A 144,179-nucleotide genomic window follows, 5' to 3' on the forward strand; every position below is an offset into this window, starting at 1 on the left:
GCCCGCGAATCTGTGCACATTCGCCATTCTCCACCTTTCTTGGGTGCAAGGACTGTAGGTACCGCACAGGGGCTTAAACTCTCTCTGATCAGTCCCTTATCTAACAATTCCTGCACTTGTTTGCGTACTTCCTCATTGTCCTTGGGACTCATTCTGTACGCTGCCTTGTTCGGTAAACTTGATCCTGGTATAAAGTCAATATGGTGGCTGATGCTCCTCTTGGGAGGCAACTTATCAGGTAATTCCTCAGCCGCAATATCTTGAAATTCTTCTAACAGCTCTTGGATCTCCTTGGGCAATTCTGATCTCTCCAAGCTCAGTAACACTGGCTTCATCCTCCTCACCACTGCAAAATTAATCTCATTTTCTTCAATCTGCTTTATGTACTGTTTTCCTCCAAGTAATAGCGCTTTTGTCCCGCTTGATTCTGCTGTATCTTCCTCCTTGATGGGTACAAGTGTATGTTTGACCCCATCCTTCGTAAATTTATAACAATTTGTTTTTCCATCGTGCGTCACCTTCCTGTCATACTGCCATGGTCTTCCGAGCAGTATGTGGCACACGTCCATTGGCATGATATCACAGACCACTGTATCGTGGTACTTGCCAATGCGGAACTCCACCTCACATTGTTCATCGACCAACAACTGGTGGCCTTTCTGCAGCCACGACACCTTGTAAGGTGTGGGGTGCTTCAGCCGCTTCAACCCCAGCTTTTCCACCATCTCTGTGGCAACCAAGTTATCTGTACTCCCGCTGTCTATGATGACCTTACAGCACTTTCCATGCGATTTACAGACTGTCCGGAACAGTGCTTTCCGCTGTGTTGTTTCAGCCACTTCCTTGGTTGGCTTTAACAATACTTTGTTCAAAATCAAAGCTTCCCCGTCTCCGCCATGTCTTCCACTTCCCGGGGTTGTGCTTCAGCTTCTTCAGGCTGTGCCATCAGCGTTCCCCTCTGACCGGCCTGTTCAACTTCTGGACACTCAAAGGCTCTGTGCCCCCATTTGTGGCACCTGTAGCACTGGACATTAGCCCCTCTTCCGCGGCCATTCCCTCGTCCTCTTTGGTATGACCGACCTCCTCTGGTGCTATCTCCTTTTTCGGCTGTCCCTGAAGTTTTTGAACTGCTGCCTTCTTCGTTGTTCGCAGCACTCTTGCCTCTTCCATAGGACTGTCCCCGTCCTCTGCTACTTCCTCTCCCTCTTCTGCTGTTCTGTTTTCTGTTAATCTTTTCCTCAGCCTTTACAGCGCTCTGAAAGGCTTCTTCAATATTCCGGGGAGAAAGAATACTGATTTCATCTAATATCTCCATCCTCAATCCATTTACGTACCTTGCTGTCTTTTCTGGGTTATCATCAGTATAACCAGCACGTAAATTTACTCTGTAAAATTCTTCTGTATACTCCCTAACTGTCATTCCTTTTTGCCTTAAACTCTGCACTCGCCGATATAATTCCACCTGGTAATCTTTTGGCAGAAATCTGCCTTTCAACTTCGCTATCATTCTGGACCATAGTCGTATCGGCGACTTGTTCATTTTCTTTCTGTCTGCTTGGACACTGTCCCACCATAGTAGTGCGTGTCCCTTCAGCTTAGTGGCAGCGAACTTAACCCTTTTATCCTCACCGATTTCTTCATTTTCAAAATATTTGTCCAGTTCGCTTATCCAGTCCAATAGGACTTCCGCAGACAGACTGCCATCATAATTAGAGATTTCTGTTTTTGGTTTGCTGCTGGCCATTAAAACCTTCGCAACAACCTCAATTCTGGAGCTTCCTCATCAGACCCTCCTGCAGCAGTCATCACCTCCTCTTCACTGGTGTCTCCCAGTTCTGGGTCTCTTCGTCTACCCGCTTCTACTGCTTCCAAGCGAGCTGTGAGAACTCTAATTTGTTCCCGCAATCCTTCATCTGCTCCTCTACGTGCACCTCTTCCACGTCCTCGTCTTGGCACTTGTCCTTCTGCCATCTTCTTCTAAATAAAGAAAACTGCTCTGATACCAATTGATGGGGACCCAGCCCACGTGTCCCACACTTCCAAGTCCTATGTGGACCTGCACTATTATTTGGTTAATGAATATGGTTTGATTGCGATTTTATGAAGTAGGTGATTATTAATCAACCCACGGTACTACTCTGCCTCTCCACGCTACACCTGTCCGTCTCGGGATCTGTCAAACCCTAACTCTATTCTTTGCCCTTTTCCTCGGCCAGTTCGCGCTCATTTGGTCATTTTCACTGTGTTGTTTTGCTCTCTGTGGCTCTCTCTAGTGTTCGGCACTGTATCTGGGGTTTTTTCAGGTGTTCGGCTCCGCCTCGGTGGTGTACTCAGGGGTTCAACTCCGTCTCTGGTTCCAGTCCAACATTCGGCTCCGTTTGTCCAGGTGAGGGTTTTGTTCTGTGCTATATGTTCTTGCTCTCGGCTCGAATTACTGCTAACCCCTCACAGCTCCTCTGTGGTCAGGTTGTCCCTGTGCTTCTGCGACTTATGGGTCTGGTTACAACAGGTATGGCTTCACCCCGTCGGCCATACGCGGGTCTCTACTCTCTGTTTCTCCTATACGATTTCACTGAACTGCTTCTGTTGCGTGATCTTGGATATGACCATGACCCTAACGGTATTCTGTTGTGGTGGTTGCAGGTGACCGGTCCCGTGGCCTTGCAGGAACTTCGACTGTCTATCCTCCGGGTAGCTCTGTTCTTAACCTACCCTCTTCCGTGGCTCTTAGCCTTCACTGTATTTGTTTGCTATGGTGGTCTGTAATTGATAACGAGTCAGGCCTGCGTAATGTATCAACCCGCATCTGCAATTTAGAGGGTTTCTGTGGTTGCTTTCGTTTAATGACTCGGTCCTTTGTACATTCGTTGTTCGGTCAATCTGTAGTAGTGGGTAGGAAGGTTTCTGGGTATTCGTTTACTTGGCCGTTGGTAATTTTATACCCTGCAATATGTTTACACAGTATATGTAATAACTTTGGAACTCGGTGCTGTTGCTTACCAGTTGTTTGTGGACCGTTGTTTCTTGCTTAGTTTGCTTGACTCTATTCGTTTTCCACTTGATCTCGACCTCGGCTGGTCGTGAAATATTTGGAGTTGGATTGCTCTGTTACTGTGTCGACCTGCAATGTATTTAAATGAACAGAAGTATATGTATATGTATGTTTGCCTCTCGGAGTAACGAGACTTGGTTGCTATAGCTACTTGCAATGTGTGGACTAAACAGAAATGTATATGGATGTGTATGCGTGGGTTCGTGAAACTCTGTCACGGTTCTTGTTTGTATTTAATGGAATGAACAGGATTTACTATGCATGCATATTCTATCTTAGAGAACATAAATTTCACAATCTGGAAATTTAATTGTGCACTGAACAATATATGAAGGACAAAATGAAATGTAATTTTGCTATTACTCTTTTCAATGTTACCCTCCAGAACCCCTCTGGTTTATCTTCGCTGTCTTTTTATACAATAGCTCAGCAGTTAGACAACTGCTTGTTAGTTCCATATTACAGTTTCTTGACAGTTGCTTCCAGTTACGTGACTTGGCTATTTGTTAGTTTGCCTGTTTCTTCTGTCCCATAAGGGTTTAATGCTTACATTGATTTATGGACATTTTACCTAATTTCTTAACAACTCTAGTTTAAGACCTATAACTACAGGCCCTTAACAACTCTAGTTAGGACCTGTTATTACAATTAAAACAGAACAAGTTAAAAAAAGAAATTTAAGCTAATAAACCAAATGTTGTAGTTGACCTTTGAAGAAAAAAATAAATAAAAACTCTGACAGTCTTGCTGTCCATTTGTCGAAATATTCACTTCTCCTAATCTTCTTCAGAAACTTTGTCTGCCCCTTCTCGGTCTGCGCCCTGTCGACCAGATGCTCCTGCATCAACAATACTCAATTTCCTTGAGATCCTATAAATTATAGAACCTTAACAGGTCCCAATTTGGAAATATGGGGTTTGAAACCATTCCAGAGCCATTTTGAGGCATTAAAGGATTTTTTAGGGTAAAAAAGCTCTCACTTATGCAAGACCCTCTAGTGCTCGAAGTTCGTATAAAAAATTTATGCCTCATGCAAGTTGGCCTACTGTGTTGACCACCATGGTAAAAGTAGATATCATGTCAACCCCCACTGCTCATGCATATGCGGTTAGTCACGTGTGTGCTTTCAAAAAGACTCTAGAAGGTCCAAAATTGTAACTCTAGTTGAGGGTTGAGGGAGCCAAACCTTACCCCTAGATGGTTATCGGGTTATGTTAAATATTGGGCCACTAGGAGGAGTAGGGGTTCCATTCAATGTTATTGTATTTTATTCCATATTTGAGAAAAGAAACTTAGAGTGGAAAGTTAGAGAGAAAAACAAAGGGGGTTAATATTTTGTAGTAGCTTTACAAGCCACATGTATTAGGTAACTCCGTAGAGAGTGCCTCTTTCTTTGTATTTGCATTTTTTTTCCATACTAGAGAATAGAGAGCAAAGCAACCACACCTTCTAGCTAGGTTTTCTCACGTAAGGGCTTCCCAGGTAAAAAATTGTGCCTATTTTGGTTGTAGTGCGTATTTATTTTCATTCTATATTCCTTGCATTTTAGCTAACTTATTTTTAAGCATACAAAAAGTAAATAAAGAATCTGAGATCTGAAAGGAATTAACATTGATAATAAAAATTTCAATATTTTATCAGATCTATTGTGATGAACAGTTCCAATGGAATATCCAACACAATTTATTGATCATCTCCACATCTTGCCTAAATGGCTATTGTCTTCTTTACTTCCACATATTATGTCAGTCAGTTTAGCATATTATGTGATTGTATGTTCTTCATGTCTGATGATCTTTTTTTAATTTCCGCAATTAGACTTTTATCACCATTCTTCCCATCTCCAAGATGCAACGTCCTCAAAGCAAGGCAATACAATAACCATTAATTAGGAGTGAGGCTCAACAATCATCTTGATCCATTTTATATTTGAACCCATCATTCATATTAATTCAAATTGCATTTTCAAATTATGCCATTATCGTCAAGTTGTTACTTTCATTAACTGTATTAAAAGATTATATTACGAGGATAAATTTAAAATTATATTATCAAGACATGTATAAAAGACAAATATACATAAAATAATGACGTAGATGAAATAACATTTTTCACTTGAATCCAGAGATAATTTCAAGCAAGATTGTGATTTTTTATTGTTTAAAATACTTTTTTGGATGCATAAATGGATTCAACACCTTGAAAACCCCCGAGGCACTAGAATTCTACAAATTAAACAACTTAAACGTTTTTAAAATCTTTGCTAGAATTTGGTTAAAATTAATCAGGAAAAATGCCATGAAAAAGGTTATTTCGTCTATAAGTTAGAGTATGCCTAAAATAATTAGTAACATGTCTTTTTCAACACATTGTACCTATTTATTGGTCATATCTATATTTCCTTGCCCTGATAGGTTCCAAATTCCTTTATCTTCTCTTCCTTAATCATATAAATCTCATCATATCTAAAATGTAATAATAAACCTTTGTATTCACATAAAATTACTCAAATTAATAAAGTCATATAATTTCATAATTATAAAAAAAATTGTTTAATTTTTTGAAAAACTATATAAATTTATCAATAACCAAACTATACTCACTATAATTTAATGTACAATATTAAAATTACAATTTATACAAAATTATAAATCACCATAAAAATATTCCTAAAAATTTCATAGGAAAACATTAACTTGTTACACATCTTAATTTTTTAAAACTTATTATAAAATATTCTAATTCATTTTAATCCCTATTCCAAATTGCGAAGCATGTAATTCTTCTACTTTAAAAATAGTCAAAATTATTATACTAAATTATATTTAACTAAAACTCATACAAAAATATTAACAATTAATAAAAATTTCCACCACCACACTCAAATATATCTTAACAGATTACATAAAAATAACATCCATTCGGAAGATTATGCTTACCATTTCAGATGACTCAGAGACGGAGTTTGACATACGGGATTACCTTGTGGATGAAGAACCCCGGCGTGGACAAGAAGGTATCGATAAGCGGGGAAAAGGACAGAGGAATGAGGACGACGACCGGGAGGAAGAACAGGAGTCTGAGGAAGAGGGGGAGAGACAAGTGGGTGGCCGACGAGGGCGGAGACGGGGAGGGCGCGGGCAGAAGAAGGAAGGCGCCAGCCAGCGGGGCAGAGGGAGTTTCAGCGGGAGAGGAGGCAGAGGGGGCAGGACAGCAAGAGCTGAGTTTGAGGAAGAAATGGGAAGTGAGGCTAGAGGTAGGAAACGCGGTAAGAGAGATATGAAAAAGAAACTGCAGGAGGCAGAAGAGGCTTATCATCAGCATACTCATCCAAACATTCGAAGAATTATTGAACATTTGGAAGAGGAAGCATTGCAGGAACATTCAGGGTCAGAACTGGAGGATTGGGAGGCATATCTGCCTGATCCAGGACATACCAGAGGCAGGATGACATTATATAAACAATCTTTGCATGTCTATTGGGGCATGAAAAGATTATTAGCTAAAGCACTTGAACAGGTAGCCCTGGAAATGGTAGAAATGGCTCAGGGTATACCTGTCATGAAGAAAGAGCTGAAAAATCTTCAAGTCACCTTAATGATGCAAGATAGGAAGATGGATGAGATCCTGAAGTTTCTTCAAGCTAGTGGTATGGGTGTTAAGACGGAGAATGAGGCCAATCTGGAGACTCGGACCTAGCAGCAGATGGAGCAGCTGAAAAGAGGTTTTTTGCTTTTAGTTTTCTTTAGATATACTAGTTTTGCATGACTCAAATCATACTCTGTTTCACTGTAGGAAAGGTAGATGGATATGTAATATGGGAAAAAAGACTGATGGGTTTCTATTTTTGGATAACTGGATATATAGCATGGGTAGAAAGACTGATGGTATTTTATTTTTGGATGGCTGTTAAGAATCTCAGGTGGTCAAGAAACCCGGTTTCCCTTCGGGGCGGGTTGAGACCGGCCCATATGTTTATGTTTATGTTTCCTATTTTACAGTAATAGAAATGAAGAATCTCGCCTTTGCTTACAAAAAAAAAAAAACATTGTCAATTAAATAAAAATAAAAGTACAAATATGGTAAAAAAACATGGTTAATTAAATAAAAATAAATTTAAAATTTAAAAACATTATCCATGGTACTTAGTAAATATGACATGAATATTTATAGATGATATTGGGAAATGTCATAACAACATTACTGAGTAAAATGAATAAAAAGGTACTCTAATTTTATTTTTAATATATATATATATAATTTTACTTATTTTTTGATATTGTTATTATAATATTTTATAAATTTTAGTAGTTAAATTATTATTTTGAGATAGATCTTTTGTTCCACAAACAGGGGATTTTCATATAAAATCTGATTTACTCATAACTTAAAATTGGATTATTATTATTATTTTAAAAAAATATGATTAATTTATTATTTTTTAAATATTATATATTTTAATTTATCTCTAATTTTTTAATTTAATAATAATAATTATTAATCTAGAATAATTTTAATTAACTTTTAAATTCTAAACTTTCAAAAAATAAAAAAATTATAATTTAAACTTTTTTTACACAAAAATGAGTATATTTTTTTAAAGTCTATGCCCCGTCGCAACAAGTACATGGGGTTACATCATCATTTTCAATACTAACCAGAGAAAAAAAGTATTACAAACCCTTTACATATTAAGACCCAGAAGACTAATTGTAGACCTAATTACGTTCGATTACAAAAAGGAACACCAAGAGACTAACTGTAGACCTTAATACATTTGATTACAAAAAAGAGCAAAAGACTCCTATAGCAACAACCATGCAGCTTAGTCATTCTTTGTCCCTGGTCAATTTAGATCAATGTCCCTTTTGCCAGATTCCTCCTAATTTTGGCCAGTGCTTGTAGGAGTTTCAATGCTCAATTTAAGTTCCATAATTATATTCTAGAGTGCATCTACTTCATCAGTGAGGCAAGATATATAATTCTCTAGAACTAATACTTTCTCAGTTTATTCCACCTGAGTGTGATACATTTGGAAAAATTTCACCTGCAAATCATAATCTACCATGTGGAGGGCTTCATGTGCATACAGAAAGTGCATGTAGGGGCTGGCTACTGAGGAGTCTTTTAAGTTATAATTTGAGTTCATGATGGAACACTGACTAGAGTTTTGAAATAAACAAAGAGCAAAGGGAAACCACCCAATAATCCCCACTGTGACTTTAAAGCCTATCTGAGAGAATTGTGAGCTTAAATGTTCCAATTCAACTTTTCCAGGATGTAAATTTTCAGACGTCTCTGATGAGGAAATTAGGGTCAACTGCATGACAGGGAACACAAATTTACATATCCTTCCTTGAACCAAAGACAAACACAGAGCTCTAAAGGACCACTGAGTTGTTGGGTTCTCATCTAACGAAGCCTTAAGAATTCTTAATTGTAACGAGTTACTACTCAGAACCCCGAGATGCCAACCTAGGCTTTTGGAATTACCATCCAAATTGAGAAGATTTCCGAAAATCAAAATGCAAACAAGAAACAATGAAATTAGGGTCAACTGCATGATAGGGAACACAAATTTACATATCCTTCCTTGAACCAAAGATAATCACAGAGCTCTAAAGGACCACTGAGTTGTTGGGTTCTCATCTAACGAAGCCTTAAGAATTCTTAATTGTAACGAGTTACTACTCAGAACCCTGAGATGCCAACCTAGGCTTTTGGAATTACCATCCAAATTAAGAAGATTTCTGAAAATCAAAATGCAAACAAGAAACAATGATGTACCTTCCTGAATTAGACGTCAAGCCAAATTGATGTCGATTAGGAAAGGAATCCTAGGTGATATCGAGGCGGCTTCCGAGCCACAGAGCCCCAACTTCCAGAATTCCCATGATTTGGAGCGATGAACCCACAAACACTACCCACAGAGATGGGGAAACAATAATCTGAAGCGGAGCTCTTTGCAAAGCTGCTATAAAATTAACCTCCTTACCACCACACTTGAAACCCAACACTGCACCAAAACCAAATTTACGGACTTCTGAGAAAATTGGGTAGACGAAGAAGCGCACACAGGCATGAATGCATCTAGATCAGGGCTCAAACGAGATTTAACATTAATTTTCCTGCCAAGTTGCACGATTCACACCATATTACTTCTATTAAAGAGATCCATCATTATGCTGAGAGGAGGGCGATTCAAAGTCCGGGGCAGAGGGATATTGTTAACCCAAGCATGCGAGAGGAAGATCATTGCTACTACATTGCAATATTTGCCACATCAAGGGTGATGTGAATGATAACATAAGGCCAAACCTTATTGTATTTTATATAATTCGGAAGGAACTAAGGAGCAATGCAGTAGAGGGAAGAGGGATTTCAGGGAAAGGGATAGGGATTAGAATTAATTCTAAGGTGAACCATATTCATATAGTGAAAGGACCAAGGTGGCAACCAAACAAATGTGACCATAAATAACTTAGGGGATTGGACAAAGTCTTTTAAAGTCATTGTGATCCATAAAATGTCGTGGATATTTCATTGGACAGTTTGTCACAATAGATCTGATAATATTATATTAAAATTTTGAAATTCTACACTATTACAATTTTATTAAATTTCTAGATCTGTAGATTTTACTAGAATTAGTGCATGCATATTAATGGAAATTATGCAGAAAATAGAGAACAACAAAATAAAATCACACACGCACACACATAAGACACAAGATATGCTCTGTGAAACCCTTTTGGGAGAAAACATGAGCGAATTATCTTATACCAAGATAGCTTGTGTGAATCAGGTGGGCCTTCTAAATGCAAACTTCTAAGAATTCTATTATATTAAAGTTAATTTGATTGTTCTGTTCATTGAATTAATTCCTTCAGATTATTTTTTTATGTGGGGCATTATTTTTTTATTTTCATTCCAATAAAGGTAAGGAAATAAATGTTTAAATTTCATCATAGGTGAAATTTTTTATCATGATATTTGACAATATCAATTATTTTTATTTATTTATATTAAATTATAGGTAAATTGTTATTATGTAAATTCCAAATTTAGCAATTTTATATATCATCAAAGGATTAGTTAAAAATAAAGACATTTAAGAACAAACTTACTTTAAGTGCCTGTAAATTCAATTTAATTATCATTTCCCAAGATACTATAAAGACTTGATTATCTTCGGCTGTGGAAATATCACAATAATGACATGGTGTGAATACCATAATATCATCTTTTTCCATGGAATAAGATAACTTAGTTTGATGTATTGGGTTTTAAAGAAAATTTTGAACTAGGAGTCCTGAAGCTTCGCAATTTCTTTGACACCACTGTGGTTGCAATAACATTAAGTTATATATATATAATATATTATCATATTAACAAGCTCATATAATATATTATCATATTATAAGTCGAATGTTAAATGAGAAAATTATAATTGAAAATGAGTGTTGGAATTGATGAGTTTGTGTATACATGGTTTGTATTTCTATTTATTGTTAAATTAAGTTATAATATTTTATCTAAAAAAATTGTGAATAATATTTATCTCCCTAGAAACATTTTGATTAGAATGTTAACAAAAATTAGTAAATGGAGAAAATATCATAATGTTTAGAAGATATTTTATTTTAGATAAGAATTAGTACATCATCATTGCAATATTATATTAAAATATCTAACTTTACGAATAAAGCTAATCTTAATACCTATTTAATGAAATATATTGTAAATAGATGACATTTATTAATAATTAAATTTTATAAAGTATTGATAAAAAATTGCACATTTCTATATCATAAGTATAATCTACCTAAGATCTGTAGGCATTATAGACTACTTAGTCATTATAAAAAAAAAGTCATTATGGGTTTCGATGTCGTATTATAAATCAAACTAAGTTAGGAGGATAACCACCCACACTATTAAAAATAATATTACATCAAAATTTAAGGAGAAATTGTAAGGTGACAGGAAGTTAGAGAGAAAAACAAATAAAAATAATACCTAATTAATGAAATATATTGTAAATAGATAATATTTATAAATAATTAAAAATTTTCAAGTATTGACATATATATATGTGTGTGTGTGGGCGCGCGCGTCTATGTGAGCTTTGATATCATACTACAAATTGAACTATGTTGGGAGGTCAACCACATTTCTACTAACCACCCAAATTATTAAAAATAGTACTACATCCAAATCTAAGGAGAAATTGTAGGGTGATAAGGAGTTAGAGGGAAAAGGATTCAATAATAATTCAATAATAACTCATGAAAATCCTTCTACGCCCATGAGTTAAATAAATATCTAATGAGGGGTTGCCACATCATCTTTTTGTTGGGGAATATGACCACAAGATGGGGGCTTTACCTCTGATCTATCATAACTCTCTATCCAAGATGAACTATGATGCATGTCATATACCATTGGAATTAGCATGATAAGGAGCATCTAGTGATAATGGTCTTAGGAGCAAACCCATTGATCTTCATACTCAATGTCATCAATAAGTGTGGGGATTCTAGGTCTATCAGGTCTTCTTCACCATTGGAGCTTCAAACAACGCAATCCAGACAAATATTAAGAGCGTTCAAGCATCAATGAAAACACCATTCAACACTACATTGAGTCAACCAACGATTGGTTTCTATTTCGATGGGCTAGCCTGAGAGAGGAGCCACGGGCCATTGGACTTCTTGATAACCTTTTCTACATTTACTTAGGCTTATGACTCAAATTTTCCACATCATTAGGAAATCCCCCATCATTAGTACCATGGCTCTTCTGATATAGGCTTGGATTTGGGTTCCTTTCTTTTTGAGTTTTTGTCTTTTTTGTAACATAGATCCAATGTATGTTTGGATTCATTTTCTTATATTAAATCTAGGTTTAAGCTCTTATATTGACCATATCAACTAACTAGAGATCAATCCAACTATTGTACACATATAATTTTCACATAAATGGATTTTATAATATATCCTCCATATACATCATAATTGCATTTAATTTCTAAGAAATTTATCATAAGGGTGCCATACAAGTTTAATATTTTCTTTAACTAACAAAACCACAACCTTAGCTAGCAAACTTTCATATTTACAGGTTCAATTAAAATCCATATAAGAAAAAAACATGGTTGTATAACCTTTATGCAATGTAGGAAATTTTAATTTAACCATATAATATACGATTTTAATTTTCCTAATTGATTCATGGTCATAAAAGGTAATATTTGGATTTTTGATTCATCACAATACAATGTATGATTTGTTTTTTTCTAGTTGATTCATGATTTTATAGTGTATTAATTTAACTTCCTTGGCCAAATTAAAGCTATACAACATCTAATCTATCCAACTTGCAATCAATAACATCCAATTCATCCAAATAAGTGGTCATGATTGTATAATCAAATTCAATCCCAACTTGTGGCCATATAGTTCAATTCAACCTTTGTATAGCCTTTGATAACCTTACAGTTTATGTATGAATTGCTAACTTTGCAACTTGGCAATTTAATCATTCAATTTCTCAATATCTATGCCCAATTACCAACAATTAGCTAGAATTCAACATTGGTGCCCAAATGATAGTATGTGTCTTGAATTTCTTAAAATTCGTGCTAAATTGATGCAATTCAGCTTAAATTTGTGTCATATTTAAGATACAATAGATGACCAATTTCAAAGATTCTCATGAAAATTGATGGCAAAACAAATTTGTTATTTGTCACTTCCCATAACACTTTTGTTGATATTTTGTAGCCCTATGTGGCAATACTATGTAATAATAATTTCTAAGTCAAACTTCCAAGGTTTTTTCTAGTAGGTAGTAAAATATAGCTATATGGTTTGCCTCCTCTAATTGTTCCTTGATGAAATACTATTGTGATATAGGTCTTTATTGGTAGGCGAATAAAGAATGCAATATTGACTTGGATACATCCCATATCTAAACTATCCTCCTAGTGAACACTATGGTTTGGTACTTAGGTGTCTCAGTAGATGGAAATATGTCCATAGGATGACCAATTATTTAGTCTTTATAGCCAAATTGATGTTAGGTCCTGAACAGATTCCTAGACATTCTATGTGGTACTAGTGTTTGGCCTAGAGGTTAGTTGGTCAGTGACTAGTATATTGTTTCATATTAGAATCTTACAATTGAAGGAAGGAATATTATCACTTAATTTTGAGAATCCATAATCCATTCATATTGGAAGATGCCCACATTTAGCGTGATCAACCAACATTTTGGAATTATTTATAACACAACCTTGAGTGTGATTTTTCCTTTTCATTATGCATTCTCGCAAGCATGTTATAATACCTTCGGTGTTTCCGTGTCCTCTTTTTATAAGTACTCAATAAAGAATGCAATATTGACTTTGATACATCCCATATCTAAACTATACTCCTAGTGAACACTATGGTTTGGTACTTAGGTGTCTCAGTAGATGGAAATATGTCCATAGGATGACCAATTATTTAGTCTTTATAGCCAAATTGATGTTAGGTCCTGAACAGATTCCTAGACATTCTATGTAGTACTAGTGTTTGGCCTAGAGGTTAGTTGGTCAGTGACTAGTATATTGTTTCATATTAGAATCTTACAATTGAAGGAAGGAACATTATCACTTAATTTTAAGAATCCGTAATCCATTCATATTGGAAGATGCCCACATTTAGCGTGATCAACCAACATTTTGGGATTATTTGTAACACAACCTTGAGTGTGATTTTTCCTTTTCATTATGCATTCTCGCAAGCATGTTATAATACCTTCGGTGTTTCTCGCAAGCATGAAGCGAACAAAGTTCCTTCTTAAGATTAATTACTCCAAAAGACTTGGAATATCAAATTATCCATTAAGGATATAAATATTATATTAAATATGTGAATAAGAGTAAGAATGATGATTTACAAATGAGAACGAGAGGCTTGCTTATATACCAAGCAAGTGTCTCTTCATGAAGAGTCATGTCCTATTAGACATGCCTCTTCAACCTAATTACTAGCTTAACTAACTATTATTTATGATTATTATCTTTTACATTATATTTATATTATTTATATATTTTATTCGTTACATTGCCTCCTTCCTCAAAAAGCTTTGTCCTCAAAGCTTGTCGATGAAAAAAAGCTTGATCTCTTTTTCGGCTTTGAAAGTCTTTCTCTCTTGGAACAGTCATCTTCGTCGATACAAGCTGATATGATCTTCTTAGTGACAAACAAAATTGTCGCATTGAGAAGGGATCAAACCATCCTAGATTAATCTTCTGTATCGCATTCTGATCACTGGAATTTTGTAACGACTTGTTAGCATAAGACTGGACTGATTTTACGTCATTATTCTCTGAAACATCAATTTGTTGTTTCTGGTCTGAATGGTACCGATACGTAGCATGGTTGATTGGTCTACTCTCGTGATTCGGATGTCGATATGGAGTTTTTAGATTTTCTTTTGGCGAAGATGTTGTTGAATTGGTTATGGAACATTCACCTGGGATGTCCATTGTCTGAACTGCAACATCTACGTGTGTCGTTTCTTCAACTAGCTTGTCTTCTTGAGTTGTCATATTCACTGGATCGGTATTCGTTCCCTTACTTTCAACTTGGACTGCTACGACTGGAGATTCCGATGCTTCTTCTTGAGCGAATTGTTCCAACTTATCTTTTAATGCTTTCTTATCATCCTTAAGCTTCTTAATTTGAGTGAGTAGACTTTGATTATGGTTTTTCAGTCGTAAAAGTTCTTTGATTTCTGATTTATCAACCTTATTTTCAGTGTTTTGAATTTTAAAATTTTCATCTTTTAGATCTTTGATTTGTTCTAATAAATTTTTACTAAGGTTCTTTAAACACAAAGTTTCCTCTTCTTGTTCTGATAAGTGCTCCTTGAGTTCCTTCTTTGAGACTTTAGTCTTCTTGACTTGTTCGAGTAGCTTTTCCTGGTGACCTCTTAGGCTCGAAATTTCTGTGTCTCTGCTGCAGATGACTTCTTCAAGCTCTTTTTACTTCTTTGATATAGTTTTTTCGTTACCTTGAAACATCAAATCTGAGATATCCTTAAGGTCTTCTAATGAAGATTTTATTGATTTTGATTTACTTGTTATGTCTCAAAACATGACCATCTTCCCTTTATAAGGAAACGTCAAAACTTATTTCTTTATGTTTAACATGAATGTACCCAGATCCTTAAACCAGGGTTGACCGAGTATGATGTCAGTGTTTATATCTGTCCTTACAACATGAAATTGAGATATGTAGTCATAATGACCTATTGTCACTTGTAGATCACTAATTTTATACTTGTTTTGGTCAAAAATATTTTTCTTTACACTAATGCTTAGCTCTGGAATTAATAGTTGATTTGCCAAGTTGATGTTGATATAATTTTTATCATTGCTTGGGTTGATGGCGACATTAACTTCTCTTCCTTGGATATTTCCTTTTAGTGTAATTACTCTATGATCTGTAATTGAAAGACCATTATAGGAAAACCTTTCTTCCTTCATCATTTTAACTTTGTATGGAAATATTTTTTATTTTATTTTTTTATTTTTTATTTTTTTATTTTTTAAACTTATTTTATCTCCCTTTATATATATATATATATTTCCAATATTCTCTACTTCTTCTTCTTCTTTTGTTCACTCTTTTAATAAAATTTTTATATAATAATAATTTTTTTTTAATATATATAATTATAAATTATATATATTATATACTTTTAATTTATATATATTATAAAATTATAATTATATAAAATTTATATATACTTTTTTGGCACCCACTTTTCCTTTCATATGTAACTATATAAGGCTTATATAGTATTTTTTTTTATAATTATAATAATATTTTTTTTTTTTTCGAAAATTTGGATGAGTCGTGACTAATTTGGATGAGACGTGACTCTTAGTACGGTCACAATCTTTAGATTTGAACGATTAAAATTATTTAGATCACACCTTTTTTCTCCAATGCTTATCAAAATATCTTTCACTTTTAAAATACCATGGGCAATTACCATGGGTTGTTTCTAAAACCTCGGTTAATGTTCTCCACGTAAAATGTAAAATGTAAAACTTACTACTGGTTTCTAAAACCACGGGCAATTACCATTGGTTTCTAAAATACCATGGGCAATTGTTTCTAAAACCTCGGTTAATGTTCTCCACGTAAAATGTAAAACTTACCACTGGTTTCTAAAACCACAGGCAATTACCATTGGTTTCTAAAACCACGGGCTTCTCCACGTAATTTTTTTTAAATATACTTGAAAAGATTCCCGCTTATCTTTATTATGCACTTTTATCAATAATGTAAAACCCTTTATATATATATATATATATATATATTTTTTTTTTTTTTTTTCAATTTTTTTGTTTGTTTGTTCAGAATATATTATTTCCTTTCCTCTTTTCTTTTTATATACCCTTCTTATTTATTCTTTATTATTTTTTTTAAATAATGGCCAAAGACCAAAAAAATGGAGAATCTCCCAATATGTAGCGAAACGCTTCAATTATGACAGCAACGAAGTTGATGATAGGTTGATAGCCAAAGGCCTGGTGATCAGCCAACGTGGCTCTGATACCACATGAAGCGAACAAAGTTCCTTCTTAAGATTAATTACTCCAAAAGACTTGGAATATCAAATTATCCATTAAGGATATAAATATTATATTAAATATGTGAATAAGAGTAAGAATGATGATTTACAAATGAGAACGAGAGGCTTGCTTATATACCAAGCAAGTGTCTCTTCATGAAGAGTCATGTCCTATTAGACATGCCTCTTCAACCTAATTACTAGCTTAACTAACTATTATTTATGATTATTATATTTTACATTATATTTATATTATTTATATATTTTATTCGTTACAGGTTAGTTGGTCAGTGACTAGTATATTGTTTCATATTAGAATCTTACAATTGAAGGAAGGAACATTATCACTTAATTTTAAGAATCCGTAATCCATTCATATTGGAAGATGCCCACATTTAGCGTGATCAACCAACATTTTGGGATTATTTGTAACACAACCTTGAGTGTGATTTTTCCTTTTCATTATGCATTCTCGCAAGCATGTTATAATACCTTCGGTGTTTCCATGTCCTCTTTTTATAAGTACTTAGGGACTCAATTCCTCCATGCTAGATTTTTGTTGGAGTATTTTCTACTTGAAATCTTTTTCCATTTGGATCACATCACTTTGTGTGGTATTTTAGCAGTTTGTTTCATTTTATTTTGAGAATTCATCTAATCATATATGGATTTAGGTTCCATGTCTTTGAATCACCAATTTCATCGAACATATATCACTTTATTCCTTATCATCATTAGAAGCATTATCTATAACAACAAATTTTCTATCTCTCTTAATAGTATTTGAGACCAATGCTCCTATGGTTAGGAGAAATGATAGGGATTCTAATCCCTATGATTTACATATGTATTGTCATCTCCAATTATTATAATTAGGATATTATCATTGTGGATTCATTTGTTGAATCTCTTTTTTTATTGGGAATGGTTGAGATATTTTCTCAACCAATTCCTTGTTTTGTTTACAAACCTTAATTTGTTAGATCAATAGATTCTTTCTCTCCCTAATTTTTGGAGGTAGCTTTGCTCTTGTAAAGCTATTTAAGGTTCTCATTTGCTTAATAACAATTTAGTTTAATATTTAATCTATATAAACTCATATCATGAGTGAGATTTCCCATATCATTGGGAAATGCCACACAAAATGATGTAGAAAATTTTATATTCCTCATAAGTCTCAATCTATACTTATTTATTTCAATGAGTTTCCTTTCATATTCCTAATAATTGTAGATAATTTACCAAATATTTAATCTCCAAATGCCTCTCCCCTAATTTTGTAATATCATTAAAAGTTGATATTTTTCTTCCACGTCTTGTAACATAGTTTCCAACATTTATGTGTTTCTTCTTGCATTGAGTATTATATTTATATAAGTATCTCTCTTTTTCCCAACTCTATATCCTAAAGATTCCATGGTACAATTTTGTTCTCAACAATAGGCTTAGTGTATGTTAAGGTGGGCTTTCAATATCTTGAAATACTAATCCAAAAACCTTGGTGTTTTAGTTAGAGTCCATTTTTTCTTAAAAATATTATTGGCTAGAATACTCAATGATTCTACTAACCCTTATTTAAGTTGATTACAATTTTGTTAAATTTTGAACCAATCATGTCATTTGTTAGTTCACAATTGCACATAGAAAAAATGTGAATTTTAACAAGAAATTCAAACTATAATAATTTCCTTTAAAGAAAAATAAATTAAATAAAAATCACTTAAAATAAATTTGAAATCCTAAATTTTTCTTAACACTCTATAAGTATTTTTTCAATCAAAATTTCCCTGATCTTAAAAAAGCCATATCCCATTCTCTGTATGTCAAAAATAGGAGTCACTGACCCTTGGAAAATATACTTTTAATATAATTTATATTTTCAAATATCTAATAATAGCTTTCATTTTCAAACTTATCTTAAAATTAGATTAACTAAACATTTAAAATAGAAGTAAAATAAAATTAAGAAATTATAAATCAACACAATAAAATGAAAAATAAAAACTAATTAAAGAAATATGCATATATATAAATAAATATAAATAAAACAAGCAATCAGTAGCCCCAAGGGTTAGCTCAATCGGTCAAATTAGTGCCTCACCATTTGGGAGGTCACAGGGTCGACTCTACCCAGAAGCCCTTGGGGTCAGGTCAGTACATAGGTTGAGGGGATGTGATCCCCCTTCGGGGTCGATCTGCCCAGAATTACTGTGGACATAGGCCGAGGGGATGTGATCCCCCTTCGGGGTCGATCGAATCACTGTGGACATAGGCCGAGGGGATGTGATCCCTCTTCGGGATTGATCGAATTACTGTGGACATAGGCCGAGGGGATGTGATCCCCCTTCGGGGTCGATCTACCCAGAATTACTGTGGACATAGCGGCTACCCAATGACCAAGGGTAATGTGAACCACTAGGAAAAAAGAAAGAAAGAAAGAGAGAAAAAGAAGCAATCAATTCAATATATTTGAAAATAAAAATAAATGAAATAATAGTTATAAAAAAATAAATCAAAGTATTATATTAAAAAAGAATAAAATTAAAGCAATTACTAAATAAAATTAAACAAATAAGTGAAATAAATGAATAGTAAACCCAAAAAAGTGTTGTAGATAGTTTGTTAGAGAAATAAAATGCCTAAGGAATAAATCATTCTAAACTCTCCTTAATAAATCATTCCAAACTCCATAAAAACCTTCTTAAATAATTGAATTGTAAAAGAAAAAATAACCAATAAAACCTAATTCTCCTTAATAAATCATCCAAACTCCATAAAAACCTTCTTAAAATTAAATAATTGAATTGTAAAAGAGAAAGATAACCAATAAAACCTAACTCTCCTTAATAAATCATTCCAAACTCCATAAAACCCTTCTTAAAATTAAATAATTGAATTGTAAAAGAAAAAGATAACCAATAAAACCTTCTTAAAAGCTTTTTCTAAAATTGAAAAGAATTTCAAAATTTTTTGTAGAGGTAGTGTCTTAAAAGCTTTTTCTAAAATTGAAAAGAATTTCAAATTTTTTGGTAGAGGTAGTGTAATGATGGAAATAAATTCACCACCATAAAAAACTTTTAAGACACCTAAAATTTTGAAATTTAACAACTATAACTTGGATTTACAAAAATCTTTGCTAAATTTTCTCAAAATATAACCCGATAACTTTTCAAGCCATTCCTCACACTATTTAAAAATACATAAACAATTGCATTGACAAAGAGACGTTATCTTAGACTCCGTCTATATAAACGGTAACAGAGACGATGAGAGAAGTGGCCCCCGCAAAGCCACGTACCCAACTAAAGGGAATTTGCAATCGGGATAAGGGTTGCCTTTGTTATCAATGCAATAGTGTGAGATAATCATGTTTTCACAGTACAACACTCGTACTCCAATGCAATCGTGTGAGATAATCATGTTTTCACAGTACAACACTCGTACTCCTAATTTTACAGAAGTAAATGCGGAAAACTTATCAACACAGTCGAATTTAAAAGTAAATCTTGAAAGATGGCGAGCTTGGTTAAACTTTATCAACACGGTGAGTGAATTATGAAAATGGAAACGACTTTTTCACTGAAAACACCATCAAGACATATGATGCCATCCCTTCTTATTTATATAATTTTATACGAGTTTGTGTTTTATATGTAGGATTTATGTGAGATTCAATTCGGAAGCAAACCTTGACGCAGCAGTGGAAGGAAACGAGATATATCCCTGTAAGTGAAATCTCTCTCATGCCAAATCCAAGCAGGGTGAGAATTACAGATTCATGCCCAACTCTTTCTCTTTTGGGAAAAATTAACAGCTTTTGGATGCTCAAAAGATGTAAAATGAACATATTGAGAGACAAATAGAAAATGAGAACAGATCCGTTTTCTTACATCTTCTATCATCAGAGTAATCGTTTTCGTCACTGAAAATCACAGGAAAATGCGAAAGAAAAATGGAGATAATTGAGGGGTTAAATATTCTAATTTGGTTATCAATTGAAAACATTATTTTGTGTCGATAGTCAAAGAGAACATATGTATATAGGGATGGAAGATTTGAAAATCAAACTATAAGTTAAATCTGAGTAGGGTTTGTAAAATTTTTGATTAGGGTTTGCAAAGAATGATATGAGTAGGGGATATAAAATGTCACAGTTGGCTTTGCAAAATTTTAACAAGGCTTCGGAAATAATATCAGCGGGGTTTATCAAAAGTTACTAGCTGGGTTGGCTCCAATTTTTCTATAGCTTTCTATTGAACCTGTATAATGATATTCGTGATCCGTAGGCTTGAAGATGTACATCTGATAGAAGTTTGTCTCACTGCTTGAAAAACCCATATATATAGTGGTTGGTAACTCCAAATTACTCATTGTATTTGAACTTCTGAGTTATCGACTTTCTGTCCATGTCTTGGGTGCATTTCTCAAATCATAACCATTTAGCGAGTTTGCAGTGATTGGTAATCACTCTATTGGTTGTTCTGTAACTGAAATAGGGGTTTGGGCTTAGGTGGAGCAGAAGGAAAATGGCAAGTGGAGGGAGACAAAGTAGTGGAGATAAGGATTATGGCAGATTGGTGCAGATGTGCATAGATGCAGCTTGTAAAAGTAAGGAGACTGTGGAAGTATGGCGGAGACAGAAGCGGACATTGGAAAGAATGCCAAATCATCTTGCAGGCCTGATTTTCAATTGCCTGCTCAAACGCCGCTTACTTGCACCGCCGCTACTCGAGTATGCATTCCAATTTCCATGTGCCTTCACATGTTTTAGTTCTTGAGCTCCGACGTTATAGCTTTGATTCAGTAGTTAGTGTGGCGATTTCCAATTACTGGTGTGAATTTTATATGATCTATACAGGCATGAAGTCTGACCTGATGCCAAAAGTGGGTGTACCCAAAACTGGGGGCAATATTGATCTTATGATCATTCTTCAAAGCTGATTTTAGGGCTGCATTCTTCTTTATTTTTCTGCACAGGGTCTTTCAGCAGAGTGTGGAAGAGGTGAATTTGAAGGGAGAAATCTTTGTTGACACAGAATGGTTGGCATATTTGGGAGCTTATCGCCATTTGCGCCTTGCAAATCTAGCAGACTGCAAGGCGGTGAACAATTCTGCACTCTGGAATCTCGCTGGTAAGTTTCCAAATTGATCTGATTCCTTCCATTGTTTTTATTTTGGAAAAGATGCAGCCTTTTTGATGATTAAAATTAATCAGTAAGCCATGAATACTGGGTCTCCCTTACCCAAGTACAGTCTGCTGATATTTTACCGATAAATTCCTAGAATACAGCTGTTTTGATTGATAGTTTCACATTTGTTTTCAGAAAGAAACCTGGACTTTCCATCTGTTGAAAATGAAACTGACTTGTTCGTAGTGACGACTGAAAATTTTGTTGGTGATATGCACGAAGCACAATAGAAAGAGTATTTTTCATATTTCATCGTTTTTGCTAGGCAGCTAATGGCATCTTCTAATCATCATTACTTTTTCCATTGATTTCAGGAATTACAACCTTGGAAGAATTGGATTTGTCAAGGTGTTCTAGGGTTACTAATGCAGGTTTAGAGCATCTTCTCTCTCTTCCGAACTTGAAAATCTTGAGTATTTCAGAGACCGGAATAAAGGCAGATGGAGTGGCTCGGCTCTCTGTTCTCACATCTCTTATGTCCTTAGACCTGGGTGGCTTACCAGTCACAGACTTGGTGGTTTCTTCATTGCAAGTACGTTGCTAAATGTAGCAGAAGACCATGTTTGTTTCTACTATTTTTAGTTCTTATTACAAAGCAGTATTGTTCAGATGCAGCTTGTCAAGTCTCACATTTAAAGATTTTTTGTAGCTTCTTTAGAATAAAATTATAAATATAAGTTCAAATTCCTCTCCCTCGGATAGTGTGGTACTAAATTCTAATTTTATCTGCTAATTCTAACCGCAGAACTAAAAACTTTAAGATCTGACAATTAATGTAACTTCTTTCCACGTATTATGTATACTGAACCTAACATTATATTGTCATCAGATACACATTGTCCACATGGTCATCAAGTTCTACCAAAACATGAATCTTCTTTTACTATTACTTCTGCTGCCAAGCAAAGCCTTGATTCTATGCATATTTACTATCTAATGCCTTCATTGCTTGCATCCAAAGAGTGGTGTAAGACTCCTTGGCTTCTTAGCTGTTGTTGTGCATAACCTTTGTTTGTGAAGGTTGTTGAAAAACTAAAAGTTATCATTAAAGCACATTTTATGAAGCGAGGATTATAGAAAATTAGATATAACACCATTAAATCAAAGCATTATATTCCAGGTAATGAATGGCCCTACATTGATGGTTGCCATAGTGGCTGTAAAAATGGTTATCTAACCAGAGATAGATGGAAGAATTATTGGCCTAAAGTAAAAGTAGATATACCCTCTACTTCCTTGCTTTCAGCAGGCAAGTTCTATACAAAAGTAAACAAAAGTAAACAAAAGCTGTATGTACAGTAGCTAAGTGAACAGAGATAAAATACTTTGATGTAAGGAGCATCCTTCATAAAATAAATAGACTCTAGATTGAAATTGTTTCAACAGAACTACCACCAGTGCTTTATGAAAACATACAACATATTATTCTAACTAGAGAAAATTAATGTAATAATTCTTGATGTTGAAACCATAAGAGAAACTGACATTAGAATTGCAGTCAATGCCTTCCGCTGAAACAAGCGATTTGTTCCTTGAGCTTTACTGTATCTTTGATGAACTGTTACTGCTTACTCTTAACTATACTTGAACCCTCGTAGAAAAAGTACAGAATGTTTGAATTCCTGCAAACCCAGCACCCTGCATTTAATTCGTAGTAGATTAACGATCTATTGATTAGATGCACAGCTAGGTTCATTAACGCGAAAATTTCAGTGGAAGCAAAATTTATCAATCTCAATCACAAAAAATGACACAACAAACTCTATCCAATCAGAGTTCTTAATTAAACTCTTCAAATCTTACTTTGGCTCCTTTCCTAGGAAAATGGCCCAATTGAGGAAATAATTACAACAATTGGATCTTACCAACCATTCAAGCCCTCCTTGTTTGATTTGGATTTCCTTGATGCCCCCCTTCCTTGGACCCAACACACTCATTGAGATGCCTTTCTCAATCTTGTGTTGCTGTATGGTGGGTCTTTCCCATCTCCTTAGCCTTGCTTTTATAACTTTACATTAAGCTATATCCCTAACATTAATCTCCAAAGTGATTGACGACCAATATTAGATCTCTCACCTCATTTGAGATCTAGGGCTAAGATTAAAACTTATTGACTGAAGTAATTTACTCTGTGTCCTAAGTTTACTTTAACTCAATCAACGAACATAATAATTATGTGCTTTCCTAAGTCCATCTTAGGCTAAGTTACAAAAACAATTTGCTCACACCAGAGCAAGTGTTTAAGGAGACTGTGGGCGACATTTGCATGCCTAAATGCTTAGCCCTGTGCAGAAGTACCTGCTTGAGCTACAAACATCAACACTCTCTCTTAAGAGAGGGATGTACTTCTGCCACCTAGAACTGACTTCGATTTCGAAACCGCATTCGCTACCTTGGCTGCTCCCTCTGAACTAGAAGCCCTCATTGCCACCTGGTCTTTAAACATCTTTGAAATCTTGTTGCTCTTGGCCTAGTTCCTAGAAGCCTCCTATTCATGAACATCCTGTAAGGTCATCTTGTACCAAGAGACCTTTTTGAAAGATTTGGAGGAATATTTCGATTGCTCCTCCCCTCTTGAATCTGAACGCTGACACCCTTTGAGCTGCTCAACCTTCCGAGCTACTTGCTCCTTTTTCTCTGTCACCGATTTGCTTCCTCCTTGTGGCCCTTGTGCGAAAGTCCCTCTAGCACCGATAAAAAGATTTTTGGTTTATGGATCTGCAAAGATCTTCCTTGTGGGTCTATCTCGGTCCTGTTACTCACCAAAAGTGGGTGACCCCATAGGAGAATTCTTTTCTCCCATTCTGCACATCTAGTCGACCAACCATGTAGCCCCTGATAACCACCAATAGCTTATGACGTGCCATTTGATCTCTACCACTTGCATTAGTCATATACTTTCTCACCCATCCAGCAAGAGCACATGGATGAAGATGGGCTTCCGATCAAAAGGTACTTTATTCATTTTGCGATCAGGTGCTTATGCTAGTTTGTATTTGGGGCTTTTTGATATTGATTATGGGGTGACTTGGAAGAAGAAGGGATTTGACCGTGATCTTGTTCCCTCACCTTAAATGGGTGGTTAATCTTTGTACCTAGTCTAGTGGGACCTCCCCTAATGATCCAATGTGTACAGGAGGGGCACTACTCAGGAAGCCTTGATTGAGATAGCGTGTTCCATCTATCCCTATTCCATACTTTCCACTTTCCATCTTACATTACAAGCCCGTTTTCCATCTCCATTTTTCGGGTTCAACTGACCATTAGTCCTTTGGGATTTGGTGCCATACATCCACATACCTAGGTGGGGCCCAAAACTTTGCCATGGGAGGTTGATGCAGCTAAAAGAAAAGGAAAGAGCATATAATGGCCACAAACAAAACAAAACAAAAGAATATCAAAATGCAAAAGATGGCTGGGACATACACATTAGCATGTGGGCAAAAGCCTAGCATTGGTAGTAGTGTTCGCATTGATGTTGAATGGTTATGAAGGTCAACACATGGACTTATGAAGGCTTGATGTCAAATGGCTATGAAACATTGATGTCAAATGGTTATGAAGGTCAACACATGGACTTATGAAGGCTTCAATATGGACTTAGATTTAAGAAGTGACTTGCTCCAATGAAGAAGTGACAATGACTTGACAATAGTTTAAACTCAAACCAACAATACTTCATAAACAATATATGTTTCATGTGCAATGTTTGTGATGTTGTTTGTCTCATAAGCAAAGTAAACACATGGTACATGAGGTCGGGAGAACTTGTTATTTCCATTGAACATGAAGATTATCATCAGTTTACAAAATGCTATACGCTGAGTTTACATTTCCAAGAAGTGCACTCTCCTGGTTTATATCCAAGCCACGAACTCTCTGATTAGTACCATCTTGCAATCTTATTCACATGATCATGTTGTTGGCGTTGAAGGTCTCGCAAAAGTGCTTGAAGTTGTTGTAAATTCGGGAGAAGAAATTTCCATTTTTCCTAATTCATAGAACAAACAAATTAAAGCCTAGCTATCTGCATTTGCAACCTAGATTGACAATGTATAATCAACGTACGTAGCCTAGATTGCTAGTGGGTAACCATGGTTCGTGTCCTATAGCATGGATAAAGAAAAGTTTGAACTTTGGGCCTTGGCTTATGCAATCATTGTTGTTGGCTTATGTTGCTTCAATTTTTCTTTAATAGTACGAGGTCCATTTGTTTTGGCTTGATCTTTAAGGTTGGAGATTAATAGGTAGGCCACAAAGATGCAGTCATAGAATACAAAGAGACAACCTTTCATTTCAGATTCTTGCATGGAATACAAACAATCAACGAGCTTTGTATATAAAAATACATTTTTGAATGATAGAGTGGCTAGATAATTGAATTATGTGAGAATAAGTTCATGATTTGCCTGGCAAAGAGAGAAAGTGGAAGAGGAGCAGAAATAAATCATAATTGAGGAAGAGGAGTAGAGGAGATAATCGACTGTAAAGGGAGCAGAGATAGAATGCATAACAGAGCCAAAAAAGAACTCAAAATTCAAGGACTAGGTAAACCAATAAATTTGTAATTATGTCAGGCGATTGGTTTCTCCTTTCAAGTAGTAGCTCGAGAAAGAACAAGTTTTAGCTTGTAAATGGAAGTGGGTGCTTCGAGCAAGTTGTAGCTTGTAGAAGAAAAGCGAGGTTGAAGCCTCCTATATTAAGAAATCTAGGGGCAACTAGATTAGGTGATTTCTCTAAATTTGATAACTGCTTATGATGTCTTTTTACTTAACTTGATTAGCTTCTTCTTCAACTTGATTATTATTTTGTTTTCTACCATCAAACAACTACCAAACAATAAAGATCAATGAGACAAGAGAACACAAAATTAGGTTGCAATCCAAGGCCAAAACCTCTCCTCTTGAGAGGAAAACCCACAAGAATTCTTCTCTTCTTATAGAACTGCAAATGATGATTTCCAAGGCCTAATACCCTTGTTAAAGACCCTTCCAAGACCAAGTCAATCCTTCCTGCTTGACGAGATTTCCTTCCAACAACTTCTCTAGCAACTTCGACCCCAGCATATTCTGTAGCAACTTCGACCCCAACAACTTCTCTAGCAACTTCGACCTCAACAGTTTCTTTTGCAACTCCGACTACTACAAAAACCCTAACTCTTGCACGTGTGGTTATTTCTTCTTTCTCCTTCACTTGGGGATCGTCTTCTTCCTCAGTAATTCGGCTTACGAAATGCTCTTTTAGATACATAGTTTCGACCTTTCAATGTGACTAGGCTTAATTTCGACCTTTCAATGTGACCAGAAATTTCGATCTAGGTGCAACAAGATGATGCCCTAGATCTCGCACGTGTGAAGAGATATAGCCCAAAACATATCCAATTTTTTTTTTTTTTTTTCCTCGTCTTCTAGCTTCTTTTGCTTTATTTCGCTCTTCTTTTTGGTCTTTTTCTTTGCCTTGATCGAACTTCTTGAGAGCTGAATGGATATCCTTCAAGTGAGGTCGATGTCTCTTATATGTAGACTTCTTAAGACGTCGAATTGCTGTCCATGAGGCCTACTTGATCCTCCTTGTAGGCCAACTTGTTTGACAAGGTCTTGGAGGTTCTTTATGACACTTTTGACTTTACAAAAAAATCTTTACAAGATACAACATGCCCAAAGGGGTCTTGCATGTATGACAATGACTCTTTTGACTTCATAATTCTGTGACAAACCTAGAAGCACTCAATGGGTGCTTGACCTACAAATAAATCTACCTTGAGCATGAAACCCATGCATCAAGAATGAAAATAATAAAATTCTTTTTCTCTTTTCGTCAATTACATAAAATCATGCTTGCAATAAACATTATGAAGACTGAACCTAGTTACACATTTCAACACGAATTCTCATAAGAAGAGTTGGATTGGTAAGCCATCTTATAAGCTATTATTTTAGCTTATCTCATTTCATCTCATCATAACAAACAACATTGTCACATAGCAAGGCCTTGACTAACAACTCTATCTCTCCACAAGATCAGAGCACAATGCTAGCGAGACAATCACTGATAAACACCATTGCCGTTATCTATTAAGGCATATACCTCACCTGGATGTTCACAAGGCATGTCCTTTTAGGACAATTCTTGTCTTCGAATAACACATCCTCAAGAATTTCCTCTTTGACTACTCTTACCTATTGGATGCCCTACCACATCCTCAAAGAGTATCAGAAACCAAATGCTTACCCAATCCTCCATTCTTTCTTCATAACATGAAGACAAGAATGATGTGTCTATCTCTCCCTCTCAACTAGGGAGGATCTACACATTCCCAAGCTCCCTTTTAACAAGGGACTTGCCCAAGCTCCCTCTCAACTAGGGACTTGTTTCCAACAACAACACTTTGCTCTTTGGTGGAGATCATGGTACTATCAGCTGCTTGTAGGGCTCCTCTTTCTGCATCATGTCATGAACTTCATCTTCTTCATTATCGAGCCTACTTCATAGGGCGTCGACCATCTTCTACATCACTTTCTTTTCAACAAGACAAAGTGTTGAACCAATAGTTATGTCATACTTCTCTTCATCGGAAAGTGATCTTCTAATCCACATCTTGCTATCCTTCATATAACCACCTTTTCAAAGTCATATTTCTTTTAGGATCTTCCATCCAATCTCATGAGTACTAGTTGTAGGTGACATCTACAACTCTCTTTCAGTAGCCCTGTTTCAACCCAACCAGATGTTTTCAAAAATCAAAATGAACATTAAATCAAAGTTACCTTTTTATGATGGCCTTTTGTCATGACATCAACTTCTTGCAACATCAACATCTTGCACATGTATGAATCCATCTCCAAGACATTCGTTACCGAGATTCTTCTTTTGCAGTATACATATCAAGGTCTTCATAACTTCTTCTTCCATGGAGATGTCATAGCTATTTCTTCTAGTTATCGGGTTGTTGATCATCTATCTTATCTTACGTGACTATAGATACATCTTTCACGAACTCTTCTTTCACCTTCTCTTCACATATTGCTTCCACATGATCGTCTATACATAGTTCCTTCATCATAAGAACCATGAATGCCAATCACCTCATATTCTCCATGAGGTCATATCACATCAATATGTAGGAGAGTTCAAGGCATATTGTCTACATGCTTTTATGTATCTTTCTAAAGGAAGAGTTTCTTCTTCTTTTATCATGCTCATGAGATAGAGCACTCTACCCATTCTATCTGCAACCATATGATGACATGACTTTATCTATCAAATGTATACATACCTCTTCCTTCATGTGGCCATCCAGGCTTCCTTTGGGCAACTTCCTTTTCTTGCTTGACGATGAAAGTACTTCAACCAACTTGTCATGCTGCACATCTTTGTCATCATACCATCATCCTTTTAACCTGTAGATCCCACATAAGGTGGAATGTAGACCATATGCGAGACGCTTCTTCTTAAATAGAGGTGAACCTTCTTAATGAAGATTCCAATGGAGGATCTTGATGATCCTCATTTTGCAAATGCTCCTTCCTAATGATGATGATGTATGATGATCTCTTTATCTTCTATCTTGCTAGATGACTTTCCTCCAACCATATATACTGCTACTTCAGTTGTCCTTATATACTTCCAATGGAGATGCCATGAGCTACTTCCTTTCTATCAAGATGATTGCTACAACCATGTAGACTTTCTACTTTAGCTGTCCTTCCATGTTTCTATGATGATGTTATCTCTATCTTGTTATAATGCATCGTATCATACTTGTGATGCTTTCTATAACTGAAAAGAACTTTGTGAAGGATATTATCGCTATCATAGTAGAGATCTTTCACTTCCTCCTTCTTTGATTTCTTCTTTTCTGATTCTTCCACTTCTTCGGTAACATGGGCTTCATTTCTTTCCTTTCTCTTCTTGTTGTCCTTCTTGAGTTTGGGACAATTCCTTTTAAAGTGCCCATATTCATTACACTCATAGCATTGTATCTTTGACATATCAATCTTCTTCTTTTTCCAAGGATCAAACTTTCCAAACTTTCCTTTTCTCCTGGCCATGCAACATATGCTTGAACTTGTTCATTTGATCCAACATCGCTCTTTGCCTTCAACCTAGTTTCTTCAATCTTACATAATGACCAAAGTTCACTGAATGGAGTGGCTTCCTTCTTTCCATAAATACTTGATACAAAGTTGCCCCATTCATTAGGTAGTGCATTGAGCACAACGATGGTCATCTCTTTATCAAACATTATTTCTCCTAATTCTTGTAGTTGATCTCTTATTTGAGATACCCTCATAAGGTAAGAGGCTACCCCTTCATTTTGTATAATTCGGTTCTCAATGATATAACTTCTCCTACAGTGCTTACGGAAAACAATTCTACCAACTTTTCATAGATATCTTTTGATTTCTCTAACTTTGCTACATAAGGGATGAGAGAATCCTTGATTGATTCTATGAGGATTCTTTGAGCCCTTATTTCCCCTTTCATATTCTTCGATAGTGCTTGAGCTTGCTCTTGAGATGGTTTGGAGATTGAATACTTAACATATTCAATAACTTCATTTTGTATGAGGATCAAATCTATCTTCTTTTTCTGTGCAAGGAAACTTGATGACCCAACCAATTTGTTTCTCTCCTTGCAGAATGAAGTCACGTTGATAGTAAATTCAAACATAAATATAAAGATACTTACTTGTCAAGTGAAGATGCTCCTAGATGATGATATCTTCAATCTGATGCCTTGTTGATGATGCTGTTTTTTACTACTTTGACAATTGAAGATGCCTCCTTGATGATGATGACTTGATGATTTTCTTCAAGGATGATTGAGATGTGATCCTTTTTTCAATGTGAGGGAGATCACTTTGATGATGAAGTGCTATTTCTTGCTTCCTAAGAATGCTTATGGTCTTCTTAGTCTTCAAAGTGGTGTTCCTTATAGACGATGTGATCCTTCTGATGAGATGAATGATCCTCCTTGATGCTTCTTATTTTTCCTTGATGATCTCCTTGTTGCTCGACCCTTATGTATCCTTCTTCAATTGATGATCTTCAAGCTGCCTCTTCTTGTCTTGTCACCTTAGCTCTGATACAATGTTGAGAAATCTAGGGGCATCTAGATTAGGTGATTTCTCTTAATTTGATAACTGTTTGTGATGTCTTTTTACTTAAAATTGATTATCTTCTTCTTCAACTTGATTATTATTGTGTTTCTATCATCAAACAACTACCAAACAATAAAGATCAATGAGACAAGAGAACACAGGATGTACGCTGCAAGCTAGGGCCAAAACCTTCCTCTTGAGAGGAAAACCGACGAGAATTCTTCTCTTCTTATAGAATTTCAAATGACAAATTCTAAGGCCTAAGACCCTTGTTAAAGACCCCCCCTGAGACCAATTCAATCCTTTCTCCTTGATGAACTTTACTTCCAACAACTTCTTCAGCAACTTCGACTCCAACAACTTCTCCAACAACTTTGACCCCAACAACTTCTCTAGCAACTGTTAAACACATACATGGCAGCAACATGAGATGAATGATAAACATGAGAGTGTATCTATTATTGACAATGATAAACATTTATAGTATATTCACATGACCTTTGGTTTTGTATTCCAAGGTCTCTTGGACTTCCTTAGACTATTTAGCTTCCACACCAACCCTTAGAGGATTAGGTGTCCAACATCCCCCCCTTAATCCGAAGGGTTATGTATGTGAGTCCAAGAAGAGAGATGTAATACAAAGCGTGCAAAAATGCATGGCAACACTAGGCTAAATGTGCTCTCTGAAATGTTGGTATAAGGGAGGTGGTTTAAGGATGACCACCAACACTGGAATGCTTAGTGCAGTTCCCAGGACTCTTCCAAGTCTGGCATGAAGCTCAGGTCTTCTGCTAGAGGAAGTGCTCCTGATGTTTTGAAGAGGGAAACCTTCAACCATGAAAGGGAGGTCTCACCTCGCATAAAAGGGAGAACCTTAACCTGAAAAGGGAGGTCTCAACCTGTGATGGTTTAAGGATGACCAACAACTTTGGAATGCTTAATGTAATTCTTGGAACTCTTCCAAAACTAGCAAGAAGATGAAGTCTTCTGCTAGAGGAAGTGCCCCCAATTCTTTGAAGAGGTATTATCGACTGAAGGCATGCTCAGGGGCATATTTGTCTCTGGCTACAACTCTGAATCTGGTATAGCAGGTTGTGGCTCAGGCTTGTTTGATGTGGCTTTGGAGCTTGTAGATGACCATCACTTCCCCCCCATCAGATACAAGGTGAGAAGATGAAGAGATCTCAACTTCAAGACTTTTCAATATTCAAGAACAAATCTTGTTGTATGAGCGAAATATCTTCTTGGCTGTTGAAGCCCATTGCCAAGAAGCGATCCATCCAAGATGAATCTTTGTTCTTGTAGGAGGTTTGTTTCTGAAGCATCTGTTTGAAGAATGACTGGTTTTATGACAGTGCTTACATGGATGAAGATCAAAACAGTGATCTTTTAGATGGCCAACTCGTCACAGTGTTGGCATTTCACAATCTGTTGTGGTTGTTGTGGAAGAGGGGCAAAATCTGGAACAGCTGAAGGCAAACTGTCATGAAGGAATCCAACACTCTGAAACTGGATGGGCTTTTAGTAATCTGGAATATAAAGGACACGTCCTTGTCATATCCAAGACCAATTCTGTGCTTGTTGTGGACAAGCTCTTCCCAAGGTCTAATGATGGGCTTGGGAAATGCCGAACTTTTGCATATGCATGTGACTTTGCTGCTTCTTTGGGCACTGGATCTGAATCAACTTGCTGCTTATGGGAGTCTGTTTCAATGTTCTGAACATAAACAGGTTCAGAATGATGACTATACTTTTGTAACTCCTCTTGCTGTAGCTGTGATTCAAGCTGCAAAAATTCAATGGTTTCTTGTGCATGTTGTAAAGATGTTTGAATATCTCTTAGAGTGTCTTTGCTGACTTTAACTGTGCTTCCACCAGTAGATAAGATTAGAGTGCTTAATAACTCTAATAATCCATGAATTTTCTCCATTATTCAAACAATTAAATCAACAAATGACCAAAAATGCACTTGTAGAAATAATAATGGTTTTAGAAAATTAATTTGCCAACTTTTCAACAGGAATCAAGGCAAATTTTTTTTTCAAGGAGTATTTGATTTCTTACAAGGAGATTTTTACAGCAGTTGAGATCTTATGCTAGAGAAAAGTCAACTTATTTCTTCCCTTGAGGACAGAAGCTCTGAAATCCTATTTTAGTCTGAGTTCTGAAGTGACAAATCTGACCCACGTTCAGATATCAATGCAATTTGGCTCCATTTGATATCCAGTCATTTACAAGAGTCTTCAACGAACTCAACACACTTCAAAATAAGCATACCAAAATGACCAATGCACACGCAACATCATATCACAGTGCACGATGGTTGCATTGTTCAAACCACCTTCACAACCAACGTATGAAGCAGAGGTATCACAAGCAACATTCAACGTTGTATTTAGGAATACAATGTACTGCAAATTCCTTCTCCACAGTTCTTTTGGACAACACATATTCAACGATGTAACCATGCCCAATTGCTTACTTTATTTAATTAATTCCCAAATAAAGAATTGTTCCCAAAACGTTTCACCTTCTTCAAACAGAAGTTTTGTAACTCTCTTCATATAAGGTGGGCGAATTTACTTACTGAGGAGTGCCTTGTAATTAATCGTTTCAGTCATGATTGAATGAAGTGTTTTCCTCCATTGCACAAACCATCAAGAATTTCACGTGCTCAACCTCTAGCATAACCATCCATCTAAAGATGAGAAGACGCCTTTGAACGCAACTGCGACTGCCAAATAGTTGAGAGTGTTCCTGAGGGTCTCCTTCTCTTCAACTAGTTTGTGGTGTATTCTAGCTACAAAGCTTGCACGTCTTACTGGGGAACAAATTTCACAAAATCAAATAAGGAAGCGACGTATCCAACAAGCACCCTTTGTAGAGATTCATGTCCTTGAGTATCCAACCAAGGATGAGAAGGGAAAGTCCGTGGAAAATCATGATCGATCTGCCGTGTTGCAGCAAGTGACATTTTGCAAAGGCTTCCTCTAGAAATTTTCGTCATTAACACTCACATTTGCTCATTATTCTTGCAACTGCTATGTCTCCCCAAAATTTAGTTATGAGATTCTTGTTAAGTGAACCCCACAATTGATAGAAACGTGCAAGTAGCCCATGACTACTCCAACCTTCAAGAACACACAATAAATGTCCAAGAGAAGCGATATAATCCCACACTGCAAAGCCGAAAAGTTTCTATTACCTATGCAATTCTTACAATAGTCGGAGCTCAAGTGCCATTCACAACTTTCATGCCTGTTTGCCTCTTGCAAGACTTATTCTCCTTGGTTGAATCCCGTAGCCAGAGAAGAATGAACAACACAGTGAGTTCTCCACGCTTGGATCCCAGCAGCCACACTAGCTTACACACAAGTGCACCAAAAGGAATCAACACACAAATATTTTCATGGCATTCAATCACTACGGAGAAGGCTTAAACACAATTTATTCAACGCTCCATTCCAATGCACATAACTGGTCTTGAATTCTTTCGAGGAAATTAAGTCAGAATGAGCTCGTTTAGGAGAGCGATGAATGAGTTCGAGCGTAGACTGCCATTGCCCCAGTTTCAAATATCACATCCCTCAGATTTGAGTATAATAGAATGCCAATGGCTGTTTTCTTTAGGTATGGTGATGGTGGTATGCAATGGGAGGAGGTGTGAACTAAACAATGCGGTATAGCCAAATGACGCAACATATAGAGTTAAATAAACAATGCGATATAGCCAAATGACGCAACATATAGAGTTAAATAAACAACGCGGTATAGCCAAACGACACAACATATAGAGTTAAATAAGCTCAGATTCTCTGGTTTACCCGAGATGATCTACTGCCCACAGAAAATTCCGGAATCGGTGTAAGCACAAGTAACTCTTCTAAAATGCAAACATTCTTATCCAGAAACCCATCAAATCAGAGGAAACAAAACTGGAAATCTCAACTTTACATTTCAGTGAAAAGATGATTCAAAATTTGAAGGACCATTCAGGAGCTTCAAGCTCATTTGTAGCAGTTGTTGCACAGTTTTGGAGAGGCGTAATGGAAGCCCGAGAAGTCCCAATAGTTGTTTGGCCGTTGTCCTGGTAGTACCAATGCATATGCAGCTGCCAAAATACGTTGGAGTATCCTAGGTATGGAGGTATAGACCAACAACGTTCAAGAAAAGTTCAGGCTTGGAATAAAAAACACATATGACAGTGTATGGAAGGTGTGTTCAGGCCTCAGGAGCATGGCAGATGTGTCAGTTTTGCAAAATAGGCAGATGCTAGAACATAGGCATAAGGGAGTTACAAGGGCAGACTGGAATGCCAAAAAAGAGCAACGAAAAATTCAACCTTGTCCCTGTTGGCGAAAGAAAACGAGTCACCGATCTCCATTTTCGAAGAACTGACACCGACGTTCGTTAATTCTTCCATCCTTGATTCGCCCATGGAAATCTCCATAGCCACTATGTTCCATAATCAAACTTATGGTGAAGGAAAACATTGAGGCGTTATTGAAGGGAACACAGTCCTTCAACTCCACAAAACACAGAAAAAGGAGTGATACCTTGAGAAGGCGTAACTTCTTAGGATTGTACACTCACAACCTATTCCAAATGAACAGTCCAGCTACAAGCAAAGCGTTAATTCTGAAACGGACATGTGCGTAGTGAAACAGATACTGGATTTTGGGAATCTATCATAGAAATGATAAGGACGCTCCATTATTCATCGAGGATAGAGCAAGAAATATTCCTCTCTACAGTCATAAGAATAGGTCTGCGCAGTACATAGGAATGGTAGAACTGAGGGACGTTACCTCTGTCAGAACCCACAAGGAGGAGAGCAGTTACTGGGATTTCATGACTGACAAGGGAGTGTTTACTACGATTTACTGTGATTTCACTGAGAGAGGAGTGTTCGTTGGTTTGATGGGTGACATGATGGTACCACATTAGCATTAATAATTCTTCTAATTCATCGGTAAAGCTGAGTGGGCAGGTCTATTGGATGGCAACTAATAGGCAGAGAAAGGCCTCAAATATGAGTAGGGCAGGAGATCGCCTACTCTGATACCATGTTAAACACATACATGGCAACAACAAAAGATGAATGATAAACATGAGAGTGTATCTATTATTGACAATGATAAACATTTATAGTACATTTTCATGACCTTTGGTTTCGTATTCCAAGGTCTCTTGGACTTCCTTAGAGTATTCAGCATCCACACCAACCCTTAGAGGATTAGGTGTCCAACAACAACTTCGACTCCAATAATTTCTTCCGCAATTTCGACCCCAACAGTTTCTTCTTCAACTTCGACTACTGCAGAAACCCTAGCTCTTGCACGTGTGGTGGTTTTTTCTTTCTCCTTCGCTTGGGAATCTTCTTATTCCTTAGTAATTCAACTAGCAAAATGCTCTTTTAGATACTTAATTTTGTCCTTTCAATGTGACTAGAAATTTCGGTCTAGGTGCAGCAAGATGATGCCTTAGATCTCGCATGTGTGAAGAGATATAGCCCAAAATAGATCCAAAATTTTCTTTTTCTTCTTCTAGCTTCCTTTCCTTTAAGGATATCCATTCATCTCTCAAGTTGGAGAGGTTTTGGCCTTGGCTGATCGCCTACATTTTGTGTCCCTTGTCTCATGCTTATTTATGATTTGGTCGTTGTTTGCTGATAGAAAACATTAACATAATCAAGAGAAAGAAAGAAGCTAATAAAAGACTAAGTAAAGTTATCATTTCTAGAGAAATCAACTCATCCCTTTGCCCTAGATTTTTCAACATGCAATACAGATTTGACCATAGGCTGAGTTGACCACAAGACTGAGCTTGATTGCAGGCCGAATTTTCACTGTTTGACCAACAATGACTTAGTGGAAATTGACCAGGTTTGACTGGTATTTGGACTAGGATATTGGCATAGATTTCTAGACAATTTGGATTTGTAAACCTTGTTGAAGAATAATTTCTCCTAGAAAAAAAGTTGTTGGGTTTTCTCCCAAGGTTGGTTTTCCTAGGGAAAAATTTGTTTACCTATTGTGCATGGTTGTCTCTTTATGATCTTATTGTTTTGACTGCATTTACTGTTGAGATTTTATGTGTATAATTGATCAATGATATTAATGGCATGAGATAAATTGTTAAATATCATTAGGTAGTAATAAGAAGAATTCTTCATATATAGGTAGTAATTGCTCAATTGCTCATGTGTATAATTGCTCATTGATATTAATGGCATGAGATAAATTGTTAAAGATCATTAGGTAGTAATAAGAAGAATTCTTCTTATACAAGAAGTAATAATAAGAAGAATTCTTAGGTAGTAATTCTTCATATACCACATGTTGGCCTTACCAAAAAACGAATATAGCCATCCACGACCTCCTTTTGATTATATACATACCCACTGTACATATCAATTGACCCAATGGTCTGAAATTTCAGAATTCACGCATGTTGCTTTTGGTTGACCAATCAGTACAGTCGTTTATGTTTCACTTATATAATTACTGAATTTTGAGGTCTGAATCCTCCTTCTTGGGAGGAAATTGATATTGCATTCACAAAGACAGTTTGACTTCCAAATGTGTCATGCTTCGATATGGATAAAGTTTAGACACCTTTTTAATGATTTGAAATATGAATTTCAAATGTAACATTCTTGCGATCAAGAGGTCACGCAAGAGTAAACAAATCCCAAACGTGAATGTTGCAAGCAAAAATTGACTTCCAAAAGTGTCATGCTTCGATATGGATGAAGTTTAAACACCCTTCTAATTATATGAATTTCATATGTGACATTCTTTTTTCTCCCATAATGAAAAATCGTAATTTTATTAATGATAACAAAATTACATTTTGTAGATGCTGAGGCGCATATGCATAAAGCGGATCAAAAGACTGCTGTCAAAAAAAAAACCAAAAAAAATATAATGTACAAGTGGGGAGGAAATCATGCTTTTCTCCCTTTTTTCTTCTCAACCTTTCTCCATTCCCCTTGAGTCGGTGATGATGAATAAAGTATAAGAGAAGTCCCCTCCACAGGGCGTGGATTTTCCTTGTCAGAATCGGAGTGTTCTGGAGAATGCTGTCTTTTGGCTCCACTGGTGTCAGACGTATCTGGTATCTTCTCCGGCAAAGAGTCCATCATTTCCTGTGTTACAAATTCCTCTGTTTCTGGCTCCTTGTGTGTCTGATTGTTTGCTTTGGGGATGGTAGGGACATCATCAGGATCTGGTGGAGGGATAGTTGCCTCCTCATCCTCGGCTGCTTCATATGGGTTCACTGTGTGCTGCCAGCCTCTTGGTTTTTGTGTTTGTTTCTTGTTTCTTCTGGTTTCTTTTTTGGCTTATGGGCAGTTACTAAGAAGGTGACTTGTTTTTTGACAGCCACGGCACTCGAAGGCCGTGTTCTCATAATCTAGTGGTTGATTCCACTATGTGTTGTTATGGATCAGAATTATTCTATCAGGTAAGCCTTGGCTAAGATCTAGTTCTACACAAATTCTGGCAAAAGTATGTATACCTCTTGTAATTCTTTCCATATCTTGCTTTAGGTATTTTCCTATCGTGTTCCCCATTGCTTCAAAGACTTTGGAAAGCCAGAAGTGTAGCGGGAGGTTGTGTAAACTGACCCATATCGGCATTTTGGAAACCACCGTAGTATTGGCGTCAAAACCTGGGAACCAAGGGGTCATGAAGAGTCCTGCATTGCCCCAGAACCATGGACCCTCATGGAGGGCATATTCCCTTTCCTTGACCGTGTTGAATCTGACAATAAAAAAACCTTTGGAGCATAAATGGATATCACAGTTTGTTGTCCATGTGGAGTAGATCCATTGTTGTAATGCATCTGTTTTGGGCCAAAAGCCATTGAATCTGCATATGACAGCCTTTGTAGAAAAATCAGTATAAAATTTGTTTACCTCAGGCAGAGTGATTGTTAGTACTGGAGTCTGCATTTTTTGCTCCACAATATAGGGTCCAGGTAGATCTTGTGGTGGTGCTGGCTTGTTGCTGGCTTCCCCCTTCCCTTTGACGGCATCCTTGAACAAAGCTGTACCCTTTGAGCTAGATCCAGAGCTTCCACCTCTCAGTCTTGTGCTTAGTATGATGGTTGAATCTCGCACAATTCCATAGTCCTGCATTGTGTATTGGTCCTGTAAAATTTGTCCTGCATATATCAAGCTTTGCATGTTTGTTGATATGCCTGTCTGTGCTTGTATTTCATACTTTATATCTTCTATCAGCGTCCCCTTCCAGGTTTGCTTGCATATCGTTCTCCCTGATAGGGTTCCGATAAAAATTTGTATTAGTTCCCGTCCGGAGTCCTTGGTTGACGAGGATCCTTTTGCTATTTGGGTCACCGAAACAGTGAGATGTTCATGCTCTCCGAGGTTGTTTTTCAGATGCCCATTTATGATGCCCAGAGTTTCTGTTTGTATCAAGGAAGCCCTGACCTCCCGAGGTATGGCAATTTTGATAAGGAGAGTCCCGGTCATGAGTTTCTTCTACCCCTTGATGTCATCAGCCCGCTTCTGTTTGGTGGAGAACAGGGTGCTGCAAGCTGCTTGACCCTTGACCCTTTACTCGCGCCCCTTTCTTGCTTGTCGGCCTCTCCCTTGTTGTTTTGCCTGAGAACGGCGTATCGGTCGACACGGGACAGTCCGAAGGAGGACAGGGGTTCAATCAACCGCACAGTCTTCAACCCATCGCGTGTAGCACTACCTTGCTTGACTGTTTCTCCTTGATCGGTTTGAACGACGGCTCGAACGAGGGTAGGGTCTGGTCGGTGCTGAGGTAAATCTATCCTTCCTTGTCCCAGTGGTATGGTTCCCTGCTCCGTCTAGTGTAAACCGCCCTGAGTCAAGAAGAGAGAACCCTCCCCTGGCCGATGTATGAGTCGATCCATCCCATGGGTATCATTTCCTGATTCAGATCCAGGCCAAATCATTGACAGGTAAAACATGCTTGACGATCCCAGTTGCTGAACTCCTTGCTTTTCCATTGCAGCTCTGATCTCTGGGTTGTTGTGCGTCGGCGACGCAATTCGTTCCTTCTCTCATCTAATTCACTACTCTCACTAGGTTATCCTCAAATGTGACATTCTTGTCATCAAGAGATCACGCAATAGCAAATAAATCCCAAAAGTGAATGCTGAAAGCGACGAAAATGCTAAATTATTTACCTACAGGTAAAAAATCATCTTCCAGGGGACTTGGTTCTCTATGTTAATCTAGGTTGTCATTGATGTCAATATGGTAGTGTTTGTGATGGCAAATTCTTCGATACTTGATTGCCCATTGATGCCCATTGATCATAATGCTCATAGTGATGAAAGTTTGATATATGATGATATAATGCGATGGAGGAGCCAAGTGGATTGAATATATATATATATATATATATATATATATATATATATAGAATAGAAGCAGTAGACCCAAGAAGGAAAGCTATTGAAAGTCAAGAACTAGAGCAGTCAAAGAAGAGCTATCGGAAGAGTTATCGGAGGTCACAGGAAGGTAAGCCACAGGAGCATCAACTATATGAAGAGCGGAAGAGTGAAGAGAAGTCACACGAGCAATAACCCAAGAATAAAACCATGTAATAACACCGCATCAGAGAATTTATATCGGAGGAACGTTATTGGAGGTTCCATTATATTAAGTTATGTAACACTGCCCAAAACCTTTGATGTGCGATATAAGGTGCAAACTTGACGTGATTTTATAACAATTAGTATAACATCGCATCCGCCACATCGCAAGTCCTTTTAAAAGCTGTTGTCATGTTGGATTCCGATTGCGATATAATATATGGATCCGATAGGACTATCGGAACAGGTTTATTGTATTATCGCGTTTGCAACGTCGGAAGTTATGCACCGCAAGTCTTAAAGGATGTCACATTAAAACACTGATTGCAATATTACTGCGGACCTGATTGCACCACTATAATATGACTCAATGTAATATCGCATCCACGTATCGGAACTTTCATATCACAAGTCTTAACGGGATGTCACGGTAAAACGCCGATTGCGATAGTATTACGGACTGTCGGTTGTGATAGAGTGGTGGACCTCGAACCACCGATTGCGATTGAGGTTGTGGACCTGACAAATTTATTAACAACTGCTTGATACTATATCGCATCTGCTTCATCAGTAGTAGGGATATCAGGTATTGTGAAGCCATAAGGTTGTGATTGCGGGAGTTCGGAAAAATTGCGATTGCAATTAATGTGGCATGTGGGACCTCCATGTGGGCCTTAAATGAATATTAAAAAGGGCCTCTTCGATATATTGTGTAATAAGAGACCTCCGAAAGTTGCGATTGCGATTAGCCATGACGTGGCATGTGGGGACTGCCAGACTTGTATTATAATATGGTTATAGCCTCTCCTTCATGGTTTATCCGTAAATAAACAAGTCGGCCTCCCTCCAATAATCGTGTCTCTCAGTGATTGGTGAAACTCGTACAAATACGAGTTAAAACATTTCACTAAAGGCATCGATCTTGGGCATTGAATACAGAAAGGAAGTAACAGTTCACAACTCGTGAACTCAAAGAAGCCGAAGGATGAGCGAAAAAGAAGAAACAAAGGAAAGGAAGTCGAAGGTCGATTAGAAGAGAAATACACAGGAGCATTAAGAGTTGAAGAACGAAGAAAGCTGAGACTGACTGCGCATAGGGTCATTCATACAATTCGGACCTGTGATGAATTAATCTATGGAAGAAGTACAGACCACAACCTGAAGAACAATTTTGTGAAGATCTGTATGACCTCGAACCAGCGAAGTAAGATTTCATTAGTCATCATTTGAAGGGAGCAGTAGACAACACTAGTGTTGAAGTATTTATGAGTTTGTTCCTTGGAAGTAAGATAATGTGATAGTCACTCCTGAAGCAGTTACTCTTGATGCAGTTACCGCGACAATAAGAACAGAGGGTTGAAAAACAAAGAATTGTTTTTGTGCAGACATTGAGGCTTAGCACAACTTATCAAAGATATCTTGTTGAAAAGCATCAACAAATCTTGGAGACATTGTTGGAGATCACGATGGCTATTTGAAATAATCACAAGGTAACTCTGCAGACTCTGTTTGGGCAATATGAAGAATTGTGAAGACTCCTTCATATGAAGACAGGTTGTCATTGATGTAGCAGTGAAGCTGTAGATTGATAGAATATAGTGAACAAGATTTTGAGATCATTGTAATACAATCAAAACATTTCTTGACAAAGCAAAACTATAGGGTCAGAGCCCTTAGGGTTGGTGCCTCAGAATTGGAAGGATTGGTGTCCTTGGAGTTGATGCTCCTAAATCCAAGGTTGGTGCCTTGACAAGATAGGGTCAGATCCCTTGGTGTTGGTGCCTCGGAATTGGAAGGATTGGTGTCCTTGGAGTTGGTTCTCCTAAATCCAAGGTTCGTGCCTTAACAAGACAGGGTTGGTGCCCTAGAGGTTGGAGCCTCACAAAAGATCAAGTTGGTGCTTGGCAACAGTTTGGAGCCCTATATATACTATACCTGATTTATTGTAAAGATTATATTAATAAAAACATTTATTCCTATTGTTCATTTTGTGTTCTAAATATAATTGATTTAACTGGTAAAAGTAACAATTGAAAAGAAACACTGATTCACCCCCCCTCTCAATATTTCCAACGCTCTATTCTTAATATATGGAGCAATAGTTCTCTAATGAAACCCAAAGATTCTTGGGTTGTCCACTAGGGTTCCGATATCCAACCCCGGTCACAAACATTAGGCATGAGTTTTAAACGAAAGGAATGGAGCTGAGTGCAAGACCTAGGCAGATTTGACTTGCTCACTTCAATGTTGACCACACCCTTGAAGGAAAGGAATGAGGGTGCGCGCAAGACCTAGTCAAATTTGGCTTGCTCACTTCACTTTATAGCCTCAAGGCATGTTCTTCAAAACAATGCAAATAAGAAAAGCAAACACCTTATTTAACAGAGGCAAAATGGAAATATTCATTGCCCACCTTATTAGTAACAGAGGCGAACTCTTCATAGTGCAAGTGGTAAAACATGTGCTTCCTCTTAGAAGGTCGCAATTTCAAAAGAATGAATATGGGCAGAGATTATGAATTATGAATTCAAAAGAATATTTGCAACTGCTCATGAAGATTTGCAATTGCTGATGAAGTTTTAATCAAATCACTAAACACAAATCTACCTTACTACTCTGCAGACATTATTTCAAAATTTAGAACAAAAATCTCCAACATGCAAAAACCAATAACACACATGCAACAAGTATTTTTTTTTGGGGAAAGAAATCTACTAAAAACCCCAATGCCTCTTGTGACAATTCCGAAACCCGGAATCCTACTACGACAACTGATAATATTTCTTCTATTTGTTAAATTAATTAAACAAACTATTTGCAGTTTCCTACGACAAATATTGAAACATATACATTGCAACCTTCACAAAACAAATACTGCGGAAGAAAAATAAATCTTGGAAAATTAGAGAAATTTTAGCACACACATAAAGATATTGATGCAGTTATTTTTGGACAATTCGTCGGAAAAACCCAATGCGGGAAAACGAGTGCAGCAAATGAGGGTTTCTTAATTGATTTTTCAGCAAGTACAAGAATCTGGACAACAAAAAGGAGGAAAATCACTGAGAGAAATTTAGTAACAAATTTCTCACTCTCCACAACAACTCCTTGACCCCGAGATGGACCCTCATCCTCTGTGCAATGCTCTAATGGACCACGTCTCTCCTCACACCGTCTCTTCTTAAATTTGCCCTACACTTCTTGGACCACTGCTGATACCCTCTCTCTCTCTCTTTCTCCTGCAACTCACCCTCGACTCTATCTCTTCTATTGAATTTCAGCTACTAAGAAAATCGATCTGCGTGGGCAATTGAGTAACTGCACTAGTGTATTCTCCATCTACCCATCGAATTCTTCTTATAATCTTTTGTTGGAGCACCAACGACCAAGATTAAAACATAATCGATGGCCTATATTATTTCCCTGTCGATCCGTGTGAGTTTTTAGAACATTGACACCATGTCTTAATTAATTCTGATTAATTAATCCTATTTCCTAAGTTTAGACTTAGGAAATATTAAAAATTGATTAATAAATCTAATTAAGTTGTCTCTAGGTGGAATTTCCAGAAACAATTTATGGTATTGGAGAATACATATATTCTAGCCTCTCCACCAAATCTCGTGGCTAGAACACAAGATGTTACAAAAACGAACACTCCCTCTTAGCGAGGAAAGCATTCTAGTGCTGCAACTGCTACCACAACACACTGTCTCTGCACCATCTCCTGTCACATTGCTGATGTCGGGCTACGGTTGCCCACCAACTACTGCACAACTCTGATATGCGCTGCATATGTGCTGCCGCTGACCTTGCTGTACTGAACTACTGCCAACTACTGCGTCTCCATTGCAACTCCCTCTCATCTGCTGCTGCTGCAACTGAGAATCCATTTGTTTCTGCTACTGAAACGGGTTCTCAACCATACCCATCTATTCCCTGAACTGGATGAAGTTAGCTCTCCCTAGAGCTTTTGTGAGTATGTCTGCAACCTGATTTGGTGTGGGAACATACTGCAACTGGATTGCCCCATGCTGAATGCAGTGTCTGATGAAATGACATTTGATATCAATGTGCGTCGACCTATCATGAAATACTGGATTCTCAGAGAGTTTTATGCACTCTAATTATCACAGTGAACATTGGTCACTCCCATCTTCCTGAACAAACTCACGAGCAACTTCCTAAGCCATATAGATTCGCACATAGTTGTGCTGGCTGCCATATATTCATCGTCTGCTGAGCTCAGTGCTATTGACTTCTGCTTATTGCTGCACCAAGAGACCATCCCTGATCCAACATTGAAGCAGTGCCCAGATGTACTTTCCCTGTCCATTGAACTACTTGCCCAATCCGCATCTGTGAATCCGCATAATCTGACATCATCTCCTTGAGTATATTTCAACCCATATCCGACTGTTCCATGCAGATATCTAAGAATGTGCCTACCTATTGCCCAATGTACCCTTTTCGGTTCTCCCATGAATTGACTAAGGGTATTGACAACAAAACAAATGTCTGGACTAGTGTTAACCAGATACATGAGCGACCCAATGAGCTGTCTGTACAAGGTGGGGTCGACATCCTTGCCCCCTGATGCATCTTTCTTCTTCCAATTGGTGATCATGGGCATTGTCATGGGTCGACAATCTTGCGTTTTGAATCTCTTCAGAATATCTGTAGCATATCTCCCTTGCCCATGGAAGATCTCCCCATTCTTCTGCCATACTTCCAATCCTGGAAGATAGTGCTTCAACCCCATATCCTTCATGTCGAATTCTGCTTCAAGGTTCCTTTTGCAGTCCTTTATGAGCCTTGATGATCCTGTCAAAAACATGTCATCTACATACAAAACTAGAATGAGAGGCTCATTCTCCACCATCAAATAGTAGAGATTGGGATCTGCATCACTCTTGATGAATTCCAATTGCTGCAAATAACTGTCAATCCGACCATACCATGCCTTGGGTGCCTGTTTGAGCTCGTATAGGGCTTTCTTCAACCTGCATACATGAGTGTGCTTCTCATGAGTTTCGAAGCCTTTAGGCTGCTCTATATACACCTCTTCTTCTATCACCACGTTCAAGAATACTGTCTTGACATCCATTTGGTGAATCATCCATCCCATCTGTGATGCTAGGGATATAACATATCTTATAGAGGTATATCTGACAATTGAGGCGAAGGTCTCCTCATAGTCTATCCCTTCCTTCTGTGCATACACCTTTGCCACGAGTCTAGCCTTGTACTTCTCTACACTGCCATCTGCAGCGTACTTGATCTTGTAGATCCATCTGGAACCTACAACTGATCTGTCTTTTGGTTTAGGCACGACCTCCCAAACATCATTTGTCATGATAGTACTGTATTCTTCTACCATGGCATCCACCCACACTTGATGTTGTGCGGCTTCCTGAAAGCTGGAGGGTTCTTGTTAAGTTTAGGTTTGTTCTATGCTTAGAGCAAATTTACTTCAATTTTCCATATTAGCTCAATATCAATTCTAGATTAGCAGTCACATTTAGCAAGATAGTAAAATGCAGATAGAACATAAACATAAATTGCAGAAAACAAGCCAAGACAAAAGGACACAAGATGTGGCGCCAGCCAGGGAAAAAACCCCAATGTGGGGAAACCCTTGATCAATTCTTATGTTCTTCAATAGTTCAGCACAGAGAGAGAGATAGTACATATACATCAGAAGTCAACATTTTGACTTGACAAAATAAGAGCAGAGATCTTCTCTAAGAAGATGACACATGAGGTAGTAGATCTGAACTTAGGTGATTCCATCACCATGATGCACCTATCACTGTGTTGCAACATGTTGCTCCCATCATCATTGTGCATCATCAATGTGCTGCACCATGCTACACCCATCATCACTGTGTATCATCAATGTGTTTCACCATGCTGCACCCATCATCGCTGTACATCATCAATGTGTTGCACCATGCTGCACCCATCATCACTCTTCATCATCAATGTGCTACACCATGCTGCACCCATCATCACTGTGCATCATCAATGTGCTGCACCATGCTGCACCCATCATCACTGTGCATCATCAATGTGCTGCTCCGTGCTGCACCCATCATCACTGTGCATCATCAATGTGCTGCACCGTGCTGCACCCATCATCACTGTGCATCATCAATGTGCTGCACCATGCTGCACCCATCATCACTGTGCATCATCAATGTGCTGCACCATGCTGCACCCATCATCACTGTCCATCATCAATGTGCTGCACCATGCTGCACCCATCATCACTGTGCATCATCAATGTGCTGCACCATGCTACACCCATCATCATTGTGCATCATCAATGCGCTGCTCCATGTTGCACGCATCATGCACCCATCATCAATGTGCTGCACCATGCTGCACCCATCATCACTGTGCATCATCAATGTGCTGCTCCATGCTGCACGCATCATCACTATGCATCATCAATGTGCTGCACCATGCTGCACCCATCATCACTATGCATCATCAATGTGCTGCTCCATGCTGCACCCATCATCATTGTGCATCATCAATGTGTTGCACCAAGCTGCACTCATCATCATTGTTCATCATCAATGTGCTGCACCATGTTGCACCCATCATCACTGTTCATCATCAATTTGAACAACACCATACAACCCTCTAGTAGTCTGAGATCTCAGCAGTATTATACACAACAACTCCATACATAATGCTAATGATATGGGTCCTTAAATATCTCACATAGTGACCCAATTAGACTTTACGCAACAACCCTATTGGATACTTCTGCCCAGCATAACATACCCAAACAAAAATGTTGCTGTTTGGAGCCTCCATTAGCTGCATATAAAACACTTATTGATAGCGCCCTAGTGCACCCTAAGTGCTGCGGTTAGGAGCCTCATCTAGCTGCCGTGTGTTTCCTAATATAGCGTGAAAGGATCTCCCTTTACTGCGGATTTGATCTCCCTTTGAGGACTGTGGTTAGGGCTTTTATGGATCTTCCTTTAGCTGCTTATAGAGGCTCTCTTTGACAGTGAACGAAAGCCTCCATCATGACTACGTTAAGTGCCTCTTCTTGCTGCATACACACCCCTAATAGGACATCGTATTATGGTATCATTTAGCAGTGGTTAGGGCTTCTCAATACTAGCGTTAAGGCTGGCTTCATGGACTGTAATTTAGGGCAGCGTAGGTCTCTTTATGACAAAGTTCAGCTTCTTCATGTTTAGGGAGCATAGAGCTACTCCATGATAGTGTTAGGCTTCTCCAAATTGGGGCAACGTAGAAATTCTTTAGGACAATGTTAAGCTTCTTCATGTTTAGGCAGCATAGAGTCTTCTTTCTCATGATAGCATCTAGATCTAGAGCTTCTTAGAACATCATATTTCTCTTAGGATCTTCTTCCTTCCACCAAAACCCAAACGAGTGGAGAGGAAGAGATCACATGAGATGAGTGACTAAATGACTTGCAAGCCACCTCTTTTTGTAGTAAAACGTTGAGCACAAGTGGGGGCAATTTGGTTGTTGGCCGACCTTGACGAATTGTCCCATAGCACCAATAAATTCATATCGCCATGAGTACATGTCGGAATGAGATGATCTTTAGATCAATCCTACACTTCTCGACGAGAGGAATCCAACAAAAATATTAGTTGCCATAAATAAGATGACCCACATGGAGTTGGCCCTAGGTGCCAATTTTAACACTCCCTCTCAACTAGGGAGAACTCCATCTACTAATCCATCTGCCAGACTGTACTATCTCTGCCATCAGTGCCCTGCACTGCTCTGCTTAACTATGAAGAAGAAGAAGAAGAAGTGATCGAGAATGTATCATACCATCCTCTATTGACCCGAAGTCAGTCCCATATAACTGAGAGTGTCTCATACCACTCATATTGACCTGAAGTCAGTCCCAATGAAGAGAGTGTGTTATGCCACTCTTACTGATCCGAAATTAGTTCCAAATAAAGAGAGTGTATCATACCACTCTTACTGATCCGAAATCAGTTCCAAAAGAGTCAGTTATCACTCTTATTGACCGAAAGTCAATTCCAATTGATCCCAAATCAATATCATCCTAGCATAGGGAGTACGGTAGTAACACAATACGTCCATTGGTAACTATGGTCCCTATCCTCGTTTCCCTGCTCATTGACTAGATGAGAGGTACTTCCCATGAGTCCTAGACTGCATGGGTACGATCTCTCAGCAAGAGAAGGATGAACCACTCATCTTGCCTACATGTCGCAAGGGGTATCCCAGGGGAAGGCTGAACCACTCACCCTATACACAAAAAATCACTAGGGGAAGGCTGAACCACTCACCCTATGACTGTGTCTTAGCAGGAGAAGGATGAACCACTCATCCTGCCTACATAGCAAACCACTAGGGGAAGGCTGAACCACTCACCCTATGGTTGCTCATCGCTCCAAGATGTATGCCCAAGCCCCTGGAGCTCCCAGAGTTCAATGTCCATATCATATAGGACCCTTAAGAGAGAGTCTCTCCACGACTCCTAGTTGTTCTCGGAAAGTCACAAATTTGACCTTTCCCAGGGGCTTCAACAAAATGTCGGCGACCTGTACATCAGTCCCAATGCGATGGAGCCTTCTTGCTCCTTAATGTACCATATCCCAGATAAAGTGGTACTTGATGTCTATATGCTTGGAGTGGTCATAGAATATGGGATCCTCAACAATCGAATCCCCCTCTGGTATCCAACATGTGTCCAAACAACTCACTGAAGAGCTTCCTCAACCAGGCAGCTTCACACGAGGACATACTCGTAGCTATGTAGTCGGTCTCAACGGTGCTCAAAGCAACCGACTTCTGCTTCCTGCTCATCCAAGATATCGTAGCAGAACTCAAAGAGAACTAACACCCAGAAGTGCTCTTGCGATCTTCCACATTGCCTACCCAGTGAACATTCGAATAATCATGCACCTTCACATTTTCGGCAGTGCATCTCAATCCATGAGAGATTGTGCCCCAAATATATCTTAGAAGATTCTTGGCACCAATCTAGTGAGGCTCAACCATATATGAGATCAACATGCTAACTGCAAAACATATATCTAGACGGGAGTTCACCAAGAACATAAATTCTAGGATGAGTTTGTGAAACTCAGAGGCATTTCCCAAATTAGGTCTGGCATCACTACCACATAACTTCTGAAAGTTAAGCTCCATCGAGGTAGTCATGGGCTTGTAGTTTACCATTCCAAATCCGGAATCCAACTCCCTCTTACTTTTGCAAATGAGAGGGTCTGCACTTGTCGGAAAGAGGTCTTCCTCATAAGGTGCCAGTATGAGAGGTCTATCATCCACAACCTTCAAGCAATGGTTTGGATCGGCTTAACTCCTAGACTCTAGTGAATCTCAGCTTCATTAGATAGCTGTCAATCCTCTCATATCAAGTTCAGAGTGCTTGCTTCAAGCCATAGAGGGCTTTCTTCCCCCTGCATACAAGAGATTCTTGATCATGAATCTCAAATCCCTCGGGTTGTTCCAAATCTGTGGACTTGCTGCACGAGGGGAATGGTCCCCTTTAAGATTTTCTTTTGGTACATCTTAGACATGTACCTTCATGCTCTTCTTGAATTCAGGCATCCCTGTCATCATTTGACTCACATCGGTAGGGCCCTATAATAAGCAGACCTTCGGTGCTAGATGTGTGTCAACTGACATGGCCCCCAATGGACTTCTTGCAACTTGATATAAATTGCCAAGCCTGAACCCAAGAATAAAAGCATCTTTGAAAATTCCTTTTTCAAATACGTACCTTTCCATCGATGAATGCCACTTTGATACCTTTGACTACCGTCGCTGAAATGGACACCAGGTTCTTCTTGAGATCAGGTATATAAAGAACTTCTTGTAAATGAATTGTGTTACCCTCATTCAATTGAGGGGTAACATTCCCTACACCCTTTCCGGGATAGGTGGCATTGACTCCAAGTATAATCGCCACGATTGTTTCCATCTCTACCAAATTAGAGAGAGCTTCCTTCTATCCGATGAAGTGCTTTGAAGCACGACAATCAATAAGCTAGATTCCCAAAGAGTCTGGAGGAGAATTAGTGGAGAGGGCCAATATAAGATACTACTCCTTTAACTTATCAGAAACAACATTTGATTCTTCGTACCTAGAGTTCCTTGCTTTCTTTGAAGAGTCAGCCATTTCCTTGATGTCCTTCATTACCTGTCATTCCTCCGATCATTGAAGATGTCTTTGGAATGATTGTTATCATCATCAAGTGATGTGTCCCTTCTATTCGGACACTCCCTCGCATAATGGCCAATCTTATTGCAAGCAAGGCATCTGCCTTTCCTTCCACCCTTAGATTTGGACTTCCCATTGAAGTGATCGTTAGGTAGGCCATCAGATGTTTCCGCTGCGCCACTCTGTTAATCTTCTTTGATTCGACTTCACCCTTGGTGAATTTGATAATCTTCTTTGATTTGACTTCACCCTTGGTGAATTTGAAGAGGGATGAGGAACTTGGTGAATTTGAAGAGGGATGAGGAACCCATTGAGCATTTTTTTCCTTTCCAATTGTCTTTTGTGATTGCTCTTTCACTCTTGCTTGGGTTTTGTCTTCACCTCAACTCTGATACCATGTTAAGTTTAGGTATGTTCTATGCTTAGAGAAAATTTACTTCAATTTTCCATATTAGCTCAATATCAATTCCAAATCAGCAATCACATTTAGCAAGATAGTAAAATGCAGACATAACATAAACATAAATCACAGAAAACAAGCAAAGACAAGAGGACACAAGGTGTGGCACCAGCCAGGGACAAAACCAAATGTGGAGAAACCCTTGATCAATTCTTCTTATGTTCTTCAATAGTTCAACAGAGAGAGAGAGATAGTACATATACATCAAAAGTCAACATTTTGACTTGACAAAATAAGAGCAAAGATCTTCTCTAAGAAGATGACACATGAGGTAGCAGATCTGAACTCAGGTGATTCTATCACTGTGCTGCACCTATCACTGTGCTGCACCATGCTGCTCCCATCATCATTGTGCATCATCAATTTGCTGCACCCATCATCACTGTGCATCATCAATGTGTTTCACCATGCTGCACCCATCATCACTGTGCATCATCAATGTGATGCACCATGCTGCACCCATCACCACTGTTCATCATCAATGTGCTACACCATGCTGCACCCATTATCACTATTCATCATCAATTGGAACAACACCATACAACCCTCTAATATTCTGAGATCTCAGCAGTATTACACACAACAACTCCAAACATAATGCTAATGATATGGGTCCTTAAATATCTCACACAGTGACCCAATCAGACTTTACGAAACAGCCCTAATGATTACTTCTGCCTAGCATAACATACCCAAAAAAAAATGCTGCTGTTTGGAGCCTCCGTTAGCTGCATATAAAACACTTATTGATAGTGTCCTAGTGCACCCTAAGTGTTGTGGTTAGGAGCCTCCTCTACCTGCTGTGTGTTTCCTACTATAGCGTGAAAGGATGTCCCTTTATTGCGGATTAGATCTCCCTTTGAGGACTACGGTTAGGGCTTTTATGGATCTTCCTTTAGTTGCATATAGAGGCTCCTTTTGACAGTGAATGAAAGCCTCCATCATGACTACGTTAAGTGCCTCTTCTTGCTGCATACACACCCCTAATAGGACAGTGTATTATGGCATCATTTAGCAGTGGTTAGGGCTTCTCCATACCAGCGTTAAGGCTGGCTTCATGGACTGTAATTTAGGGCAGCGTAGGTCTCTTTAGGACAGTGTTAAGCTTCTTCATGTTTAGGCAGCGTAGAGCTACTCCATGATAGTGTTAGGCTTCTCCACATTAGGGCAGCGTAGAAATTCTTTAGGACAGCGTTAAGCTTCTTCATGTTTAGGCAGCATAGAGCCTTCTTTCTCATGACAACATCTAGATCTAGAGCTTCTTAGAGCAACGTATTCTCTTAGGATCTTCTGCCTTCCACCAAAACCCAAACGAGCGGAGAGGAAGAGATCACATGAGATGAGTGACTCAATGACTTGCAAGCCACCTCTTTTTATAGTAAAATGTTGAGCACAAGTGGGGGCAATTTGGTTGTTAGTCGACCTTTGAATTGTCCCATAACACAAATAAATTCATATGTCCATGAATACATGTCGGAATCGGATGATCTTTAGATCAATCCTACACCTCTTGATGAGAGGAATCCAACAAAAATATCAGCTGCCATAAATAAGATGACCCACATGGTATTTGGCCCTAGTTGCCAATTTTAACAGTTCTGTAACCTGAGCTACCAAAGCTTGATATTTGTCAAGCTGCTTGCGCTATCTCGTCTATTTGTAGGAGCTTCGACAAAGTCCTCTGCGTCTGTCAAGGTTTGACGCACTTCCTTACTGGCTCTACCACTGGTGGTGAGAGGTTCAATTAGTTCCTCCTCTTGTTCGTACTGCTCCACAAGCTTTGTATGACTTGGAATAACCTACAAAATTCTTATGAAAGCACAATATCTAACAATAGCCAAGAAGAAAGAGAATAGAAAAACCAATGATAAGACAAGTTGTTTGCGTTGAATGTTTTTTTTATTATGGCATAATGATCTCACATTTTCAGAACATCCAAATGGGAAGGATGGATTAGCCTTATATAATTTTCTTTCTAATGGCTAGTTTGAAACCCTCACCCAAGAATAATGATTTGACTTGTCATCCACAACATGGAGACTAAGTCATTACAATAATTAGCTTTACATTTGCTTGAAACCCTCATAAAAGAGGTGATAAAATACTCCAAAGGGATGTCACCCTCATGAACAACTCCAATAAAACCTTAAATGTTGCTTATCAACCTTCAAAATATGTTTCAAATGAAAGTCCATGCCCATATTACAAGGCCAAGGCACTTCCATGAAGCATGGGAATGACTTTCCAAATCAAAAAATGGGTCATAAAATCTCCCAACAGCTAGGTTATGTCAAACATAAGAGGATGATTTGGCTTGAGGCGTGCAACATTCCCTTGAAAGATGGCTTGAATTGATGTAGAGAAAAATTGGGAGGCCTTAGGAGGCCCAACGACTTGCTTTCCTTGTTGTGCAACATTCCCTTGAAAGATGGCTTGAATTGACGTGGAGAAAAATTGGGAGGCCTTAGGAGGCCCAACGACTTGCTTTCCTTGTTGCTCAACGATTGCTTGGTATGGACTTTAGTACCTTCACATGGTCCAAACTTTGCCTGATTTTGTGATTTAAGGCTTGACTTTCTTTCCTTTACCTTTTTCCTTGGTAACTTGACGTATTTTGAGTAATTAACTTTTTTCTTTAATGACTTGGCCCAATGGTCATATTTGACCCCTCAAATGGCCTCATTTAATCCACATTTGTGGGCTGACCTCACTAATTAATGTGCCACAAGAATAGATGTCCAACGCCTTGCTTGATTTTCCAATTTGGGCATATGGGTTTGCTTGGAAAGAAATTGTAGATAACTTTTTATATATCACATGCCTCATTTGACCTAGGATTGACCCCAATATGTCCAACAAGAGTCAACACGTGCCACAAAAGGAGGACGACCCCCCTTTGATTGAGGATATCTTCCTATTGCCCTAACATTTTGACAAAAAATCCACGTGGCATGGATAGTACAAAGTTTGTTGAGCAATCCAAGCCTTCGTTGATTTTTGATCCTTGGGATCCTGTGCCTTGTGATACAGGAAATGCCTTGGGAAATGTGAAATGTTGGAGAATGTGAGATTACCATGTTGAGAACTGTAACACGATAATTATATATTGAGGCCAAGTTGCATGAAATGTGGAAATGTATGGAAGTTTCCAAAATGGGTATGGTTAGAAATGTGACCCCTCAAAAATGGAAATGTCAAGCAAAACATCCCATATATATATAATTTTTTAATTAAAAAAATGATGTCAAATAAATTATACTCCATAATGAATTAGAATAAGTCTCTTAATCATATTCATAAAAGAGTGGCTTGCTAAAATTGAATTCAACTTTCCATCCCTTGTATCATGTAATGCGAATTGAAAGAGCGTTGAGTGTGAGTTGGTTGAAGAAAAAATTAAAGACTAATGTTTTATATTCATGCCATTGTTGGAAATTACTCTTTTAGTCCTTGCTCCATAATTGACTCAATGAATAGACTATTTTTTGACTTTGTTTTTAGTGTTGTTGAGTGTGTGATATTCTTTCCATGACCAGTTCCACATGTTGTTATGTTGCGTTGGGCACAATAGGGGGGTTGCAGGGGGGTAGCCCCCCCTGCTGGGGGATTTGGAGGGGTGTAGCAACCCCCCCTGCACGTGTTCTAGGGCAGTGCCTCGGGAAATTTTGTTTTGTTTTGTTTTTTTTTTATGTGGACACAATAATAGTTGGGTGGACGCAAGGATGGTGGGGGGACCTACCCATGGTTTTTTGCATGGTTTTCGCTTGTGGTTTTAGGCATGATGGTTTTTTCCAAGGGAACTACGATTATGTTCTAATCCAGGGTTTTAATGGATTGAGGTTTATGAATGCTTCGTCATGTATATATATGTATTGTAACACTGAAAGAAATATAATGAAAAATCAATCTGGTTTTCCCGGTTTAGGTTCTAGGTGAAAGTCTCATGTATATTTTATGTTCTTGCCATTGTATATTTTTCTATTATAAGAATTTGTTTGTAGGTGATTTCTGTACAGGGTTAAAACCTACATTTGGTATTAGAGTTGTTTCGGCTTCAAAGGGATGTCTTTGTCGCTGAGGGGTTTTGCTTAGGTCTGTGGTAGACCCTATTACAGTGGGAGATATGTGGGATTGATTCTTGTGGTGAAAGGAGATGGCAAATAATGAAAAGATAGAGATTGAAAAATTCAATGGACAAAGTTTTGAGGTGTGGAAGCTCAAGATAAAGGGTCTGTTGGTGGACAAAGATTAGTGGATCGCTGTAGATCCATGTACGACACCAACATGAATGTCTGCAGAAGACTGGGAAAGTTAGATCGGAAGGCGAAGAGCACAATACGATTGTGTCTTTTAGATTCAATATTGTTGAATGTATCAGGGGAGGCTACAACAAAGGCTTTGTGGGACAAGTTAGGGACTTTGTATCAATCTAAGTCTTTGGAGAACAAATTGTTCCTGAAGAAAAAAATGTATAACTTGAGGATGAAGGATGGAGACTCGGTGACAAAGCATTTAAACGCCTTCAATATTGTGGTAAGTCGGTTGTTATTTGTTGATATTAAAATTTCAAACGAAGATAAGTGCATTACTCTGTTGTGTTCTCTACCAGGCTTGTGGGATAGACTGGTTGTTGCTATAGGTAGCAATACAACTACCTTGAAGTTTGATGAAATAGTCTCAGCCTTGTTGTCGGAGGAGATGAGATGGAAAAATATGGAGAACCAGAATGGAGATGCCTTGTCTGTAAGAGGATGGTCCTAGAACAAAAATAGAAGTAAGTTGTTAAGTGGGAGATTTAAATCTTTAGGAAAATTTGTAAAGGTATGCTAGAAATGCGGAAAAGAAGGGGACTACAAAAATGATTGTAAATCTAAAACTCCTGAGAAAGGAAAGGGATATGATGATGCTCCTTCTGCAGAAGCGAAAACCACCTCAAATGAAGTTGGGGATGTTTACTTGGCTTCTTTTTTAAGTACACATGTATATCATGAGGCATGGTTGATTGACTTAGGTGCATTCTTTCACTTCATTCCCCATAGGGAGTGGTTCTGCGAGTACGAGAAATATGGTGGTAGTGATGTCATGCTAGTGTTGAAATATGTAACTAGGTTCGGTCTTCATAATGACATGTAATCGTATGTTTTTGTATTTGATGTAAAGAGAAAAATAAATTTATTTTGAGGCATGGTTTTCATGCTCAAGGGAAATTTATTTTTAGGTCAAACACCCATTGAGTGCTTCTAGGGCTTGTCATTGAGTCTACGAGCCAATTGAATCATTGTCATGTATAGAAGACCCTTTTGGGCAAGTTATATATTGTAAAAGAAATTTATTTGAGTCAAATAGAGTCAAAAGACCCTCCAAGACCTTGTCCATATGCAAGTGACAAGTTGGCCTAGGGACAATGACAAGTTTGCCTACTAGATGTGACAACAAGCCTATATATAGGAGCATTTGGCCTCATTCAAAGACATCCAATCAAATCATAGAAATTTGATAAGAAGACAAGAAGAAGCCTCATATTCAAGCGAAGGAGGAAGCATAAAGAGAAGAAAATCGAATGATACTGTTTTTGGGTCATCACACTCACATGTGCAAAGAGGAGCTAGGGCATTATGAAGTTGCAGCAAATCAAAATTGCAGTCATCAACAAGAGCCGAGTTTTGGATCAAAAGGAAGGCTCCCTTGCAAGCCAAATTGATAAGGAGAAGTCATCTCAAGTGAAGGAGGGAGGAGGATTAAATCACCATAATTCTCTCACACATGTCATCTAGGGTTTCTACAGTAGGGGTTGAAAACTACGGGTTGAAATTGCAGTCAAATTTGTTGGTCTGAGATTTTGGTCAAAAGTGAATTGGAAGCTGCTGGAAGGCAAGTTTGACTTGGGTTGTGAAAGTGCTTCAAGGAAAAAGTTTGACTTGGTCTTGGAGGGGTCTTGGTCAAGGGTCATAGGTCTTGGAATTTGTCAATTGAAGTTCTATAAGAAGAGTAGTTCTTGTGGGTTTTTCTCTCAACAAGAGAGGTTTAGGCCCTGGCTGATCGCTTATATCTTGTGTCCTCTTGTCTCACCGTACTTTATTGTTTTGGTCGCTGTTTGATGATAAGGACACTAATTATAAACAAGTGAAAGAAGAAACTAATTAATTAAGTAAAATATATCACAAATAGTTATCAAGGTAAGAGAAATCAGCGAATCTAGCTGCCCTAGATTTTTCAACACTTAGGGGATGACGGGGAGGCCATAATCATATGACACATAAAAGTCAAGTTGAAGTTGTAAGGTGGAAGGATTAGAACACTTGGAGTTTTGCATATTCCTACTTGGCCAAAAATCTGATTTTTGTAAGCAAGATGGTTGATGTAGGTGTAAAAACAATGTTCGAGAAAGATACTTGCAAGATGGTTCGGGAAACACTAGTATTGATGTGGGGAGTTCGGGTTGGAACTCTATACAAGCTTTTGGGTAGCATTGTTATTGATGGGTGCAACAATTTTGTGGTTCCTGGGAGTGGAGCAGAAAATCTAGTGGTCTTTGGAGAAAAGACTATGCTATGGCATCAAAGGTTGAGAGAAGAGTCTTCAAATACTGCAAGGTAATGGTATGGTAGATGATGTCTAATTGCTCTCTGGATTTTGATTTATGTGAACATTGTGTGTATGGGAAACAAAATCGAGTGAGTTTCCACTTTGGTGCTAAGAGGGTGAAAGGGATAATAGAGCTTGTGGACAGTGGATGTGTTTGGACTTGTGTCGGTTCCATCAATGAGAAAGTTTGTGTACTATGTCTCATTTATGGATGACTTTTCAAGGAATAAATGGATATATTTCCTCAGGAAGAAATATGGAGTCTTTGATAGACTTAAAGAATTTAAGGTCCTGGTGGAAAATGAGACAGAGAAGAAGATCAAGGTGCTGAGGACAAATAATGGTGGAGGGTTCTGCAAGAAGGAATTTGAAGAGTTCTATAAGAAGTGTGGTATAGCACGACAAAAAATTACTCCATACACACCTCATCAAAATGGAGTTGCAGAAAGAATGAGCAGGGCATTGATGGAAAATACAAGAAGCATTCTCAGCGGTGCTGGGTTAGGACAAGATTTTTGGGTAGAGGCAGTGGATACTGCATGTTACTTGTTTAACAAATCACCTTTATCAACATTGGAGGATAAGACTCCACATGAGGTAAGGATTGGTAAGAAACCCTCTCTCACATTTCAGGGTATTTGGCTGTGATGCATATGTACATGTTCCAAAAGAGAAAAGAACCAAGTTGGATAGTAAATCTGAAAGGTGCATCTTTATTGGGTATAAAGATGGTTTAAAAGGTTATAAGCTTTTGAACCCAAAAACAAGGAAGGTTGTGTACAACCGAGATGTGGTGTTTAGAGACGTGAAAGATGTTATTAAACATGAAGTCCTACCAAAAGAAAAGGAACCAAAGAAGATAGAGTTTGAATTGGAGTAGGAAGAATCAAACTCTACAGCAGAACATGAATCAGAAGAGGAAGAGCCACACACTCCAGTTTTGAGGAGATCAATTTGAGAGAGAAGACAACTAGAGAGGTATAGTCCATCTTCTTTTTGTTCAATTTTTTTTTTTATCTATTACTAATGTTGATCCCAAAACTGCTAGGGAGGCAGTGGATTCAGGGGATGGCAAACTTTGGAAAAAGGCCATGGTTGAAGAAATGGAAGCTTTGGACAAAAACGAGGCTTGGGATTTGGTGGAGTTGCCAGCTGGAAGGAAACCCATTGGAGGCAAATAGGTGTTTAAGAAGAAGATGAATGCAAAAGGCAAGGTGGAGAAAGGCAAAGCTCAGTTGGTAGTAAAAGGTTATTCGTAGGTGCTGAGAATTGGTTTTCGTGATATTTTTTCTCCTGTTGCCAAGTTAGCCTCTATTAAATTATTTTTATCTGTTGTTGCTGCTTTTGATTTTGAAGTAGAACAAATGGATGTGAAGACACCATTTCTTCACAGAGATCTAGAAGAAGATATCTACATGAAGCAACCAAAAGGCTTTGCGGTGAAGCGTAAGAAAGAATTGATATCCAAGTTAAAAAAGTCTCTGTATGGGTTAAAGCAGTCACCAAGGATGTGGTATCAAAAATTTGATACATATAACGGGGACTTGGCTTCACAAGGAACAAAATGGATCATTGTGTGTATTTTAAATTAATTGGTGACCGTGTTATTTATTTGGTCTTGTATGTGGATGATATGTTGCTGATTGGAAATGACAAAGAAATTATCTAGGATTTGAAGACCCAATTGTCCTCTAAATTTGACATGAAGGATCTTGGTGCTGCAAACTATATTTTGGGCATGAAAATTAAACGAGATTGGGCAAAGAGGAAGCTTTGGTTAAACCAGAGGAAGTATGTTGAGACAATATTGTAGAGGTTTAATGTGCAGGATAGTATACTGGTGAAGGTTCCTATTCTTGTAGGTGTAAAGTTATCTGCTGAACAATGTCCCAAAACACAAGAAGAAGAAGATGACATGTCTCGTGTCCATATGCAAATGCAATTGGTAGCTTGATGTATGCAATGGTCTATACTTGACCAAACATTGCACATGCATTGGGAGTATTGAGCAGTTTTATGTCAAAACCAAGGAATGAGCATTGGGCAGTAGTGAAGCGGGTTTTTAGTTATTTGCGTGGCACTAGTGATTATGGTTTGTGATACCAAGGAAGACCATGATTGGACAAAGTTTTGGACATACATGGCTTTGTTGATGCAGACTGAGCTGGAGATCTGGACCAGGAAAGATTTACAAGTGGGTATGTGTTTAACCTATTTGGAGGAGCAGTCAGTTGGATGAGCAAGAGATAGTCTGTGGTGGCACTTTCAACTACAAAGGCTGAATACATGGCAACCACTCATGCAAGCAAGGAAAAAATTTGATTGTGTTCAAGTATGGGGTTGGTACAACGAGCTATAACGATAGACTGTGATAGCCAAAGTGCAATCTTCTTGGCAAAAAACTCTGCTTATCATTCAAAGACAAAACACATTGATGTTTAGTATCACTTTGTGAGGGATATGGTTGAAGACAAAAAGGTGTTGTTGGTAAAGGTGGACACTTAGAAGAATGTTGCAAATTCGTTGACAAAGATTGTGAGCATTGACAAGTTTTTTTGGTGTAGAGAAACAATGGGTGTTGTAGCCTTGGACCAATGACTATGCACTCCTGCAACTCTTTATGTGGAAAGAAAACAAGTGGGGGAATGTTGGGTGTGTGTTATATTCTTTCCATGACTAGTCCCATGCGTTGTTACGTTGTGCTGGGCGCAGAGGGTTGACAGTGCCCCAAATTTTTTATTTTATTTTTTATGCGGACTCAATAATAGTTGGGCAGAACCAAGGATGGGGGCGGTCCAAGGATGGTGGGCAGACCTACACATGGTTTTGGGCATGATGGTTTTTGCCCATGGTATTTTGTAGATCCGGTCAAGGGAACTACGATTATGTTCTAATCCAGGGTTAATGGCTTGGGGTTTATGAATGTTTCAGCATGTATATATATGTATTGTAACATTGAAAGGAATATAATGAAAAATCAATCTAGTTTTCCCAGTTTGGGTTCCAGGAGAAAATCTGTGTATATTTTATGTTCTCGCCATTGTATATTTTTCTGTTTTAAGAATATGTTTGTAGGTGACATTTGTACGGGGTTAAAACCTACGAGTGCTTAACCATAAGTTTGGAGTAAAACCTCAGTAAGGGGGCATTGATGGGCACAAAAACACAAAGCAATTTTGTAGCAAACTACAACTATGCTATGTAATTGTCCACCAACAATCCAAAGCTCCCACTACCCGGATTCATGAGGTGAACAATCTGGTGGAGGGTTTATTCATGTCTTGACTCTTAGGCTGTGTGGAAAAGGGTTTACTTAAAGTCTTAGACTATGTGATGGACTCGCACTGTGAACTAAACAGTAGGTGAATTATGAGTTGACCTGTCGGTTCGATAAATTATAGGGTATATTACCTTTTTTATTATTAAATACCAAAAGGTCACTGAACCTTTCGACCAACCTAAAAAAAATTGAGTTTCAACAGGGGTTTGAGTTCTCATTGAATTTTATTTTAAGGTTTGGCAAACTTGAACGAATTTGCAATTTTTTTTCAGGTTTGTCAAGTTTGAAACCTCAAGGTTCAAATTTGATAAACCTTGTGACAACACAAGTCATTAACCACCTTGAAATGCCACAATGACCCAAAATGGCCCTGCAATGCCATTGGTTGTACTGTACAACATTTCCAAATGGTGAAAGGATATACAGTACAACCAACAATGTTTCGGGGCTGTTTTAGGGCTGTTTAGGAGCATTTCGGGGATTGGTACGACAACTAGGTAGGTGTTTCTTGCAACATAGTAGACTTAATAAAATGACCATGTGGGAATGACATAGATGCACTCAAGACATAGGCTAGACTGACCCTACAAATAGTGATCACCGCAACAAGACCAATTGCTCCTCTAAACCATTTGTTCAGTTAGGTCCATAACTCCATCCTAAGTGCTTCAGTCCTATATAGGACGAAAGGACCTGAGATTGGAGTCTAAAAGGACTTGGCCTGGCCAACCATAACAGGTATACCATGATATGTAGCCTCCACATGGCTGATAAGGATTTGAATTGCATTCTCTGGGTTTACAACCGTGCTGACACAAATGAGAATGTGCATATACGCACCCCTGCTGAAAGAGGGGTAACAAGTCCATTGATTGTTCATCCAATAAATGTTGAATGCAATCAATGACAATATCAGATATTGCTTATTTTCAAGAGGTTGAATGTCACATGGACCTAGTTAGATCTCCTAATGAAACCATGTAACTTATGCAGTGTTATGAATATAATTATGTAAAAAGTAATAAATATAGATAATAAATAATAAACAAAATAATATGTAAATAAGTAATAATTAGTTAAACAAAGGGGCATGTCTAAGGAGGCACGACTGTTCATAAAGGAACGCTTGGTATATAAGCAAGCCCTTCACTCTCAATTGTATCATCATTCTTACTCGTACATTTTAATATATATTCTTGTATCTCAAAGGAGATCTACATATTCCAGTCTTCTGGAGAATTTAACTTGAAGAACGAACTTTGTTTGTTACATGCAGTAACTTAACAGTACTGTCACCATCAAATAAGTTTTCCCAATCTGGTCCTATAGGATCATGAAGCCCCTACTACCCTCATGCTCTCCCACGAGTCATAGAAGCAGAAGAAGCCTAGATCCTTTGCATGTCTACCCTTGGCCAAGTGGTAATATTTCCATGCCTACCCTTGCTTACATGCCCTATTTCTCAGTGTTATTGTATACAAGCCTCTGCATTCTTGCTTCGCTATACATGAGATGTTTGTCTGATTGTACTGAACCAAAATTCCTTTACATTTTTATTGTTGCTATAATCATTTTTCAAATAAGAAAAAACTGAAATACAGAGTTATTAATAATATTTCTGCAAAAAGGACCCACAGTTTCTATGTTTTGACACATCTATATGTCTGCAGGTTCTGACTCAGTTACACCAATTAGTTATGTGGGGTAGCAAGGTTTCTAATGAAGGGGCTATTCTCCTTAAAACTTTACCTAAATTGAATTGCCTGAATTTGGCATGGACAAATGTCACTCAACTTCCAGCATTAGTTTCTCTTACATCTTTAAACATGAGCAATTGTACCATTGAATCTATTCTTGATGGATTGGAAGAACCTGAAACATCATTAGTGACGCTACATTTCTCTGGGGCAAGTTTCATAGATGCCTACCGTGTGCTTTCTGGCCTTCATGCTCGAAATTTGACTTTTCTGGATCTGTCTCGATCATCTATTAACAATGTATCTTTCCTTGCTGGTATGAATAGGCTTGAGTGCCTAGATCTCAGCTGCACTGGAGTGACAGACTCATCCATGAACTCAGTGGCTGAAATTGGAGCAAATTTAAAACATCTTAACCTAAGTAATACAAGAGTCACTTCTGATGCTTTAGCTATTCTATATGGAAATGTTCCCAAACTTGAATTCATTTCATTATCTCACACCATGGTGGATGACAATGCCCTTGCATATTTGGGTCTGATTCCTGCACTGCGTAGCATCAGCTTGAGCTTCACGAATATCAAAGGTATAATTATGGCAAGTAATTTGGGGATAGTTAAGGTTGAAGTTTCAGGCAACTAATCTCTTTTTGTTATGTTCAGGTTTCATTCATGTAGGAGAAAGTGAATCAATTCCACATTTTTCACTAGCTTCTCTGCAACAACTTCAACACTTGGAAATCTTAGACTTAGAAAACACTCACATTTCTGATGTGGCCTGCCAGCCCCTTACTTTCTTGAAGGAAGTGTATCATCTTTCTCTCAGAAGCGACTTTCTCTCAGACATTGCTCTTCACACGGTGTCATCTCTTTCAAAGCTAAAATATCTTAGTATGCAAGGTGCTGTTGTTACAAAAGCTGGTCTATGTTCATTTGTACCACCTCCACTGCTGCAAGTACTGGATCTGAGAGATTGCTGGCTTTTAACCAAGGAGGGAATTTTGGAATTTTGGAAAACTTATCCTAAACTGGAATTAAGGCATGAATTAATTGCAACAATCTCTGAGGACCATACTTACCGTGGTCATGGTAAAATGTTTTCCTATAAGACTATGGAAGCCTTTAGTGGGAAGCAGGGAAGAAAATCTGGCAGCAGAACCTCCTCATCTTCACTGCATGAGAACCCGACTCAAAGGAAATTTATAGGTTTGTTTTTCATTTTCTCTGTTTTACTGATCTGTCTTTGATGTTGGATATCTGATGTTGAGAAATGGAGTATGACTTTGGTGTCATTTTTCTTATTTGCTCATGCATGTTTCCTGTCTGTCTCAAAGATGAACGAATGAAGTACAGTAGATCTGAGTTATTACAGATTAGAGGAGGGGTCCATCCTGCATTGTCATTCTCAGAAATTGAAGTTTCCCTCCCTAAATCTCTGGTAAAGAACAGATCAAAATGAAGATTGAGTTTTTACCTTTTGCTGCTCATCGAAATTTGTTCTCATGCATCATCCTGGTAATTGATTGTAAGCTATATTTTTGAATGTGTTAATTAAAATTTGCAGAAGTTGATTATGATTCTACCTTTCATGGTTTGTTAAAGGAGCTTATTTAATAAAAACTTCTGACCGGTGGGTTTGTAATGACAGGCATTGTTACTGTCTAGGAAATGCTGCTGAAGACATGAAACTCCATGGGTATGCATGTCTTTCACAACCATTAGTTTACTTTCTTTTTCCTTCTTTGGGTAGTTAAACCTCATTTTCAACTAGAGAGAGTGTACTAAACTCCATACATAATCTCATCTCCAATCAGACCACCTTTGGCTCAGTTTCCTTTCTTTTTCCTTCTTTGGGTAGTTAAACCTCATTTTCAACTAGGGAGAGTGTACTAAACTCCATACAAAATCTCCTTTACAATCAGACCACCTTTGGCTAAGAACTACGACTTAGGGACTAAGGGATTTATCATATATATTTCATCAAAGTCACTCCCATGATTTGCACCCGGCCTTATCTACAAAGAAGAGTGTGTTCACACGTGGAGTGAAAATTCTGGTTTTTGAACTTCAGTCTTTTGCTTCAAGCACATCAAAATGCAAGGAGACAACAGCCTGATGGGATTTTCAGTTGTTTTAGCATCAAAAGCACAAATATTTATAACTCAACTCATGGTCAATTTCAGTTGCCAACGAGTCATTTTATGTAATAGATACAGTTACTCTTGGATATCAATTTGAGTTGTTCCATCTAACTATGATGAACACTTGATTATGTCTTGTCAATTACTATCTTGAAGCCCATGTTTGGATCTTCAGTTTATGCTCATTAAGCAGCGTCATGTGATGATGTTACTATGCTAGAAGCATGGCAATGGTTCAATTTTTGTGGGTGTGTCAAATAGCAGACTGCTTAACACCCTAATTCACTTGTCAATGATATGGATTTTGTTATCTGAGATATTTAGCAGCTTGATCTACATTTATGTGTTTGGGAGTATGTCGTGATATAGAATGCTGACCAGCCTACATGCATTGAATGAGGTATTATTTCAAGAGGATCTCAACTATATAGAGCTTTCGAGGGCTCTTTTTGTAATTGAATTATTCCTTGTAATGGTCCAAGTCTTAAGATCACAATTTTGTGTACAAGTATATTATTTGATGTCATGTTTCTCTAATACTTCATCTAGACTTGGCGTCTATGTTGTCTTATTGCCAATAGAAACTCAAATTTGCTTTTGAAAGTTTGCAGACCATGCTGTATACTCCCATTAGAGCAAAACCGATGCCTTTTAAAATCTGTGTTGGATTTGACTAGACTCTAAACGACTAACCAAGCAGAACTAGAGCTTATGAATACGATACATAGCTTATCAGTCCAAAAACTCACTATTAAATTATGTTTTGGTCTGTCAGTAATTTTCTTCTAGTTTGTTTGAGTGAAGCTATTGCTGAAAGGAATACCCTTGGGATCAAGGGATCAAGTCATTGACTGAATTTTCTGACAAATTCTTGTGCTTAACAGTGCATGCGACCTTGTAGCCCATTTCCTTCCAGGCCTTGTCCGGAACTAGAACTGATTGATCCAAGAAAGCTTTGTTTCTATTCTGTGAGATTGCATAAATAATGGTCTTGTAAGCTAGATGAATTAGGCTCCTCCCTTGCTTGACCCCCTCAAAACTGCCTATTAGCTTTGCACCAATTTAGGAACACAAGAAATCACCATAATGCATATTTTGTTTGAAGGTTTTGTCTTAACTAGTTTCTATAACAAAAGCTTTGAGCCACTAGTTGAATTAGGCTCCTGCCTTGTTAGACCCCACAATACTGCCTAACAGCTTTGCACCAATGTAGGAGCACAAGAAAAGTAGAAATCACCATAATGTAGATTTTGTTTGAAGGTTTGTCTTAACTAGTTTCTATACTAAAAGCGTTGAGCGACTTGTCCTGTATCACTTGGGCAATTGTACCCTGTTAATAATTTGAGACAAAAATTTGATTACCCCTGGAAGCACAATGCCCAACTAGCCCATAGCTTGTAGACAATGGATATGATACATCTACTGAAAGGAACAACTTTGATCTGTTTTTAGCAAATACCCATAGACTGTTGGAAAGGAGAACTTGTCCACTGAAATCATATCTCCATGGGGAATTGAAGCTCCATCTAAACTATACACAGGTGAAGAGTAGGCCCTTTGGATTGACGATAAAGACCATGTTAACTTTCCCTCCTAAATAAATATGGCAAATGGAGACTAACGGGTTTGCTAGTGAAGCGATTTGTGGATCCAATATACTAGAGTCAAATTTAATCCAGCAAGCAAATTTTAGAAACAGGAGTAACTGTGGTCTCCAACTATAATAAGCATTGAAGATCCGATCCAATGCATTCATGTACTAGACACTAGTACCTTATGCATGAGTTTTCAGTGACATTCTGTCGGAAGTGGTTTGTTGGTCCATCACAGTGATTTTACATACATCAGTGGAAAGCTTGGAAACAGTTGACAGGGGACAATTCTAGTCAACAGATCGACATACAAATCTAGTCAGCACAAAAAAATAAATATAGAACAGTAGCAGTAATAAAATAAATACGCAATAGAGATACAACTTAACATCCATAACAGTGTTTTAAAACTTGGACTCAGACTCGGTTGAGGGTCAATTTAAACTCAGATTTGGACTCAGACTTGGTCGAGAGTCAACTAAGACTCAGATTCAGATTTGGCCATAACAATGTTTTAAAACTTGGACTCAGGCTTGGTTGAGGGTAAACTTAATCTCAGATTTGGACTCGGACTTGGTCAAGAGTCAACTAAGACTCAGATTCTGCTGTGACTTCGACTGATTTGATTTTAATAACTTGGTTTATTAAAATTAGTTTAAAGATTTCAAACCATGTTTACCAATAATTATGAGACAAAATATGCCAAGTCTGCCAATGTATATGTCATGTAAGGGTGAATATAACAAAGTGGCACCAAATGGAATACATATTAGCAAGAAGGGTGATGAATGTATCAAAATAGTATCAAGTGCACTACATATTAGCAACAAAATAAATAATCAATGCAAATCGACGAGGCTTTCAATAACCTTTCGAGTCCAAAAAAACATGCTTCAAGCTATTGGCCTACTACATACCACATGGTACAAATCATTGATCAACATGATCAATCATCAAACTCATCTCCATTTCTAGAAGTGGCATCCTCAATAGGGGTTATAAAATCATCCTCGGGCTCAAAGTCTTCAAATTCACACTCATTAGGAAGACTTGCAATTGTAGTATTGGTACTAGTAGAAGCATGAGCTGCTTGGCTAATGCGGACCTCTTTATTATTTTATTCGAAGGTTTAGGTTGCTAGGAATTAAGCTATAGTTTTCTTTTTCAATTGACTTTTCCATGAATGATGCATTGTGGTGGGGTGCTTTGATCTAATCCTTAGGGATTGTGGTGATTTGTAAATATTTAAAATAGGAGAAGTCTAAAGAATTAGAAGAGGAAGAGACTACATACCTAGGAAAATGAAACCAAAGGTCCCAAAATCTTGTATATATGAATGTTTGAGATATTGGAAAATTAATGCATCATGGAGTTAATTTTGAGATATTGGATAATTAATGCAACATGGAGTTAATTTCTTTCTCCAATAGTAGTATCAAGGCAACGCTGTAACCCCATGATTTGCTTCATTCTCAACCCTTCTTCAGAGTTCTTTGCCCCACGCCAAGAATCTTCACCCTGGCTATAGATGCTTGCTAGCATTTCTCATAGCGACCACAATGGGAGTTTCTTGCAGAGGTTTGGCAATAACTTGCACTTGTTTCCTTCCTCTACATGCCATCTATGCATGTAGGCTCTCTTTTTTCCAGAGCTCTACATGTCAAATCTCTCTCTTGTGATATTTGTCTTGTTCTGTTAATTTTATTATGTTCTAATCTTAGAGCAATTTACTTCAAATTTTCATATTAGCCCAATGACAATATTCAGATTATCGATCACATTAGCATGATAGTAAACCGCAGATAAAACATAAACATAAACAGTAGAAGACAAGCCAAGACAAGAGGACACAAGATGAGACACCAGCGAGGGACAAACCCCAATGTGGGGAAACCCTTGATCAATTCTTCTTATATTCTTCAATAGTTCAGTGGAGAGAGAGATAGAGTACAATGATTTAAAGTTAATTCTGACTTGTCAAATAGGAGATTAGACATCAGAGATTTTCACCATGAATATGACACAATGAGGATGGAATATATGCAGCGGATGATAGGCCTAGAACAGTTCAACCAATTACCTACAATATTGAGGCTTTCCTTGAATAAGACTCTTCTTTCGCTGCTTCACTGATCATGATAGGGCTGCTCATTTGGCATCTTATATATGCTGTAAGGACTGGTGCATATCTTGGAAAACCTAATCACTGGTTAGGGCACAAACTCAGTGTGCTACAACACCCTAAACATACCCCACAGTCCACCTATTTACAACGACTAACCTTCATACAGTCCATCCAACCATACACTGCTTTATAGAGATGCTAACCTTTAGAACACAACACTTAAAGACCTCCAACTGCTGCTTATGGCTTGCAGCCTAGCCCAGCAGTGGACTAAAACAAAGGTCCCTTCAAACAGTTATCCAATCAGCCCTTAAACAATAGTTTTTGGCTCCTCTTTTCATCGACGTCTTCTGCCCTTCAAATCAAGCTCAAAACCAAACTTATCATGCCCAAACAACCTTGCATTATAGTACGCTGTCACCTACAATAATGTGACGCTTCACGCTGATGAGATGCTCCTTCATTATACTACGCTGTCACCTACGACAATGTGACGCACGCTGATGAGATACTCCTTTTTGCTACGGCTAGGTTCACTTTTCTTGCTGTGTCTAAGGGTCCCTTTGATGCTGTGATTAGGGCTCTTCTAATTGCAGTTTGAGGGCTTCTTTTACAACGTATTAATGCTCCTTCTGCACTAAGTATAAGTGCCTCTTGGATAGCAGATTAGGAGCTTTCCTAACTGCAGATTAGGGCCTTCATTTAGATCTTGGTTGGGCCTCCTTCATACAACGTAAGTAGCCTCCCCTTAACTACAACTTACTGTGTATAGAAGCCGCCTTCTTATCTGTAGCTAGGGCTCCTTTAGGGCTTCCTCTAACAGCGGATTAAGGTCTTTTCTAGACTTGTGGCTAGGGTTCTTTTAGGGCTTCCTTTGACAGCGTTGAAGCTCCCTTAGACAGTGTATAGAAAGCCTCTCCTTGCTGCGTAGAAGAGCCTCCTCTTGACTGCATATAAAAGCCTCCTCGACTGCAGCGAGGTGTCTTCTTTCTCTGCAATTATATGTCTCCTCTAGGACAATGTATAGGTCTTCTCTACTAGACTTCTCCTTCCACCAAAACCCAAACGAGTGGCGAGAGAAATCACAAGAGATGAGTGTGTGTGAAATGGCTTGAAGACCTCTTCTATTTATAATGAAACGTTGAGGATAAGTTGGGGTAATTTGGTCGCTGGCTCCTTGACAAATTGTCAAGTAACACAAATAAATTCATATCTCCATGAATACATGTCGGGATCAGATGATCTTTAGATCAATCCTACACCTCTTGACGAGAAGAATCTAAGAAAAATATCAACTGCCATAAATAAGATGACCGACATGGAGTTTGGCCCTAAGTGCCAATTTTAACATGTTCCTCTCAAGTGACACCTCTATTGTGTTGTCTCCTCGAGATTTACTCGTGGGCTAACTCTCCTCCATGCCCATCGATGTGTGTCTAGCTTGTCCGAGGTTTTTTAAATGTAGAGGATCAATAGTTGAACACATATGTCATATGTTTGTCAAGAACATAGGGCTTGTGATTGTTTTGTGGGTAGCCATACACAATCCTATGCCAGTGGTTACATCTACGACACTCGGGTCTTTGCTATATATCACCTTTAAAACATTTTCATGGTTGATGTTGTTACTGTTGTTTGTGTGGCTTTAAGTATGGAAGGGTTTCAAGAAGCCTTTGCTATTTGGTGATGTGGATGGTTTGGTCTTGTGCCCCATATCTCCTTTGCTTTTGCGATAGACATGACACTTGGTTGGAGTTTCCTTAAGAGTTTAATATTCCTTTAGTATGAGATGGGGTTCCATTAACATTAATCCTGAAGTGTTTGATGTAGTTATTTAATGCTTAGCCAAATCGTGCTAGTTGATTCTTATTGGTCTTGTTTTTACCAACCTTAACATTGTTATTGATGTCATGAGTTTGATTTTTCCAATTTTTCCATTAGCGTTGTTACCAAACTTTGGGGGCTTGCACAATTTTTTTCTATACTTTGGTATCATCTATAGTACTTAAATATTGCAAGAAGAAATTATTGGCTCATCTTCGTTGTTGGTGTGGTGTTGACCAATAAAGAAAATTACCCAAAATGGGTTAAAGAGATTAAAAACACATGAATCTTTAACGATTTATGGGTCGGGATCTATGAAGATGAGGTTAAAGAAGAAGTGGATGGAGAGGTGCAAGGGGAGCCCAATGGCCCTACCTGTAGAAATTTTGAATAATATGACACTTATTCACAGAGATTTATTCCGATTATACACTATTGCAGAATGCATGCATAATACATAACCTCCTCTACGTTGATCATCAATTTTGCGGAATTAAAAAACAATGGAACATCAATCGCATGCGTACATTAACACAGTTTGTAATCCGAGGAAAGCATACAACTGAAAACCCCACACTCTCTGTATATTATAATGATTGAGAACATGTAACAATACATAGTACAATACTCCTCACAAGTACTCAGTACTATTTCCACCTATTACACACAAACTAGCTCAGATCTGAATCAATCACAGGTTCAAATCTCCTCCACTGCTTACCTGCCTCCACTGCGCAATCCTGCATGAAAATAATGATGAATGGCTGAAGCAAACTCGTATTTCCTTGGCTGAACCACGCAATCCTCATTGGCATTACTCAATCCCATTGATTGTGCAAGATCTCATGCACAACTATAGTCACAACTGATAGCAATCTCAACCTCTAACACCTGTTTCCACTGAACTGTCCATGCACTGAGTTAACTGATGTATTCTTTAGTTGCTTTATGAGTTAATAATTAGTGAATTAATTAATAATTAATTCACATCACTCATCACTAGTGTATTCTGTAGTTAGACTAAATACAACTAGTTTAACCAAGTCAAACTGAACACAACTCCATCAACTCCACAATCAACTCCACCAAACTCAACCACATGAGTTCTAACTGAAGTCCTACATGCAATAGCTCAACTGACCCACAAGAAAAGCGTATTTCCTTCTTAAAGCTGCATGTGCCACATCTGTAGCTCAAACTGAAGTGCTCCAAGAGGATAAGATAATGTTTATAGTCCAAATATTATTATGAGACAATAATATTCCACTGTTCTATTTTTAGCCTGACAGTCTAAAAATAGAAACCGCCCATATGTCTAAAAATAGAAGTCCATCTATTTTTACCAACATGACCAATCATCCACAAATAGCATCATGCAACTCATAGACCATGATCCATATGTCTAAAAATAGACATAGTCTAAAAATAGACTTTGCGCCAAAAATAACCTGCAGGTCCACTTAGTGAAGTCGACTCCTTTCCACTAAGCTCCATCATCTTGTTGCATTTTCAACACTCCCTCTCAACAAGATATGGATTATCAGCAACCCCTATCCTGCAAGTCTGGAATGCTCTGCATGCAACACATTTGCCCGGTCCACTTGCTCCAACAACACTTGGAACAAAAACACTCCCAACTGACCACTCTGTTGGGCTAGGAACATACTCTGATGTTGAAGCTTTACCTGTTGCTGACAAGTGCTCCCTCTCTGACATCTACCCTACTGCAACATCTCCATGCATCTCGCACCATTGCACACTTCTCTGTGGCACCTAGCGCTGTGCAAAACACTTGTGCCTCTCGCATCGCTGCAGCCTGCTAGCTATGCGTTGTCCTGGGATTCCCTACACTGTCGCTCTCTCTGCCGCTCCATCCGCATCTGTCTCTACCCAATCAGTCAGTTTCTGCTACTCCACATCGGGGCTACCGTAGCAAGGTCTCATCCAAGAGGTTGGGTACCTCAAGGATCTTGCCCCTCCTTGGGACGATTACTCTATATCGCCCCACCTCCTACCTAGAGGTATGGCTGCATGTGATCCCTCTGCCCACCTGGCTCGAAGTTTCCCCCTACTAGAGGTCTCTGCATGAGTAGATGTCTCTACTCGATCTCCTCTCAGCTTCCCTTGTTGTGGCTGCTCCACAACCTCCTGAAGCTGTTGCACCAATCGTGGCTCCTCCACAACCGTCTGAGACTTCTTCTGGCTCTGCATGTTGAGAGGTAATATACGCTCTCTCTTAACCACCAAGTCTCCATCAGTTGCCTAACTACTCAAGGCTTTGCATGCATCTTGAACCTCAAGAGCATACAGGTTCTTGACCCGTGAACCACTCTGCTTCACCTGTCTAGTGATGATGTGTCCAAGGAAAACCTTTCCCTTACTAAAGACTACATCATAGCCTCTATTTTCCAGCATCGCGATCGACACCAAGTATCTCTTCAGTCCTGGTACATACTTGACATCGGTCAAGGTAAGGCGAGCTCCATGCTCCCTCTAAAAAATAACCGTGCCTACACCTGAGACACTATACTTCTCATCATTACCCATTGCTATGAGTATCTGGAGATCTTTCTCCTCCAAAGTACTGAACAAACTCGTCACTGGTCATGTGGAAAGAAGCTCCACTGTCAAGAAACCAACCACTTCCCATCATGGATGAAACCATGCATGCGAAGAGTGTGAAATCCAACTCACACTGTGAAGCAAGTGCCTCACCTTCAGATCCTTCCCCAGATCCCTTCTTGGATTTCTTCTTTGGGAAATTAGTAGCATAATGGCCCAACTCATGACAAAAAAAGCATCGCACTTTCGATTTGTCAACCTTCTTCCCATCATTGGAAGAACTGGATTCAGAAAGAGAACCCTTCTCCTTCCCCTTCTTTGCTTTGGTAGCCAAAGCGTAATTTTCTTCATCAGATGCCTTCGATGAAGATCCGTCCCTGGTATTCCGCCTGATCTCCTCTTGCACAAGATCCGACCAAAGTCTCTCCCATCTTGGCAGTTTCTCCCGACCATTGACAGAGTCCTGATAGGAATGCCAACTCTTCGGAAGACCAAGGAGAGCCAAGCTCATCAATTCCTCATCATCGACAGTCACCCCCACACTTCCCAGCTCATCCCGGCATTGGGTGAACTTCGTGAGATCCCTGGGCATACTGTCTCCATTCTCACATTTAATCTTTCTGAGTTTATCCTTGAGCGCCAACTTTCTCTGGTCGCTCTTGCTTTGGAATAAATCTGTCAACGCTTTTCACATCAAGTATGGAGAAGCCTTTCCATGCAGGCTGAACACAATGTGATCCTTCACGCCCTCCAACAGAATCCTTCGACACTTCGCTGTCTTCTTTTGCCAAGCCTCAACTTGAGCAGTATCAGTAGGCTTTGGGACCTCAGCCTCTATGAACTCCTTCAACCCATTGTCATCTAACATCGCCTCCATCCTGTCTTTCCATGCAATATAATTCGAGCTGCCTTCAAGGGCATACTCCAATCGCAATCCGTTGAAAGACATTTCAACTTTGACACCAAGAAAACACTGCTGCAAATTTGAATTCCACCAGCTCAAAACTCAACTGCTTCTGATCTAAAATTTGTGAGAACAAAGTATTTCTCGTACAGAGATTGACTGTATGGGCTTTTACCGGATATCTCACCTTCCAAAAGAAGGATGAATCCAGAGGCTACCTGGCCCGATTACAGACTCTGCCTGAAGAAATAAAATGTAATCACTTTCTGAATAATAGATCTGATGATCAACTTTGCTCCGATACCACGTACAAATTTTGAATAATATGACACTTATTCACAGAGATTATCCCAATTATACACTATTGCAGAATGCATGCATAATACATAACCTCCTCTACGTTGATCATCAATTTTGCGGAATTAAAAAACAATGAAACATTAATCGCATACGCACATTAACACAGTATGTAATCCGAGGAAAGCATACAGCTGAAAATCCCACACTATCTGTATATTATAATGATTGAGAACATGTAACAATACATAATACAATACTCCTCACAAGTACTCAATACTATCTCCACCTATTACACACAAACTAGCTCAGATCTGAATCAATCACAGGTTCAAATCTCCTCCACTGCTTGCCTGCCTCCATTGCGCAATCCTGCATGAGAATAATGATGAATGGCTGAAGCAAACTCGTATTTCCTTGGCTGAACCACGCAATCCTCATTGGCATTACTCAATCCCATTGATTGTGCAAGATCTCATGCACAACTATAGTCACAACTGATAGCAATCTCAACCTCTAACACCTGTTTCCACTGAACTGTCCATGCACTGAGTTAACTGATGTATTCTTTAGTTGTTTTATGAGTTAATAATTAGTGAATTAATTAATAATTAATTCACATCACTCATCGCTAGTGTATTCTGTAGTTAGACTAAATACAACTAGTTTAACCAAGTCAAACTGAACACAACTCCATCAACTCCACAATCAACTCCACCAAACTCAACCACATGAGTTCTAACTGAAGTCCTACATGCAATAGCTCAACTGACCCACAAGAAAAACGTATTTCTTTCTTAAAGCTGCATGTGCCACATCTGTCGCTCAAACTGAAGTGCTCCAAGAGGGTAAGATAATGTTTATAGTCCAAATATTATTATGAGACAATAATATTCGACTGTTCTATTTTTAGCCTGTCAGTCTAAAAATAGAAACCGCCCATATGTCTAAAAATAGAAGTCCATCTATTTTTACCAACATGACCAATCATCCACAAATAGCATCCTGCGACTCATAGACTATGATCCATATGTATAAAAATAGACATAGTCTAAAAATAGACTTTGCGCCAAAAATAGCCTGCGGGCCCACTTAGTGAAGGCGACTCCTTTCCACTAAGCTCCATCATCTTGTTGCATTTTCAACAAAGCCTACATCAAGGAAGGAGCTTGCCATATGGAAGAACAAAGACAAGAAAATTTATGCCCTAGCTTCTACAATAGTAAGGAAGAGGTGTGTTGCCATATGGTTCACATTAATGATTCATGTGGATCCTTAAAGAAGTTTAAAGAACTTGCATGACTCTCATTCAAAATTGGAACTTGCACCATTGCAAGTGAAACTGTTCAACCTGAAGTTGGAAGATGATGATCCCATGGCCTTAGCCTCTGTAATCAAAGCCATCGTGCATGGCATAGATGCCACTACAATGAAGATAGACATTCCTCTCATGACCTTCATTAAGGCCATCCACTCTACATACTCTCACTATCTTGAATTCCTGCAACCTATTGGCCAAATGCAGTCCATTACATTTGAATCTGGTGGAAAAAATCATAGAACGTGAGAAAGATTTTGGAAAGAGGACACTCAAACCACTAGAGAAATTGTGTCTTGCTCATAAACAGAAGAATTAATCAAATGACTCTTCTAAAGGAGAAGGTAGTAAAAGAAGAAAGATGTTTGATCTCCACTACGATAAGTTTGGCATAAATGGACACGAGACAAAGACATGCAAAATCCCTTGGGAGAAGATCAAAGACAAACATGATAAAAAAGAAAAAGACAAAGCATTAGACTTGGAAAAAGATAAAGCATATGAATCTGCCAATTACATTGCTGCCCATTGCAATTTTGGAATGTCAGAGTTAGAGTTGTAGCTAGAGCCATAGTCCATCAACATGTTCTGTTTATGGTCATCCTTAAATCACTATTTAGTAGAAGATCTAAGGCTTTTGCTAGACATCAATTTGTGGTCTTATTGAAACCAACATTTGGTAGAAGACGTTAGCTTCTGCCAAAGATTCAGAGAGCACATTCATCCATTAGTAGTTGTCTTTTATCTCTTTGCTTGGACTCATAGACACTCCTTCAAATTAAGGAGGAGAATGTTAGAAGCCTAATCTTTAGGGTTTGTGATGATTTGCAAATATTTAAAATAGGAGAAATTTGAAGAGTTAGAATAGGAAGAGATATTGAACCTTGGAAGATGAAATGAAAGGTCACAAAATCTTGTATATATGAATGTTTGAGTTAATGGAAAATTATGAAGTGTGGAGTTAATTTCTCTTCAACCTGACTAACTCAATTGAGTAGGTATGGACTCGGTTAAGTTCAATTGATTTGGTATTGAACTGTTGATATTGAACTGTCGATTTGGTATTGAATTGGATGAGTCATGCCTTGATTCAATCAATTTGGTAAATAACTGATCCCTTGAATTGAGCAAAGTGTTGAGTTGAATTAGTTAGGGGTCAAATTGATCAATTTCACCAAGTCGAAGTTTGTACACACTGATTTTTAAAACACTGATTGCATTGAGGCGCTCTACATCCTTGCATATAGGGCGCTCTACATCTTTGTATATGGGAGAAGTGTAGATGTAATGTAAGAAAGTTTGTTAACAGTTTTAAATGTTGACTCAATTAAAGATTAATAAAAAGTTAAAAGTGATATAGAGCTAAGTATTGGGGATGAGAGTAAACATTTACATGTTGGCTCAATTAATAATAAAAAAGTTGAAATAAAAATAAAAATAAAAATTTAATTTGTTATCTTTTTATTTTGTTTTTATTAATAAAATTATGAACAAGTTTTTTAGATAAAAGAAAATCACAATATACATGGGTCAATACCATGGTTTATTAATACCACATGCTCAATAGCCATACCTTATTTCATAATAAAAATATTTTATAACAATATAACAAGATTCTTAACCATGGATATTCATTCCCACTTTATCATGGATATTATAATAAAAATATTTTATAACAATATAACAAGATTCTTAACCATGGATATTCATTGCCACTTTACCACGGATATTATTAACCAGTAAATAAGCTTTGTTACAATACCATGGGCCAATACCATGACTTATCAAAACCACATGCAACTTATTTCACAATCAAAATAAGTTCGATCGATTTGGTATTGAATTGGATGAGTCATGCCTTGATTCAATCAATTTGGTAAATAATTGATCCCTTGAATTGATCAAAGTGTTGAGTTGAATTAGTTAGGGGTCAAATTGATCAATTTCACCAAGTCTAAGTTGCTTTGTTACAATACCATGGGCCAATACTGACTTATCAAAACCACATGCAACTTATTTCACAATCAAAATAAGTTCGATCGATTTGGTATTGAATTGGATGAGTCATACCTTGATTCAATCAATTTGGTAAATCACCGATCCCTTGAATTGATCAAAGTGTTGAGTTGAATTAGTTAGGGGTCAAATCGATCAATTTCACCATGTCTAAGTTTGTACACGCTGATTTTTAAAACACACCAAGTCTAAGTTCGTACACGTTGCTTTTTAAAACACAGTTGAATTAGTTAGGGGTCAAATCAATCAATTTCACCAAGTCTAAGTTTGTACATGCTGATTTTTAAAACACTGATTGCGTTGAGGCGCTCTACATCCCTTGTATATGGGAGAAGTGTAGATGTAATGTAAGAAAGTTTGTTAACATTTTTAAATGTTGACTCAATTAAAAATTAATAAAAAGTTAAAAGTGATATAGAGCCGAGTATTGGGGATGAGGGTAAACATTTACATGTTGGCTCAATTAATAATAAAAAAGTTGAAAACAATAAATAAAAATTTAATTTGTTATATTTTTATTAATAATATGAACAATTTTTTACATAAAAGAAAATCACAATATACACGGGTCGATACCATGGCTTATCAATACCACATGCTCAATAGCCATACCTTATTTCATAATAAAAATATTTTATAACAATATAACAAGATTCTTAACCATGGACATTCATTCCCACTTTACCATTGATATTATAATAAAAATATTTTAGAACAATCTAACAATTCTTAACCATGGATATTCATTCCCACTTGACCATGGATATTATTAACGTGTAAATAAGTTTTGTTACAATACCATGGGCTAATGCCATGACTTATCAATGCCACATGCAAAAAAACCCAAACTTATTTCACAATCAAAATATTTCATTTTAATATAATTTTATAACATTTGTTTAATTAAATCTAAACACAAAAAAGTTATAATTACTTTTGAGATGTATCTAAACTCTCCATCTGCACAACTACTAAAATTTCTCCCACAAAAATTAAATCAAAGTTTTAATAAAATAAAAAATGAGAATATTTATATATACATAATTTATATAATATAAATATTATTATTAAAAACTACCATAGGTCCATCTTAACTAAGGATCCAAGTGATGAGAGTAAGGAAAGTAACTAACAATGACAAAAGAAAGAGAGAAGTAACTAACAATGAAAAAAGAAAGATAACACGAGTCTTTTAAGTATTTGATTATTGTATTTTCTTTAACATGATTAATACAAAATATAGGTTTAATATTTACAACCGATTGTGTTTTTTTAATTTAGATATTTTTTTAAATGCAATAAAATGAGATCAAATTTAAGAGGGGGAAATAGTAACAGAGTTGGAGGGCAGAGAGAGAGAGAGTGGGGGGAGGCGGGGAGAGAGAAAGAGAGAGAGGAGGGAGAGAGAAAAGGAGAGTGGGGGGGGGAGAGAGATGGAGTTGGAGGGGGGGAGAGAGGGAGGAAAGAATGAAGACATAGAGAGATATAGATGGAGAGAGAGAGGGAGTGAGAAGGGAGAGAGATTAGGAAGGAAGAGAGAGAAAGAGAGGAGAGAGATAGTGAGAGAAGATCAAGAGAGAGAGGGGGAAACAAAGATGGACGGGAGAGAGAGAAGGGGAGAGGGAGCGAGCTAGTGATAGAGTTGGAGGGAAGAGAGAGAGAGAGTGAGTGATGGGGGAGGAGAGACAAAGGGAGGTGGGAGCGAAAGGGAGAGAGAGGAAGGAAGAGAGAGAGAAGGAGAGAGAGATGGAGTTGGAGGGGGAGAGGGAAGAAGAAATACATATAGAGAGAAAGGTGGAAGAGAGAGAGAGAGACTGTGGATATTTGGGAGGTGAGATAGAGAGAAAAAGGAGAGACAAAGGGATATAGAGATATAGTGAGAAGGGGGGAGAGGGAAGAAGAGAGAGATAAAGTAAGGGAGGGAGGAAGAGAGAGAGATAGATATGGAGAGAGAGAGAGAAAGAGTGTTTGGGGATGTGAGATAGAGAGATATAGGCGAGATGGAGGGAGATATAGATATAGATGACATGGTGAGAGAGGGAAAAAGAAAAAGGCATAAAGAGGAAGGGATAGGTGGAGAGAGAAAGATGGAGAGAGAGAGAGAGAGAGTTGGGGGAGAGAGGGAGTGTGGGAGAGAGAGGAGAGAGGGAGGGAGATAGACATAGAGATGAAGGGGGGAGAGAGAGGGAATAAGAAAGAGACACGTAGAGACAAATGCATATATTATATAGTACTATATAACCAACCTAGATCCATCTTCACCTTAGATCTACCAAGCACTGAGATTGATCAAATCCCTCAAGGTGCAAACCTTTCCTCAAGTTTTTCACTCAAAAAATAGGTTTGCACCTCGAGAGACTTGATCCCTCTCAACACTTGGTAGATCTGAGGTTAATATGGATCTAGGTTGGTCTATAAATCACGCGTTCAAGAAAAAAATTAGTCCTCATTATTTTTAAAACAAGTGTTCAAAGAATAATATATATGTGTGTGTGTGTAATCTCAATTAGTTTGGTATGAGACATTACACATTTATACATAAGATGGTTACAACTAACTTATCCATTTATGTTTGTTGTAATGGGCAATAACTTACAAAATTTGAACTTGATCTCCATTGTGGTCATTCACATGTTCATTTAAGTGCTAAAAATATTAGGTTGTTCTGAAACTATTCAAGTCAAATCCTTTGACCAACCCATTGACCACACAAGTTCTGCATCCACTAGTTTGTTGATCAACTTGGTGGTTCTCCATGTTGATTGTCTACTAGTAAACAAGTTAGTCTCTTTGAGTCGAGGAAAGATGATGTAAGTGGCCAATAACTTTACCAATCTCCCAGAATCTCCCACTTGTTGATCACTTCAATGTCACCCTTCAAATCCAAATACAACGAATAGTAGTAAAATCTATAGATCCCATGGAGTTTCTACACTTGAACTTATCCACACTCGATAATTTTGAAACTAAATTAAGATTCTTTGGATTTGCATTTCAATAGGAAATTCCCTTATTCTTGGAGGCACATTTTGTATGTTAATTTAGTCTAAAAAGTTTTGTACAATTATGTCTCTTTTGCATGCTATTCCAATTTTCCATAATTAGTTAGTGTTGCACTAGCATATTTATGTCCTCCATTGCTTGGGGGAGTGACATTGTTAACATGTTTTATTTTCATTTCAATTCTTGTTTGAGTTGCATTGTCCACAATCACATCACAAACTAGGTTTTGGGAACTCTCATTACTTTGCATAGTTGATTTGGGTAGCCACTTTATTTAGAATGTATCTAGCAATGAGAAGATGTTATTTGTGTGTGGTTGTAAGCACCATTTCTGCGAGAAAAAATTTCAATGTCAATGACTTGATCTTGACTAACACTGTAATTTTGATCTTTCGTTGTCTCTCTTTTATAATCTACATTAATTAATTTATTCATGCATATGGATGAAATATATAGGGATTGACTATCAATATTTTTTTCTTGATATAAAAGGGATATAATTATGGGAGTTTTTTTTGTAGGGGAGAAGGGTGGGGGGAGGGTTGATGCCATCTTGATGCAGTTGTTAGTTGAACCCATTCTTAACCTATTTGTGAGGGCAGTGTGGCGTGATTCTACTATGATGTCCACTGTTAAACATATCCTTGCTTGTTTATAAGTAAGTTTCATAACATTTCTAGCTTAATGGGTGTAGATGGACTTCTTATTGCTTAACCTATTATTTTTAATGCAAAAACATGTGCCTTCTTTGTAGATGGAGTTTTGTGACATTTACACTGTGGGTGTAGGTGGATCCATTGTTATTGCTTGACCTATTATCTTTAATGCAAAAGCACATGGAATAATTGATTATTTCAATTAATATAAACAATCTCACATCATCTAAGCATCCTTAATGTTATCGTGGTGTTGGTAGTCAAACCCATTCTTACCCTATTTGGTAATAGCACAACGTGGCACAATTTTATGAAGGTGTCAATTAGTAGTTAAACCTATTCTTGTCATGTCTTCTAGTGGAGTTTATGACTCGCACTTAATTTAGTTAATTCACAATATCTCTCTTGGATATACACCCATATTTGATTTTATTGGTGTGTTAGTTAGCAACCACACTTATTGTAACTAGTATTGTAGATTTTCCATTATTGCACATGCCCATTATAGTTTAAGCAACAACCTCCAACTCCACATTTTCTACTTAATTAAATGTTCATATGCACACTATCTTAAAGGGGGAGAATTATAACTTTGATTATTGGTGTTGTGCACTCGTACATGCTTGTAACACACCCACTCATGACTTATGGTAGGAAGATACATGTATGTTACACAAAAACAAAACCTTCATTCATGATTGCTTAACTTCATACAACATGTAACTTTCTTGCATCACGTATCATCCTAAATTTTGTTGGGGCTTTATTGTATTTTTCTATGACACATGCTTTATATCTCTCTAGTCATGCATGTAGACTTGCTTGCTTTTACAATTTGTACTTACTTGTCTCGTACATGTTTTTTCTTTATGGTTGGATGGATGTTTACCTTTGCATAATTTTAACACTTTCCACTTGCTTGTGTTAAAAGGGTCAAATTAATAAATCAGGGTCAATGCAATTTTAACACGAGGATAAAATTTTGTATCCAACTTGATCCATTGACATCAAACTAAGAATCATTCCTATCAAACTTCTATCTTGGGAACCTATCATCGACTTATCCTCTAGGTAGAAAATTCTAGAGGTTGTTATCTTATCTCTCCATTTTACTTTATTTTTTTTCATTTTGGATTTGTGCTCAAGGTCCTTAGTTCACCCCATGGTAATCTAATGCTTCCTAGTCTTATATTTATCTTGTTTTACTTTCTACAGTTTTTTTCTCTCACACATGCATACACGCTTGGCACACTTATTTGACATTTGCAACTTAATTGGCATATTTTTAGATTAATTTAGCTATTGCACTATTAGGTCACACAAACCTAGTCATAACACACCTTCCTACTACCATTCCACCAAACAAAACTTGTTTAGATATAAATTTTGTGATTTTGGTGGTATTATATGATCTTACATGTCAAAAAATGCACAAACCCCTTTTTCACACATGAAAAAAAAGAGCATGGCACATCGAAAGAGTTTAAAGCCACTCTTAGTATCCCACCACCTTAGCACTTATGAGATTTAGGAGATTTTCCAACACATTTAGCTCCCTTTTGATCTAATAGTTTCTCACCTAGACCTTCTTGAGAGAGACACGATAATTTTATTCTTGTACATAGTTGAATCTTCCTTAAGCTCATTATCAATATCACCCACTAAATCCCTAAAAATATTTGAGCTTTTTGCTCTATTCAATAATTCCCATGAGAAATCATGTCCATAGTTCCATCCCTATCTTATGGTAGTATTGTTTGAGAATGTGATGTGTGGCCACATGTAGATGTTGGATGGTGTTGTCATTGATGTGACCCCTAGGGTTTGACTGGTTTGACTTTGACTAAAAACACCAGTCATTGATGTTAAATGAATAATGAACGCTTCTTAGTAATTGTCAGATTACATCAAGTTGGAACCTCCATTGTTGGAGTGTTGAAAACTTAGGTCCTAGGGTTTGGGTTCCCTGGACTATGGACATACACCATCTTTGTCGAGGGTTATTGAATGGTAAAAACATTGAGTTTGTTCTAGAAATTCATGTCATTGGATTCTCCTCAAAAATATTTTTTCTGGTGGTATGTGGTAGGCCACATAAATCCTCTTGGTTTGAGAGATAGTTGATGACCCTAGTTGGTGGGCTAAAACCCCAAGGGGTAGTGACATGACACCTTATCATTAATTTAAGGGTTTTACCTAATCATCTTGACAATGATCTCAACAATTGAAAATTGAAGGTACTCAACGACGTAAGAAGTAATGTATATGAAGTTTATTCACCTACGATTGTTAATATATGACAATAATTCTCGTCGCAATCTCATTGTGTATAAGTTGAATAACTACAAGAACCAAAGACAATAACCCAATCATTGACTTTGAAACCTTGGTAGGACCAAATGCACTAATCCAATCATTAAATTCTAGTGGAATTGAAAATATTTCTAGATATGATCATTACCACAAATATTAAATAATAATTATTATCTCATTAAACATAAAGTAGTTCTTTCCTTAGGGCACAAGATCACAATTAATTGAGATTTAGTAAAATAATTTAATATGATTAACAAGATACTTAGGGCCTAAGAAATATCCAACGTCTACCTAGAAGCCCACACATATGTCTAACCCAAAACTATAAAATGACACTCGTACTCCTCACCAAGTCAGATCACAATCTCAACGAATTTTCTTGTGACTAGCTATGAAATGACATCTAATATTCTCGGCCTCCTATAACAAGCATCTTTAGTCTTTTCTTTTGTGCTAGGGCAACTTCAATTTTCTCTCCTACTCAACCATAAGGTAAGTTCATTCTTTTTATGATTGTATCACATCTTAAGTATTGGATAGGAAAGCGTTTGGCTTGTACAAAACCTCGGCCCTCCCATTAAACCCTTGTTGCAGACCTAAGTTTGGACATTTGATGGAAATTTCATGCCTTCTAGCCTTGGTACATTGCATCACTCTCATCAAAATTCCCGGCCTTAATAAGGCTAATATATTAGCCCTTCGAACCGCCAGAATAGGGCCTCTTCTATGTTTGTCTGAGCAAGACAACAAAGAATCTAGGCCTAGTTGGGGCTACACTAGGGCAACAAATTCTTTTAGGACTAGTACAGGAATTTACAATGAGTTGATATTTAAGTTTGACATGTGATTTGACAAGCATGCTTGACTATATATGACAATGATATATGTAATCTATTGGCTTGATAATTAATTTGATGTGACTTATTGTCTTGATTATGGTAACTTATGTAGAGATATAAAGACATGTTCTTTACCTCAACTTGACTTGATGCCTAAGATAATAGGATTAATTGGGTCCCCTAAAGCTTAGCTTGAATTTGTGTTTTGATTGACTTGATGCAATGATTCTCTGACTTTAGCTTGATATGTTAATGTTCCTTGAAATGGTAACATGAACATGGCATACCATTGATTATGGACCTTATGATATTATACAATGACCTTAATAAGATGCTTGTGTAAGACCTATTGTTTGAACTATGCAACAATGAATACATAGACAGTAACCTAAGACCTTAATGTGACCATGGAGACTTGACTTATTGAACTCACTTACCCAATATGCAATGATTTGACAACATGTAGAATTAGTGACATTGACATGACCTGTAGACAATGATAATATGACAATGAACTGTATACAATGAATATGCAAATGTGTCTTTAATGACCTTGACAATGTGTTATTGATGAGATACGTGTTGACTGGAGACTAATTTAACAATGGTCTTATTGATAGGGACTCTTAGCAGTAATTTGACTTACAAATTTGACAAGCAATTTGATATGTGAATTGAGTAAATGAAACCTATATACTTGACATCTTATGAGATAGACATTTGATGAATACACCTCAAAAGTATTTGACATTAATATATTGACTATGACTTGAGTTGGAAGTGTTTTAGACATTGGTAAATTGACATGACATATTAACCTTGATAACAGTAAAAATTAGGAGTGCATTTGTGATAGCCATGATTCTTGACTTATTGAGTATGCTGTAGCATACTATTACAATTAGAAACATTATGTCAGTAAGCATTGACTATCTATTAATGTGACAACAACACAAGTTGATGCGATGTATTGATATGATGACAATTATGTAACCATATTTTTTTTAAAATAGAATAGGTGGCCTTTTCATTAGATAAAATGGAAAAGGGCCAGGTCCCATACAATCCTGGAGAGCAATCTCTCATAAATGTTCATCATTTTAACCTGAAGGACCCTATTGCTACCAATTTTATTTACAAACGAGCTTTGAACATAGACTATACTGTAGACTTTCCAAAAAACTCCACCATATTCTATAGACTGACAAAACATATATATAACTTAAAAGAAAACTTCTACCTGGTGCTACCAAGATCAATTTCTCTCAAGGCTTCATCCGCAATCGTAACCAGTTCTTTAACACGACCAACTCGAGGTTCCAGGTCTCGAATAACATCGTCCACAACACCTTCAACATGAGGGGCAGAGCCGTCCCCAAATACGAATACTTATTTCAACACCCCCACTGTTGCAGTCTCGAATTTGACTTCAATTTTCTCCACCTTGTGACCTAGACTCATGTAATTCCATGTCTTTGTCGAGACCCGACAACAAGGAATCCATAACCGCCATGTTCTCATTGATTTATTTTACAATTTCCTTTATGGCATGCTTGCAAGAGCTATCAACCATGGCCTCTAAATTCCCGTTGTGATTCGATCCAGCTCCGCCAACACTTCCATTTCTACCAGATGCCATTTTCTTGGAAATTCTACCCTGAACTGACAAGATCCTGTGATCAACCATCTGTAACCAACTACTATAAATAATACCCTAGTTCATTCCAACATTCATTCCCATATTATATTTCATTAATGAGAATCAACTCTGCATCATGGCGTAACAACTACCCTCCATCTCCTCCACTGTCGAAACAAGCCTAGAGTGAATTATGATAGTACCTGCCCAACCCACAAATGGAACTGTATTAAATCTCTAGGTAAATAACTGAGGACACATTGTCCACCTGTCACATATCATGGCCTTCGAACTTTGGTTGTCTCACCTGTTGCATAACTTCCTACCAACCGACCTTGCTCCCAACACACTGTAGAAGGCCATCAGGGAGCTAACCTTAATCGCTGCCAGTTTGATGTGCTACAGACCCATACCCCAATTGTACTACACCAGTTTGAAATATTTATATCGAATCAAGGGATGTGACATATTCTAACAGAGTGGTTGATGCATTAGAAAACTTTCTCTAAAGCCACCTCGACGTTGGCTTCCGTGTTTGCCACATGGTTGTTTGCTTGGAACACAAGGAACATCTTAACCTTTCAAACTTTTTTAATAGATAATTTATCCTAATAATGATTGGTGAGGATATGGATTCAAGGAAGTTCTCATTATTGGATAGTTTCAAGCATTTTTGGATTACCATCATAGAATCACCAATGATAATCAAGTTCTTGATACCATTAGAGATGATGTTTAAACCCTGCCAAAGGGAAAGAGCTTTTGCTTGATTGTTCGTGGCGTTGCCTAGTCCCCATGCAAACTTTATTTTTTCATTTTCTTCGAGGTTTACTATTACCCCTTCCTCTCCAGCCTCCCTGTTATGTAATCATATTACAATGGATTAATTGCAACAATATTTAATGCATGATGGTAGCTCTCCAAGGGTAGACCTTGACGACATTTCACGTAGGTCATACGAATGAACTGAGGCACCTTGGTTTGTGCCATCATTTCATAACAGTGCCAAATGGTTGCAACATTATGAGAAGAGTGGTGTAATGATGTGATATGATAGTATGCATATAAGCCTTGATTCTTATTCATTTGTGAGCAGAGCAGTGCAGTGATGTGTAGTTTGTATCCACTATTGTATGCAATGTAGTGATTCAACAATGATGTATAATGGTATTCAATATTTATTTACAATGGTCAGTGATAGCAGTTTGATTTGGCGACATTGGCATACAAGGTTTGATGTGCAATGTTATGCTGTGAGAATTGTGCAGTGATCAACTTGAGCAGTTTGTACAATGGTTAGTGGCTACCAGAACTTGACGTGTTATGCAGTATAACAATATACTATATTCAACATTTTCTATTGATTCAATGCACAAGAGGATCTAGTTTGAAAATTGTGGAATGCGGTTTTCCTGTTGATTAGGGTGGTAAGGTAGTGCATGGGAGGTGGTTGGAAACACGTTCAAGTTGTGGTATGAGAACTCTTCAAGATGGCAGGGTGGTGCTAGGGCAGGTCATAGCCTACACAGGCATTGTGGCATCCTTACAGTTGGGGTTGATAAAATATAGGGCGATGAAGCATATTCTGATAGTAGCTAATAAAAAAAGTGTTGGGGCACTCATTAGGTTGTGCCTGACTTATAGGGCGTTGCGGGGTCCCTCCGGTTACAACAAGTTATTAGGGTGTAGTAGCGTCCTCCAAGTTGTAGCTTATAAATCATGGGGTTGGAGCCTCCTTCAGTTGTAGCTGAAAATTTGATGTAATTACTTTTATTTTAAAGAGTAGGAGAAGACAATTACTAAGAAGCGTTTAGTGGTTTTTGACCCTGAGGGGGTTTTTCACCTAAAATATTGTGTCTATTGTCTTTATCCTTCTTCATTGTTGTATGATGTTGTTTACTGTTGATTATTGTTTATGATTATTTGAAGAAGAACAATAAAAATAACTGAAGATTAACTAACACTCTGAAAAAGATTAAAAAGTTCTAATTGTTAAGAAACACTGATTCACCCCCCCTCCCCAGTATTTCCAACAATAGATAAATCACAAGGCAGCTTTTGTGGGCACACTATTGTTTAATTTTTGTAGTTATCGGGCTAGTATTCATTATTGTATTAGTACACAAAAATAAAAGGAGGGAATTTGTAATTTAAGTTTGAATTTATTTAACCCCAAAATCTCAAGTCGGCTCAACCCAACAACCACACCACTTGGGGCACTTTTAATCACAATATAAAGTCCATTCGACCTCCTATTCTTAGCATGCATTTAGATCATAAGACAATATTCTGAGGAAGTCGTAGATCATCTTAAGAAGGATGAAAAAGGAAGGAAAGACGAGCTCTTATGGAGGACGAACTTCTGTGTGAAGAAGGCTTGGTTTGACGATCAAATTTTTGTTGGAGGCCTATTGTTCAGGATTGTTGAGGACTATTGTTAATGGAAGAAGGTTTGGTCCAGCCCTAGAAATTTCTAGGTTCTTTTGTAGAACTTATATTGTATTTCTTATTGAATTGGATAATTTCTCTAAGAAAAGGTTGTTATGTTTTTCCCTAGTTACGATTTTCCTAGGATAAATTTTGTGTCTCTTTTTGTTTGGATATCTCTTCATTATCCTATTGGAATTGTTGTTTTACTGTTGATATTTTCATTGTATAATTTATCAATGATGAATGTGACTCAAGATAAGATAAAGAAGAAATCATTAGAAGTAATTATCAGTCTAGGAAATCCTGAAAAATCAACATGGTTTCAGAGATATGGTGAAAATCGTTGCCTTAAAAGAGAAACCTTAGTCCAAAAACTTGAAGGACGAAGTGTTTCCCAAAGGAGACAGAAATCTATCTATGTTCTGGCCAAGGTTATGAAGAGGGTCGAAGCCCTAGATTCAGGGTCGAAATCCACCTCATGGTAGGCCGACATATCTTAGGACTGGACCACAACAAGTTTGAGGTTAGGCTGCAAGGGGACCGAGAAGGCCTTAGTTTGGCCATAGGTAGGCCGAAAGGCCTTAGTATGACAATAACAGATGCCTAGAAGCCTCAAAATTTTACCATGTCATGTAAGAATTATCTCAGAATTGTAGGAGGCCAACAATGCAAGATTTAAAGGCTATAAAATTGTTGTGTTGCTTTTGAAGCTAGAACCAAAAGGATCTGATCTCTAGTTCCTCAAATTGACACCTAACATAGTTTTAAGAAAGTTATCTCAGTATATCCTCTCATTGAAAGGTGTAATACCATTTTTTTTCAAGATGGATATTGGAGGATTGATTAGATAAGAATATTCATAAGTTTGCTATGAAGAAGGAGGTTAAGGAACCTCAGGAGGTGAACAAAAGAAGATGATAGACCTCAAAAGTTTATGGAACAATGATATGATGTATCTCAGAATGACCCGTTGAAATAACGAGTAAACCGATGTTCATTAAAATAACTTGTTTGTGAAATATGCTTATGCTAGTACAATGAAGATATTGTTTCACAATGAACAATTGTTTGATGAGGGAATTGAAAGAAACCCATGAGTAAGCATTGGAGGATAATCTTATAAATTGCATGTAACAGAAAATGCAAGCTACAACACTGTAGAAGTGACTACTCTTTCCATTAAAATATCTTCAGAGGATTCCACAGTGGATGCTAATACCTCTTCTATTACCCTGCCATTTGAAAACTATAATCTTGTTGAGCATGGAAAATAGTAAAAAGAAGACCACTATCATGTTGTGCAATATGTGGTGGGACAAGATGATTTCAATATTTATATCTTTGTTTTTCATTTTAAATCTCACTTTCTTTGTCACTAGAGGATGTGTTTCTTTCTATATAAACCTCTGTACTAATTGGATTGCCTTGATTATAAGAATATGGTAGACATGTATTCCAAAGAAATGAATGAATCAAATTCTCAAGTTTTTATATATTGTTGGATGAAATATGGTTCCATGGAAGATGGTTATTTTTATTATTTGAAGTTTTTAGAACCGTGTCTAAGTTCAATGAAATAAGGCTTGAAGGAAGCTTTCTCTAAAAATGTATCTTGGGTAACTGCACATGAAGCTGTTCAAGGTGTCACTGATGAAGGGGGTGAACTATGTTAAATCCTTATACTTGTGCCAAGAATATTTTGAAACTTAAAGTGTGATATGTTGGATTGAAGTTTTGGGAACCTATGTTTCTTTTGGAAATGTTTCATTTTATTTCAGAGTGTGTTTAGAAGCAAGATGTTGTATTGATGCCATGAACCTTGAAATATGCCTTACATATGCTTCTAGTTGAGATTATGTTGGAAAATATATGTTCCCCTACAAAAGCTATAATCGACTATTAATTCTGATACATCCTTGATTGATTAATGACAATGATGGATTTCATCACATATGCAAAGGCGTAGGGATTCTGTGTTTTTGGGAATTTGTATATGGAAAGAAAACTTGCATGTGACAAATGTGTATATGAAAATTTGAAATATAGGGTTTGTAAACCCTAGAAAACTAGAAGGCTTAGATAAGAAATCCCTAGGGTTTATGGATAAAACCCTAGAGATTGACCTAGATTGATGTTTTTGCTGAATGAAGAAACCCTAGCTCATGAAAGAAATGAAAATAAAGCAACGTTATAATGATGAGGATGAGGATGATGAGGTTGCAGATAGATTTCAATGTTTTATGCAAGAAGGAAAGGATCAAGGGGGAGTTGACAATTCCATACAATGCTTAAAACATAAGTACTCTATATTTCTCTTCCTTGATTATTATTGTTTTGCTAGTAGTTAGCCTTTTGTCTTTGTTCTTTTGTTGGGTTGTAATCATTCTTCCATGGCCTCCTAGTAAGGATTGTATGTACAAGGCTCTAGAAGTAGATAGGAGTATTGGAAGAACAAAGAAAAAATTGTGGCAAGAGGATTCTCCTAGGATCAGTGATTTTGGAGGGAGAAATTATACTGACATCTATAATCGTACATGATGACCAAAAGAGCTACTAGTTTATAGGGAGTAGTGTAACACTCCTACGTCTATGTGACTTTTCTAAACATTTTTGACATCAATGAGCGACTTAATGCAATAGTTGATTAATAACGGAATTATCTTTTCTCTTGTTCTTGGTGACAAAGGAATGCATGCTTAAGTAACATGAATTGTACTTTTGGCACTTGAGGAAATAACTAAGTGAATTTAATCGTAATCATAAGAACATCATTAGTCATAAGTGTGTCTACACTACCAATCAATAATATTAAATAATTATATCTATAATTGTAAAGAATCACAATTAACAATAATTTAAAATTAATATTGGTTAACTACATATACTTTTTTTTTTCTCCAAGGAAAAATCGTAATTTTATTCATAATGAGAAAAATTACATGTTGTAGATGATAAAATAGAATATTCATAATAAGCATGTCCTGATACTTGGGAAAAAATACAAAAAATCTAAAAAACTAATCTATTCTTTCCTACCTTTCTTTTTTTCAACTTTTCGCCAACCACTAGTGTTGGGAGTGGATGTTATAACAAACATTTGAGCCTCTTTGGTAGTAAATGGGATTTCTTTGTTAGAATATGAGCTTTTTGTTGCATGTGTTCGCTTGTTGCCACTGATCTCTTTCCCTGGAGTGGGTTGTTCACTTTGCTACTGTGGGATGGATGGCCTTGGAACTAAAGCAGAGCAGTTTTGGTTCTCGTCCTTTTGTGAGATGTACTGGGTGTTTTGAGCAATGAGGACTAAGGTATTTTCGGGGAGTTCTGCTTCTTGGGATGTGTTGTTTGTGGTATTTTCTGTGAATTCTTCCTCTTCTATATCATCTTCCTGAGTGGCTGAAAACTGCCATCCTTTCGGCTTTGGTGGTTGTCTTTTTTTCCTGTCTTTTTTGTTTTGTGGGCAGGCACTTTGTAGATGACCAGTTTGTTGACAAATATGACATCTGAAGGCCGTATTCTCATAATCAAGGGGTTGGGACCATTGTTGATTGTTGTGGTATAAGAGAATGCGATCTAGTAAGCCTTGACTGAGATCAACCTCCACACAGATTCTAGCGAAAGTGAAGATATCCTTGGTAAGACGATCACCATCCACTTTTAAGAATTTCCCAAGGGAATTTCCAATGCCTGCTAATACTTTGTTGTGCCAAAAATGCAGAGGTAGGTTATATAATCTTACCCACACAGGCATTTTGGAAACCACCATGGTATTTGCATCAAAATCTGGAAACCATGATGTCAAGAAAAGACCAGCATTACCCCAAAACCATGGTCCTTCATGCAATGCATATTCCTTGTCTTTAGCTGTGTCAAACTTAACAATGAAAAAACCTTTTGAGAATAAGTGTATATCACAGTTTTCTATCCATATGGAGAAAATCCATTGGTGTAGGGCTTCCGGTTTGGGCCAAAACCCATTAAATTTGCATATCACTACTTTAGATATATAATCATCATGTATCTCATTTACCTTAGGTATAGTAATTGTTAAAGCAGGGATCTGAGTCATCTTCTCCACGATGTAGGAACCAGGAGTAGTGGCTCTCTGTTCTGATTGTATTTGGGGCTCCATCTTCCCTTTGACTGAATCTTTGAAGGTAGCAGGTACTTTAGGTCTTGTGCCAGGGAAACCTCCGAGGAGTCTTGTATTGAGGAAGATAGTTGAGTCACAACCAATGTTATAGTCCATTAACTTGTATTCCTCCTGCAATACGTTTCCTGCATGGATTAAGATTTGTTTACTAGCTAGAATACACATCTTTTCTTGTATCCTTTGTTTAATAATTTTTATCTCCTCCCAACACCCAATCTTAATGCAGACAAATTTCCCTTGAATAGATTTGATAAAGAGAGTGATCTGTATCCCTTCATATGGTTTTGATGTGGGTGCTTCAAGATCTAGAGGTGGATCGATCATCGCTGCATGGCGATCTTTTTCAACTGATATTGCTTGCTGTAGATCTGGGGCGTTGAGTACGCTGACTCACGGTACCCACCAACAAACGCAATATGCAGGCCCAAGGAAATACATAACCTGTGGCCACAAATGATTCTCCACCCCCAGACATTGAATCGAGACTACCTCCGCTCCTTCATTGCCACAGATCTCCACCTTATCACCCCATTCTCCACGCTGAGGAATATCACGAAATCAAAGAGTGTTAGACAAAACTGTCCACCTCTGGTCTGGATCCACTGAGAGGGTCTCTGATATGGGAAGATCAGTCCAAACCAAAGGCCCATCTATAATAATATGCTCTAGATCTGGGATATTGAAACTTATCCCCACTAAAGGAGACAGATCCGTCCCCAGAGAGAGCCATTCGACCTTCATAAAACAAAGATTTTTGTCTAAGAGTCCCCAACTTTGTAAAGAACATCTATCAGACTTCTCAAACAAATCTCTTTTGCATTTTATCTCACGGATGACAAATCTACAAATTTTGAAGCTAGATCGAGCATGTACGTCCAGATTTGGCCATTGCGAGTGCAGATCTAATTTTGGGGGGCACAGATCTAATAAGAAATGGCCTGATATGAGGGAAAGTATTCGATTCCATATGGAAGCATTCATCCCTTGCCAAATATCATGGCACTGTCGAAGATACTTCTGCTCGGCATGATCTGGGTATCTTCCTTTATATCTACTGTGCAGAGATCTAGTCCTTGTCCCATGATCTCCCAAAGTGCCCAAATCGCAGGGCAGAGGAGCTTCACCTGCACACTTAACAAACTCTGCTGCTCTCGCTATCGTTTCCTATCATTTCGAGATAAAAAATTAGCTTCACTAGTTAACTACATATACTATAGTTATGTAACAAATAATTATTATAAATATGGATTATCATTATTACTATTATAATTATATAATAGTGTATATAAATATAACCAAAGTATTAATTATAAAACCAATCAATGCTTGTTGGGCATGGAATCCCCCTAAGGCATGTTTTGAGGCTTAAAACCCAAGTTTTGACCAAGTACACTATAAAGACTATGCGATTATGGGCGTGGAGTGCGAAGTCATAATTGAGTCATAGGGTTGTCTGCCCTTGTTTTTGTATTGTAATGTTAGCCTGTAAGGTCTACCCATGGCCCACAGACCATGAGATTGTATAAATAGAGTGAGGCTCTAAGTAAATAAGGCATGGAATAGAGTAGAGTGAGGAGTCTAAGAGATTGATGGTGAGACAAGTGTATCGGTTTTGGATCATAGAGTAGAAGGAGGCTCTACCGCTGAGTGCACAGAGGCCTAGTAGTCCGTAGCTGAGTGCATGGACCCCTGCAGCTGAGTACGCAGGGTAGGTCGATTCTATAACCATGGGAAGAATTAATAAAAGAGAAGTTATATCATATTCCTGTGTATCTTTTCATGTGTTATATGTTATTGGGCATGAATTGCAAGTTTACTGTTTATTTACATGCGCGAACTTATATGAATGTGTTGAATCATTAAATATAAACACAAGGCATCTGGTTGCGCGAAGGTAACTACTTTGAGTAAAAATCTAAGTAAGATCTCAAGGGTAACTTAGGGAATTAGCACAGAGTGCTGCTCCAGTAGCACGAAAGCCCCACAACCCTGGTTATGGCTACGCGAAGGCAGATAGATCAAGCCGTGAAGACTAAGGAAGTGCACGAAGCAGCATGTGCGAAGAACCTAACAATTGGATCCAATAAGCCCCTCAGACATCTCAAGGGTGCGGAAACCTGGTTCCAGCACCCTCCCATACTACTTCAGGTGAGACTTCAGTCCACGCACCACAGACTGTTGTGAAAAGGGCCAGTAGTACAGGGATTTGTTTGGCTAAATTAACTTTGAACCTGGGTCAGGCCCCACTAAGCCAACAAATGGTTCCGTTGCCAGGATGTGGATTTTCATGTCCATGTTGATGCGTCGTGTATAGTGCTGGGAGTGGTACTAACACAGGAGGGTGGAGAGGGCTTGGATCACCCTATTGCGTTCATGAGCCACCAATTTTCTAAAGCAGAAATGAACTATTCCACAACTGAACGCGAAGGATTGGCTATGGTATACGCGCTCCAAAAATATCGGCACTACTTGTTAGGGGGACACTTCAAGATGTATATAGATCACTCCACACTAAACTACTTGGTTAATAAGCTTGTGTTGGGGGGGTGCATATGCAGGTGGCTCTTATTGTTCCAAGAATACGATTTTGAGGTCGTTGTGAAGCCTGGATCACGCATTGAGACAAGAGAGGAACCTACGAGTTTGGAAGAAGGACTACCTGACGCACAACTCTTTGCTGTATGCGTAGTGGATGGACACTTTAAGGATATAATCCACTTTCTAACAATAGGAACTGCACCAAAAAAATATTCCGTTCAATAGAAGGAACTGGTGGTATGTGCGACATATTTTTCCGTCATTGTGGGGCATTTATATAAGATGGGCAACGATGAGATACTGAGAAGGTATGTACCTGAATTCGAACGAAGTCAAATCCTCACCGAGGTGCATGGGGGCGCTGCAGGAGGACACTATGCAGGGTGAGCAACTGCGCAAGAGATTCTCCGTGTAGGGTTGTGGTGGCTAACCCTTCATCAGGATTAAAAAGAACACTGTAAGGCCTGTGATATATGTCAAAGAACAGGTAAACCATCGCGGCGGGAATAGATGCCTTTGAATCCACAAATGACGCTACAGCCCTTTGAAAAGTGGGCAATCAACTTTGTGGGAACTATCAAACATCAAGGAAAGTTGAGCGCGAGATACATTATTACCGCGACAGAGTACCTGACTTGTTAGGAAGAAGCACAACCGGTCAAAGATTGCACGGTCGCCACAACTACGAAGTTTCTGTTTGAACACATATTGACTCGATTTGGATGTCTGAAGATCTTTATGAGTGATCGCGGTACACACTTCTTGAACAAGACAATCAGCGTGCTAACAAAAGAGTTTCAGGTGTATTATCAGAAAAGCACACCGTATCAACCACAAGCCAATGGGACAGTAGAAGCATTCAACAAAATACTAGAGACTACACGGACCAAAGTCTGTAACGCACAGTAGAGCGATTGGGATCTACACGTTCCTGCAATGTTATGGGTTTATAGGACAACATGTAAGAAACTAACAGGACAGACACCTTTTCGGTTGGTCTAAGGTGTGGAAGCTGTCACGCCAATGGAATATATTGTGCCTAGTCTGCGGATAGCAGTGCTCACATGTATGATGGACCGCGGAGCCCTAGAAGAAAGGCTCACACAATTGGAAGAACTGGAAGAGGAACAGTTCTTGGATGGCTTCCATCAGCAGGTACAAAAGCAACGCGAAAAGGCCTAGCACGATCGCCATATTAAGTTGCGCACCTTCAAGGTAAATGATTTAGTGTTATTGTATGATAGTAAGTTTGATCAATTCCAGGGAAGTTCAAAATGCATTGGCTAGGGCCGTATGTCATTAAGGAGGTCACCGATGAAGGCGCGGTGCAGCTGGTAAAGCTAAACGGAGAACCTTTCCCAGGCAAAGTGAATGGCAGTCGATTGAAGCCATGCACGGGTGGCCCGACTATCTGACCAACCGACAAAAGCATAATCTTCACGCTCCAAGTAGTCGAAAGAAAGAGTGGGACTATAAATAAATGCAGGAGGCACAGACATAGATGCATGAAAGCAGTTCAGACTCCGTTGTCTCAGAACAACGTGTACAGGAGATCCAACAGGAAAATTCTCAGTGCGCTATCGACCTTGAAGCTGTTCAAGTAGAATTGCAGGGACTCCGCGCAAAGATCTCCACACCGATAGAGTGGCACGAGGGCGAGTGACGATGTTTGTGTTGGGGGCCTGTTGGGCATGGAATCCCCCCTAAAGGCATGTTTTGAGGCTTAAAGCCCAAGTTTTGATCAAGTACATTGTAAAGACTCCACAATTTGTGGGTGCGGAGCACGAAGTCATAACTGAGTCACAGGGTTGTCCGCCCTTGTTTTTGTATTGTAATGTCGGCTTGTAAGATCTACCCATGGTCCGCAGACCATGGGATTGTATAAATAGAGCAAGGCTCTAAGTAAAGAAGACATGGAATAGAGTAGAATGAGGAGTCTAAGAGATTGATGGTGAGACAAGAGTATCAATTTTGGGTCGTAGAGTAGGAGGAGGCTCTGCAGTTGAGTGCGCAGAGGCCTAGTAGTCTGCAGCTAAGTGCACAGACCCCTGCAGCTGAGTGTGTAGGGCAGGTTGAGTCTGTAATTGTGGGAAGAATTAATAAAAGAGAAGTTGTATCATATTCCTGTGTATCTTTTTCTATGTTATATGTTATTGGGCATAAATTGCAAGTTTACTGTTTATTTACATGCACAGACTTATATGAATGTGTTGAATCAATAAATATAAACATAAGGCATCTAGTTGCGTGAATATAACTACTTTGTGTAAAAATCTAAGTAAGATCTCAAGGGTAACTTATGGAATTAGCACAGAGCGCTACTCTAGCAGCGCGAAAGCCCCAAAACCCTGGTTAGGGCTGCGCGAAGGCAGATAGATTGGGCCGCGAATACCAAGGAAGTGCGCGAAGCAACCTGCGCGAAGAACCTAACAGTTGGATCCAATCAGCCCCTTAGACATCTCAAGGGTGTGGAAACCTGGTTCCAGCACCCTCCCATATTACTTCAAGTGAGACTTCAGTTTGCGTAATGCGGACTGTTGCTGAAAGGGCCAGTAGTATAGGGATTTGTTTGGCTAAATTAATTCTAAACCTGGGTGAGGCCCCACCAAACCGACAATGTTATTAGAAGGAACACTTTAAAATAAGGGGAAGAGGGGTCAAGTATGAGCACCGACTTACCACTGTGCCAAATCAATGAAATATACATTTTTTCAACTGCCACTTTTGGATATCTTCATGCAAAAGGTAATGGTAACCTCGTATGTTAGGAAAAACCCATGAGTTTATTTTAAAAAGGGGATAATGTGTGAGGGAGGAGGAGGCCGCTTTTAGACGAGCATGTTTTTTGTTGGAATTAGTGATTTCATAGGGAAAATATTGGGCACTGAAGGGGGTTGGATTTGTGAAGCTGGTGATTACTCGAGTTGACAAACCACGATGTTTTTCATCATTGTGCTTGCTTCTAGTTAATAAAAAACCTCGTGCTTGTCCTAGTTGACAAGACACCTGCAAATTATTTCTGTCCATTTGATCCATGGGTAACTCAATTCAAGGGAGTTGGATACCCATACCTAAACCTGACACAGGTTTAGCATGTATTAGAGTAGAATCATGACTACATATGGTTGGGAGGTGAATGCGTGCCTCTTCTCCAGTTGCAAACAAGAGCCAATTTATGAGATAAGTGGGAGGAGGGTGTTACAAAATGGTCACAGGGAGCATGGTAACACCCTCCTCTCACATCTACCCAAATAACCGACCAACTGGGGTAAACATGTGACAAAGAGTTACTATGATATGATTCAACTCCCCATGTGTTAGTTAAGGAAGTGGAATTGACGTAACACAAAACACAGACCTTCCAAACATACTTCAGAACCCCCAAGAGCCATCCAAACCTTCCAGGTGATTAGCCCCTGAGACAAACTAAACTTTTACTACATTAATGCCCCAATCATTCCCATGCCATGGAAATGAGTGCGACTAGGACCCTCCATTCGCTTCCATAGCATGGGTATACCTGCGATTTTGGACTTTCCCAAGCCATTATGTGCCTGCGACTCTGAATTATATGCCACTTTTTCAGGCACAGGGCTCAGGTCACTTCCCAAAACTCCATGACACTTCAAAAAATGAAAGGTAACAACAGAATGATGATACAAATGTAATTACTTGAACAAGGACTTGACTAGGCCCCTACCAGCCATGATTGACTTTTTGTTAAACATGTCACAAAGTGTAGGTTTTAACCCCATAAAGAAATTACCTGCATACAAATTCTAAAATATAGAAAATAAACAATACGAGAGAATAACACATAAAACACATATACACAGAGATTTTCCCTTGGATCCCAAAACCAGGACTACCAGATTGATTTTTCATTTTTTTCCTTTCAATGTTACAATACATATTTATACATGCTGAGGCATCCAATACCATGGACCGAAAACCATCGCGTCCAAAACCATGGACCGAAAACCATCGTGTCCAAAACCATGGATCGAAAACTGTCGTGTCCAAAACCATGTGCAAAAACCATGCACAAAACCATAGGTAGGTCCGCCCAACCTAATCTAGGGTCCAAAAAAAAATTTTCCTGGGGCGTCGCCCCGGACTCCGTAGAGGGGGACTACTTGCCCCCCTCAAACCCCTCGGATAGGGGGGATTGCCGCCCCCTGTGACTCCCCCGCTGTGCAATCGGCGCAACGAAGGGGGGACTTCACCCTCCCTCTAACCCGCCTGTTCACTACGTGGACTAGTCGTGGAAAGAATATAACAAAACCCCACATTCTCCCACTTGTTGTTTTCTTTCCACATGGGTCCACAAGAGATCTTAGTCATTTATCCAGCTCTGAAATGCCCATTGTTTCTCTACACCAAGAGAACTTCTCAAAGCTCACAGATTTTGTCAATGCATCTGCAATATTCTTCAAAGTGTGCATGTTTACCAACAACACCTTTTTGTCTTTTATCATATCCCTCACAAAGTGATACTGAACATCAATGTGCTTTGTCTGTTAGGCCCCTATAATACTAGTGATTCCCCCATTATTATTGTCATTGTATCCCTTATTGTTATTATTGTTCCCCTATTGTCCCCATATTGTTATTAGTATGCCCCATAGAAACCCAATATTGTTATTTTTGTGCCCTTATGTTATCACTGTTATGTCAGCTTGATTAAATTGTGACCCCTTAAACTCATATATATAGAAGGGAGGTTTAGTCATTTGTATCATCCAAGAATTGTTCATTTGTGTAATATAAAAGAGGTTGCCCCCTCAAAGAGGCTGAATTCTAAGGCGTTGATCTATCTTTTCTATCTTCTTGTGAGATGGTTTCCTAACATTTGGTATCAGAGCTTTGGATTCTAGGGTTTCGCTACTCCAAACAGGTCATCGTAGCATTTTTGCTATAACTTTTTTTTTACGATGTTTCAGGACCTAAAATAAACCCATTTGGGCCGAAAATCATTTTGAACTTCGGGTCTGAATTTTAGAGCTTGTATCGCTATATTTGTGGAGATATGATTTGAGGAAGTTGGCATTTTTGCAGACTCCCGAATTACATTCCAAACATGTGACCTGGGGAAAATCGTCATGACTTTTGTTTTGAGCATCAGATTTAAATTTCGTAAGAAGTTTCAGAAAGAGTATGACCTATAGTTTTCTATGTATCAATTTCAGGTACTAAGTTGAAATAGTGACACGTGGCACATCGTACAAGTTCGCTCTACTGAACTAGTCTATAATCAGGTCGCCGTGGGAGATTTGGCATAACTCTTCCTTGGAGATCCAATCTTGATTAAACTTGCAGGGTTAGAAAGAGGACTCAAAGGGCTACCGCAGGATGAGATTTCATATATTCGAGATCTGCAATTACAGAGATACAACAAATTCAATATCGAGCTCTTATAAAGTAAAAAAAAAGGTGTAGTTTTTTTGAATTTTGCATAAGATTGGTTTGAAAAATTAGTTTGAAGGAATTAAAAGGGAATAGTGAAGAATTATTAGCATTAATGAATGCCCCGAAGAAAGAAAATGGAAACACCTAGTAAGCAACCTGAAGGCTCTAACATGACTTGTGAAGAAGAGGAAGAAATGCAATATGATATATCAAAATTACAAGACTAAGTACAACAAAGTTCACTCTCACTAAAGGTAAATGAAGCCAAGATGAATGGCGTGGAAGCTAAGATGGATGGTGTGGAAGCTAATATGGATGGTTTAAAGAAAGGCGTAAAATATTAGATGAATGGCATGGATACTAAGATGAATGGCATGGATGATAAGATTGAAGAATTGAAGATAAATTTGAATAAGTTGCTACAAGAAATGGTCACTAATGGTGAAAGGGTAGTAAAGGAAACTCATGATGAGAAAAAAAGAAATGTTAATCATGATTTCATAGAATTTAATGTTGGATTGAAGACCCACCATGTTCCAAAAATTGATATGAGGAAGTTTGATGGCAAGGATTCTGGAACATGGATACTACAGATGGAGCAATTTTTCGATCTCCATAATGTGCAAAACACACAAAAGGTACATATTACAACTTTATATTTAGAACCAAATCAGTTTGTATGGTATTGATGGCTTTTCTCTCATAAACAAATTGTCACTTGGGAAATTTTTATGGAAGAAATGATAGCACATTATGAGGATATAAAAAGAAACACTTTTTTTAGCCAATTGATAAATCTCAAACAAAAGGGTTCAATGATGGAGCACATTGAGGACTTCTAAAAATTGAACATAAGGGTAAAATATATTCCATAGGAGCATATAATTGATGTGTTCATAGGGACTTTAAAGGATAATATCCAACATGAGGTTCGCCTTTGGGAACCTGATTCATTGGAGAAGGCATTCAGGTTAGCAAGAAAATGGAAAGCAAAATTATGGCAACGAGGAAGCCTACCACTCACAACTATAAAGATGGAAGTGTTGTTTCCCCTAGCCTGCCACAACCTACAAGGTTGACACCACAACGATTGGAAGAAAAAAGAGTAAAGGAGCTTTGTTACAGTTGTGATAACAAATACACTAAAGGTCATAAGTGTTCTGAGAAGAAATTATTATACATAGATTGTGAAGAGGAGGAAGAAAATGAACAAGAAATTTCAAAAGAAGAGGATATACTCTAGGAACAAACCATAGATAAAGAAGAAATGAATTCGACCATATCTTGTAATGCATTAGCTGGAATTACCATTCTTCAAACTATCAAGATAGAAGGACATACCAAGAAGAAAAAGGTAATAGTGTTGATTGATTCGAGAAGTACCCATAATTTTATTCATTGTAAGATAGAAAAGGAATTGAATTGCTTCCTATATCCAGCACCAGAGTGTCAAGTGATGGTTGTAAGTGGAGGAACCATAAATTGCTCTGGAAAGTGCCACAATATCAAGCTATCCATGGGAGAATATGTATTGAATATCCCAATGCTTTCCATTCCAATGGCTGTTGCTCATGTTGTACTAGGAGTCCAATGGCTACAATCCTTGGGTACAATAGCTTTTAATTTTCAAGAACTTTTCATGAAATTTTGTGCGGAAGGAAAGGAAGTTGAATTAAGGGGTATTATAGGGAAACCGAGAAAGATAATAAGCTCTAGCAGTATGACAAAGCTTCTAAAGAAGGAACAAAGAGGTGTAACTGCACAATTATGTTCGCTAGAGGTTCCCACATCGAAATCATCTATTTCTGCAGATATCCAAAAAGTCTCGGAAAATCATTCTAAGGTATTTGAGACTCCCAAAGGTATCCCACCTATTCGTGATCATGATCATGCTATTTATTTGATTCCAAGAAGTGTTCCTCCAAACATCAGGCCGTACAGATATCCCTATGCCCAAAAGAGTGAAATTGAACATATGGTTGCAAAAATGCTAGAGGCTGGTATAATTCAACCTAGTTAAAGATTTTTCTCTGCTCCAGTAGTATTGGTGCACAAGAAGGATGGATCATGGCGCATGTGTCCAGATTATAGGGAGCTCAACAAGCTCACTATTAAATATAAATTTCCCATTCTTGTCATTGACGAATTATTGGATGAATTGCATGGATCAATTTAATTCACCAAGTTGGATCTTCATTCAAGATATCATCAAATCAAAATGAAGACAGAAGACATTCCGAAAACAACATTTAGAACTCATGAGGGTCATTATGAATTTTTGATCATGCCTTTTGGTCTTACAAATGCACCTTCTACATTTCAAGGTTTGATGAATTCCATTTTCAAACCCTTCCTTAGAAAATTTGTGTTGGTATTTTTTGATGATATACTAATCTACAACAAGTCGTGGAATGATCATGTTGAATATGTTGACAGGGTGCTCAAACTATTGAAGGAGAAACAATTATATGCAAAAAGCTCTAAATGTTTCTTTGGTGTACAAGAGGTAGAATATCTAGGTCATATTGTATCTCATGAAGGTGTTAAGGTAGACCCTAGCAAAATTAAAGCCATTAAGGAATGGAAAATTCCCACATCCATAAAGCATCTGCGAGGATTTCTCGGGTTCACAGGGTCCTATCGAAAGTTTTTAAAGAATTATAGGAGAATAGCAGCACCTCTAACGACATTTTTGAAGAAAGATGATTTTTCATGGACTCCAGAAGCAACAAAGGCCTTTGAACATCTTAAAGAGGCAATGTGCCAAGCACCGGTCTTAGCTACGCCGGACTTCACAAAAACCTTTATTGTGGAATGTGATTCTTCAGGAAATGGAATTGGTGCTGTTTTAATGCAAGATGAAAGACCCATTGCTTTCGAAAGTCGTCCAATCAAGGGAAAGTATTTACAAAAAGCTATTTATGAGAAGGAAGTGGTGGCAATACTACATGCACTTAAGAAATGGTGACCATACCTAATGGGAAGACACTTCAAGGTAAAAACGGATCATGATAGTCTTAAATACTTTTTAGAACAAAGATTATCCTCTGAAGAGCAACAAAAATGGGTCACAAAGATGTTGGGTTATGACTTTGAAATCATCTACAAAAAAGGGAAGCAAAATGTTGTGGAAGATGCACACTCAAGAAAGGATGAGGATGTGGAAGCATTGTTGTACACCATTTCTATTATCCAACCAGATTGGATAAACGAAGCAAGGGAGGAATGGAAGAATGACGAAGAAGTGTGGGCACTCATTCAAAAGTTACAATAAGATCCTAGTACATCTGATACATTTAGATAGAAAAATGTTTCGTTATGCTACAAAGATCACTTATACCTATGTAAGAATTCCCAACTCAAACAAAATATTCTTATGGAATTGCACACTTCTCCCTTAGGAGGGCACTCAAAATTTTTAAAAACTTACCACAGGGTTAAGAAGGAATTTTTTTGGGATGGCCTTAAATCGGATATTCAAGAGTTTGTGGCAGAATGTTTGGTTTGCCAACAAATTAAAGTTGAAACAATTAAGACCCCAGGTCTATTACAACCTTTATGCATTCCAAGCCAACGTTGGGAGGAGGTTTCAATGGATTTATCACAGGTTTACCCAAGTCCGAAGGAAAGAGTGTCATCATGGTGGTAGTTGACATACTTACCAAGTATGCACACTTTTGTGCATTATCACATCCATTTAAAGCCAGTACAATTTCTACTGCATTTATGGAAATAATTCAAAAGCTACATGGAAACCCAAAGATTATTGTAAGTGATAGAGATCCCATTTTCATTGGAAAGTTTTGGACATAATTATTTTCTTGTTCCAGTACTTAGTTAGCTCATAGCTCATCTTATCATCCTCAATCTGATGGGAAAACAGAGATAGTAAACAAATGTTTGGAAGGATATCTTTGTTGATTTGTATCTGATAAACAAACGTAATGGGTCAATTGGTTGCCTTTGGTTGAATGGTGGTATAACACTTCCTTCCATACTGCAGCAAAAGTGACCCCATTTATGGCACTTTATGGATATCATCCACCATCCATCACATCATATTTAAGAGAAAATTCCAAGGTTCAAGTAGTGGAACATGAGATCAAGCATCAACAATAAGTTCTGCAACTCTTAAAGGATAACCTCATGTTGGCGTAGAATAGAATGAAACAATAGGCGGATCAAGTGAAAGAAGTTTTGATGTAGGTGACTGGGTATTCCTACGACTACAACCATATAAACAAATGTCCCTCAAGCAAGCTAAGAAGGATAATAAATTATCACCAAAGCATTATGGTCTGTACAAGGTGTTGCAAAATATTGGTACTATGGCATACAAATTGGAACTTCCTGCAGCTTCCCTAGTGCATCCAGTTTTCCATGTTTCATGTTAAAAGAAGGTTATAGGTGACAAGCTCCCAGTTCAAACAATATTTCCAGAACTTGATGAGGAAGGAAAAATCATATTGGAACCGGAAACAGTCACAGAAACAATAACTCTACAGCTACGAAATCAACCAATTTCGGAGTATCTCATCAAGTGGAAGAACTTATCCGCTGAAGATTCCAAATGGGGGGATGAGAATTTTATATAGAAGTATCCAGAACTACTCAAGCGTTGAGGAAAACCCTTTTCGGAAGGAGAGGGGCATGTTAGGCCCCTGTAATACTAGTGATTCCCCCATTACTATTGTCATTGTATCCCTTATTGTTATTATTGTTCCCCTATTGTCTCCATATTGTTATTAGTATGCCCCATAGAAACCCAATATTATTATTTTTGTGCCGTTATGTTATTACTGTTATGTCGGCTTGATTACATTATGACCCCTTAGACTCCTATATATAGAAGGGAGGTTTATTCATTTGTATCATCCAATTTTTTTTCATTTGTGTAATGTAAAGGAGGTTGCCCCCTCGAAGAGGCTGAATTCTAAGGCATTGATCTATCTTTTCTATCTTCTTGTCAGCTGGTTTCCTAACATTGTCTTTGAATGATAAATAGGGTTCTTTGCTAAGAGAATTGCACTTTGGCTGTCAAAGTCTATCCTTATAGCTCCCTGTACTAACTCCATACTTGAACACAATCTCTGCAACCAAACTTCTTCCTTGCTTGCATGAGTGGCTGCCATGTATTCTGTCTCTGTAGTTGATAATGCCACTACAGATTGTTTCTTACTCATCCAGTGGACTGCACCTCCAAATAGGTTAAACACATACCCGCTTATAGATCTTCTTTGATCCAGATCTCAAGCCCAGTCTACATCAACAAAGCCACAAATATCCAAAACTCTGTTCAATCCCGGTCTTCCTTGGTAGCACAAACCATAATCACTAGTGCCATGCAAATACCTGAAAACCCGCTTCACTGCTATCCAGTTCTCCTTCCCTGGTTTTGACATAAACCTGCTCAATAATACGCATGTGCAATGTCTGTTCTAGTACAGACCATCGCATACATTAGACTATCGACTGCACTTGCATATGGAACACGGGACATGTCCGCTTCCTCTTCTTGTGTCTTGGGACATTGTTTGGTAGATAACTTTACACCTACAGGAATAGGAACCTTCACCGGTTTACTATCCTGCATATTAAACCTCTGCAGTATTGTCTCGACATACTTCCTTTGGTTTAACCAGAGCTTCCTCTTTGCCCGTTCTCTTTTAATTTCAATGCCCAAAATATAGTTTGCAACACCGAGATTTTTCATGTCGAATTTGGAGGACAATTGGGTCTTCAAATCTTGGATAATTTTTGTCATTTCCAACCAGCAACATATCATCCACATACAAGACTAGATAAATAACACGTTCACCAATTAATTTAAAATAAACATAGTGATCTGCGTTGCTTCTGGTGAAGCCAAGTCCCCGTATAAATGTATCAAATTTCTGATACCACATCCTTGGTGACTGTTTTAACCCATACAAAGAATTCTTTAACTTGCATACCAGTTCTTTCTTACCCTTCACCGAAAACCTTCATGTTGCTTCATGTAGATCTCCTCTTCCAGATCCCCGTGAAGAAATGCTGTCTTCACATCCATCTATTCTACCTCAAAATGAAAAAGCAGCAACAATAGATAAAAGTAATCTAATAGAAGCTACCTTGGCAACAGGAGAAAAAATATCACCAAAATCAATTGCCAGCACCTGGGAATAACCTTTTGCTACCAACTGAGCTTTGTATTTCTCCACATTTCCTTTTGCATTTGTCTTCTTCTTGAACACCTATTTGCTGCTAATGGGTTTCCTTCCAGCCGGCAACTCCACCCGATCCCAAGCCTCATTTTTGTGCAAAGATGCCATTTCATCAACCATGGCCTCTTTCCAGAGTTTTCCATCCTCTGAATCTACTACTTCCTTCACAGTTCTGGGACCATAATTAGTAATAGATAAAGCAAAATTTGAACAGAAAGCAGATGGACTATACCTTTCTGGCTGCCTTCTTTCTTGAATTGATCTTCTCACACCCGAAGTTTGTGGCTCTCCATCTTCTGATTCTTCCTCTGCTGTAGAGTCTAATTCTTCTTCCTTTAGCTAAAACTCTATCTTCTCAGGTTCCTTTGATGGGAATTCATGTTTAATAACATATTTCACCTCTCTGAACACCAAATCTCAGCTATACACAACCTTCCTTGTTACTGGGTTCCAAAGCTTATAACCCTTTAAACCATCCTTATACCCAACAAAGATGCACTTTTCAGATTTACTATCCAACTTGGTTATTTTCTCCTTTGGAACATATACATATGCATCACACCCAAATACCCTCAGATGTGAAAGAGAGGGTTTCTTACTAGTCCATACCTCTTGTGGAGTCTTATCCTCCAACACTGATGAAGGTGATCTATTGACCAGGTAACATGCTGTTTCCACCGCCTCTTCCCAGAATTTCTATCCTAACCCGACACCATTGAGCATGCTTCTTTCCCTTTCTGTCAACGTCTTGTTCATTCTTTCTGCAACTCCATTTTTCTTAGGTGTGTTTGTAGTAGTTTTCTGTTGTGCTATACCACACTTCTTATAGAATTCTTCAAATTCCTTGCTGCAAAACTCTCCACCATTATCTGTCATCAACACCTTTATCTTCTTCTCTGTCTAGTTTTCCACCAGAGCCTTAAATTCTTTAAACCTGTCAAAGACTTCAGATTTCTTCTTGAGGAAATATATGCATGTATTCATTGAGAAGTCATCTATAAATGATACATAGTACATAGACTTACCCAGTGATGGAACCTTCACAGGTCCAAACACATCACTATACACAAGCTCTAATATTTGTTTCGCCCTCTTACCACCAGAGGGGAAACTCACTCGATTCTTCTTCCCATATACACAATTTTCATAGAAATCAAAATCCAAAGAACTGTTACTCATACCTTCGACCATACCTTTACCATGAAGTATTAGAAGGCCCTTCTCTCCAATATGTCCAAGTCTTTGATGCCACAACATGGTCTTTACTCCAGAGACCACTAGATTTTCTGCTCCACTTTTAGTAATCACAGAACTGTTGCACCCATCAATAACAGTGCTACCTTGCAGCTTGTACAGAGTTCCAATCCAAACTCCCCGCATCAATACCAGTGCTCCTCGAACCATCTTGCATGTATCCTTCTCGAACACTGTTTTTACACCTGCATCATCCAACTTGCTTATGGAAATCAGATTTCTGGCCAATGCAGGAATATGCAGAACACCCGGAAGTGTTCTAACCCTTCCACCTTGCAACTTCAACTTTACTTTTTTGCGACCAACAATTCTAGCCTTCTTATCATCCCCCAAGAAGGCATCACCACCATCATATTTCTCATACTCGCAGAACCACTCTCTATGGGGGTGAAGTGAAAGGATGCACCTGAGTCAATCAAGCATGCCTCATGATCTACATGTTTACTTGAGGAAGCCAAGTACACATCCCCAACTTCATCTAAGGTGGTTTTTTCCTCCGCAAAAGGAGCATCATCAGATCCCTTTCCTTTGTCAAGAGATTTATATTTACATTCCCTTTCGTAGTGCCCTTCCTTTCCGCATTTCCAGCAAACCACCTTTACAGGTTTTCTTGGAGATTTAGATCTCCCTCTAGATTTAGATCTCCCACTCGATGACTTGTTTTTGTTTATGTTATGGGACCGTCCTCATACAGACAAGGCATCACCATTCTGGCTCTCCATATTTTTCTGTCTCATTTGATCTGTCAACAAGGATGAGACTATTTCATCAAACTGCAAGGTAGTTGCATTGCTACCTATTGCAATAACCAGACTATCCCACGAATCTGGTAGAGAATAGAAAAAACTAATGCACTTATCTTCATCTGAAATTTTAATATTAACAGACAATAACTGACTTACCACAGTGTTAAATGCATTTAGATGCTCTGTCACCAAGTCTCCATCTTTCATCCTTAGGTTATGCAACATTTTCCATAGGAACCATTTATTCACCAGAGACTTAGATTGGTACAAAGTCCCTAACTTGTCCCACAAAGCCTTTGCTGTAGCTTACCCTGATACATTCAGCAATACTGAATCTGAGACACACAATCGTATTGTGCTCTTTGCCTTCCTATCCAACTTCTTCCATTATTCATCGGACACTCCCGTTGGTTCAGTACCTAGATCTATCGCGATCCACTGATCTTTATCTGCCAACAGATCCTCCATCTTGAGTTTCCAGAACTCAAAACTATGACCATTAAATTTATCGATCGTTATCTTTCCACTACTTGTCATCTTCTTTTACCACTAGAATTGATCTCGCAGATCTCCCACTGAATAGGGTCTACCACAGGCCTGAACGAAACCCCTCAGCAACAAAGGCGTCCCCTTGAAGCCAAAACAACTCTGATACCAAATGTAGCTTTTAACCCCATACAGAAATTACCTGCATACGAATTCTAAAACACAGAAAATAAACAATGCGAGAGCATAACACATAAAACACATATACACAGAGATTTTCCCCTGGATCCCAAAACCGGGACTACCAGATTGATTTTTCATTTTGTTCCTTTCAATGTTACAATACATATTTATACATGTCGAAGCATCCAAAACCATGGACTGAAAACCGTCGCATCCAAAACCATGTGCGAAAACCATGCACAAAACCATAGGTAGGTCCACCTAACCTAATATAGGGTCCAAAAGAAATTTTTCCCGGGGCGCTGTCTCAGACCTCGTAGAGGGGGGCTACCCACCCCCCTCAAACCCCCGGACAGAGGGGGCTATCAGACCCCCTGTGACCCCCCTGCTGTACAATCGATGCAATGAAGGGGGGGCTCCACCCCCCCTCTAACCCGCCGAACAGAGGGGGCTGCCAACCCCCCCTGTTACCGCCCCTGCTACGCAATCAACGCAATGAAGGGTGGGATCCGATCCCCCTCTAACCCCCTGGTTCACTACGTGGGCTAGTCGTGGAAAGAATATAATAGAACCCAACAGAAAGATGCAATCTATAGGTTTAGACAACAAGTATAGGGGTCTCATATTTATATCAAAATCACTAAGAAGCATTGATGCCTCATCACCATAACTGCTTTACCATCTATTAAGCCATATATTCATTGTACATTCAATGATTAGCCAAAACATGATGAGAGCCATACAGTTCCACTGTCATAAAACTCATTCATTACCAACATATAAACAATAGGAATATCAAGGGTATAACAACCATATAAACCACATATAAACAAGTATATTCACCCATAAAATTCCAAGGATAAAGGGAGATCTTGTTGATGATTTCACAGGTCAACTAGGTATGGGACTTCCACGAACCACTCGACCATAGACTAGGATGAACCAAATCTTTCTTTTAGCCAATCACCCCCATGCCATATTCCAAGCACGAATGTGGGATCTCATAAAACAAATCAATCAAAACCATCCAGGCCTTTCAGAGGCCAAACCACCTTAACCCTCAACTAGTGATTCCACCTCGCGTTTGGACATCACTAACCATCATGATTTTGGTCCCTACCCAAGCTGTCTAGGGCTCCTGAGCATTTGAAGCAAGGCTCTAGGACTAGTAACTCAACCCACCAAGGTCTCTAAAGTGTTTTTCCATTGAAGGCTCTAGGACTAATAACTCATCCTAAGTTGTTACAAGGCTCTAGAGCATTTTTCCAACTAGGGCTCCAAGAACTAATAACTCAACCCACAACCAAAGGAACAAGAAAAACAACCAGAAAACAAAAGTAAAACCCACAACACCATGGCTATCCAGAAAATGGAAAGGCTAGGCAAATCCATTGTCAATCTAGACAATCCTCCATGCCAATGCCAGATCATAACCAAGAAACCACATGGATATGCCATGCATGCCAAAACTAGTGAGGAAAAAATACATGCAACTCGCTACTTGCAAGAAAAACCCACTATAGCTATTGATCACAATGTCCTCTTGCGCTTTCTTGCTCTTCCTTTGTCTTCTTGCTCCAAAACTCCAAGTATGCCACACTCCTCCAAGAGTGTTCCAAGAAACTCTAACCGTCCAAGAGTATGTGAGAGAAAGAGAATAGGGAGAGAGCTCCAAAACTGAATTGAAAAAGGGTTACCAATTGATCCTCAGAAGCCTTTTATTAATGAGGCCTCTATTTTCTTCATTTTCCATTATTTTCCTCCTCACATGCAACCTATGACCTTTCACCTTCCTTTTCTCCCAATTTTCATTATTTTCATAAATAAAATACCAATAAATGCCTCATGCCTTTCCACAGCCTTTGCCATTTGCTTTTCCAATTTCCTTAGCCATTAATTAATCACAAGTGATCCCCATCCCTATGTTTTTGCCCAACATTCAACTTGGAATACGTGTCCCATGACCAAGGTATTATTTTACCTTTATTAATTTTTACATGGATTTTTGACCAGGGCTGTTACAGAACCCTCCCCCTTGGGGGAACACTGTCCTCAGTGTTCATTGACACCTACAACCACAAAACTATTGTAAACAAAACATACTGCCTATGGAGATTTATAACGTAGCTCTTTGTAGTATTTACAATGATCAACCTGCTGATAAGCAAACCAACATGACAACATAACAACATGAAAAACATAATTACATGACACCCATACCACTTATTAGAGCTTTATAACATAGCTCATGGCGGTATTTACGTCCATATACCAAAACATCATACCAAAACATATACCCAAAAAATTCGCACAACCAACGAATAAATAAGGATACATAGCTCGCATATGATCCGTTGTCTCCCACAAAGCTTCATCGGGCCAAAAGTGCTTCCAATGCACTTTAACCTGCTTGATTGCTCGGTTTCGAAGCATGAGCACTTTTCTCTGCAAAATTCATGGAGGTTCCAACTGGAATTCTCCTTCTGGATCCACTTGCAATATAGACCAGTCAATCACATGATCAACATATTTAACATACTTCTCAAGCAATGACACATAGAAGATATCATGGAATTTCACAGTCAGAGGTAGTGTAATTCGATAGGCTACTGACCCAATCTGCTCAAAAATCCTAAAAGGTCTACAAAATTGGGGTACCATCTTGGCACACGATCCAATCCACAAGGAGATCTTCTTCGGATTGATTCGAAAGTACACCTACTCCCTAACCTGAAACTTCTTAAACAACATGATCCGATTTGCATATCTCTTCTTCCTATCCTGTGCTACTTTCATATTCTTCTTAATTACCTACATTTACTGTTCCATTTTTACTAGCATGTCCAATCCAATCAATACCCTGTTAATTGGATCACTCCAACTAATAAGAGTATTACAACTCCACCCATAAAGTGCCTCAAATAGACCCATCCTCAAAGATTCCTGATACCCATTATTGTAAGTGAACTCAACTAGTGGAAGATATTCTTCCCACTTTCACTGCTGATGCATCACATACATCCTCAACATGTCCTCCAATATCCTACTAACCCTCTCTATATATCCATCTGTATGCAGATGATAAGCTATATTGAAGTCCAACTTTGTACCTAATCCTGCAAACAACTCCTTCCAAAGCTTGGAAATGAACTTCACATCCCTATCTGACACAATCTTTTGTGGAACACCATGAAATTTCACCACATCTTCGATGAAGACTTGTGCTACATCATTCATTGAGTATGTAGACCTCACAGGAATGAAGTGCAATACCTTCGTCAACCTATCTGCCACAACCATGATGGAATCATGTTGCCTAGATTTCCTCGGCAAACCTGTGATAAATTCCATGGAAATAACCTCTCATTTCCACTTTGGAATCAGAATCTACTGTAGTAATCCACTTAGATGATTACACTCTGATTTTACTTATTGACGATCCAATCATATAGCCACAAACTCTGCTACGTCTCTCTTCAAATTCGGCCAACATTAAAAATTCTTCACTGGTGTCAACATCTTCTGATATCTTGGATGTATTGAATATGGTTTCTCATGAAACTCCCTCAAGATCACTTTCTTGAGCTCACTATTGTCTGACACATATATCCTGTCTCTAAACCTAACCCATCCATCTGTCGTGAGACAATAGTCCACATGTCGTGCACCTATACATGTGCCTATTCTTGTACTTTGCTGCAACCTTTGTCTAAAGTCCATATTCTTGACATCCTGCTGACTTGCCTAGAAGATCCTATCTTGTAGATCTATCCCATAGGAGCTCATAGCTTCTATATGATTCACCTGTATCTGCCTACTAAGAGCATCTGAAACCCCGTTCTCTTGACTTTTAATATACCTGATCTCAAAATCGAACTCACTTATCGTGGCCAACCATCTAGATTTCCTGGCATTCATATTCGGTTGGTCAAATAGATATCACAATCCACTGTGATCACTCATCAATACGAAACCTCTTCCAAGAAGATAGTGCCTCCACATATTCAATGCATGAATGATTGCTACCAACTCAAGATCATGTGTCAGATAGTTCTGCTCGTGCTCATTTAATTTTCGTGACTCGTAGCACACTATATGTCCTTCCTGCATAAGGACTCTGCCAAGCCCTCTTTTGCAAGAATCCGTGCATACCACAAACTTTTTGTCCGGATTTGTAATCCTTACCACTAGATCATTTGTCAACAACTATTTCAACTGCTCAAAACTTGTTACACATTCTTCTGTCCATTCAAATTTCTTACCTTTTCGCTGCAATGACGTGATAGGATATGCAATGTGAGAGAAGTTCCTGATGAACCTCCTGTAGTAACCTGCTAACCCCATAAATGATCTTACCTCATCCACATTCCTAGGAGCTACCCATTCCATGATAGCCCTTATCTTCTCTGGATCTATTACTATTCCTTCCTTGGAAACAACATGTCCCAAGTAATGTACCTTTGTCTGAAAGAAACTACATTTTCTAAGCTTAGCATACAACTGATGCTCTCTTAGCAATCTCAACACTGCTGCTAAATGTTCGACATGTTCTTCTTCATTTTTAGAATATATCAAGATGTCATCAATGAATACAATAAAAAACTTGTCCAGATAAGGACATAACACACTATTCATTAAACACATAAAAGTAGCTAGAGCATTAGTCAAACCAAATGGAATGACAACAAACTCATAATGTCCGTACCTGGTCCGAAAATATGTCTTGTGAATTCCATATTCTTTAATGCATACTTGATGATATCATGATCTCAGATCAATATTCGAGAACACTGCTTCTCCCTTCAACGGATCGAACAAATCACCAATCCTTGACAATGGATACCTATTCTTAATGGTCACCTTGTTCAACTACTTGTAATGAATGCACAACCTAAGAGTACCATCCTTCTTCTTCACAAACAACATCGGTGCACCCCATGTTGATACACTTGGAATAATGTATCCCTTCTCAAGAATTTCCTTCAACTGCAACTTCAACCCTACCAACTCTAGTGTGCTCATCCTGTAAGATGCCTTAGATGCTAGTGATACCCCTGGTACTAACTAAATAGAAGAATCTACTTCCCCGTGATGTGGCAACTCTGAAACCTCTGTGGGAAATACATCCTGAAACTGCTGTAGAACTAGGTACCTTCTCAAAATATCTGCATCCTCAACTTCCTTACCTTTTTCACTAGAAATATGCACTGCAAATAACACACACCCTTTCCTGCTACTACGCTTGGCCTGCATAGTTGTTGCCATGCTCACTGATGTTTCTTTATTCTTACCTTGCAAGACTCTTTGTTCCCCATCTTCATTCAAGCACTCAATAGCCATGTCATAACAATCAACCTTGGGCCTATGAAGATACAACCAGTCCATACCCAACAACATACTGTATGATCCCAATGGTAATATATTCAAATGTGCTGAGGTAGGCATACCATTCAAATCAAATGCACAAGCTCTTACCCAATGATGAACTCGCCTTTTTGTACACGTAGCCAACTGCACTAACCAAGACTCTGCATGTACTTATTTATTCAAACCACACTTATCCACCAGGTTAGAATTAACACAACTATAATTAGATCTAGGGTCAATCAAAATAGAAACAACTTAATCACAAATCTTACTACCCTTCTCGATAATAGATGCCTTGTGATCTTCCTGACTATTATACAACGCTGCATAGATCCTAGGAATACTCTGTCCAACATCCCCCACTGTTTTATCCTCCCGAGAATTGTAGATATGTGGTCTACCACCCTGATGTTGTGGACAATATCTCCTACGATTCTCTCCTCCATAAGTCCAACACTGAACTGGCTCCCTATTTTCACTCTTATTCTTCTCCTCAGACCGAAGTCCTTGTCCTCTATCAGATGTATTGAACTTCTTAGGTGGTGAAATATTCTCTTTATTACCTTTATCCTGAGGTATTTCTCACTTCTTCCCCCATTTTCCTTTATTCTTATCATTACCCTTCCAATCCTTCTTAGTCTCAAATCTACATTTTGATTTCTCATAAAAATGCTTTAGCTTTTTGATGGCTTCCTCCATAGGTTTAGGCTCGTCAAACTCAATCCCGTCTGTGAATGCTATCGAGAAACCACTAATGAATCTCTGAATCTTGGCCTTCTCCTCCTTGAGGAAAGGCACACACCTTAGTAGCTCCAAGAATTTGCTAGCGTACTCCTCATCAGTCATGGATCCCATCTTTATCTCATAAAAATCTTTTTCCTTGTCATCATAGTATCTATTAGATATATACCTCTTCCGGAATAGCCTTTTGAACTCACTCTAAGTAAAATCATCCTCATAAATATCTTTGACGTTCTTTACATCTTCCCACCATATATCCGCTTTACCTTTAAGATTGAATGTATCTATTCTAGCTTTCATGTTTTTTGAATAATCATGCAATCTGAAGAACTTATTCATTCTAAGAAACCATGCTTCTGCATCCTATGACTTCTTCATCTCTCCATCAAGTGTAGGTGAATTTTCTTTTTTAAAATCATCTGAAAAACATCCCTTATCACTCCTCCTATGAGGATGATAATGCTGACGATCATAGTGCCTGTTAGAACTAGAACTAGAATAGTACCTGTGTCTATCACCTCTCCTATCCGAAGTGTCTAAGGACCTGCCATCTCTAATAATGTCCTCTCTATATAATCTGTGCCCACCATGAGATCTACTACCATATACCCCATCAATTTTTTCCTCCTGCCCATGGCTGATTCGAAGTGGCCCTCATCACTGCAATTTTGACAAAATTTAAAGAATTACTGCATTAACCTTGGCTTGTTTCTCCTGTGCCTGTATGATTATGTCATTATCTTCTTTGCAACTCCTTATTTTTGCCTTCAGGCTTCTCAATGTGCCTGCTAATTCATAATAATTCCCAACACCACGTTGCTCATCTTATCCACAAGGAGAATCTTTTGAACTTGTTAGTGTCGGTATCTTCATCCCTTCATCAGAGATCAAATTCTTTTGTTGCATTGCATATTAGGTGTCTCGCTTAGTCAGCTGCATTCCATTAGGAGCATGGATCATATGAAGGTAGTGGCTTGTTGTACATTTTCCCTCATGTCCTTTACCTGTTGGCTCATTTACATTCATCAAGATCATCTATAGTCACCTTTTGTCTTTAAATTTGCAAAAATCATTTCTAGGGTTTCAGTTTCATTAGGTCTAGGGTTTCATTAAAGAGGTCTTCAAAATGTCCAATAATGGCTAGCAGGCACTTGAGGAGGTTGAATAAAGTTCCAGTACCAAGAAATTTCATAATCAATTACTCAGAAATGTATTTTTCCTCAAAACTTTATTTTGAGGAAAAACAGAGTATTTTAGGTTTTCATTGTATAAATTCATCTATTTTCAGTTCTCTTGTATGTAAATCACTTCAGTGGCAACCCTGGTCACCTTGCCAAGCTTCAGTAGCTCCATCCCCTGCAAGGCAAACAAAGATCAAGTCATTCAGTTCATCAAAAGGCTCAAATAAAGAAAACTGCTCAAAAAATAGAGGTGAAAAACAAAGTCACATGGCAAACATTATAAAAATGGGTTTTATGAATCAAAAATTAAAAGGCTCTTGTATATAAACCATTTTTTACAATTCAAAAGCTCATTGGCATTTCAAGAAGCAAAATTGACCAAGGTGGAAGCCGTGTTGGGAAAAGGGAAGCAAATCGCAGCAAAAGCACTCAATTTTGGAGGCGCGACGCACTGGGTGTGAGGCGCGGTGCATACAACAGGTGCAGTGCATAGGGAAGACCTCCTCAGTGTTGATTTGAACTGGCGCAGCGCACACAAGAGGCGCGGCGCGTTGGGCTTGAGGCACGTCGCATAGAGATGCCAAGCCCGATTTTCTCAAAAACTTTATCAATATTGCCAAAATCACTCAAGTCTTCTAGTGTGCAAGTAAGTCAAGATCTTTTCCTTGCTAGTGAAGGAGTTTGTCTTAAAAATTTATGGTGGTTGTATGAAGAAAATCAAACCCTATTTCCTTGCAATTTCTCAAACACCATTGCCTAGGGTTTGCACTGTCATTTTGCTGCCAAATTCATTCTACCACTCCCTCATTTTGTCACTCCATTTATTTCCCAGCTTATCCACCCATTCCCTAAACTCCCATATTCCTAAAAATCATTTACCCCTATCCCCAAATCCCATTTTCCCAAATTTCAATTACAAATCCCCAAACACTAATTTCTGTCCCTAAAACTCCCATATTGTTCCCTAATCCCCTATTTCCAACAAAACCCTGTCATAATAGTCCCAAAACCCCTCATATCCTCCCCATCCACAGTCCCTCACATATTCTTACCCTTGGTGGCAGAAAACATTAAAATCACATAAATCTCTTCATACTCATCAAGAAAACTCACACATTAGCAAGCATGGAATCTGATACTTCATATGACCGAGAAGAAGAGACACATAGTGACTCTCCTATAGAAGTGCATGCACCAAGGAGACCTCACAGGGGTGGCAAACATATAAGAGAGGAGCCTACTTCACTTGTTGAGCTGCAGACCTTCCCTCTTGCTATTACATGCTTCCAACACCAATCCTGTTATCAGTTCTGTGAGATGGTTGCTAGAGTCCAGTATCATCATGAGTTAGCTCAGTTATTTGTGCTTCATCTACATAATGGCCAAACCACTCTAGCTGGTGTGACATTTACCTTGACACCAGAGTCTATTTCTCTAGCAACTGGCATTCCTAATGTTGGAGAGTAGTGGAATAAAAGGCAGCAGATTGACAGGGAACACTATGAACCATACATCAAGCCCGGTTATTTGAGACAACTCAACAGAGTGTTTCCCTTTCTGTACCTGAAAGACTCATATGCTCCCTTGATGAAACTCATAATCAAATATTTCAGCTGTGAGGGCTGGTTTTCTCGCCTATATGCTTATCATATCAGATTGTTGATGCACTTTACCAGGGTGAGAATGATGAATCTCCCCTACTTCATGTGCTGAAATATTGAGAAGATGACCACACTAGTGCAACAGAAGACCCCTCAGCAGCAGTTTAACAGTATATACCATTTTGCTCTCATCAAAATTGTGGTCATGCATTAGCTTGGTTTGCAGGGCATCTCATGGGAGGATTTCATTTCTCATGAGTTCTTCACACCTCCTCAGATACCACCAGATACTTTTCATGAGATAGGTGGACCTTCTCATCAGCAGGAGGGTCATGAGACACAGACTGCTAGTGTGCCGGTGTTTGTCACATATCAAAAGGGCACTAGACAGTTGTTTGCAGCAGCAAAGCGAGTATTATCTCCACCCAGGGTGGAAGGGGTCTCGCTTCCTTCATAAGCACAACAGGTTCATGACAAGGGCAAGAGGTCATTACATGATGAGGGGCCTTCAAGTGAGCAGGAGACCGATTTCATTCTCATTCAGGACGATGACACGGATTTGGGCCCACAAAGCTCAAAGCTCAAAGCTCAAGGAAGTCATCCAAGAGCAACAGGAAGACATCAATGCTTTGTCCCTCAACTTGGAAAAATCCGAGTGGATAATAAAGTACCTGGAACAAAGAAACAAGCAACTAGAGGATCAACAAACCATAATGGAGCTTAGAAACATACGAGAAAACCGGCAAGCTTCCAAACGAAGGAGAGTCAAGTTCACAACACTTGAGCAAGAAATCAATGCTGATCGTGAGTCTTGGTTGGAGAGGACTAATATCCACTTGGAGAGGAGGTTGGAGAAATCCATCAATGAGAAGAATATGTTGAGAAACAAGGCATATCATTATTTGTCAAGGAATATGGTGTGCCAAGCTAAAATCAGGAGCTTGAAGGCAAAATTGAAGAAGAGATCGAGTAGGCAAAAAGCGCAAGATAAAATTCAGATCTTGGCTAAGGATTCCTTGGCGCAACATAGAACTTGATGGAGAACACTCAGCCCAAATTTCAAAAAATTTGGGACACTTTTTGCATTTTTGAAAATTTTGTGCCAAAACACAGAATTTTCTGCCCAACGTGCTGCGCCACCTGGCGCTCGATTTTGATGGAGGCCTCCAAATGAAAAAAACTCAGCATATTTGGATTTTTCTTGGAAAAATATGCATGCCTACCAATGGCCAAGAAATTTTGACAGGTTTTGAGCCCCCAAAAAGGTCAAAAACACCCAAAAAATGACCTTACTGCCCCTATTTTGACACAGAGGAAGTAGTGTTGGGAGAACTCAGTTTTGGAGGGGAAAATGGAGGCTAAATTCAAAAATTCCACTTGATATGGAAATTAGACAGGCAAACCTTTCCAACAAGCACACTTGGAGCAAATTTTGACATCAAGAAGGCCTCCAGAAGTGGCTGTAAACAGGCACTACACATAGAGAAATCAGCGCGATACATAGGGGAAATTTTGCTCAGTTTGACCAAGTATACTTTGTTTTTGCCTAGTTCCTTGACAGTTTGAATTTTTTTTTTCTTAATGTCAAAATTATGATGTAATTTAATGTAAATTGATGGATCTTAATGAAATTATGTCAAATTTTCACTCATGGAGGTAGATTCATCCATAAAAAGTTAGTTTGCAACTGAATGAATAAGTTCCCTAGTTTTTAGAGGCATGTTGTTCCACTGCCTAATTTGTAGTTCTCAGTTTAGAATTAGTTGGAACAGCTCCTAAGCTCATGAGCTTGACCCCTGGAGGCTAGGATGAGTTGTTTTTTTCCTATATCTTATGTTTTTTCAGTCATTAGCATGGTTGGAATTTTGGGAAAGCTTGGAGCTTATTGTATACTCATTTCTGTAGTTTTGGCTAAGGAATAGACCAGTGGTTTGCAACACTCTATGGGATTCATGTGGCATGTTGCTTTGATATTGTGTTTCCTTCTGTAAATGTAAGTTTATATATGTTTTATGTATACCATTATCTCTCTTGTTTCTTCTTAACTAAAACAAACAAGGATAAAGGTAGAATCCATTGAAATTGCAGTGCTCTACCTAGGGTTTGCTTAGTTATTGATGTTTTCAGCTGTTTGAAGAGGATCCTTGAGGTTTTCTTGCCCTCTTCAACTCCTCACCTGTCTAAATTTTTCCATTTCACTCAATTTGAAGTATCAAATCACTTGCCTACCTTGCCCCATTGAGACCTCTGCAAAACTGAGCCTCATTCCCAAGACCCAAAAACTGGCTTTCCATTTGAGCCAACAAAACATCATCAAATTCAATCAAGCCCTTTTGCACAAATACCTAGCCTAAAATCAGTCTTCATTCAAGTTATCTCAAGCCTCATTGATCATTTTTGCTGAGATTGACAAGAGAGAGCCCTCTCCCGACCTGGTAGGGCTTGCACTCAAGAAATCTATTATCCAATGTGTGATCACACTCTTTGGACGAGGCAAGTTTAACCTCTAGGATGACAATTGGTTATGTATAAATGTGTAGGAACACACACAATATGCATAGTTGTTGAGTTTTACTTTATTTTGATAAGTGTGAAAAATATAAATGTGAAGGAATGCACACAATATGCACATTGATTGAGTTTTACTTTGTTCTATCAAGGGTACATAATATAAATGTGTAGGGACTTATGTAGCTTGCATAATTCAAACTTATTAAACTGGACACATATTATGTATCTGTTGTGTGAACTTGTTGTGGTATTCAACAACCCCCCATTTGTTAATAGTAGTAGTTAACATTACATTAACTAAATGGGGACCCTTTAAAAATTTTCATTCAAAAATAAAAAAACAAAACTTAGTGTTAGTCATTTCTTCTATTTTTAAATAAAGCAAAAATAACAATAAAAAACCTTTTTAGGAACTACTAGAGACTTACCTTTTCATATATAGCATGTCTGAAACCCACTAAAGGGCCTACCAAATAACCTCCAAAAAATTAAGCAAAGCATTTAAAATAAGGCCCCCATAGTCTAAATTATCATAAAATCCAACAAAAACGGAAGTCCTTAAACTTTTTAGGCTTAAATCTCGCATCGCATATCACAACCCATAAGAGCTCTCTCTTAAAAACGATATAGCAAGAATTGCGAGTTGCGAAACTGCGATGGCGCTTTGACTTTTATCGCATCGTATTTTCAGGTATTCAAGCAAATACTTTGCACTTACCATAAGCCAATATTGCTAAATGCGATTTGCGCTTGAACCCAAAACTTAGAATATTAAAAGAAAATATTTCGATTTTGTCAAGTCTATTGCATAGGATGAACCTAACAATTAACCATACATAAAACAACTAATGGACGACTCGCATCTCACATCTTATAGACACACAGCAGGAGGTAATAATGCTAAAAGGCACATCTTGCGATATTGCGATTTGTGATATTGCTTCGCAAATCGCACGATCGCTATCATCGCAGTATAATGGCTCGCCACCCTAGAAGCTTTCATCCTGTTTTTCGACGCAAACATTTATGAGCAATAAAGCTAAGGGATAAGGAATCATTAGTGGGAATTAGTGGGAAATAACGACATTGATGTGTGAAAAGCCATTTAGCTTGATACAATATCTTGTTACATGTGTTCAAATAATACTTCTTTTTCCACCTTCACAATGTAGAAATTCTGATCTCTACAGATCTAACTCTAAGACCATGTAGAGAATTTGCTGCGGGTTAACCCAATAATGCAATATACTAAAGCAAAATACTATAACCTACTTCGACTATCAACTTTGTGGAAGCTTAAAATATTTGAGCAAGATCAAGCTGAACACATATAACCAGAAGAAGAATCAATGCACATGAAACACAAAAAATACTCAGGGGAAAGCCTCAGCCAAAAACCCCACTATCTGTATTATCATACAAGGTGGAAATACATCAGAATTACACAAAACCTTAGCTCTCACAACTTGCCAAGTCTCAGTACAATCCTCCTGGATGCTCACAAGCAATCTAGGCTTCCAACAAGCCTTCTCCTTTGCCCTCCAAGACTCCTATTTCCTTGTGCAGTTTCTTTGGATGATCCTACTATTACCAAGTGTAACACTGATCACTCACACTGATCTCACACCTTGTTCTAACACATTTTCAGAACTGCAATCCTAAAGGAACCTATGCCTTGACTTCATGCTTGTGTTTCCTTTATAGGAAAACACATGCAATTGATAATACACTGTCCCTGCATTTAATCTCAACTGGATCTTTCTCAGAATAGACATGCATGAGTTCTTGATGAGTAAATATTCAGTTAACTGGAATACACTTGTTGAGTGCATGCATGCATCAACTGACTGTAAACTCTCTATTAATTCCTCAAACTGTTTGGAATTAATTTAAATGGACTTAACTCATTAAATTGAGTTAACTAATTACAACTCAAATACAACTCAATCTTATCTCCTTAATTAAGGGATAATCTCCTTAAGGGATAACTGTTGCATGACTTCATAAAGACTTCTAACTTGAATTTCTCCAACTAATTAATCCATAATGAATTAATTAATTATTTTTCAAGCAGCTGGTGAGACTAAATTCGAATTTTAATTCGAGTACAAATTAAAATTGGAATATTCTGGACTCTATTTTTAGCATTTCTTGTTGCTATTTTCAACACTCCCTCTCAAAAAGAAAGGAATTCAACTTGATCCCGATCGCGTACCTTTGGAATGTTCTGCATGCAACACTTCTCTCGAGTGTTGTAGCTCCAACAACTCTAGAAACAAAAAATATCCAACCTGAATCAATATGATGCATATGTCACCAAAGTCTTTGACTGCTATTACCTTTGTCAACTGAAAACTCTGCGCTTCTATTGACTCTGCCTTTCTGCACTGTTTTCAACCCTTCTCTGCGCTCTTCAGTATCTGAATGCTCTAGCCTCTGTCACTTTGATATCTGACTACATCAATCCCACTGATTCGTCCCGCTACTATGTACTTTGGGCTCCCGTAGCAAGGTACGACCCATGAGATAAAACCTATCAATGGACCCTACCCAATTTCAGCCTTCTTGGGACTATCACTTCACATCACCCCACCTCACACCTGGAGGTACGGCTACATGTGATCCATCTGCCCACTTGGCTCAAAATTTCCCCCTACTGGAGGTATCTGCATGAGTGGATGCCTCCACTCGGTCTCCTCTTAGCTTCTCTAATTGTGGCTGCTCCAAAATTTCCTGAAGCTGCTTTTGAGAATGTTGAGAGGTAATTTACTCTCCCTCTCAATCACCAAGTCTCTAACATTTTCCTTGCTCCTCAAGGCTTTGCATGCATCTTGAACCTCAAGAGCATACAGGTTCTCAACCCGTGAACCGATCTGTTTCACCTGTCTCATGGTGATGTGTCTAAGGAAAACCTTTCCCTTACTAAAAAACGCATCATAGCCTTTGTCCTCCAACATCGCGATTGATACCAAGTTCTTCTTCAGTCCTATCACATACTTCACATCAGTCAAGGTGATGGGAGCTCCATGCTCCCTCTGAAAAGTAACCGTGCCCACTCCTGAAACGCTATACCTTTCGTCGTCACCCATATCTATGCACCTCTTGAGGTCTTTCTCCTATAAGGTATTGAATAAACTTTTATCACCGGTCATATGGAATGAGGCTCCATTGTCAAGATACCAAACACAACCCATCATCGATGACACCATGCATGCGATGATGGTAAAGTCCATTTCGAATTGAGAGGCTAATGCTTCACCTTATGATCCTTCCGAGGATCCCTTATTGGACTTCTTTGATGGGAAATTAGTCGCATAATGACCCATCTCACGACAATTAAATCATCTCACTTTAGACTTGTCACCCTTCTTCCCTCCATGAGAAGAATTCAATTCAGAATGGGAAACCTTCCCCTTCCCTTTCCCTGCCTTACCTGCTAAGGCCAGATTTTATTGATCATCATCCTTGGATGAAGAACCATCTTGTGTGCTCCTCCTGATCTCCTCCTGCATAAGATCCGACCACAGTCGTTCCAAATCCGGTAGTTTATCCCTTCTATTCACAGAGTCGTGGTAGCTATTCCAGCTCTTTGGAAGGCCAAGGAGAGCAAGGTTCACCATATCATCATCGATAGTACTTATTACCACAGTACCAAGCTCATCTCTATAGGTGGTGAGCTTGTTCAGATATGTGGAAATAGTATCACCCTTGTCCATCTTGATTCTTTGAAGCTTATCCTTGAGCACCAATTTCCTCTGGTCGCTACTATTCTACTAGAGGTCCTTCAATGTGTTCCACATTGAATATGGAGTATCCTTCCCATGGAGACTCAAGACAATATGGTCTCGAACTCCCTCAAGGATGATCCGTCTCGCCCTTGCCACACACTTCTTCCATTCAGCCAACTCTTGTGCATTAGTTCAAGCTAGCTTTGGTATTTATTGATCAATGAAATCCTTCAAACCATTGTCTTCTAATACAACCTCCATTCTATCTTTCCATGCTATGTACTTTGAGCTACCATCCAATGCATACTCAAGTCTCAAGCCATAGAACGCCATTGACTAACTTTGAAGTATGATCGAAATTTCGATTTTCACCTGCAACCCCGAACTTCAAACTTCGAATTCTTCTCAGTGTACTGTTCACATCTCTGATAAGCTTTGCTCTGATAAACTTGGCTCCAATACCATGTAGAAATTATTCTCTCTACAGATCTAACTCTAAGACCATGTAGAGAATCTGCTGCAAGTTAACCCGATAATGCAATATACCAAAGCAAAATACTATAACCTACTTCTACTATCAACTTTGTGGAAGCTTAAACTATTTGAGCAAGATCAAGCTGAACACATATCACCAGAAGAAGAATCAATGCACATGAAACACATAAAATACTCAGGGGAAAGCCTCAGCCAGAAACCCCACTATTTGTATTATCATATAATGTGGAAATATATTAGAATTACACAAAGCCTTAGCTCTCACAGCTAGCCAGGTCTTAGTACAATCCTCCTGGATGCTCACAGGCAATCTAGGCTTCTCACAAGCCTTCTCCTCTGCCCTCCAAGCCTCCTATTTCCTTGCGCAATTTCTCTGGGTGATCCTACTATTACCAAGTGTAACAGTGATCACTCACACTGATCTCACACCCTGCTCTAACACACTGTCAGAACTGCGCAATCCTCAAGGAACCTATGCCTTGACTGCATGCTTGTGTTTCCTTTATAAGCAAACACATGCAGCTGATAGTACACTATCCCTGCATTTAATCTCAACTGGGTCTTTCTCAAAATAGACATGCATGAGTTATTGATGAGTAAATATTCAGTTAACTGGAATACACTTGTTGAGTGCATGCATGCATCAACTGACTGTAAACTCTCTATTAATTCCTCAAACAGTTTGGAATTAATTTAACTGGACTTAACTTAGTAAACTGAGTTAACTAATTACAACTCAAATACAACTCAACCTTATCTCCTTAATTTAGGGGACGATTGTTGCATGACTTCGGAAAGACTTCTAACTTGAATTTCTCCAACTAATTAATCCATAATAAATTAATTAATTATTTTTCAAGTAGCTGGTGAGACTAAATTCAAATTTTAATTCACAGTTTTAATTCAAGGACAAATTAAAATTGGAATATTCTGGATTCTATTTTTAGCATTTCTTGTTGCTATTTTCAACATACAAGCTATCTGCATTATTTCATTTTTACGTTCATCTTTGAGTGTCCGATAGCTGTTCTTCTTCATTTCAGGGAAAACCCGCAAAGCAGAGCGTTGAGAATTAATTCAAGGACAAATTAAAATTGGAATATTATGGATTCTATTTTTAGAATTTCTTGTTGCTATTTTCAACATACAAGCTATCTGCATTATTTCATTTTTACGTTCATCTTTGAGTGTCCGATAGCTGTTATTATTCATTTCAGGAAAAACCCGCAGAGCAGAGCATTGAGAACAATGGGGAAGAAAAGCAAGGCTGTAACCTCTGAGAAGATAGAGATGACTCCCCTGGTCACGGATACCACATGTAGCAGAGAGGGAGGAACCTTTGCATGGGAGACTATGTACAACATACTGGAGGAGGAACAACCGCAGATTATGGAAACAAATGCTATAGTAGACAGACGAGATCCCTCAAACGCTTCCATGTTAGAAACAACTTGCTCGTTTTTGCACCAAAGAGCCGCTCGACCAAAGATAATCCCTTATATCAACATGGTAAAATGGGTTATTGATGACGTAGACATCTCAGATAGGGAATTCAAGATGAGAAGCCAAGAGGTCTTCGGATCTTTTACCTCGGACAATTTACGACTTATGTACAACCTACCACAGCCACAGGTCATTTACAACAGGCAATTCGTAGAAAAGTTTGCTAAGGAGAACAACGACCCAGTAGATTGCACCTGCGCCTGGACGAATAATGAAGAGAAAATCAAGAAAGACAAAAATGGTATGTACACTACTACATCCATTTGTCCCTCTTATAGTTTTGCTATGGCAATGTTATGTATACTGTTTGGTAGACCTGATAGCACCAAGTTCTCGCCAGAGTGGTTGCCGTTAATAGACGTAGTCGTTAACGCAACTATTATGAATTGGGCCTAAATCTTGTCAGACAATTTAGCAAAAATAATTATCGAGTATAGAAGAAGAAGAAGTGTTGCGTCGAGGGTTTACCCTCCATTTTTTATGAGCGCCTATGTTATGGGTGCTATTTGTTTTAGTTCAAAGTTCCCCATTATGGGATGGAAATGGAATGTTCAGAATCCACTTCCCATTCACGAGTACCATAAGGACATATGGGAATCCAATTTTCGACCACATTTTTTCAAGATTTGCAATGGAGTTATGCTCCCTATTTACAAGTGGCTGTATAATCAAGATGCCCCCAGGTTTTCCCAAGAAGCTGAAGTTGACATCCTCCCAGTGTCCAGATGGATTGGGGAGAAAAAAATTACATATATTAGAGTTTTTGGCAGCATCACCTCCCCCCACATCCTCCCATACTATGTTCCAGATAAATTGATGGCTAGGGAGATAGCCTATCAGATGGCTAGTGAGGGAGGAATGAGCCATACACTGAAAGAGACAAAGAAGGCCATTTTGCCTACATTCCTTGTACAATGCAGAGCATTTTTGCGACATGACATGGGACATGCATTCAAAGAAACAGAGAACATGCTATCTCTGCAATTACCCAAGTTCCCTGGACGACAGTATGAACCGTTTGGCACTGTCAAGAATTTCACCACTCTGGTGAAAATAAAAGTATTTACCAATGAGGAGGATGTTTTTGATGATATCTTTTTGCAGAGAAACACCTTTGTGGAGGTGAAGCATATGGCACAACTACTTTTTGACCAAGAAGATCTGGAAAAGTTTTACAATAACAGAGAAAAAATGCTGGCTATGGTCCCATTGGACCAATTGTTAATTGAACCAATAAGGGAGCCTACTTCCAGTGTGACTATAGGAAGCGACTCCAAAGAAAACTCCAAATCTGATTCCAAAGTAGAGTCTCAAGAAAAATCTATCAGCGAATCACAACATTCATCACAGAATGGCAAAAGCAGGAGCATCGAGGATACGACCCAATCTACATAAGAGATAGTTGAAGAAGCCTCAACTAGCAAGTAGGTTGAAATCCCTACTACCTCTGCAAAACCAATAAAACCCATGGTAATTGACTTAGAGGAGGAGTGGGATAATTTTAATAAAAGTCTCAATATAGAGGAACAGGTGCCAGAGTCGCAAAATCCTCAACATGAAAAAGATCTAGAAGTCACAACGGAAAAAACTGCAAAAGAACCAGAAGTAGAGCATATTCCTGTTACCCCCACCTCCGAAATAATTTTGAAGATTGAAGAAATACCCCCTGTGGATGTATTCTATAGCCCGCAGCATAAGGCCGTGGTGAAAAGGAAAAGAAAGAAAAGAATTGGACTCTATAGTTGTTACTACCCCTGAAAACGAATTAATGGATGTTCTATGGAAGGACTCGCTTGTCGATCCATCCGCCAACTTAACTAGACTCTCGCAGTTTGTAGGTGCTTATGCTACATCGACCATAGACAAAGAAACAGAAGTCCAAATGTTTCTTAGAGAAAAGGAAAATAAAATAACGTCGCTTGAACAACAATTACATCAAGTCAAATCTGACCTACAGGCAGAGATACAGTTGGCCAAGTTTCAACAGGAATTTGAACGGATGCAAATAGAACACTGAATCAACTTAGCCGAGAAAGAAGCACAGGTGCTGGCAGTAACTAATCTACATAAAGACGATCCAAAAATTGATCAGTGTATTACCGAAGCACTCAGACTTAATTCCCAGTTGACATATTAGAAATAATTAATGTTCTATTAGATTTCACACTGGAAATCTTATTGCGAAACAAGTGATAAACTGACAAGTCAAGTCATAGAAATGTGACTTGAATATGATGAGATCTTTAAAAAGGTCTCTGATCACATCGCCTAGAAAAATAAAGAGGAGGGGAGAAAGGCCGACCTGCCCAAGTTAGAAGAATCACATAGGAAAATTATATTTACAAGCTGGTATTCTCGGCTTTAAGTAGAAAAGGCAACAATAGATGCGGTGACAGCAGAAAACATTATCATAGAAAATAGCAATGAGAATTTGCATGGTGCCAATCTAATTGCAGAGTCCATTCCAGGGTTCCTTCCAGATGCGAAACAGCTCGAGCAACAATGGAAACATGCAACGGAGGAAAAAGCGGAAGTAATAAGGCAAATGACCAGGCTAGACTGGGAGGCATATTGGCAAAAATTGGTCAAGCGTCACAGCCAATGGATGAGCCTACGATGCCTAACCACTTCTGCCGAGAAAATGGTGCCAACACTAACTGATGCTGTATTCGATGGACAATTGAAGGCAGAAGTTGGCCAACCTACACAGCTGAAACCTATGGTGGATATTTGTGATCTGAAAGATCGAATGCAACACAGTTAGTCACCCTATTTACTTTAATTTTGATTTTATTTTTGCATGAATTGAGGCAGGTCGTTTAAACCTCCTTAACTATTTTTGTATTAATGTATTTTTAGTTTTATAGTTTTAGTATTTAAACCCCTTTCATGCACTTAGAGAGAGGTCTAGAATTTTATCAGAAACTCTCTTTAAAACATGCACTTCTGTCCCTTTGAGGAAGTTCTGGTGAAATATATGGAACATGATTTATTTTTATCTAACTTAGCATCTTCTACTGAATTGCACTTTTGTACTCTTAGATGATGTTGAATGGATAGAAGATAGATAGATATTGTTGAAACACGAGTAGGATGTATTATAAATGGTACTTTTATCTCGTAATCCTTTTTAGTTATGTATTAAGCAATCTTTTCTTTTCAAATTATTTATGTATGAAAGTTTGAATTTCGATTATCATTATTGCAATTCTGTATGATGATGATCTTTGTTTCATGCTGAATATATGAATAACTCTTTATGCGATATAATTCTCACAATCGTTTTGCCTAACTTTTTATACGAAATGATTATTGTTAAAACAGATTCACTTCTAATCATAATTGAATGATATTTATTACCAATTGCTTTTAGAAATTATTGTAGATCACATATATCAAGTTTATCCTAGGTATATTATGATTAGATAGTTTTTTGAAATTATAAGTTAAATGCATTTGTGATTGATTAGTTTAGTCTAGATTACCATTAGCTTAAACATTACTCTAAACACATCACACATCACCCCATTTAGCACAAGCATTAAACAGATTGGGAAACTGGTCCCATTATCCCCAGTCAGAGCTGCTACTCCAAATGGAAAAGGCACTGCCAATCAAGGTCCGGACCATGTGTTTATCCCCCATGTTGAGGCAACGATTTTCGAGGCTTCAACATTTTGGCACTAGAAGGTGGGCCTAAACTGTGAATGGCAAGTAAATCCAAATTAATAGGCCATTCTAAGAGTAAAACTCCCTCACCCTCACCTACAACTTCTCGAAAATCTTCTAAATCCCCTAACCATAAGTAAGAAGTTGCACAGGATATTATACAACCCATTGCTAAAAACCCAATCAATCCATAACATTCTTCCCTTATCAAAGCCCCTGAATTTCAATCTTTTATTCACAAATTACAGGGAATTTCGCTATCACAAGAAGAATCTGAGATATCTCAAGATAGTGTTACTTTTCAGTTCACTCCATCTTGGCCGTTAAATAGAGCACAGAGCGAAAAGTTCGGAATACCTTTGTTCTAATTTCCTCTTCCAAGTCGGAAGAAAGCTAAGAAGACACCATCTGAATCTCACAACGAGGTTTTATCATCATCTTCATCCATCCCATCTATACCCTTGCAAAACCAATCATCCGCCTTACCGCTCCAGATTGTGATTCACATAGGTACAAGAGCTATATCTTCCTCTACCCAATCACCGTCAAACCCTACTGCATCACCTTCCCTTACCCACATACCAACAATGGCACAAAATCCTCCAAGGCCATGGACAAAACCAGGGGCTGTATGGATGGCTGGTCCTTTACATCAATTACCAACACATCTAGAAAAGTGGCTACCCAAATTCAATCCTGATAATGGCTTATTGGCTAAGGAACATATAAATAATTTTATGTTGTCCATTAACTTGAATCAAGTGGAGGAGGAAGATGCAATTGTAAGACTATTCCCATATACTTTGCAGGGAGCAGCAAGATCATGGTACTTTTTGTTACCATCAGGTTCTATTAACAGTTGGGATGCTTTTCAATAGATTTTTTTAACAAAGTTTGGAGATGATAGATCTACAACTACCTTAATTAATGATCTCTCCAATCTGAAAGCTGAGCTAAGAGAACCTATCAAGGACTTAAACTCTCACTTCAATGAACTATTGAAAAAAATAACAACAACATCTAAGCCTAGCGATGAGGTTCAAAATGAGTGGTACATCTCTGCCCTGCTATCAAACACAACTCTCTTTGTTGATAGAGTTGCCAAACCAACCTTGGCAGAAAATATGAAAGAGGTAATAGCTATAGAAAAACGCCTTCTCACTGTCGAAAAAAAAAAACTCATTAGAAGAACGGAAATCTAAGAAAGTAACCTTCAGAGATGACTCTAAGAGGAAACCACCGAAAGATCCTTTCGATCTTGAAGGATTACAGAAGGTCCTTAAAACCATGTCTAATGAAATGGTTGATATTAAGAAACAGGGAGCAAAGACTTCCAATAAAAAACCTTTTAGACCATTCGAAAGGAATTCTCCACTGATCCTAAGCCTCCTAATTCCATATCAAATGCCGAGTTAGATGAGGATGAAGTTTCACCTAGCAAAGAACAAATGAACGAGGAGGAAGTAGCAGAGTTACAAGGGATGTGGGATTTTATACTCCTCAATGAAGAAACTACCTGTCGCTACTCGAAGTAAAAATCCTATTGAGTTGTCACAAACTAATCCAAAACAGAAGGCTTCAATGCCACCCCCTATGGATAAAGAAATGGTAAGAAATCTGTACCAAAATCCACTCAGACAACACCTAATCATTTGGATCCTTCTCCTTCATCTAAAACTTTGATAGTTTCTGATGAAATGGAATATAATATTATCGATGATATGAAGAAAACTAGGGAAAACATTACATTTCACAAGCTTAACAAATTGAAACATCAACAGAAGTTACTTCTGAAAGAACTTAAAGCAGTACCCACTGCACCACTTCCTGTTGCCGTAATCTCGCAAGTTGCTCAAGAAATGGGAAGACCTCCTAGTACTACTTTGAATAAAATAGATCTAACTGATATAGCTTTAATTGGAGGAAGATCAAAATCCCACACTCCACCTTTTCTTCTTAATTTTGAAGTCTTTAACAAAAACTTACACAACTGTCTGGTTGATTTCGGAGCTTCATCTAACATCTTGCCTAGAACAGTTTGTGAGAAGTTGAATGTTCAACCTCCGAAATCTACTGTACGAATAGTTCAGTTAGATCGTTCTCAAGTCGAAGTCGTCGAGGAACTTAATCAAGTAACTATCAGACTTTCATCAAACCCTAAAGTTTTCCAAGTCATCGACATACTCGTAGCTGACATTCATGAGTTCTATGGTTTAATCCTTAGTAGAGAATGGTTAGAAAAACTTCATGGTTATTTTTCAACTGACTGGTCTCACCTGTGGCTTCCCTATAATGGTAAACCAAATCAAATAAGGGTTGATCGTGAGAAACATCATAAGTTCATAGTGACTGAATTAGAAGGAGAAAATGAACCAATTGCATATAGCAACAATATCATCGGAAATTATTTTGTAGAATCGTTTCTATGGAATTTCAATGCTCATACTTCACCTTTCTTAGAAAACTATGTTGTCTCTCAAATTGAAATTTTTTCCCAAACAGATACTTCTAAATGTGTAAATTTTATATTAGATAGACCTGTAGTTAAATATTTATTTTGGAAATTATTTTTTGACAGATCTAAATCCAATGATGGAGCAGGAGCAGGTTGCATATTAGTTAGTCCAGAGGGGGAGAAAACTATGCTAGCATGCAGACTTGAATTTGATTGCACCAACAATACTGCTGAATATGAGGCACTGGTTCAAGGTCTGTATAAGGAAATGGGCCTTAACATAAAATACCTCCAAGTGTTCTGGGATTCATAAATTGTCATAAAACAGGTAAGAAACACCATAAATTGTTTTTTAGGACACTTGAAACATTATCAATGATTAGTTCAATATCTGACTCTCCACTTTACTGCGTTTAATATTTCGCCTATCCCAAGATTCCAAAATGCTAGTTCCGATCTTCTAGCTAATGTTGCTTCCAAACTTATGCCTCCAGAAGATTATAGCCCAGATTGATTCTCCCTTGAATTAATCTTTAGGCCTTCAATCCCTGATAATATCACCAACCGGAGAGTCTTTAATAATGATCTGAATATCATAAGCTTCCTGAACTCAAAAGGCTCATATGATGACCAGATAGTTGATGAGGACCAGCAGATGACCAACTTAAACATGAAACGATCATTAACGCTGTACCAAAGTCCGTAGTTAAGTTGGAAGATTTATATGACCTCAAAGACAGATTTAAATAATCTACCAATTCAAAATTTTAGAGTTCAAATCTGAGTTTTGAATTGATCAATCTTGGGACTGATTTAAAACCTCAAAACATTAACTTAGGTCTAGGTCTTATGTCAGATGAAAAATCAACTTTTATAAGTTTGTTGAAAAGATATAAGCGTATCTTTGCATGGAACTATGAAGATCTCAAAACATACAACACCTCTATTATCCAACACACTATTCCTATGATATCTGATGAAAGACCTATTCAACAGAAATTGAGGAAAATCCATCCTAATTTAGAAAGTCAAATTAAATTTGAGTTGAATAAACTGCTGAAAGCCAAAATTATTTTTCCTGTTAGACATTCCCAATGCGTTTCTAATCTTGTCCCAATCAGGAAGAAGAATGACGATATTCGAATATGTATAGATTTCTGCAACCTCAATAAAGCTTGCCAAAAGGACAATTTCCCATTACTTCCTATGGAGCAGATTTTGCAATCAGTAGCAGGCTATGAACTAATGTCTTTCCTGGATGGATTCTCAGGTTATAACCAAATTTTAGTACATCCAGATGACCAGTTGAAAACTACATTCAGGACAAAATGGGGCACTTATGCTTATCAGAAGATGCCATTTGGACTGATCAATGCTGGTGCTACTTTCTAGAGAGCCATGGATACAACCTTCAAAGGTATGGTAAATAAGTTAGTAGTGATCTACTTAGATGATATAATAGTATACTCCAAAAAATGCAGTAATCAGCTACGAGACTTGAAACAAATCTTTGAATGTTGCCAAACGTATGGAATTTCTCTAAACTCCAAAAAATATTTTTTCGCATTAGGTGAAGGAAAGCTCCTTGGATTCATAGTTTCCAAAGTAGGAATTCATATTGACCCTGACAGAATTAGAGAAATTTTTGAAATACCTTTACCACATAACAAGAAATCAATGCAAACTTTCCTATGTCAGATAAATTTTGTTAAAATATTTGTCCCTGATTTCTCAAGAACTGTTTTACCTCTTCAATCCATGATAAAGAAAAATTATTTGTTTAAATGGGGACATTCGGAACATGAAGCTTTTGGCTTGATAAAACAAGAAATCATTAACGCCCCATCTCTAGCAACCCCAAATTTTTCCAATCATTTCATTTTATATACTTTTGCTTCTGAGAAATCATATGCGGCCATATTAACACAAGAAAATCAGGATAAGGTTGAAGCTCCAATCTCTTTCTTTAGTTCCAATTTGCAAGGAGCTGAATTAAATTACTCAGATGTTGAAAAATAGGGTTTTGTTGTTTTCAAATCTATAAAACACTTCAGACTTTTTCTCCTCAAGACCCACACTAAAGTCATAGTACCCTTCTCAGCAGTAAGAAATATTTCAATACAAAGGAACGCAGGAGAAAAGAGAGCAAACTGAGTCACTACCCTGCAGGAATATGACATAGAGATTAAGCCAGCTAAAATTATAAAAGGTCTAGGTTTTTGTAGGATGTTGGCAGGCGCTTCAAATCTACCAGAGTTGCAGCATCTAGGTGACGATGTACAAATCTATGAGGTAAGCCTCAATGGCATATAATCAAGGTATGCTGATATCACATTTTACTTGAAAAATGGATATGTACTAGTCCAATTGAATTACACAAAGAAAAGAGCCTTGAGATTAAAAGCAAGGCAATATCAGATTATCAACAATGTAATTTTTAGAAGAAATTATGATTCTCTTTTACTTAGATGTCTTGAAAAACCTGAGGTAGAAAATGTGTTGCAGGAACTCCATGATGGACCATCTAGTGGTCACTTTGGTGGTGACACTACTGCACATAAAATCCTGCATGCCGGCTAGTACTGGCCAACTTTGTTCAAAGATGTGCATAGTTATGTAAGAAGATGTAAATTTTGTGAAACAACTGCTGGAAGACAGAAAAAACCCGCGCTACCATTACAACCTGTTAACATCGACCAACCATTTGAACAATGGGGATTGGATGTAATAGGTGAGATCATTCCTTATTCTTCTAAACAACATAGATACATTCTTACAACCATTGATTATTTTACCAAATGTGTAGAGGCAATCCCACTAAAGGTAGACAATTCAGAAAATATTATTGAATTTATAGATCAATTTATCATCACCATATTTGGCTTACCATCTGCTAAAATGTTTGATAATGCATTTATTTATTTTTATTTTTATTTATTTATTTATTTTTTTTAATTTTTAATTTTTAATTTTTATTTTATTTTATTTTATTTTATTTATTTATTTTTATTTTTATTTTTTTAATTATTATTTTATTATTATTATTATTATTTTTTTTTTCAGGCAATGCTATGACATAATTTTCTCTTAAAAGAGGTTTTAAGCTTAAGTATTCAGAAAATTATTATCCGCAAGGAAATGGACTAGTCGAATCCACAAACAAAAATCTCATTCGGATTATTAAACTTACTATTGACCAAGGCCAAAAGAACTGGCATAAGTTTTTAGTGTTTGCTCTATGGGTGGACTGAATAACTCAGAAAGCCTCCATCGACACTTCTCCTTTTAATTTGGTTTATGGGAAAGAATCAGTCTTACCAACAAACGTAGCCATTCCCTCCCTAGCCTTAGTTCAATTCATTGGAGAAAACCCTTCCTCATCTATGCAGGTTATACAATTACAAATTCTTAAGCTTGAAGAGGAAAGGGAAAAAGCCAAGACCACGCATGCACATCATCAACAATTAGTCAAAGCCTCCTTTGATTCGAATTTTGTAGCTTCAAAATATTTCCAACTCAGAGACCTAGTATTAAAATGGGATAAAGCCCATGAAGAGAAAGGTAAGCATACCAAATTCCAACAAATGTGGTTTGGCCCATTTTAGATTGTGGAATAGTTAGGCCCATCAACTTTTCTGCTACAAGATTTTTTAGGTAAGAGAGAATCTCTACCTGTTAATGGACAGGTCCTAAAGAAATACTTTCCATAGAAGATCATCTCTTCTGTTCATTGTATATTATTGCCCGTAGTTAAGATTTTTCCTTTAGAAATAATAATACCAATTCAAAAGCATTCACTTTTGGTTTTACAAAGGATAATCTCTTTTCAATTTTGACTTTTCGCTTGTATAAGTAAAGATTTTTATGAAAGTAATCTTCACATATGAAATGTATAGTTAAGTTTGATTTCTTTTAAATTGACTATCTTCCTCCTCAGTTATCTGATTTTGATGAAGCTTGACTTTAAAACAGAAACTACTCCTTTACATCAGTCTAGAAAAGTATCTATACAAAGCAGAATCTCTCTCCAGAAAGGCATCTCAAAAAACTATACAACTGTCCTCCAGAAGCTCTTAAGGGGACAATGATCCTCCCCACTTAGTCAATTTTCATTTTTAGAGTGTAATTCTAAAATACACTTAAAGCTTAAAGGATAAGAGGTCTCATCAAGAGCCGACTTACCATGATCATAAGATTATAACTGAACTGACATTACGAAAATTACATATCAAAACAGGGTAATGGATTATGATTATAATAATCAAAAGACAAGGGGTCTCATCATGATCTAGCTTGTTCAGTTAAGTTACGAATCAAGTGAATGGCACTGTCAATATTGGTCACCAAACCAAGACATTGTCCTTTACGAGATACAGATGAAAAACTGAAGCAACAAATTAATTACTTCAAAAAATAAAAAAGAGTAATATGTATACTTACGAACTTATCTTTAAAATTGCATTATGATTAAAGTGGAATACTGGGTCATTTCTGGTTAAAAGGTAACCTTTTCGAGGCTATGAACGCTTGCTGGCAGCAGAGGCTCTACCTACGACAACGGAGTAAACCAAAAACCAATATGGTGAGAGACTCATGGCTTTTATATTTAAAAAAAAAACCAAGTAAAGACTGATGTAGACAATGTTACTTTTTATAAGAAAATAATAGTCAAAAGAATGGTAGTTAGGTAGATGATTATTTTATTACGAAAGCAATAATTCCTATTTGTTTTATTTTCAAAACTATCTGTATTTTGGAAGTTTTAGAAAAAAAAAAACTCTCAGAGATAACTGGTTCTTCCAAGTGAATCGCCAATTGTTCTGGTATTCAACAACCTCCCATTTATTAATAATAGTAGTTAACATTACATTAACTAAATGGGGACCCTTTAAAATTTTTCATTCAAAAAAAAAAAAAAAAAAAAAAAAACAAAACAAAACTTAGTGTTTAGTCATTTCTTGTATTTTTTGAACAAAGCAAATAACAATAAAAAACCTTTTTAGGAACTACTAAAGACTTACCTTTTCATATATAACATGTCTAAAACCCACTAAAGGACCTACCAAAAAACCTCCAAAAAATTAAGCACAACATTAAAAATAAGGGCCCCATAGTCTAAATTATCATAAAATCCAACGAAAACGGAAGGCCTTAAGCTTTTTAGGCTTAAATCTCGCATCGCATATCACAACCCATAAGAGCTCTCTCTTAAAAATGATATAGCAAGAATTGCGAGTTGCAAAACCGTGGTGGCGCTTTGACTTTTATCGCATCGCATTTTCGGGTATTCAAGCAAACACTTTGCACTTACCATAAGCCGATATTGCGAAATGTGGTTCACGCCCGGACCCAAACCTTAGAATATTATAAGCAAATATTTTGATTCTATCAAGTCTATTGCATAGGATGAACCTAGCAATTAACCATACGTAAAACAACTAATGGAAGGCTCACATCTCGCAGACACACAACAAGAGGTAAGAATGCTAAAAGGAACATATTGCGATATTGCGATTTGCGATATTTCTTCGCAAATCGCACAATTGCTATCATCGCAGTATAATGGCTCACCACCCTAGAAGCTTTCATCCTATTTTCCGATGCAAACATTTATGAGCATTGAAGCTAAGGGATAACGAATCATTAATGGGCATCAGTGGGAAATAACTGCATTGATGTGTGAAAATCCATTTAGCTTGGTACGATATCTTGTTACATGTGTTCAAATATTAGTTCTTTTGCCACCTTTACAAGCTATCTGCATTATTTCATTTTTATGTTCATCTTTGAGTGTCCGATAGTTGTTCTTCTTCATTTTAGGAAAAACTCGTAGAGCAGAGTGTTGAGAACAATGGGGAAGAAAGGCAAGGCTGTAACCTCTGAGAAGATAGAGATGACTCCCCTGCTCACAGATACCACATGCAGCACAGAAGGAGGAACATATACATGGGAGACTATGTACAACATACTGGAGGAGGAACAATCGAGGATTATGGAAACAAATGTTACAATTGACGGACGAGATCCCTCAGACGCTTCCATGTTAGAAACGAATTGCTCATTTTTGCACTGAATAGCCACTCGACCAAAGATAATCCCTTATACCGACATGGTAAAATGGGTTATCGATGACGCAAACATCCCAGATAGGGAATTCAATACGAGAAGCCAAGAGGTATTTGGATCTTTTACCCCAGAAAATTCATGACTTATGTACCACCTACCAGAGCCATAGGTCATTTACAACATGCAATTCATAGAAAAGTTTGCTAAGGAGAACAACGACACAACAGATTGCACCCGCACTTGGACGAATAATGAAGAGAAAATAAAGAAAGACAAAAATGGCATGTACACTACTGCATCCATTTGTCCCCTTATAGTTTTGCTGCGGCAATGTTATGTACACTGTTTGGTAGACCTGATAGCACCAAGTTCTCCCCGGAGCGGTTGCCGTTAATAGACGCAGTCGTTAACGCAACTATTATGAATTGAGTCCAAATCTTGGCAGACAATTTAGCAAAAATAATTATCGAGTATAGAAGAAGAAGAAGTGTTGCGTCGAGGGTTTACCCTCCATTTTTTATGAGCGCCTATGTTATGGATGCTATTTGTTTTAGTTCAAAGTTCCCCATTATGGGATGGAAATGGACTGTTTAGAATCCACTTCCCATTCACAAGTACTATAAGGCCATATGGGAATCCAATTTTCAACCACATTTTTTCAAGATTTGCAATGGAGTTTTGCTCCCTATTTACAAGTGGCTATATAATCGAGATGCCCCAAGGTTTTCCCAAGAAGATGAAGTTGACGTCCTCCCAGTGGCCAGATGGTTCAGGGAGGAAACATTTACATATATCAGAGTTTTTGGTAGCATCACCTGCCCCCACATCCTCCCATACTATGTTCTAGATAAATTGATGGCTAGGGAGATAGCCTATCAGACGGTTAGTGAGGGAGGAATGAGCCATACACGAAAGAGTCAAAGAAGGCCATTTGGCATACATTCCCTATACAGTGCGAAGAATTTACGCTACACGACCTGGGACATGCATTCAAAGAAGTAGAGAACATGCTATCTTTTCAATTACCCAAGTTCCCTGTGTTAGCGCTTGGAATTCACCTAGGCTGAGATAGACAAACTCTCAAGGCTACATCAAACCATTTCACCTCGTAGCTAGCCCTACGAGGTATGAGAAGGCTCTCTCGGGTCAGATTTGATAGATCTTTCAATAGGATTAGGCTGACCAATTAAGAATAAAGATTTTAGGCTAGTAAATTGATAGGGGGTTTGATTTAATGATTTTTGGGGTTTTTTAATGGAATGACGGGGCTTTTCTGGGCTACATGGGCAAAATCACAGCTTCAAACAGAGAAATATAATGACTACACAGGTTATCAACTGAGGCAAGGTAGGCATGCAATTTAACACCAAATCTGGTTTCAAATGGGATGGCAAGACTGGTGAGGAGCTAAGGAGGGCAAATAATACTTCGAATCCTCCTTAAACAGTAGAAAACATCGAATGCGAACAAACTTATAGGAGGAGCATATAATACTATGAATTCCTACCTAATCACTTCATTTGTTCAGCTTGAAAGGGTCATGAAAGGAAATGGAACATAACTGATTACATATGAGACAAAGGGAAAAACTTATGCTAAATCAACATACCACATGAATCTCAGCAAACAGAGCTTTGAAATTCCATTAAATTCTCTGCAGAAAACTGTACAATACAAAGCTCTCTGCTTCTCCAACAGCTCCCAGCGCTCAGAAAAACTCCCCTCTCTCACTCTCTCTAAAAAAAAACTCCTCTACAAATGAATTTTTAATACATTAAATAAAAAAGCTGCCCAAAACAGGGGCGCTGTTTTAACTAACTACCTCCGCTCTCCCAAATGATTATTTTTTTTATACATTAAATAAAGCTATTCTAAAAACAACCGATTGATCCCACAAAACCTCTGCGCTATTACCATTACAAAATTAGAAATGAGCATTTTCTATGTTAAATATAGAACAACCTTTCCCTAAAATCCTCTAATGACTGACACATGGAGCGTAAATCCTGCTTGAATCATTAATTAAAATCTGGGGAAATAGGAATCGAATCCTATTCTGTTGTTCTGGCACCGTTTGAATAGATGGAACTCCGCCCTGAAAAGACTGTAATTTTCCTATTTTGGAAGTGCATGCGTTTGAACAACTCCGCCGAGAGCAAAGCAATTAACTGACCCGCGAACTCCAGTCGTTTACTCCCCACATAGTCGTTTCACTGGCATCTAAATTAAGCATGGCCTCCAACATCTTTTCGACGACCATGTCTGCTAGAAACATCATCCTTAGCGCTGGTCTCATCAGAAAGATGATCCACATCAACCTCACTTCAATCGGGTGGGGAATACCATCTCACGAAATCTTCTAAGATACAACCTGGATTGATAGCCTTGAATTCCTGCATATTAGATAAAGGTTGAGAACATCCAGCATCGAACATCTGGCCCAGAAATTTGTACAGGCTATCATCATGGATTTTTTTTTTTTTTTTCTTTCATTGCAGCGACTAATTTCATAAAGACTGAAGCATCAAGTTTCTTTTATGTGACCATGCTAAACCGTAAAAATCTGAAAGTGCAGTTTCCTTTATGTGACCATGCTAAACCGCCAATCAGAATTGTGAATCTGATTTTGAATGTATTTTAGAGCCGAATGTTGTCCTCTTCCATTTCTATGACTATGTGAAATTGTGGAAAACTGTGGCCTGTAAACAACCTTCAAAACCATTATAATTTCCTCTTGTACAGCTTTCGATTGTAAGCTGGGAAGCACCAAGTATTCATGTTTAGTTTTCGAAAAACAAATGTTTGAATATTTGATTTTTCATCAAGATTACCATTTACCAGTTGCTTTGCTATAGAACTGAAACAAATCTAGTAAATCCATAAAAGGTAAGCATGCATCCAGGACAATCTTCTATGCATCGCCATGTTGCTTCACTTCATCTGCTTCAACCATTATTTCTACCGCAATTTCGCCCTTGTCCTTTCAGTTTCAGAACCCAAGATGCCGACCCCACAACATTCCATAAAATGTTTACAGTTTCAATTCGGTCCTCACCATTGGCTGTGGTTTCCAACAAACTCGGATATATTATGATGACCATATATTGGCGTTGGAAAATGAACTTGAAAATATAGTAGTACCATCTTGATTCCAAAGGATATTTAGTTTTGTTTAGACCGCAATAAAGCTAAGTCAGTAACCGTCCTGAAAAATTGTTGAGGATACATCGGGGGGTCTTCAGCGAGTGCCTGGTGTATTAAAACAGTGGAAGGAGTCATTCCAGGTACAGTTTTCACCTCTATTACCGACACCTGATAATGGACGTTGGAGGTGGGGTAAGATTTATGCCTGTTCCACCTTGAAATTTCTCCTCGAGTGACAAAATGTCACCACCTTCTTTGACAGTAATGCTAGGATTGAGAGAATGCATTTCACCTTTAGTACCCATAACCCCAACAGTTACTCCAACCCGTCTATTCACTCCATTCCATAAAAGTCCGGACTGTGTAGACCCACCATGTTTAGATACGACAAGAATATCGTCGGTCTCAATAAAAGTCTCGAAAATGAACTTTTCTGCAGGTGGATCTGGCATCATAATCATACCATGCACCTTAGACAGAGTATTGGGAAGGATATGTGGATGATTTTCTCGCAAGACCAGCACATATTTCTCCAAGTCTTCCTTGCAACATAATCTTGCAACACCAGTTGAGCAACCATCTCCTGTAGGCTTAATACATAGCGTTGGAGCATCGAGCATGCTCGTTAGACTATGCCAGAGGTCTGATGTTGAACTTGCCAATAATTCTTCTCTGCTTTGTACCACCAAATTTGACAAATGGTTAAATACAAGGGATGTAGCAACTTTATCCATACAAATCCTTGAAGCGGATACACCTGGACCAGTGTATGACACTTCGGATGTTTCTAGCATCGATTGGAGTGTCCCGTCTTCACCAATACCACCATGCACTTTCAGTTTTTGTTTTTCGGACATTCATCAAGAAAAATATATATCATCAAATATATCAGTTTATTATTTCTTGTTTGATTCCATGTCTGTCAAGGTTTGAATACATTACTTGATCCCTCATGCTAGATGTCATTTTAGCCCTCCCAGGTTCTATATCTTCTCTGCATGCTCCAATGACCTCTTCTACCGTATGCCGTAAGACTTTAATCCGCAAGTATTTCAGGATTCACCACAGGAGACAACGAACTGTACTAAAGGTGAATTTAGAACTTGATGACCACAATTAGAGGACCGAGGTTTATTACTTTAGAACCCTGCAATTTTCACCACAAATGTGACCCTTAGGCCCAGAATTTTGAAGGCTTAATGAAGCCGAGCCATAGGAGGCTAATCGATTGCTCTGATGTAGATACTCTGTTTCTGCCAAATTCAGATTCTTCCATATTGGAATCGTCCTTGGTGGAAGCATCAAGCCTGTATAATGCTACCCACCATGCGTGTGCTTACTGCCCAAGAAGTTTGCCATACATTGCTGTCCATTTTCACGAGAAACATTTTGCCCAAGATTGTGACTATTTCCAGCTTGTAAAGCCTTGCCATCGCCCATCATACATGCTTGCATCAATGTCATCGAAAGATGCTGTCAACACAAAATATTGGCCTCGTAGTTCTGAATAAGTCATGTCTACTTTCTTCAAATTGTTATATTATCAAATCATAAATGAATTTGCAGCAGATTGTCGAGTGAAGCTAGAATGCGGGCTTGTTGAGCTCTTGCTCTTGCCAGAGCCTGTTCATAAAGCTGCGGAGAATGTAAATCCATTTCTAACTTTTGCAGGGATTGTCTTCATCATCCACATCAAAACATTGTCATTTGAAGAGCTGTAGAGCTATAGAATGTCATGACAAATTACATATTAATGATTTCTTCTTCAAAACAGGGTTTTGAAGAAGAATCTATCTCTAACATGAGACGGAGTCTAACACCCTGGACGACAGTATGACCCATTTGGAACTGTCAAGAATTTCACCACTCTGGTGAAAATAAAAGTATTCACCAATGAGGAGGATGTTTTTGATGATATCTTTTTGCAGAGAAACACCTTTGCGGAGGTGAAGCATATGGCACAACTACTTTTTGACCAATAAGATCTGGAAAAGTTTTACAGTTACAGAGAAAAAAGGCTGGCTATGGTCCCATTGGACCAATTGTTAATTGAACCAATAAGGGAGCCTACTCCCAGTGTGACTATAGGAAGTGACTCCAAAGAAAACTCCAAATCCAATTCTGAAGAAAAGTCTCAAGAAAAACATATCAGGGAATCACAACATTCATCACATAATGGTAAAAGCAGGAGCATCGAGGATACAACCCAATCTACATAAGAGATAGCTGAAGAAGCTTCAACTAGCAAGCAGGTTGAAATCCCTACTACCTCTG

General features: G+C 38.1%; 1 protein-coding gene across 4 annotated transcripts; it reads left to right on the forward strand.

Moving 5' to 3' along the window:
• Positions 1-20,164: 20,164 nt before the first annotated feature.
• On the forward strand, positions 20,165-65,096 carry LOC149160975 (uncharacterized). Of its 4 annotated transcripts, none has more exons than XM_089436858.1 (9): positions 20,165-20,231; positions 20,345-20,412; positions 21,184-21,419; positions 21,665-21,819; positions 22,191-22,408; positions 62,788-63,400; positions 63,477-64,019; positions 64,148-64,251; positions 64,462-65,096. In XM_089436858.1, exons 3-9 carry the CDS (start codon positions 21,214-21,216, stop codon positions 64,489-64,491), a joined length of 1,869 nt encoding a protein of 622 aa, XP_089292984.1. In that variant the 5' UTR covers positions 20,165-20,231; positions 20,345-20,412; positions 21,184-21,213; the 3' UTR covers positions 64,492-65,096. The 4 variants fall into 4 exon arrangements, 3 of the variants coding, with proteins under 3 accessions (XP_089292984.1, XP_089292985.1, XP_089292983.1); XM_089436859.1 differs by having other exon boundaries at positions 20,167-20,231; positions 21,198-21,419; XM_089436857.1 differs by having other exon boundaries at positions 20,178-20,231; positions 20,345-20,448.
• The last annotated feature ends 79,083 nt before the right edge of the window (positions 65,097-144,179 follow it).

The sequence above is a fragment of the Pinus tabuliformis genome, chromosome 5_2 (assembly GCF_031772625.1).
Source record: "Pinus tabuliformis cultivar Carrire ecotype Pingquan chromosome 5_2, CPIR1, whole genome shotgun sequence".
NCBI classification, from domain to species: Eukaryota; Viridiplantae; Streptophyta; class Pinopsida; order Pinales; family Pinaceae; genus Pinus; species Pinus tabuliformis.

Excerpts from the sequence above, each read along its gene's own strand:
- LOC149160975 (XM_089436857.1), top strand. Across the intron at positions 64,020-64,147 it reads GACTCAAAGGAAATTTATAG|ATGAACGAATGAAGTACAGT; the intron begins GTTTGTTTTTCA and ends TCTGTCTCAAAG. Across the intron at positions 64,252-64,461 it reads TTTCCCTCCCTAAATCTCTG|GCATTGTTACTGTCTAGGAA; the intron begins GTAAAGAACAGA and ends TTGTAATGACAG.